General features: G+C 38.5%; 2 protein-coding genes across 2 annotated transcripts in view; one reads left to right on the forward strand and one right to left on the reverse strand.

The window, feature by feature from the left end:
- Positions 1-7,631: 7,631 nt before the first annotated feature.
- TBC1D32 (TBC1 domain family member 32) lies at positions 7,632-107,083 on the reverse strand. Its single transcript, XM_034418705.3, has 34 exons — positions 106,741-107,083; positions 104,728-104,882; positions 103,688-103,849; positions 98,881-99,058; positions 95,234-95,305; positions 92,767-92,892; positions 90,232-90,310; positions 90,044-90,147; positions 89,890-89,951; positions 88,269-88,416; positions 84,463-84,522; positions 83,896-83,995; positions 82,735-82,872; positions 79,452-79,541; positions 78,478-78,620; positions 76,994-77,124; positions 76,050-76,251; positions 74,713-74,795; positions 66,875-67,013; positions 66,497-66,584; positions 63,634-63,752; positions 58,560-58,676; positions 57,477-57,565; positions 52,676-52,798; positions 51,221-51,329; positions 47,295-47,388; positions 43,262-43,387; positions 34,906-34,989; positions 26,248-26,314; positions 20,670-20,785; positions 19,242-19,396; positions 15,674-15,814; positions 11,931-12,119; positions 7,632-8,393 (listed from the first exon to the last, which is right to left on the reverse strand). The coding sequence occupies exons 1-34, from the start codon at positions 106,741-106,743 to the stop codon at positions 8,274-8,276; spliced, it is 3,912 nt and encodes a 1,303-aa protein (XP_034274596.2). The 5' UTR covers positions 106,744-107,083; the 3' UTR covers positions 7,632-8,273.
- A 34,522-nt stretch (positions 107,084-141,605) lies between these two features.
- Positions 141,606-144,179, forward strand: part of GJA1 (gap junction protein alpha 1) — a 12,217-nt gene continuing 9,643 nt past the window's right edge. Inside the window, exon 1 of the mRNA XM_034418706.3 lies at positions 141,606-141,899. The gene's annotated coding sequence lies outside the window, so the exon portion shown is untranslated. The remainder of the gene's footprint in view (positions 141,900-144,179) is intronic.

Here is a 144,179-nt window from a genome sequence, read left to right on the forward strand (position 1 = left end):
GAAAGAGGAGGTCTTAAAATGCCTAATTTAAGATTATACTATGAAGCAGCTGTCCTAACAATAATTAGTGATTGGATTAATTCAACAGAAGAAAGAATATTGAACATTGAAGGATATGATTTGTTATATGGCTGGCATGCTTATTTATTATATGATAAAAATGTGGATAAGACCTTTAAAAGCCATATATTAAGAAATGCCTTGTTACAAGTTTGGAAAAAGTATCAATATAAGTTAAATTATAAGATACCTATATGGGCAATACCCAGACATGGGATAGAGAATATAAGTAAGAGGTGATTACTTATAAAGAGCTTCTTAAAATGGAAGGGGGGGTATTGCAGTTAAAATCTTTAAACGCATTAAAAGAATAAAGAATAATTCAAACTTGGTTTCAGTATGGTCAGTTGCAAGCTAGATGAAAAGAAGATCAGAGAATTGGTATCATACAGAACGAGGAAAATTTGGTAAAACAAATTAGAGACCAAAGTCAAATGCATATAAAAAGATTATACAATGTATTGATAGAAATAGATTCAGAAACGGAATTAGTTAAGGATTGTATGATAAAATGGGCACAAAATATTCAGGAACCAATAATGATGGAAACTTGGGGAAAAATATGGGTTAGAAATGTAAAATTTACGCAAGCACAAAATTTAAGAGAAATTTTTTATAAAATGTTCTATAGATGGCATTTAGATCCTAAAAAGTTGGCTTGTATGTATCCGAATTTATAATCTAAGTGTTGGAGATGTGATTGTGATGATGCCACTTATTGTCATATATGGTGGACTTGTAAAAAGGTTAAACATTTTGGATTAAAATATGGTGGATTATCCAAAATATTCTTAAAAAGAAGATAAAGTTTACTCCACAATTGTTTTTGTTGGGTATAATCACAGATTGTACGGTTATAGAGTCTAAATTGATTTTAAATTTAATAACTGCAGCTAGACTTTTGGTGGCGCAATATTGGAAGAAGGAAGATTTGCCTACTATTGAAGAATGGACATTAAAAGTAGCGAATTTGGCAGAAATGGCGAAGATTTCGGCATATTTGAAAGATCACTCACAAGAAAGATATATATCGGAATGGAGAAGATGGATTGATTATATTCAAAACAAATATCGGACTAAGAAATATCAAATAGCTTATGAATGAATAGAAAAATAAAGAGTATTTATGCTTAGTTAGTAAAAGGGGAGTTAAAGTGTGAAGGGGGGATAGGAATCCTTAGTTTATTAGCTTAGTTTAGCATATGATTCTTAATTGTTATACCCTGTATTTTGTTCTGGGAAGTTTGGGGGGGGAGTGGGGGGGGGTAAGGAAGGGAGGGAGGGATGGGGAAATACTTGTAAAAAAATTTTTTTTTCTTTCTGTAAAACTCTTTAATAATAAAAAAAGAAACTGATCTGGGCTTACTACATAGCACTTTTTGAAGACTCAGAATAAATAGCAATAGCAATAGCACTTAGACTTATATACCACTTCATAGTGCCTTACAGCCCCCTCTAAGCAGTTTACAGCATACTGCCCCCAACAATCCTCATTTTACCGACCTCGGAAGGATGGAAGGCTGAGCCTGGTGAGATTCGATCTGCCAAACTGCTGGCAGCCGGTGATCAGCAGAAGTAGCCTGCAGTACTGCACTCTAACCACTGTGCCACAGTGGTTCAATATAGGTCCATGTTGAGTAGTCCAATATGTACTCTTGGGTCAAATCTGATTATTTAGAATGTGAAATGTGTAAATTCTGCTTGACTAGAATGTGAATCAATGAGTGCCAGATTCTGGCCTGAAGATTGTTGCTTCTAAGACAAAGGCATAGCAAGGCTAGAAATGGCATTTTCTCTGCCTGCCTTTTTCCTGTGGCTGCCTATCTTTGTGATATTAGGTCGGCCTGTGATATTAGAGCAAGCCAATTTCTGCTGTTCCTGCTACCAGAGTTTGGACAGCAAACCACAATCCTGAAATAGCTAAGTCCTATTCAGAAAAGGCCAAACTTTGCTAAGACTATGTGGAAAAGAGCTTGGGAAACGGGGCGAAGAGATATTGCCTATGAAACTGTCAGATAGGAGAGCATACTCCACAATGGCAGGGCGGGTGGGGAGGGATAGGGGATGCAGAAGAGATCCTCCCTAAGTTCTCCTGACTGTAAAGGTGATGGTGGCAGAACTGTACCTTCAGACTTGCAAGATTGATGTTAGCCTTAGCAGTTAGTTAAGACAGGAAATGCAACTGGATAAATTAATTCTAATTCACAACTGGATCAATAAATTAATTTATTGTAAAGCTACATTAGCAGAATCTTTCTTAGATAGGATCCCTTCTGAGCCCCTTGTTCCATCCACAATGCAGTTGTGGGGCTATGCTATTTCTTATCTGCCCATTCTCTAGGCAGCATTGTTTCATCTTATCTCCCATGGTCTTTCTCACATACTGTACCATTACATGGGTCTTCTCCTACCAAAATAGTGCTGCTAGGATAGGCCAAATTTCCCAACTAGCTTCTCATAGACCTTAGTGGTCAAAGATGACAAAGCTGCTAAAGGACAAGTGAATGAGGACAAGTGAATGAGTATAATTCTGGGTCATGTCAAATCTGATATCCCCAAAAAAACAAGAGGAAAATAACTTATTTTTGAGACAATTTTTAAAGTTTAGGTTGGTTTTGCATTGGTTCAATCAACAGAACTTCAGTTCTTTCTTACTACAGTAATTTGGAGGTTCATCATGCTGTCCTTTCCTCATTCTTGCCTCCTCTGCTTTAAAAGGAGAAATCAGAGAAATCAACACCAGAGAAATCATTTTTTAAAACCTTTTCAGTGAAACCCTTGCTGAAACATGTCAGGATTAACATCTATTGAAGAATTTACTATCCCTGCTACCCCTTCCTTCAACTGAAGCAACTGCATGGCTTCTGAGGCTTCTTAATAATACCTTATTGATGGCCCCAATTATTCAAAAGATTGAAGATATGATGTTACTTGCAATAATGTATGAATGGTTTCCAGATATAGATTAGGTGCTGACAATTATAATAAAATATTTATTTATTTATTTTATTTTATTTTTATGCCGCCCTTCTCCTGCGGGACTCAGGGCGGTGTATAGTCGAGATAAAACATAGCATATAAAATTTTAAAACAGTTTAAAAAACAATTAAATAATTTCGGCCCCAAATTTAAAACAACCCAATTAAAACCGAATTCAATTAAAACTGAGAGGATGGGATCAAGCCAGCCCGGCTAGATGGAATAAGTATGTTTTCAGGGCCCAACAAAAAGTCCGGAGGTCCGATATCGTGCGTATCTCAGGGGGTAGGTCATTCCAGAGGGCAGGTGCTGCCACAGAGAAGGCTCTCCCCCTGGGGATCGCCAGCTGGCACTGTCTGGCCAACGGCACCCTGAGGAGGCCCTCTCTGTGCGAGCGAACCGGTCGGTGGGAGGCTATTGGCAGCAGAAGGTGGTCTCGCAGATACCCCAGCCCTAAGCCATGGAGCGCTTTAAAGGTGGTCACCAACACCTTGAAGCGCACCCAGAAGACCACAGGAAGCCAGTGCAGCTCGCACAGGAGAGGTGTCATATGTGAGCGCCCTGTCGCTCCTTTATTGAAACTGTTGTGTAAAACTTTATATATGAAGCATACTTATCTCTCTATTTCTCTAGCATCTTTCCTGTTCTGTTTAATTAAAGGTCAAAAGATTTTTTAAATCACATTTCAAACTAACTTGGTCTTATCCAGTTTGACCTGGTTGCAACCTGCTTATTTCTTCATTTTGAAATGAATCCCGAGTAACTTGTACAGACTTAATATGGAAAAATCAGATGATCTTCTTAAACTCTTTACTCATTTCTCTTGATTTCCAGTTCCCCAGATTCATCATTTGCATTCGTAAAATGTAAATTGTGCAGATATTTCTCAACAGTATTGATGTAAATTCCTGGAGAGAAAGAAAAGCAGGGTCAACATGCAGGGCAGAATCTACTCTGCTGCCTCAAATCATCCTTTTAAATGGAGTTAATAAGGGACTCATGTCACCACACCATTTATCAAGCATATTTGTAAGGTAAATTGCCCAGAAATCTGGGTTCTCAGCAGTGGTGGATTGCTCCCCCAATAATGGAGAGAATTCTGGAGAATCAGAATACAGGAAGGAGGGACAGTCCAGTTTTTAAGGTTCTAATTACCAGAGCAAGCATGTTGTAAACTGATGAGCATTCATTATGCCACTGATTTTGTGGGAAATGCCCTCATGCTGCATATTTTATATACTTCCTAGACTGATGTTCACTATTGGCTCTAAAATATTCTAATGGTTTTCTTCAAGTGTTCTTCCATCTGAGATGAGTTGTGTATTAGGAAATGGTGTAAAAATGGAAATTGTGAATGTCATTTTTTTTTTTACTGGATATCTATGCATTCATTATGATTAGCCTTTTCATGCAATGCAGCGAAAATAAAATAGCTGAACAAAATATATCCACTTCATTGTAATGGTAGTGAGATTGAAGCTCCAGACATATTTTTATATATGTCACAAATTACAAAAAGCAAAGCAAAGCAAAGCAAAACAAACCCAAAAAACCCGGAGAGTTTATATTGCAGTCAGGGCCACCATTTTTTTTTTTTAAATTACAACCTCAGTATCTCTGCAAAAAATAAAATAAAAAAAAAAGTTCAAGTATTGAGGCTTAGAAGAAGTAGTGCTTTCATAGAAAATAAATCTGAAACCATTGTCATATTCAGTATTTCATATGCACTAGGCTTTATAATTCAGATTATGCAAATAATGTATAGTAGAAGCAGCTTTTATTGCTCTCTAATAATTGCATTCAGTCACAATTTTTTCATGTCGTTATCCCCTATTTTGAATAAGGTTTCATTCTACACGTTATTGTCTCCAGAAAAGCATAGCAAGTAATGAAGAACGCTAATAGAATATATTTTTATCCCAGAAAATAAAAGTACCATTTCGGTAATTTGTGTGTGTATTTGTGTTTAAATTATCTCACTGTACAGCCACCAAGGCTGCAGTTTTTCCAGTGACTGCATTTCTATATCACACTTATCATACACGTCTTTGAAATATTTTTATGGTGCAATATACATCTTTACTTGGAGTTTATTCATTTGGAACTAACTGAAATATTTTTGGAGTGAGTCACTTCTATATTACCTTAACTGGCAACGTGATAGTCATTGGAAAAATAGATGGCAGCTTCTGCACTGGGATTTTCTAATTCACTTCCCAGTTGTGAAGGTGATCCAGCAATTGGATCAACAATCTTGTGTGCAGCCACAACATTCATCGGTTACATGCTGACAACAGCCACCAGCTTAAATGCATCTAAAATATGCAGCTTTGTTCAATAGTTATGAAATTGGATAACAAGCAATCCGTATGTCTCTAGTCAACTAGCACAAAGAACAAATATAAGACATCAGCCAAGTCAGGTTCCACACAGAATTAAATTCGAAAACTGGATGCTGTTAAAAATATTTAACACCTTGGGCTTTCTAAATCAATGTTGAATTTAAAGGCTGGGAAAACTCTTCTTTCAAAACAGGCTTTTTTTTTGTTAGCGTGTTAAATTAGGTATTTTGAAAACATGTGTACCACACAGACTCTAAATTTAACACTGTATTACAAGGTATTTAAAGGCAGCGCTACTATATACATTAAGGACAGAAACTAAATAGAATGCCCCTTTCCTTTTTCTTGCGTACAAGTTGTATTCTACTGATGTTTCTTTCTTCAAAAGCATTGCCTCCTTTGCTTTAGGACTGTCACTAGGTTAGAATCTTCAAATGCAGTTCTGGATAAATAAAAGCTGTATTTTTTTTCCCCTTATCATTCTTTCAGAATAGCTATGGCTTGGGTCGTTAAATGCTTTGGAAGTCTCATTGAAGAGTACTCAGTAGTACTAGTCTAGTACAGGAGTATCAAACTCACGCTGTCATGGCCTCACGTGACGTATCATGACTTTCCCCCCTTTCACTAAACTGGGCGTGGGCGTGGTCAGTGTGTGACACATTCAGCCTGTGGGCTGCGAGTTTGACAGCCCTGGTCTACTACATAAAGATATGTTTACAACTATAAGCCTTTTAAAAAAAATATTCAAAGCACACTGACAACTTCTTAATCACTTTTCAGTCTTTAGGCTAAGATCAAGTGTGTGGGTAGTATCTTAGTCATGGCATGGAGGCTGACAATCCACAAATAGAGTTTACCTACAAATCAGCCTCTGGCATAAAGTAAAAAGAAAGCAGCAATCAGGAGTGAAAGTTCTGAGTATTATTTCTAGGCGCAAATTAACTGTTCAAGAGGCTGTAGCTGAAAGCCTCTGAATCACTCCGCGATACAGATTTGTCATGTCAGAAAAAAAAAGGTATATTATACTATATATAATTTAGTATAGCATATTTATTTGGGTGGAATCTGATATACAGATTCCCAAGAAAATTAGTGATAAATAGACAAATCACTAGTGGGTTTTGATATAAGAATTTCTGCTGGAGTCATTTGGGTAATTTCAAGGAGCATTAGGGAGATCTCAAGTTAAAAATCAGATAGTCAAGATAGTAATAGAATATCTGCTTCAGTAAGTATAGTTTGAGACAGGAATAGTGGCATCTTCTTATACATATAGGCAACTTCTATTAAAGTTTGAAATATTGAGAAAAGATAACATTTCCTTCAATTCATGCTCAAAATCGAGTGTTTACAGATCTCCATGTACTTTTCTTTGTAATAAAATGGAGGGCAGACTTGATAGGATATTGATTTTCTTTTGACTTTCTAGTGTACTGGAAGTTCTCACCTACTGACCGCAATTGGGATTCACAACGCCCATCACTGCAGTGAAGTCACAAAATGTCACATAACTGCATTTGATTTATTTCCCACCACATTGTAAAGCCATCACAGATCACCTGCCCCAGCCAATCTCCCTATTAAAGGAGTGGGGAAAGCATCCAGGGATCTATGCAATAATCACTCATGTTGTAAGATGTCAGCATAACTGTTGGGTTGAGAAATATTATCTGGTATTTTCTTATCATTAGTGTTGCATAAATTGAAAGTAATGAATATGATTGATTCAATCCAAAATGGACTGTAGATTGCTTGCCAAACCCAGGTAAGTTAGAATAAAAGAACTAGGCTCAATAACTCGGATGGTCAATACTATTTCTGCCGATAAGGAACTGATACAAAGCAGATTGATGCCTTTTATTTTTTTGTAGACCTTGTCATCCATTCGAATTGTGAACCACTGCAAGTCTTCTGTGCAACTATAGCCTCATATGATAACCTAGGGGATCTGAGCCAAGTATATCCGTACAGTCCAAAGACTTTGCCCTGAGACCGCCTGTGGAATCTACCTAGGGTTTTGCTTTGGTTGATTGCTTCTTATAAACAACTTAGGGTTCAGAAAAGAACTCATTTGAAGCTTCTCACTCATTCTGGAGAGGATGGGGAAACAAAAATATTAACTCCTTCCAAAGGATTTATCAAACAGGCATAATTTGTCAACGTACCACGATGGATACTTACAGATTCATAATGATTCTTAACAGGTCTGTTGAGAGCATAACTCAAGATCAAATAAACATGTTACCAATATTCATGTGTGTTCCCAAAGTTTTATTTCTTTACATTTAGTTTCAATAAAACAGAGAATAAAATCTACATTTGTATTAACAGATCTACAGAAGTGTTAATTTACTCCCTTCTACAACTTCAAGTAAATGAGTGTACAGTACTATTTAAAAAAATATATTTACAGCAAAAAACAACAAACCTTTCATTTCATTTCAAACTGAGCCACTCAGGACCTGTAACTGTATTTCATTTTTTGACCTCCCAAGATAATTTTTGCAGCACTCGAAAATTATGTGTGCATTCAAATTACCGTTCCTTACTACTGAACCTTCAGCAATTTAGAAATGTTAGGAAGCAAAGTTTAATAGTATAGACACTGCTCCTTGGCAAATATAAACAGAACAATTAAGTAATTCAAAGCTAGTTTCTGAAACCAAGTGTAAACAAACAATGACACCTGGCTAGAAAAACACATAATTTTTTCAGATGATCCAATTTAGAGGATGTTGTCTTGTGAAAATGTTATGCTGAAAAACCTTATTGATTTGGCTGCAAGGATAGCGACAATGAATACATTTTTTTTTACGGAGAAGGAAATAAAACAATCGCTACCCCCTTAAAGTACATAACCAAAATTTGAAATGATGTGCTCATCTTCTTGATCTACGTGCTTGGTACTCCAATATTCCTCATGTCTCTTAATAGAATTGGTCGGTAGATTTGAGCCAAGCTTTCCATGTACTCAACGTAATTATTCACCTGAAATCCATGGAGTGCTTCTTCCTGCACAATGTACAGAAGAAAAGTATTATCAGAAGAAGGAAAAACAAAACCGCAGAATGTGCTAATATGTTAAGGAATTCTATTTTTCAAAACTAGCTAATTTTATTTTTTCCTATTAATATTTACTTGGGGTACTTTGGGGAATTTAACATGCTAAATGTACATTATGTCAACAGAGAAAGCTAGACCTTTCAGTCCTATAGAAGAGAGAGAGAGAGAGAGAGAGGGAGGGAGGGAGGGAGGGAGGGAGGGAGGGAACTTCCAATAAGGAACAAATAAGGATTCAAATCAGTAGTATAATAGATAAAACGTAGAATCAGTGGTATAATGGGTAATAGCAATAGCACTTAGATTTATATACCATTTCATTGTGCTTTACAGCCCTCTCTAAGCGGTTTACAGAGTCAGCATATTGTCCCCAACAATCTGGATCCTCATTTTACCAACCTCGGAAGGATGGAAGGCTGAGTCAACCTTGAGCAGGATTATTTTCCTTTCTGAAAGTTTTTGTTCCCTAAAATCATAAAGCAATTAATATTCCTGTTATCTGACAGGTTTGCAGTCCCTTGCTTCAATAAGGCATGGGAAATCTGTATGCAAAACCAAGGTACAATGGAAGTCACCAACAAGATACAGATGTTCTTTTGTTACAATGCTCATCTGAATTCCATTAAAATAGAAGATGGCTGAGTGGCTTAAGATAGGAATAGACAAGCTCATTTGCAACCAATTCTTATCCAGAGCTAGAGTCTAGAGGTAATTAAATAGCCATTTTAATGATGCATTGGTTTGCTTTCATATTGTTAGCATTGTTTATTTTAATACAAATATTATATTCTTAAGAGTGTAATCCCTAACCAGTTAAATCCAGAGTGATTTAATTAAGCCTCAGCTGGAATCAGTATGTTGTGGATTTGACTCATCAACCCTACCAAGTCAATTAAATCAGGATTCTATGCTTTTTCTTCAAATATTTTTCTTTTATAGACTATAAAAAGTGCTCTTCCCAATTGTGTTCCGTACGTTTTAATGAGAGCTTTACAAGTTTTGACCTATAATTTGGACTCTGTATCTTAAGAACTATGAAATCTTGACAGCTTGTCATCAGATGTTAACATAAGGAGAGTTGCTCTGGTATATTGTCACCTACTACACGATGAGAACTAAAATTCTGCCACTGTATTTTAAAATTAATGTCAAAGATACCAAATTAATGGAATACTTGGGCATTCATATGAGAAGGCTGTTATAGATAGACAGAGGCTTAATAATATGCTTTAACAATTAATTTGATTTTTCTTATTTTAAAAATATTACTCTGCCTGGGCCATCAAATTGGGCTAATCACAAACGTCAAAAGTCATTTCTTTTTCATACAACAAAAGTCAAGCTTTGAATTTTAGTTTTATATTCAATTAAAAGATAATAAAAGATAAAAGACAAATATGAATCCCACATTAGGAAACTGGGAGAGAGTAGAGTAGAGTAGAGTAGAGTAGAGTAGAGTAGAGTAGAGTAGAGTAGAGTAGAGTAGAGTAGGGTGGAGTGGAGTAGAATAGGGGAGGGGAGGGGAGGAGGGGAGGAGAGGAGTGGAGAGGAGAGGAGAGGAGAGGAGAGGAGAGGAGAGAGATTAGGGAAAAATATACTATCCAAATTAACAATCATAAAATGACATATTCACTCCTCCTCTAGAACAGGTCAGCACTAAAGTAGAATTCTTCAACAAGCTCTTGGTAAGATATTAGTCCTACAAATTAGTATTTCCTTTCTTGAACTAATATAGACACATCAGAATTAGCTACGGAACCAGAAATCTCTGTTCAACCCAGATCATCTTATGACAATACATGATCTTAAGAAAAGGCCTTAGGTAAGGGAATTCCTCTTGGCTGGTTTACTATTTCTAATATGATCAAAATGCCTGACCAGATTTTTTTTCAAGGTGTTCCATCAGCTGCTTTGAACATTCTTAACCAGATGCACACATTTCCATGAAATCATCTCATTAACAGCCTTTATTCCAGTTTCAAATACCTTTGATTGTAACATGAAAAAAAAAATCTGAAAGCCAATTCTCTTACAAACAGGTTTATACAAAACTGTCCAATCTATTTCAGGGCCACAAACCACTTCCTGTTCAATGAAATTATTTTCTATAGATGCATGAATTTATGGAAAAATAGGAAAATCAGCTGGGTTCTTAGATCAGTGCATTCCAGGAAGAGGGTGGGGGGTGGGGAATGCATTCCAGGATGGACCATGTAATTTGTATGAGAGAAATCATCCCTCCCCCACCTAATGTTTTTTCTATATATTACGTTCATCTGTACAAATGACATTCTTGATAAAGTTACTGAACAAAGGGTAAAATCACCCTAAAGCAATGCTCAGTATTGAAACCAATGTCTTGGCAACCCCATGGAAGGTGTTTGCTGTTGTCTTAGACTATGAGTACTAACCAAGTGTCCAACTCTATCTAGTTTATAGACCTACTGGTTAGCCACAATCATCAAACTGAAATGCTGAATAGGGATCTTGATATTTCTCCATAAGTCCATGCATATGTTTGTATGTATATAGACACATACCATATACTCAGTATAAATACAAACACAACCTTCCATTTTTTTTAAAAAAATCTTTTTAATCTCTATTTTTTCCAATTTTTCTTTTTAACCCAGTAATTTTTTAAAAAAGTTTTTGACCTGTGATTTTGTTTCTTCAATAAACAGTCCAACACCCCCACCCCCAATACCCACAAACAGATGTACAAACTGTTGAACTCTTTACAAAAAAAAGATAACAAAAATTCTATCAGTTATGTAGAGTAATGTACCACATCCTTTCTTTGCATAGTTGATGCACAGTCTAAATGCATTAGGAATATTAAAAGTTATCTTGCTGGATCATAATTTCAAAGACCTATTTAAACCCATGTTTTATTTCTAGTGGAGTCAGCCAAAATTCCACAAGGAGATAATTGATTCAATGTCTCTCAAAGTCACAATGTTTGGCTTTTGGATCTATAGCTCATTCCTGGTAGAATAAACTAACAGGAATCTGTGCCACGTGATATAGATATCTGATACACTTTTTGCTGCAAAACACTAATATGTTTCTTTTTGTCAATAGAGAAGCATATAAGTAAAAATTAACCGGCTGAAAATTACCGTTATAAAACATTTGCTTTTGATGTCTCCGAATGACTAATTTCAAAGTCTTGTAAACCATCAAAAGGGAATTGCGCATCCTGTTTTTCACAGGCCTTTTGAAGTCCCCCTCTGGCCTGATTGCCAAAGACAGCAACCAAACAATAGCTTCCCAGTTTAAAGGAAGAAAAAACAAAAACATTTGTAGGATGTTAATCCAGATAGTATTTTAAAAAGCGCTTTCCCTAATCTATTGAGCAAACCCCAGAAGAAAAAAAATGGTAACATCAACTCAGCCATTTTCCACCACAGACCCTTCCCAAACATGTATAGATACTAACCCCCCAAAAGATTGTCCAGTCCTACAAAAAGATAAGGAAGTGATTACTTTAAGAAAAACTTGAAGGTCCTGAGCCTGGGTATGTTGAAGGATTTCTTGTTGTAGATGTTTGAACACAGATATGCACATATATATCTGGTAATCTGGGCCAAGGAAAATACAAATGGCAATATAATGACAAATCTCTCTCCAGTCCATATAATTCCAGAAGCACTGTGTGAGCCACTGCTGACAGATCTAGAACAACAATAATTTTAAAAAAATCATCATCATCTTCATCATATTTTATGATAGTACAACATTTCTGACCAATTCAGTAATCTACTATTCATTTAAGTCTTATTTAAACATTCCATATGTGGATCATTCTAATCTAATCCAATTCTAGTGACAAAGTATTTTTACTCTTTTCTAGTCAAAAATAGGTTCTTTCCAAAAGAAATAGTTTACCACTACTGGCCATATCACTACTGACAGTAATTTGTTTAAATACAACCTTTCCTCACTCTCTGTTGTAGGCTGCCCTCCATTTTCCTGGAGGTGAGAGAGAGAACAAGGCATCAGGAATTCATGTTCCTTTATTGATTAAAACAGTGGAGAAAATTGGAGAAGGAAGTATTAATTATATTCACCTTGAGTTACTTTTAAAGTAATAAAAGCAGGATAAAAAATGAAGAAATAATGAAGAAATAAAATCTCTCTCTCTCTCACCCAGAAAACCCTTAGTAATGACTGAAGGGAGGGACCAAGTAGGTCCTAAGAGGAAGTTTTGAAGGAAGGTTAAATGAGAAAGCCCTGTAAAGGCTCAGGTAGGATCTATGTTGTCCCATTACATTTAGGAGAAGGCACAGCTCCCTATAATAGCCATCCTATAATGTTCAGAGGTAGGAGGCACATCTTCTGTGATTTGCATTTATTGTTGTCCACCCAGAATCCTATGCCATTGAGCAGGCTTACATCTGGGCTTGGGCATTTGCATCATAATTTTCAGCATCCTTCCCATCTGTCAAAAATAGGCCTTAAGTAGGTCTCCACCTTAGCGTAAAAACCAGTTACTATCCCTTTAAAGCATAGCTAGAACAAAAAACCTTCTACATTACACCAACATTATTTGTTTGGAATCTTTATAGTAGCATTTGTATTAGTTTAATATGTGTTTCAATGAAGAAGAGTTCTATACTTTTTCAATAAATCTGACAAACACCTGCTTATAAAATGATTTAAAAAGAAAAAAAATTGTTTTCTTCCATATTTAAACTCTAGCACATTTCCTTTAACTATTACTGTTTGGTTAATCTGCCCTACGTATTCACACCCAAAAGTAGTACTTTAATTTGACTGCAGAAAGAAACTTTCAGATAAATTTTGAGTTAATTTAAGAGTGGTTTACCAAAAAGGGAAAGAAAGAAAAAGACCCCATATGAATAAACAACACTGTGACAAATATATTTGTTGTCAAGGAACCTAATGATACAATTCAATTTTAGGCAACAATTAATTTCCCTGATAACTTTAATCATGCATACTTACATCTCAGTGTAACTAATTATTCTGTATATAAATAGCATAGTGAGTTCATAAGATATATTCTGTAGGACATTAGGGCTGAGGTGGGCATAGACCAGGATATGGATATATCAGAAGGATGCAGAGAAAGGGAGACTCAAACAGAATGCCGATGAATTCTGCCTGCTGCTTTGTAAAAGCAAAACATTACAAAGAAAAGCCAGCTATGATACATATTTAATTTTCAAGCAAGCAAAAGAATGCTATTTCGGAGGCTCACAGTTGGATTTCCCTGCTGATTACTCACCAGAAATAAGTTTAATTTATACTGTGAGTTGTGCCCACTGATGTATATTTAAGAATTTGACGAATTATTGTATAACTGTTCTTTTCTTTAAAATTTCCAGCTCAGGTTCTCCTACAACCCCAGGCATGAAGTGATTTCAGCTCCTCAACTGAAACTTAATTTACTTGAAAGTAAGCTCTTTTGACAGTTCTGAGAAAGGAATGGTGAAATGATGACGGTCCGCTAAAAGTGTAGCTGATACAAGTGCAACTGAACGAAGAACCACAGAGACTGGCTCTTTGTAATTCTTCTCCAGACAAGGAGAGGATTTGAGATTGCCCACAAGTGCTCCAGACAGTTGCTTCTTGTGAGGAGAATAGCAGTCTCCCAGCATTTAAACCCATAGGAGACTGCTATTCTCCTCACAAGGAGTAACTGTATGGAGCACTTGTGGGCAATTTCAAATCCTGTCATTTCTGAAAATGACAGGAATAGGAAGTATCAGAACCCAGTATCCTTTTGAAAGTACTGACTATGGTTTGAGTACTTCCTACTCCTGTCATTTTCAGAAATAGCTCGTGAATTGTTTTTCAAGTAGTAGGAACTTTTGGATCAACATATTTTATAGCCGTGTGGCGCAGTATTGCAGGCTAATTCTGCCCATAGCCAGGAGTTCGGTTTTGACTGGCTCAAGGTTGTCTCAGCCTTCGATCCTTCCATGGTCAGTAAAATGAGGACCCAGATTGGTGAGGGCAATATGATGACATTATAAACCGCTCAGAGAATACTGTAAGGCACTCTGGGGCGGTATATAAGTCTAAGTGCTATTTCTACAGCAATGGATGAGTTTTTTTCTACCTTAATAAAAGAAGTTTAGCTACAAGTTTAAGGACTTAATTCTTTTCACTCTTTGAATAAATAAAAAATTTCATTTTGGAAAAATTCCAAATGGACTAAGACTCCAGATGGATTTGAAATAAGATTTTGGAATTAATTATAAAAATTATTTTTGTGAAAAAATGTTTTTGTCTTGAATACTTTAAAAATAACGTGATAGAATGGGATTTTTCCACTAGACAGAATTAGAAACTAAAGATTACAATGAAAGGAGAAGACTTACTAATTCAGAAGGAAGCAAACTATTTTAACATTGGACAAATTGAAGGTTATTTTTGAAAATGGATTGAGAAGTTGCCTCTATAGATGGTCTGTATTTAAAAGAAGCTATGGAAGAAGAACAAATTTTATCTGATTAGATTGAGCCTGATCTAAAAATGTATTTAAAAATGACAGGCTACAAGAATCATACAGCAAAAGATGCTACAATGGATATACAAAAGAAATTAGTTGATGCTTTCATATGTAAAATGTCTATACAAGTAATACACTAAAAGAGTAACCTGGGTAATTTTGGATTTACAAAAGAGGCTTGTTAAGGCTTTGAAGAATTTTGTGAAAAGGGACAAAGAAAAAATGAAAAGAAATCAAATTCTAGGACATTATTTGAAGAGACTAAACAATCAAGATTGTTAAAAGAAGAAATATGAAGTCAGTTTATTTGATCAAGGCTAAAATATTTTTTTTAGTAATTCTGAATGTGGACATTTTATGATTAGGACTGAAATGAGGTTTTAAGGTTTTGTTTATAGGTAAGAGATCGAATAAGGGAAGAATTTGATGTATCTTATACATGTTTTTGTCATTTCTTTATATGTTTGTTTTTTGTATTTACTATATTCTTATACTTTCTTTTCAATTTTTTTCTGCATCTTCTACTTTTTATTTTTTTTTTAGTTTGTATTAGTTTTTTATCATTGCAAATGTAATTTTTAATAAAATTACTATTAAAAAACAGTAAGCTCCCTTGAACTCAGTAAAAGTAGACATTATAGGATCACATTACTGAAAGCTGTAACCAAATCACTTTGGTTACAGTTAAGCAATAGTCTTTTTCACTGGTACATCCAAGACAATCCCTTAGGCTATTTTTTGTTATTACCTGTGATGATGTAAATCCAGACATATGGAAAGCAGAAAAAACAAGTGGCAACTCAGCTTTCAGCAACATCTCAACATAGTGAGCACTGCAGAAGTAGACTGGATGGATGCCAGATGCTGCTGTGTCTACAGGCAGATGTATCTAACAATTGGAAAACACACACACAAAATGGTTTCTTATTACACAGCAATTGGAGCAGCTTGTTACTATTACTCATAGATTGGCTCAGTTCTTGGAGAATTCAAAAGGAATAATCTGGGTTCGAAAAAAACTAGAAACCTCCACCATAATACCTGAACAAATGTTAGCAACATTTTCTAGCTTTTAATTATTATTGATACTAGTTTATGAGCATTCTTTCCTTCATTTGATTTTCAATTTACTTGGCAGTAAAGGAATACTTTCATTTACTGCAGAGGTAGTTAAGAGGTTGCAAATGAATATGCAAAACTACCACAAAACCCTCTATTGCCAGAGGGGGGAAAAAAGAGAGTCGTTTTGAATGAGCTTTTTGGCAGGGAAAAGGTAAGCTCTCCATGCTGTTTTCTACTCCAAATTCAGATAAGCAAAGGCATTAGGACCGTCTTGCATATTATATGCAATTAAGAACTGAAGCCATTATAATGTGTCAGAAAAATAAATTGAAACAAAGATGCGCATATATCAACTCGTAACTTAATTTTCTTTTCTGATCCCCTGTGTAGTCGCCTGAAAATCCCAGAGCATGAGTTATCAGACATGGAGAATTAGATGGAGGGAACAGCAGGAATACATCTCTTCTTCTTCCCCCACCTTGTAGAAAGGAAACTAAGAAGCCCATTTCTATCCCTTCTCAGGCCCAGACAAGGCCATTTTACTGGCCATCAGCAAATGAATGCTCATTCCAAGATGTGTGTCCCTGAATTCTTTACAAAGTTATGCATGATACCGCAGCACCATTTTTACTTGTACACTTTCATATATTTCTATCACTAAGTGATGCGGTGCAGAAATGCTTAGCGATAACGGATCCCTGCAATCCCCATTGCCATCATTAAGTGTGGGTCGTTAAGCAAGCAATTCCTTGCAACTGGCAGGAAGCTGCAATTCCCAGGCATCTTGCAAACAGGCCAGCAGAAGGTAATTGGTAGCTGCCAAGAATAATATAAGGTAAAGGTTCCCCTCGCACATATGTTCTACTTGTTCCCGACTCTAGGGGGCGGTGCTCATCTCCGCTTCAAAGCCGAAGAGCCAGCGCTGTCTGAAGACATCTCCGTGGTCATGTGGCCAGCATGACTAAACACCAAAGGCGTACGGAACGCTATTACCTTCCCACCAAAGGTGGTCCCTATTTTTCTACTTGCATTTTTTACATTTTGAACTGCTAGGTTGGCAGAAGCTGGGACAAGTAACGGGAGCTCACCCCGTTACACGGCACTAGGGATTCGAACCGCTGATCTGCTGACCTTTTGATTGACAAGCTTAGCGTCTTACCCACTAAGCCACCACGTCCCTTAAGAAGAATACAGATTTGCTTAAAAGCCATGATGTGGAGGAAGATTTTATATTGCTACCCACCCATCCATACAAGATGGCCATTTTAAACATTCAGCTACTTACAAGAGACAACTGGACAACTTGGATAAGAAGCAAACCATCTTCAAAGAAAAAACAGGAAGTCCAGTTGCCTCTTGAAAAAGCACTTTTGGGACAACTATGACATGGATGACTGAGAATCTCCATAGACATTCAGCTCTTAAAGTTACTTTGAGTTAAAGGGATAGGGAGAGAAGTAGGTACCATCTGTTCTATTTTCATCTCTAGGATTTAACCCAGAAATCAACTGAGGGCAGGGCTGATCCAAGGCAAGCAGACATAATGAGATCCGCTTTTAAAGCAAAGAAAGGCATAACAGTAATGCAGTTATGGATATCCCATCTTACAACTCATTTTAACATTAGATTTTATTTTTTATTTTAACTTTAACAGAAGCAAAGTATTGAATACCTACAGGAAACCATAGCAGATGTTTAAATGTGGCAAAACACTAACACTAGAATTTTCTTAATGCCAAAGAAGCCTTGGATTAAAACCAGTGATGAAATTCAATTTTTTTTAAACTTCCGGTTCTTTGGGCGTGGCTTGGTGAGCGTGGTGTGGCTTGGTGGGCATGGTAGGGGAAGGATACTGCAAAATCTCCATTCCCACCTCACTCCAGGGGAAGGATACTGCAAAATCCCCATTCTCTCCCCACTCCTGGGGGAAGGATATTGCAAAATCTGCATTCCCACTCACTCTGGGGTCAGCCAGAGGTGGTATTTGCTGGTTCTCTGAACTACTCAAAATTTCCACTACCGGTTCTCCAGAACATCTCAGAACCTATGGATTTCACCCCTGATTTGAACCATGCTTTTCTAAAATACTAAGGCATCACAATGGGAAAGAACACTGGGTAGAGCAAGTTTACTATATAGTAGGACGTTTCTAGAAGACCTGCCATTAAGAAGAAGATGTGTTATGTGTTTTGAAGATGCGTTATGTGTTTTGGGGTAGGGGAAATCTTTATTTGTTTCTCGTAGAAGGCAAGGTCTCTAGATTTCTTCCTTCCATTTTGCATTCAGAATATGTTAAAATTTAAGGATTTTGAAGAAAATCCTTAATTTTCCAAATTGGGGCAAAGTACATGATAAAATTTGAAACTTCATGTATTTTGTTTAATGATACTAATTTAAAAAAATCTCACTATTTCAAATGCCAAAATGATAAGGATAAGACACTGAGTACTGATTCTGATTTTTTTCCCCCTGTCCAGCTTTTCTACTATCAAGAATACAGGTAGTCCTCGACTTTCAACAGTTCATTTAGGGACCATTCAAGGTTACAATGCCACTGAAAAAAAAGTGATTTATGACTGTTTTTCATACTTACGCCTATTGTAGCATCTCTGTGATTATATGTTTGGCAACTGACTAATATTTATGACAGTTGCGGTGTCTTGGGGTCATGTGATCATCTTTTGCAGCCTTCGGACAAGCAAAGTAAATGGGGAAGCCAGATTCATTTAACAACCGGGCTACTAATTTAACAACTAGAGTGATTCACTTAACAACTGTGGCAAGAAAGGGCGTAAAATGAGGCAAAAGTCTCTTAACAAATGTCTCATTTAGCAACATAAATTTTGGGCTCAGTTGTGGTTGTAAATTGAGGACTACCTGCAGTGTCTAGTTTTGGTTTAATAAAACAAAAACTAATAATCTAGAGAACAAAGCAATACACAGAGCAATAGTAATAAAAGGGCACTGAATAGCTCTCTCTGCCTGCACACAATTTAACACTGCTAATAAAGTGTGTCTTACTTCTCATTTTAAAATCCAATAACTACAATTGATATTGGTCTATTTTTCCCTCCTGTTAGAAAACCAAGCTGATGTCAAATCCACATTTTTTTGCATGGAGTACGTTTTTACAGATGAAATATCCAGTTAGAAACTCCTTAAGTGAGCGCCCTTTTAAAGAGGCTAAATTAATAAGCATTCACTAAAAATGCTCAAAGCAATTTGTCAAGGTTAAGTTTCTTTCGAAATCTTACAGAATTATGCAGCCTTGGTGCCCAAAGAAAGGCTGAAACAAGGAGATAGGAGAACTGGTGGAGAAATGTTAATGTCTTCTCTCGATTTCCCATCATTATTAGAAACACAGAAGATACAAACCAGTCATAGCATACGTATCCATCCTGCTGATTATCTGTAAGAATAATTAAGGAATTCCAATCTTTTTGTCTTGTCCATTGTAGACAATTAGCAAACATGACAATAGATTGATTAGAAAAAGAAAAGGCAACATGACAAAATATAGATAGTTGGCAAAAAGAAAAAGAAAAAAAAAAAGACTTTTGGAACCTGAACACCTTGGTCTGAATTTTCCAACAGCTTCATCTCACCCTAAGCAATTCTTTGGCCCTTTTTCACCTACAGATTGGGAGGCAGCCAGCAGCCAACATGGATTTCCAACCTTCTTTTTTCACTACCAATTATAGAAACAAAAAAACAAGTGGCTTCTTTCAAGTTTCAATTGTTTCCCATGGTAAATTTGAAGTTTGAACGTTTGGTGTATTTGAAATGCTTTAAGTAATGGTACCTTTGGACCTGAAACACTTGAAAAGCTTCAAGTTTTGTTCTTTCAAAAGAAACACAATGGAATAACAAGGCTGTTTTGTCCCAGACATAAAAGAAAAGAGTTTTCATTGTATCTGCCCCTACAGAGCTGAACTTGATTGCAGAACTCAGATCAAATTAGGATCACTTACATCTTATAATTATGGGGCACCCCATTCTTTCCAATAATGAATCCAAATCTGAAGCACAGGTAGATATCTATTTTTTACAGAGGAATGGGTGAAAAAAAATGTAATTCCCAAAAAGAAATGTAATTCCTTCCAACATGAATATATTTCATAAAGCCTAGGTCTGTTTTTCCATAGGGAAAATCTATGTGGTTGCAAAAAGCTGAAAATGACTTGATGGCATATAATCATATGATCAATCAAATCAAATCAATCAATCAATGTCTAGTTTTATTCATTATAAGCAACTATCGTAAAATTTTAAAAAACAAATGAATAATGATTTAGACAATTATACAGACAAAATGGGGGCGTGATGGCTCAGCGGTTAAAAATACTGAGCTTGTTGGCTGGAAAGCCAACAGCCCAGGTTCGAGACCCAACAGCCTCACAATGGGGTGAGCTCCCATTCCTTGGTCCAGCTCCTGCCCATCTAGCAGTTTGAAAGCATGCAAATGCGAGTAGATTAAGAGGTACCACTTCAGTGGGAAGGTAACAGTGTTCCATGCACCTTTGACATATAGACATATAGCCACATGACCATGAAAAATGTCTTCGCACAATGAAATGGAGATGAGCACCGCACTCTAGAGTGGAACACAACTGGACAGGGAAACCTTTAGCTTTACTGACAAAACACTTGGTGAACTCTATCTTATTACAGCAAAAGGATACGTAATGATTTCCTTAAAGGTACTTTCTGTTGTTTCAAATATTTCTCACAGTAGATTAGCACTTGATGTAGATCATTTTCTGCATTCTCCTTCAGCAGATTCAAATGTTTACCATAGCTTTAAAAGAAATAAACTGTTAAGTAGAAGCAAAATACTTTTAAATTATTTTTTAAAATGGAAGAAGTATATAATATTAATGTCAACATTTGCTGACCACAGGTAGATGTCTTAAAGAGAAGAAACAATGTGTATTATGCTTATAAACAGCCTTGACAAGATATCTTGTATTTATGCTACCAACCGTTCTAGCACATTGCCAAACAGAGAAGAGCCTAGCCCATGACTTCTTCTGGAGGGACCAGCTGCCCCATTAAACAAGTCCATTAGGCTATTTGAAGTGTTTGCCCAAAGAGATTGTAAGATGAACTGACATCTAAGTGCCTAATCTTCATTTTTAACTCCTCCTGCCTTCCCATATAATTTCTCTTGTGAGGCTTCTAAGAACTCTTAAACTATTTTGGGAGTTATTTTAGATAAAAAATAAGGTTAAAAGGCTTTAAATAAAGAGTGACTAAATAAGTAATCCTACTGCATAACCTTATCTACAATCCGAAAGACTGGACTCAGAAAACTGCTTTAGGCTCCTTATAAAAATTTCAAATAGCTAAGTTGTATGAATTTATTTTTCTGAACATGCAAATTATGGTTTCTATGATTATTGCCATATTCACAGATTAAAAAATTAAGCTTTGAGCTTTGGAGATGGTTCTAACATTTTTCTGCAATTATTTCCTATTGTTCTACCTTGCCCCTGAGAAATAACATTGTTTTCATTGTTCGTTATTTTTATAACATCTAGTGCTCGCTCTCTTAGCCTTTAATAATAGTATTAATGTTTTAAATGCAGAATGTTTTTTAATGTTGTCATTTCATGGTTTTTTATTGTATATCCATAGAGTCATGTTTTGTGACATGGGCAGCCACATAATATGATATATAAATAAGTGAATGAACAAATAAATGAAATTGCTGTCATTGCCACATTTCTTTATGACAAGATTAAAGCAATGAGGGAAGCAAAGCTGAACTGAAGATGGCTCTGCAAGAGTGGAACTGACTATGGCAGAACATGGAGATGGAGAATGGATCAGCTCCTTGGAAATTCTCTCCAGAGCAAGGAGAGGACAAGGATTGCCCACAAATGCTTCATACAGTGTCTGCGCACAATGTAATCATAAGAAGTGATCTCCAGTGGGCTTTAGAACTGTGGGCTTCAAGGGAAAGTCATTTACTGTCTCTAGGCATCCTGCTTTCTTCCTAGAGCACACTGATCTGGCTACTGAGGATAAATAGTTTGTAAATTTCTTCTACACATGTCCAGATTACTTCCAAGAAATCATTATTAAAATAGTCATATCAGCAGATACTTGGAGAAAACAGTATATTCCTAGACCATTAAGACATCCCATTTCTGGAACATACGTTTTCAAAACTTGTCTTGCTGTGCCTGTTCAATTGGCAACTTGTGGCAGCCCTCGTTCAAAGGACATGGAGGACTGTATCTGGACTAGGATGTGGAGTGTTAGTTGGTTTGGGAACAAGATATTGGAAGGGACGAGAGACAAGAGGCAGAGGTGGAGGCTGGTTGATTGAAGGTTGCGTAATAATATTTTTCCATGGTGAGAACAGGGATAAGGAAGTGGGTGGTTGAGTCTGTGAGAGAGTGGAGGGGTAGTAAGGTTGGCTTGGCACCAAAGTGCTAAGAGCTGGTCAGACACTCAAAGAAATTTTAGATAAGGAATGTTTTATCAATTTTGGGTCTCAATTTGGTAGAACTACTAAATATGAACAACCTTGTACCTCTTTTTAAGATATTACACACACACATATTATTAATATAATATAGCATAATGTACATGGAGTCTCCAAATACAGTACATTAGATCATAATACTACAATGTATTAACTCCATCTTGATTGCATTAGTACCTCTAAGTAAGACACTAGTAAGATCCCACATTAGGAATTACTTAGTGGCGATAAAAGCAGCGAAATGTAGTTATTTTGCTGCTCTTATTGCGTCATCAGATAATCGCCCGGCCGCCCTCTTTAGGGTGACCCGCTCCCTGCTCCACCAGGAAGCGCGGGAGGACCCCTTGGAGGGTAGAGCCGAGGATTTTGTTCAGTATCTGTATGACAAAATCACTCAGATTCGGGAAGATTTGGACTCCGACTGGGTAGTCTCAGGGGGAGAGACAGGGGCAGGTCTTGAGAATGTTATCTGGGATGAGTTTGATCCTGTGACCCCTGAGGACGTGGACAGGATTCTGGGTAGACTGAACGCGACCACTTGTTTATTGGACCCGTGTCCTTCCTGGTTAGTACTGGCTTCCCGGGAAGTGACACGAGGCTGGCTCCAGGGGATTATAAACGCTTCGCTGAGTGAGGGTGACTTTCCCGCCACCTTGAAAGAGGCGGTGGTGAGGCCTCTCCTCAAGAAGCCTTCCCTGGACCCGGCAATGTTGGTAAATTATCGTCCGGTCTCCAATCTTCGCTTTGTTGCGAAGGTTGTTGAGAGTGTGGTCGCGCAACAGCTCCCCCAGCACCTGGATGAAACGACGTATCTGGATCCGTTCCAGTCGGGCTTCAGGCCCGGGTACAGCACGGAAACGGCATTGGTCGCGTTGGTTGATGATCTCTGGAGGGGTCGGGACAGGGGGTGCTCCTCTGTCCTGGTCCTGTTAGATCTCTCAGCGGCTTTTGATACCATCGACCATGGTATCATGCTGCACCGGTTGGAAGAGTTGGGGGTGGGAGGCACTGTGTTGCGGTGGTTCTCCTCCTTTCTCTCTGACCGGTCGCAGTCTGTGTTGACAGGGGGACAGAGGTCGACCCCGAGGCCCCTCATATGTGGGGTGCCGCAAGGGTCGGTCCTCTCGCCTCTCCTGTTCAACATTTATGTGAAGCCGCTGGGCGAGATCATTCGTGGTTTCGGGGTGGAGTACCATCAGTACGCTGACGACACCCAGCTGTACATCTCCACCCCGGATCACCCCAACGATGCCCTTGAAGTGATGTCCCGGTGCCTGGAGGCCGTACGGATCTGGATGGGGAGGAACAGGCTCAGGCTCAACCCATCCAAGACTGAGTGGCTGTGGTTTCCGACGTCCCGATATAGTCAGTTGACGCCATCACTGACTATTGGGGGCGAATCATTGGCCCCCACGGAGAGGGCTCGCAACTTGGGCGTCCTCCTGGACTCACGGCTGTCTTTAGAAGAGCACTTGACGGCCGTGACCGGGAGGATTTTTCATCAGGTTCGCCTGATTCGCCAGTTGCGTCCCTTTCTGGATCGGGACTCTTTACGCACGGTCACTCATGCCCTTGTCACCTCCCGCCTGGACTATTGCAACGCTCTCTACATGGGGCTCCCCTTGAGGAGCACCCGGAGGCTCCAACTGGCGCAGAGTGCGGCCGCGCGGGTGGTAATGGGAGCGACATGGCGTTCCCATGTAACACCTCTCCTGCGCGAGCTGCACTGGCTCCCGGTGGTCTTCCGGGTGCGCTTCAAGGTTTTGGTTACCACCTTTAAAGCGCTCCATGGCTTAGGACCCGGGTACTTGCGGGACCGCCTACTACCACCAATAGCCTCCCACCGGCCGGTACGCTCCCATAGAGAGGGGCTCCTCCGGGTGCCGTCAGCCAAACAATGCCGACTGGCGGCCCCCAGGGGGAGAGCCTTCTCTGTGGGGGCACCTACTATCTGGAACGAGCTCCCCCCAGAGATACGGAGGATCCCGGATCTGCGCACCTTCCGCCGCGCCTTAAAGACCTTACTATTTCACCAGGCCGGCCTGGCCTAATTTTCCCCCTCTTTTATAAAAGATTTTTAAAATTTTAAATATTTTTTAGTATTTATATATTCAATTTTAAATTGGTTTTAAAAGTTTGGGGTTTTAAATTTGTCGGGGCCAAAATTATTTAATTTGATTTTATTCTATTTTTTAAATTTTGTATTGTATGTGTTTTTATTGTTTGGCTGTGCACCGCCCTGAGTCCTTCGGGAGTAGGGCGGTATAGAAATCTAATAAATAATAATAATAATAAAATAATAATAACTAATTTACCTAGCCATTTCCCCATAACAGCAACTTGTGTATATATTACATTCTAATAATATATGATATTATAAACATAATACAACACAGCGAAGTACAATACAATGTATATAGTGTCTCCTAACTCCATCTTGACTGTACCAATACCCCTAAATAATTTAACTAGCCATTTCCCCCAAATAAAAGCAATTTTGTGAGGGAAGTTAGGCTGAAAGAATGATTGGCTCAAAGTTACTCATTGAGCTTCTGTGACTTAATGTTGCCTCCCTAATCAAGGCAAACACCTTAACCACTACACCATGCTGGTTCTTTCATTTACTTTTCTCTTTCCTCCTCCTTTTAACATATGCTTTATTTAAAAAAAAATAAGGAAAAAGTACATGCTTTATGCCTGGTTCCTACTTGCAAGAAAAATGGATTTTGGCTAGGACTGTGAAAAGTATCCCAAAGGGGAAAATCATCTTAAGGTACATAGGCATAAATCACAAATCCTTCCTTAAAAGTAATTCTATTACCTGGAATTCTTGCAGAGCTGCTTCAGCAGCTGCCTGAATCTATATATGCATGCAGAGTTGCCTTGCAGGCAGACCCTGTAGAAAGGCTTTTCATATACACAAATGCAGGTACATTTTCCAGAGGATATAGCTACTCTAATGCTCCAGCAAGAGTTGTTTGTGCCAGTATGCTTTGCTAGGTGTCCCTACTGAATGCTTTACCAGCCCCAATAATAGTACCAAAGACGATCAATATTCAATGTTTATTTGCAGATTCTCCCTGGAAAATACTGGACTATTATTTTACAATATTCAGTGATATAATCACTCACATTCATTAATCAAAACACAGCATACTACTAATATTTGATTAAAGAGTTGTTTTAGTTTTTGTCATTCAGCTTGCTTGTTTCAAAGGACGTGGAGGACTGTATTTATTCTACCATGTTTAGCACAATGTTCATTCAAGGAGCACAATTAGCAGATTCCTTGGAGGTGCAGGGCTCTGACCAGTGGTGAAATCCATTTTTTTTTTACTACCGGTTCTGTGGGTGTGGCTTGGTGGGCGTGGTGTGGTGTGGCTTGGTGGGCGTGGCAGGGGAAGGATACTGCAAAATCTCCATTCCCTCCCCACTGCTGGGGAAGGATATTGCAAAATCCCCATTCCTTCCCCACTCCAGAGGAAGGATACTGCAAAATCCCCATTTCCACCCCACTATGGGGGCCAGCCAGAGGTGGTATTTGCCGGTTCTCCAAACTGCTCAAAATTTCCACTACCGGTTCTCCAGAACCTGTTAGAACCTGCTGGATTTCACCCCTGGCTCTGACCAAATATCACAAGCAATTATATAGTTCCCTGCCATCATCTTTAAAATAATGCTTTTTCACATCAACTCATGGAAATACAGTAATAACAAAAGTGAAGCCTATTATAAATATCCATATGAAATATTCCAGCCAAAATTACCTTATTGTCATTTTAATACCAAGTTGCTGAATTGCTGAAAGGTTTTTACTCTCCATATTTACATCCGCTGAAAACAAAAAGAGGAAAAAACATACAAAGGCTACATAAAAATTATAATCATTTTAACTAAAAACATAAGTACACTTACCAATGTTCAGCTAAGATATATTTTAAAAAAGGAAGAAAAAAACAAAGAAGCAATATATTTTTATATATTATGCATGAAGTGAAAGAAATTTAGTTTTTATGATCACAGTAAAATACACATTTAACTACCTTTGGCCTTACTTTTAACAACTGTACTCGGTACAACTTCCAATTTTAAGTTAGATATAAAGGACTATTAAATCACAGTTTACTTCTCCCAGAGTAACTATATAAAACAGTATGAGCAAAACTACTCGTGGAAGAAATGGATGTGCAAAACAGTGTTTTGATTATTATTCCAGTCATGTATTCTGAGCAAATACTTATATGCTGTAAATGCTGTTGTTAGTTGTGTAGCGTTTTGCACACAGTTTGCATGCTGCAAAGTTTGTAATTTAAATCATCAAAACAATCTGAACAAGAACTTTCACAACTAAGTATATATAATAGGATCCTATGACTGAATCCCTGGTCCTGCATGTTAGTAGTTAAATACAATTTTTAATAGCCCCAAAGCATGCCCGTATTAATTGGCTCTGTTAATCTTACTGTTTCTTTATCCTTTTGCAAAACAATAAAAACTAGGCTCTTGTATACAAGGAAGGAGGCCCTCCTACAACCAATCAAATATTTATTATGGTCAGAAAACCAGCATAACCTCCTACAACCATTTTGCAGTTGTGGTGCATAGAAAAAATACTTGGTTTATTCATGTTGTGTTACTTGATTTCAAAAAAAACTGATGTGAGATTAGTTTCATTAAAATGTCTCAAATTACTGTAGGTTTCAAGACTCATAAAGAAAGCCAATTTTTTCTTGAACAAAGGCTGGAATACCTGTGAATTGTCAAACTAAAAAGTGAAACCGTAAAGCAGAATAAATACAGTACCCTACAGTAGCAGCTCCCAAGCTGTCTAATTCAAGAAAAAGATTTAAAGAGGAAGTCAATGTTTAAAATGAAATAAAAATAATGCAAAACTGATATTAGTCAATTTTAAAAGGGAAAAAAAAATGATGATTCTTTTTTGTTCCGTACAGTGATAACTACCAGGATTTCAGATATATTCTTATGAACTTGTGCACAAACATTTTAATAATAATTGTGTCTTTAAAAACAGCCTCTAATCCTCCTCAATTCTGAAATCATGAGCAGAGTAAGAAGGCATTCTGCCTGATTGACATTTAGCTTCATTTTCTTTTTACAGTCAAAATTGACTTTTGCCTTACATGCTATACAAATAGTAATCCGATAAATATTTGCTGTAGTCAGCGGTGTATACCAGGTGATGTTGATACCAATTCATTGGTATTTTTAATTCCTTGACTTGATTTACCCAAAGAGATTTCTTTGGATACAGGGAGGATCTTCTTCTGAGTAAGGGAGCAGGGAAGGCTACTTGTCCTACACTAAAACAGTTTATTAAATTTGATGAAATACTTTTGAACTAGACCTTGGCAGAATGGACCTGAATGTCTTGTTATTTATTAAACCACACTTCAACCCTGGATATCACAGCAATATCTAAGAAACAAACCCAAAGTTCACTGGAATACAGTCCAATAAAAATGAAACCATGAAATATTTCTTTCCATTTTCTGCCTCAGGCAGAGACCGGAGTACCTGAAAAAAAGGAAGAATGAAATATCTTTTCAAAACCTAGGAAGCTTCAAAGCTCCCTATACTGTTGAAGAACAAATTCTCTCAGGCTCCAATTGGCTTCTTTGAAATGGAGGACAAATGATTTACTCTTTACAATCAATCATATGCCTACCATGGAGAATTTACCGACAAGAACATTCCCGATGTTCTTTTCCAAGCCTGATAATGGTAAGCAAAAAATATAATGGGATTATCCCTTCTTCACATGATTTAAAGGAAGCCAACCTTCTCTCATTTGTGTCTACTCTGTCCATATCCTACAGGAGGAGGTTAATGCTGGAATACCAGGAACTTCTCTCATTGGTAAAGAAGCTCTATATCAGGGGTTTCCAACCTTGGCATCTTAAGACTTGTGGACTTCAACTCCCAGAATTCCACAGTTAGCCATGCTGCAATTCTGGGAGTTGAAGTCCACAAATCTTAAATTGCCAAGGTTGGACACCTCTGCTCTACATTTTGATATAAAAGGAGGAAGTTTTCATATCCTAAGGAAGTCCATTTCACAGTGTTGGAGACCTACTGCAACTATGATCTTCTTGACAAATTTCAGGTAGAGATGGATAGACTGACATTTAATGCACATTTTAAAATGCCCCAATTGGAACTTCTCTGACTATTATGAAGCTAGAAAAACATTTAAGTCTTTAGGTTGTTAACATTTCCAAAGTCTGTAGCTTGGAGGGAAGAGAAAATGGCCTTGAATGACAAGAAGAAAAGCTGTACTATGGTAAGAGTCAGATAAATGGAACTTGAGTGCAGACCAAATACATAATTTGAGACAATAACTCAGACAAGCCCATCCCCAGTTCACATTAAGATAAAGTGTGGGAATGGCGAAGCACATTCAGACTTGCAAAATATTGTTACTATAGCTGTTACATTAAATGTAATTCTGCCCTGTATGGTATTAGTTTTTTACTCTGATCTATCTTGTATGGCTGATAGTAGTGCAGGAGGATGCTAAAATATGATGTACACAGCTCATATCTTGAAGGAAATGACACTATATTTTTATACAGTTTTACAAATACATTCTTACAATCTGATGAGCAAACTTAGTTGTCTAATATTTGTTTGAGTTAATCGTACAAGAATTTTAAAAATCTTTTAAAATCCCTATCCATGACTGCAAGAGTAAGAAATGTAGATTCACCATAGTATGTTCAGATTTTAATCCCAATCAACAAGGACCTCATGATAGATCACGTAATGTGAAATAATTAAAATGTAACATAAATTTTAAAATCCCATAGGATCAGTATAAAGGACGTTGTAGAATCATATCTTGAAGAATTAAAAACTACAAACTCTTTAACAATGGCTAGGAAATCTCAAAAGGAAACAAAATAAGTCCCTGCAGTTTTCTTGGGCAACATTTTTAGAAATGGTTTGCCATTGTCTCCTTTCTAGGGCTAAGAAAGAATGACTGGCCCAAGGTCACCGATCTGGGTTTGTGCCTCAGGTGGGACTAGAATGCAAAGCCTCTGGGTTTCTAGCCTGATGATAAATCTACTTTCCAACTAAAATACTGCTCTGTATTTTGATATTTACAGATGAACACTATTTTGGGCAAAGCTTAAGACATTTCACAACTTTATAAAATTACTGTAAATTATACTTGATGCTTCAGATTTTATTACTACCTTAAAATGAAAATAATATGAATGATCTACTCTAGATATAATTAAATAAGACATATTCAGCTCGAAGTACTAACATAGCATTAAGTTAGCCAGCATTAAAAAAACCTCTCTTCGAAGTGAATTATAAGTAAGTGTTCCTTTGACAAGAGTTTTTCAAGGACAGAAAAAAAGATTAATACCAAATGTGCAGATCTTTTCTTTAGAGGATGCAGTTAATCCCAACGAATCAAATAATAACCACACAAATGAAAATACTTGTAGAAGTCCACAAAAGAAAAAAAAATATTCTTTTAAAAACTAATTCCCAAATGGGCAAATGCATTATATTTTATAAATATGTGATTATTGCTGAGTCTTGCAATAAAATGAAACCATAAACATGGAATTTATCTGCTTACAAGCAATGGCAGTTTCGTTTTCCTTGGTACTGACTTGTGCCTCGAAGTTTTCTCAGAAAAAAAGAGGCAATTACTTTAATGGTTCTCCCCAAAGCCTTGGTCTAGGAGGGAGGAGGCCATCTATACCTTTCTTCCACAAGACTGGGGCAGCTTTGAAAATGGTTTCAATAATTATCACCAGTTGCAGAGTTGCATTCTATATTTGCTGAAATTTGAGTGATCTAATACAATATTCCAGTCTTGAGGTAATAAAACCATGAATAACTGTTGCCAGGGACATCTCGTGGCATTAAACCATTTCTATCCTCCTCATATGCCAATGGAGCATACAACAATAAATGATAGGCAAACAAGACATTCAGATATTCATTGTTTGGAAGATTTATTTCCTAATTTCTTATTTTGCAGTCACTTCTAATTTTTTTGTGACATCATACACATATTCTAACCAGGGCTCTCTAACTGCTTCTTCACATTCTTGCGAGCTCATATTTATATCAATATCTTCTACCTAAATGTAGCTTTGCTTGAAAAGTACACAATTTAATTTCAGTGCTCTCTATCCAATGATGTCAATATGATGAATTCTCTTTTATCTTTTGTTAGATATCTGCTACTCAATTTCCATGCCAAACTCTATTTCCTGCATTGTTCTGTAGACTGAGACCAAATGTTCCTGTTATTCCAGTTGCTATTTTCCTTTCAGAGTTAGCAGTATTATAATTAGAAAGACATCTTTCTGTGTTATTACAAGTTGCCATAGAGCTATTCAACTTCTGCTTCCTCTGTTTGAATGGTTAGAACATAATATATTGCCTTGAACTCAAAACTAGATTCATTCTGGGGGCTGCACCTGAGCACTTTTTTGTTAATAAAGATGGCTATCCCACTTCTTCTAGATTTTTGTGAAAAGATACATATGATTCTACAGCAAGTCCTTTATACTGATTGTACGTGATTTTAAAATTTATGTTACATTTGAATTATTTCACATTACATGATCTATCATGAGGTCCTTGTTGATTGGGATTAAAATATGAATATACTATGGTGAATCTTTCTACATTTCTTACTCTTGTAGTCATGGGCAGGGATTTTAAAAGATTTTAAGAGTTCTTGTACAATGAACTCAAGCAAGCACTGCAGCTACTTCAGCTGACTGCTAGTTCAGCAAATCAGTGGATCAAATCTCACCGGCTCAAGGTTGACTCATCCTTCCATCCTTCCGAGGTGGGTAAAATGAGGACCCAGATTGTTTGGGGCAATATGCTATTTAGTATACTGTCTTTGGTGTAAGCTGCCCAGAGTCCTCGGAGAGTGGGCGACATAGAAATATGAATAATAAAACAGAATAAATAAATACTGGATAACTAAGTACATTAATCTGTATTGATTTCACACGATCCATTTGGTACAGTTTGCTCATCAGAGTGTAAGAATGTATTTGTAAAATTATGCATAAAAATATAGTGTCATTTTCTCCAAGATATGAGCTGTGTACACCATATTTGAGCATCCTCTTGCACTACTGTCAGCCCTATAAGAAAGATCAGAGTAAGAAACTAATGCAAGAGAACTTTGCTATATTATCTATTTCAATCCATTTCAGCTTGCTGAATCAGTCTTGATACTTCTGCTGTGACCGTAACAAGTTCCAGTCTTGTTACCTTAGTTTACGGTTCTGACATTCCATGAATCAATGCTCTACTTACCTCTGCAACCTCAAACTTTTTTCTCTCTCTCTCGGAATGTCAAGAACTCGACATTCTTTTGGATTTAATCCAGCCATATCATAAACACTACTGCTACTCATACCTACAGGCTCTTTTTCAATTGCTTGTTGGAGACCTTTCAACCTTGGGGGAAATCATGTTGGCCTTGACTTAATTTAGAATGCCCACTTGGCCCTTTTATAGAATAGCAGAATGTGTTGCCTCTTAGCTTTTCTATAGCATATTCATCATAGGTTTCTTCAGGGAATGTATACGGTCAACACTATAGCTCACGGTGTCAGTGCAATACACAAGCCCCTTCACCACTGCAACGTAATGATCCATGAAGGAAACCACTTATTAAATATCACTTGATAAGGAATGAGAGAACGTGCCATCTCAAATAAATTGGTTAATCAAGTGTGAAACTGGTGTTCACACCATATATTTCAAATGGAAATAAAGACCATAAAATTTAATGTTATCTCAGAGCCAAAAAAAGTAAAAATAACCCCACAATACAGAAAATTAGCACATCAATTCTAATATGCACAAACAACAATAAGTAATAATATAGGGGAGCCCTCAGTTTTAAGTATTAAGATAGAGGGCATTATTACGTAACAAATTATTTTACATTTGTTTATCAATACTACACCCAACTGTAGAAGTAAAATTTAAGCAACATTATTTTTTACAAACATTAACATTTTAGAAAACATAGTTAATATTGACATAACTTTTTTTCTCTATTGTTAAAGGCTTAAGTTATCTAACTCAACCTAGTTTCAATTCAATTTCTTGCTTAATCATGGCAATTGGGTCTGGAATATCCATCACTGAGTGATGTGGCATCACTTAGCAATAGTAATCACTTACCAGTGCTAAGCAGGAATCAAAGGTTCTTAAGTGAGGAGATCCTGTGACTGGAACTTGCAACTTTCTGCAGCTTTCAACAAGCAAAGTCAACGGGGAAGGTGGTAGAAAAATCATAAGTCCTGGGGGGCTTGCAAGCAAGCTAGTGGGCAGATAAGTACTATGAAGTCCAGATAGATGGGTGGGATACTGCAGCACCATATGAATATGGGCAGGTGGAGTGCAGTAACACAAATATAAGTGAGCAGAAAATGAGATGCTACAGTACTACTTGAGAATGGCAAGCAGCGAAGGGCTACTGTGGCACTACACAAGTAGAAAGGTGTGTGCTATAGCATATATGTGAGGTGTTGCAACGAGGTATATACTACGAGTGCAAGATCCCTAAGATCTCCATAGCAGGCTCCTCTGGAGAAGAAGCAGTGCGAGTAACTGACAGGAGCAACTTGCAACCCTCTCTGCAGGCTTCCTTGTTGACTGCTTTCGGAAGCTGGCAGGGAAGGTGATCCAGTGACTGTGGGATACTGCAAGTATTCTAAGTTGACAACCACTCAAATCACAATCACGTGATGGTGGGCTGCTGTGACAGCCAGTAATCAGAAGTGCCATTTGTTCAGCACCATTACAACTTAGAACCATCAGTGAATAACCAAGGAGTATCTACAATCCTTAGTCAGTACTACATAAAAACCACTGTACTCAATAATGTACTACTAATAATATAATCTCTCTCTGTATGTGGTGTCGGTGTATGTTTATATATATACAACTCTCTCTCTCTCTCTCTCCCCCCCTCTCTCTCTCTGTGTGTGTAACTGTGTGTCTATAAAAATCAGTTAATGAGGAAGGTGTGCTCCAATTTACTTCTTCTTGCCACTCTAGCAAGACATGTAAAACCTCTAATAAGCATTTTGAAGTAACAGAGTCCCACACCTGGGTTGTTCCCCCTTCACAATATCTTAATTTAAAACTGGCAGATATAAATATTATAGCTTCACTAATTTCCCCAGTATCTCATATACTAAGCTAGAAGCCAATTGGATGCCACTTATGAAATAGAAATAGAAAAGGGCAAAATACTCTCCCATATATACATAATGCGACTTTCATTATTTGAAACTAGGAGAGCTGCAAAGTCATATGCAGCTCAATGTTTTGTTTGGGCAGAATATTAAGGTAACTCATCCAAGTCATTTATACATTTTCCCATGGTAACAAGTGTATTCTCACTCAGTTAGATAGAAGAGTGCTCCTCCAGATCAATACTGGTAGGCAACCCTGAGTTAACTCTTTTTTATTACCATTAAAAACTACAGTTATATAAATGTCAATATATGAGCTTAATATTCTCCTTCACTTTTAAAACTCTCGCCAAAATTAATGTGATTTTTCCTGATTTGCACATTTTAATGGATTCAAATCCCGAGAGATTTCAGAGCAGCTGGATGAACAGTGTTATTTTAATTTTAACCACTCAAGGGTTTAGAAAGCCACTGTAATTTAAGGTAATCAATTTCTCATTTCCAGAAACATGATAACATAGAATATCAATGCACTGTCCTGAAACCCACTTCCATATCAGATTGATTCTATTCCCCAGAATGCTAAACTCAAACCTTCTTATGCTCCTTGTGTTCTGATACTTAGCCAAGGTGTTTTATGTGCTTGGATATGAGTTCTGGCTGTACTAGGTAATCTGCTGACACTGCAAATCTCAAATCTATCATGTTTCTTTAAAAAATAGTAAAACATACTAAGATTTTGTTTTTACATTCCGTCATTCTATTTGGATTTCTTGTATCTGCTATTTCTTGTATTTGCAATAAACTGTTTTTTATACTTTAATAGGAAAGAATAGACAGACATATTGCCAGTATCTAATTAATAATTGTTTAAAAAATTTAGTTGAAATGTATTTTTTTATGGTAATCTAGAAATTGAACTTTTGGCTCAGGTCATAATATTCAAATAAAATAACATTCAAAACAATAATCGTTCTGTTAATATATATTTATATATTACGTTTGTATGCTATATTTTTGTTTTGGGGCCAAGAATTAAAAGCAGGCAAAGCAATATGGGTACTGTATAAATCAATCACATCAACCTAAGCCAGAAATGCTCTCTCCACAGCTCCATTTAGCTTCAAAAGAGAAGCTTGAATAGGAAAGTGTCTTTCTTTTAGTTCACTAATGCAGGCAGAATAATAATTGGAAAATTACCTTCATACACTTTGCTGCTGAAATAATGTTCTGATGGTATTTCAAAGAGGTGCAACACAATTTTTTCAATTAATTCTGCCAAATCTGCAATAAGACAAAATGATTAAAGCAAGAGTACCATAAAATAAAATGCAGAACCAAAGCAACAACTAAATTAAAGCATATAGGTGAGTAAAGCAATTTGAACTGCATGTTTATTCATACTTGCAGAGCAAAAACCATTCAAAACTTACCATCTAGTTTTGTATTCATAATATTCCCAATTTAAATTAAATTTTTAATGGCTTCACTGACAATCTATTCAGTGTAAACTGAAAAGGAAACATTTGTTATGCTTAGATTCTCAAAGGATTGCTTCAGAATATGTCAGACAGTTTTAGCATAAGGAAAATTAGCTGTAATTACATTCACTGTCTATGTTTGCCTACTGAGGAGAAAAGTTTGGCTTTCATTTTGATATAAAGGTCAGCATATTTCAGAGTTTGTGATAAAGAGCTCTAGGTCAGCCATCCACATCAGCCATCCACGCCTTTTGCATAAAAAGTCACTTTTCAGGCAGAGTTGTTTGAATTGAGCAAGATTACCTCAAAGGGCAATAAATTCCATATGCATTTTTTGCATGAAGTAGTGTCTCTATGCTAAATGTTATAGGCCAACAAACAAACAAATGTACTGTATGTGCAATGATATTTTATTTCAGTATAAGCAAGATCCTTTTATTTATATGGCTTTATTATGAATGGTGGTACCAAAAGTTTGACAATTAGACTGATCATTGCTTATTCTCGTATCCAGGGGTGTCAAACTCAAGGCCTGTGGGGTACTTACATCTGGCCCATGAGGCCGCCCTGGAAACAGCAAAAGACTGGCCTGCGGTGCTTCTGCCAGAGAAAAAGGGGCTCCCGAGCTCCGTTTTCATCTGCCATGGCCTCCTGCAACAATGTGCCAATGAAAACAGAGCTCGGGAGGGCCAGTGAAAATAGGAGTTTGGGAGGGCAGAAGCACCGCGAGCCCTGCACATTGCAGTTTATCTAGTTTATCAGTTTACACAGTGAGTATCCATATGTTAAAAGACACAGATACTCATAACAGGCCCTGAAATGGAAGTCATGATTGTAGCCCATCCAGTTTTTGTACTTGAAAAGAAGGAAGCAAATAAGCATTTTCTGCAAATGCAGCAAAACGGGATTTGGGAGATGGGAATATATCCAATCTGTCAAAAGATGGAAAGTAACCAAAATGTCCAAGTTCTGCAGTAGCTCATGCTTCCAGTGTTTTTCAAAAAGGAACTTCAGGCTGAGGAAATTAGCTTTAGAGGTTATAATCTTAGACTTCGGTATAAGGTTACAAGGCAAACTGCCAGCAGCTCTTTTTCCGGTTACTGATGGTTCAATATTGAAATATAACAATTGCTAGCTTTTGCTAATCTATTATTTCTATTTCTATATCTATTCTCACTGAATAATAGGAAAGCCAATCTAAGTACCAGATGGAGAAATAAATAATGTGCCTTACATAAACTAATCTCACCCGATGTTCTAATGCATTCCCTAGTTTTATTGTTTCAGATAATTGAAGACACATTTTTGTTCCTGGTCTCTCTCAGGTGATTCTAAATTGAGGAATTAAATTAAAAAGATGGCCCTGGTCCTAAATTATACAATTGCAAGAAAAAGTATGTGAACCCCTTGGGATTACGTGGAGTTTTGCATGAATTGGTCATAAAATGTGCTCTGAACTTCATTTAAGTCACAACAATAGAAAAACACAGTCTGCTTAAAATAATACTACACAAACATTAGATGTTGCCATGGTTTAATGGAACATAACGTGTAAACATTCACAGTGCAGGGAGGAAAAAGTATGTCAACCTTTGGATTTAATAACTGGTTGACCCTCCTTTGGCAGCAATAACCTCAACCAAATGTTTCCTGTAGTTGCAGATCAGACCTGCACAACGATCTGGAGTAATTTTGGACCACTCCTCTTCACAAAACTGTTTCAGTGTAGTAATATTCTTGGGATGTCTGGTGTGAATCGCTCTCTTAAGGTCATGCCACAGCATTTCAATCGGGTTGAGGTCAGGACTCTGACTGGGCCACTCCAGAAGGCGTATTCTGTGCTGTTGAAGCCATTTTTTTGTTGAATTACTTGTATGCTTTGGGTCATTGTCCTGTTGCATCACCCATCCTCTGCGGAGCTTCAGTTGGCAGACAGATGGTCGTACCTTTTCCTGCAAAATGTCTTGATAAACTCTGGAATTCATTTTCCCATCAATGACAACAATCTGTCCAGGCCCTGAGGCAGCAAAGCAGCCCCAAACCTTGATGCTCCTTCCGCCATGTTTTACAGTGGGGATGAGGTTTTGATGTTGGTGTGCTGTGCCTTTTTTTCTCCACACATAGTGTTGTGTGTTCTTCCCAAACAACTCAATTTTGGTTTCATCTGTCCACAGTATATTTTGCAAGTAGTGCTGTGGAACATCCAGGTGCTCTTTTGCAAACTTCAAACGTGCTGCAATATTTTTTTTGGACAGCAATGGCTTCCTCCGTGGTGTCCTCCCATGTCCTCCATTCTTGTTTAATGTTTTCCTTATTGTAGATGTGTCAACAAAAATGTTAGCATGTGCCAGAGATTTCTGTAGGTCTTTAGCTGACACTCTAGGATTCTTCTTTACCTCATGAAGCATTCTGCGCTGTGCTCTTGCAGTCATTTTTACAGGACGACCATGCCTAGGGAGACCAGCAACAGTGCTAAACTTTCTCCATTTGTAGACAGTCTGTCTTACCGTGGACACATGAACATCAAGGCTTTTGGAGATACTTTTGTAACCCTTTCCAGCTTCATGCAAGTCAACAATTCTTGATCGTAGGTCTTCTGAGAGCTCTTTTCTGCGAGGTATGGTTCACATCAGACAGTGCTTCTTGAAACCAGTACACCCAAAATAGGTGTGTGTTTTTAAAGGGTAGGACAGCTGTCAGCAACACATCCAATATCATCACACTGATTGGAGTCAAGGTTGGCTCACTCCTGGCTCCAATTAGCTCTTGGAGAAGTCATTAGGTGAGGGGCTCACATACTTTTTTCTCCCTGCACTGTGATTGTTTACATGTTATGTTCAATTAAACCATGGCAACATCTAATGTTTGTGTAGTATTATTTTAAGCAGACTGTGTTTTTCTATTGTTGTGACTTAGATGAAGTTCTGAGCACATTTTATGACCAATTCATGCAAAACTCCACGTAATCCCAAGGGGTTCACATACTTTTTCTTGCAACTGTACCTACATTTCCAGGAGATGGATAAGTTATAGGATGGTTACCAGAATCCTGAAATTCAATAGAACTTCTGCTTAAAAGTGTGAAAAATGGGAAACCAGTTTGCATTAATTCTTTAAAAAATAATCATGTAAGTGGTTCTGGGAATGGACCATCAACCTTCCCAAAACAAAAAAAACCCCAAAAAAGCTGAACTCCCAGATATATTATTAAGAAATACGAACAACACCGACAAACAACATACAGCATTCAAATACAATATCCCAATAAAGTTGTCATAGAACATTTCATTTCAGAAGCTAAACAATTTTCCTTAAGTTCACAATGTTGCTCTATGTAATCATATTATTTTCCTATTCGGTCTCGTAGGGGTTTGCAAGTTTTTTTTAAAAAAAAATTGAAAGAAAGCCTACATGAAGGAGTTCCTGAAAAAAGCTTTGATAAGCACCATAGGAAAATGCTTGCCTTGTCCAACTTATCCTTATCAAAGCTGAAACACATGATGCTTCTGGTTTGTGTAGGTACATCTGCTTCAGGAATGAGAACTTTGTTGCCACAACAGGGCATTTTTTTTTTCTCGAGGCAAATCTAAATTACCTTGTACTGGTCCAATATCTATACCAAAAGTGAAATCATTTGTAATTTGCTAGTTCTTTTTTAGCCTGTATGTACAGAATAAAAAGTTACTCAGAAATACTTACCGTATTTTTCAGAGTATAAGACACACCTTTTTCCCCCCAAAAAGAGGGTGAAAATTTTGATGTGTTTTATACTCTGAATGTAGCCCCGCCCAGCCTCGCAAATGGAGATTTCAGAGGCTGAAAGAAGCCTCTGAAAGAAGCTTCAGAAAAAAAGCCTCTGAAAGGCTTTTATCTAAAATAATATGACAAGCAACAAAAGAAGAATCAGTAAAGGTTCTAACCAAACTATGTTAACAAATCTGGAGAATGACACAATAACCAACAGATTGGAAGAGGTTAATCTACATACCAATACCAAAGAAAGGAGATTGAATAGAGTACAGATAGTTGTTCAGAATAAAAGCCTCTGAAAGAAGCTTCAGAAAAAAAGTCTTTTTTTTTCTGAAGCTCTGTTTCGGAGGCTTTCAGAGGCAGAAAAAAAAGCAAGGCACAGAACTCACAACCAATGAACCTGTTGCTAAAATTCACCTCTGGAAACAGCTGATTGGGGGTAATCCAGGAGGCCGATCCACCCATCAATCAGCTTTTTTCTTATTTCCCTCCCCAAAAACTAAGGTGCGTCTTATACTCCAAACAATACAGTAGTTGTTTCTTTAAAGATGAAAATTCATACAACTTTTTTTCAGAATTATAACTTCCTTTCCAATGTTGCTTAAAGACTGGCGGGCTTTGCAGAGATCTCAATCTGAAGAGGGTGAACACCCACATAGTCCCTGTCAATTATCTCTTAATTCAAATATGATTTTTTTTCCAAGATTCTCTTGGCCTTCCTAAAGTGTCTCAAAACCTGGCTCTGCCAATTGGCTTAAGGCCCCAAAAGAGGTGTTCCACACTGGAGGTAAGTTAAGTTAAGTTTACTTTATTGTCATTGCACCTCGTACAATGAAATTAAATGCCATCTTCAGTGTACATTATAACTATAAAAATAAAACACAAACACACATCCTTCACATTCTATACAATTGAACTGAAAACCCAATATTGCATTAGCATTGCACTATACAGTAGAATTCAATAGAGTTTCTGCCCTGGGATAGAAGCTGTTTTTCAGCCTATTTTCAGTCCTTGTTTTTATTATCCTGTACTGTCTGCCAGATGGTAAAAGTTGAAAAAAAGGGTGCCCAGAATGAGATGGATCTTTAAGAATGTTTTGAACTTTCTTAAGGCAGCGGGAGCTATAAAGTTCTTCCAAAGAGGGGAGAGGGCAACCAATGATCCCCTGGGCAATGACGTTAACCCTCTGGAGTGCTGTCCTATCTGCCACTGTGCAATTGGCAAACCATACATAGATGCAGTAAGTTAAAATACTCTCTATGGTGCAGCGGTAGAAGGTCACCAGCAATTTTTCATTCAGTTGTTGTTTCCTGAGAAGTCTGAGGTAGTATAATCTCTGCTGGGCCCTTTTGACCAGTGCTGCAGTGTGAGTGCCCCAGGTCAGGTCCTCTTTTATTATAACACCTAGAAACTTAAAACTGGCCACTTGCTCCACTCAGTGTCCATTGATAAGCAAGGGATGGATGTCTGATCTATTCCTTCTGTAGTCCACTATAAGCTCCTTGGTCTTATTGGTGTTAAGGACCAAGTTATTGTAGTGGACCAAAAAAAGTCCCACCTCCGCCCCATTGTGCATCAGTTCTTAATTTGCCCATTTTTTCTTAATTTTTAATGTTTAACATTTTTAACGTTTTAATGTTTTATATTTTTGATTTTAGGATGTTTTAAATTTAAATTTCAATAAATAAATATATTTATTATAGCAGTTTCAGAGGGCAGATGCTGGATCTCAGAGAAAAGTGCAACTGTTTTTTAAAATTCCTTACAAGTACTATATGCATGCCCATTGCTGGCTCTTAATCACATTTTTGCCCTTCAAATCTGGATTTCTGCACGGTCCTCACATGCATTTATTTCTCAACTAGTATTTCTCTGTCATTTCTTTTAGTTGCTGCTGCAAGCAAAGAAATATATCAGCCTTCACATTTTGATGTTAACAAGAGTAAATATCCTTAAACTGTTTTTGTTTGTCATCCCAGAAAAGTCATTTGGATAGCTGATGTGACCTATTTTAAACCCAATTCAGTTGATTTCCTTCCCCTTGCAAGTTAATTAATTTTAAAAACCAAGTTTTTAAAATTAATTAACAGTTTTCATATTTTTTTTTATTAAGTAAATGTTTTCCCTGAAAATGCTTACATATTTTTATATTCATCAGGCCACACTTGATTGACATTCAAGGCAAAGTGTAGGCTGGTGCTATACTATGAACACACAAATTAGTGGTGTGCACACTGTACTCTAACATATTTTGAAAGCTTGCCTAAATACACTTTTAGAACTGCTAGACAAACAAGAGGATTAAAAACAGAAACATGCTATAATGCAAGCCTTCCATTAAGGATATTTTTCTTATACAATCAGAACCTGCACATGGAAGGGATACCATTCAACAGGATAACGGGTGCATCCAGTTTTGAGAAGTATAGGTTGGAGCCACACTCCCAAATTGGGTAAGGGCAGCTAAAACGTAGGTGGGCCCAATCAAATTAAATAAATTTAGATTCACCCACAAAGATTTATCCTACATACATACCTGTGTTTCCCCGAAAATAAGACCGTCTTATATTTTTTGAACCCCGAAATAAGTGCTTGGCCTTATTTTTGGGGAGGTCTTATTATTTTGGGGCATGTGAAGCAAGACGGGGCTCCTCTTGCCGTCTGACCTGATTTCCAGATCTGTCTCCCTAACCCTAACCAGAGGAAATGGCGGGACCGGCTGTGCATGCGTTTAAATTTTTTCGGGGAGGGCTTATTTTCAGGGAGGGCTTATTTTAGCGCATGAGCTCAAAAGCCCGATTGGGCTTATTATCAGAGGATGTCTTATTTTCGGGGAAACAGGGTACTCAATCTTCCCAATATATATGTATGCATATATACTCATACACTGGCTCAAAGGATGATAAGAAAGATCAAAGAGCAAAAGAACAGACTAAGGTATGAAAGGAAACAAAAAAGAACAAGGTAGTGAATAAGGGATGGGGATGGGGCAAACCAAGGAACAGGGCACAAAACATGGCAAGGAAAGGACAGGACAGGACAGGAAAACGCAGCAGAGTGTGAGAAGAGGAGGAGGAAGAAGAGGAAACAGCACCCAGGAGCGAAAGAAGGCAGTAGTAGGCTGAAAGGTCAGGTGTGAAGTCCAGCCCATGGCAAAATTGAGAGGTGGTAGATATGTAAGAGATAGGGAGTGTGTGTGCAAAGTTGCCTTGGACGGTCTTTCAAATCCCAGGTTTTGCACTTCAGTTCTATCAATTCTCCCCCTGTAGGTTTACAGGTTTGTGTTTTTATCAGTTTTGGTGTAGTGGTTAAGATGCTGGCCTAGAAACCAGGAGACTGAGAGTTCTAGTCCCACCTTAACATGAAAGCCAGCTGGGTGACTTTGGGCCAATAATTCTCTTTCAGCGCAATTCACCTCACAGGATTGTCATTGTGGGAAAAATAGGAGGAGGAACGGAACTTACATATGTTCGCCACTACTGGCGAGCTATTTATAAATAAAGGCAAGATAAAAATATAATAAAATAAATAAAGGCAAGGCAACCAAGTTCCAGGATACACTAATGCAAGCAGCAGGATGAAGTTGGCAGAAGAGATCAAATTAGTAGGGACAGTGCATTCCCCCCCCCCTTTTTTTTTAATACTACTACTCTGGAAATGTCTTATTCAACTCTTTTCATTTTTCTCTGCAGCCAAGTTTTAAAAGTGAAAGTAAAACTAGCTGGGCTTCGGGCTTCTTGCTCTCTCCCATCAAAACTCATATTCACACAAAGCGAATCCTTATGCATTCTACGCTTGACCTTGGAATGGTTTCCCTGCAATATTTGGAGATGCAAAGAAGTGAACCTGCATCTTCTTCATAAAACACAAAGTTTCTACAAACTATAGATCTATATCCTTCCCAACGTAAGTCTAACCTCCAAAATAAATTCCCATCAGATAAATGAACATTTGGATATAAAGCCTTCCTCTTTAAAGACCTACAAGCATATCATGCTCTGTTGTGAGAGCTATTAATATAAGTGAACAAAGAAAAGTTACTTTTTTGGATAAAAATATGGCATTATGGGCTACAAAATGTATTTCCAACTTCTTTTTCAGCTTCCTTTTTCTTGATATTTAGGAGATTCATAAAGGTGCATCTCTTTTGCCAGGGCTTTTCATTGTTAATCTATATCAATATCAATTTTAACACTGCTTTTAATTTTTGTTTTTACATTTTTTTTTACATTTTCTTTTTTAATTTTTAAATCCTGTCAGTCTCCTTGAATATTTACCTGAAAAGAGCATTTACATATAAATAAACAAAGAAATAGACTTACTGGCTCCACTTACGACATCTGGTTTCTTTTGCATGATTTCACAAAACTGCCTTTGAACATTTTCAAGCCATCCCGCCTGTTTATTTGGGTTTTTTAATACAGATAAAAGTTTGCTAACATCGTCATCTGAAACAAAGATGAAAATACCATTGCAAGTCTGAAAGTGGTAAAAAGATCTCTTGCTAGGACTCTTCTATTGTCCTAAAATTCGAAGAAAAGGGGTTCTAGACCATTTAAACAATTACTTTATCTGTGCATTCAGGTCTAAGTTGAAACTGGGAAAGGACAGCTATAATTATCAAACTTTTTTTTTTAATCAAGTTTGTCCCATAAACTGAAAACAACAGATAAGTTTCAAAAATGGAAAGAAGGTCATATAACAAAGGCAGAATGTCCAAATAACCCAAATTTGCAAGGAAAGAATTGGGAAACTTAAGGCTTAGTATGATTTAAAGCATGGGTATCCACCTTTTTGGCTTGCCTGGGCCACAATGAGTGAAGAGGAATTGTCTTACGCCAATATAAAATATATAGTATAGTTAAAGTACATAAATAACAAACTTTTTTAAAATCTTTTTTTAAAAAAACCTATCTTGTGGGGCCGCATTACTACCTGTCCAGGGCTATAGGTTGGATACACCTAATTTAAAGTTTGCTAATAATGCCAAAAATAACAGAAAAGGATCCTTTGGACTTGTGCAAAAAAAAGAGGAAAGTTTTAGTTCACTGTTTGGAGAAGATGGCAAGATGATGACAGGCAACAGGGAGAAGGCTGAACTGCCTAATCCCCATCTTGCATCTGGTGATGACAGCACCATTGCAATGGTGATGTCATCACCAGAAATCAAGTTCAATGCTGGTATGACTGGTAGAATATCTTCTATCGAAGGCATCAAAGTCAGTGTATTTAATTCGGAAGTAAAAAACACTCAAACTCTTTTAACATGAAGTTCAAGAAAGCGGTCCAATTCTAGCAACTGGAATTAGATTGATTTTTTTTTACCTACACATAGATGAAAAAGGAATTATATTCTGTACAAATATTTACTCCAAGACCTTGATATAATACTTAGTCACTGAAATCACTAAGTCGCCAAAGAATAAAATATTTCCTCATGGAAATAAGCATTGATTCTATGACAAATCTATGCTAAATTTACTCAGGGGATCATAATTGGGATTTCAGAGTTAACCATTCAGGTAATGTTACAGTATTCACAATTAGGGTTATTCAGTTAGTTGCAATATGGTGTGTCCTTATCGGTCAAACTTTACACAGGGATGGGAATATAATGGCTGTTCTCCAGAAACTCAACCTGCATTCATAATAGCAGAAGCTTCACTGGCTGAATGAAACTGGATAAGATGCTTTACTGCAAACAAGAAGAACATGCATATACTTAACTGCCTACCTACCTACTTAGAGACTGGCCTATTACAGAACATAACAATCAGGTTGTACATATCAATCATATCCCTTTCCTATTACGCTTTCGAATCAATGGATCTATGGCCATCCTTTACTGTGAGTCTGGCAGGTACTTGCTCAGTGTTTATACAATACTTCTCTCCAGCTCAGATACTCACCAGCTTCAGCCCTTGCACTTTTCATGCATGCATGAACATCTCATATTACTTAACTCATATATCACTCTCCCTAGTTTCTTTTTCCATCCCAGAAATTTTTTTAGCGTTCTGTAGTTATCGGGAAATTTTATTCCTTCTTTAATTTGGGCTACTTTTGACACGTATTCCCTCCCAAGACTGATTCTACTTCTACAAAAGGTTACGGCTCCTCTAAGCATATAAAAGCGATCGTTTTGCTACTTTAGGGCCTCTTTTAGCTGCAGTCCGGATGAAAAGCCATCACCTTATATTGTATTTCACCGATAGATGTCATAACCCCCTAAGGGAGTCATTATAAAGGCTAGCTATCTATTCATCTTTGCAATCTCTAGTCTGACAAAATATTTACATAGCTGCTCCCAAATATCAAGTAACTAAAATGCTATCCACATAGTTACAAATCTGATAAACACTGAGGGAAGAAAGCAGGGCATATCAACACAGCATGCTGCTAATTCATGCAGATTTGGAAGGTGAAGACTTCTGGATACATTTAAATGAGTAAAATGTAGCAGGTGAGAGATTTTTAAGTTTGTTTTTACATTTATACTATCTGAGATGGTTTATTTACACATGCACAATTGCCCCCCCTCCCAATGTATGTAATATTAATTATAAATTAACCTATTTTAAAACTATTTCCTTTGAGATGTTTGAAATTAAAAGTCTGTTTAGCAAGCTATTGTTTAGAAACTATACTGGGTTCCCAGTGATCAAGATTGTTTTTCTCAACTATACTGACAAGATTTGTGCTACAGTTTGCTTATTTCTACCTTTATCTAATATCAATTACTAATACCCCATTTCAAATGGACCTTTCCAAACAAAATAATAACTTGCAAGTGAGGATAACCCTCTTTATTAAACAAAAGTTATTTTTTTTCCTATTCTAATAGTTTATATTCAAACCACTCTAACAGTTTATTTTAGTTTTTAACTTTTATTTTTAAAATTTTCAATAAAATCATATTTTAAAAATGTCTGCTATGTTCATAAATTCAGAGAACAATAGCAAAGTTATCTCCTCTTGATGCAGTGTTTATCCAGTGCGTACATGAAAGAAGGTGTTTATACCTAAAGGATAACTGTATTTCAAACTAAAACAAAAGTATAATAGGCATAGATAACTCGATTCTGATCTTCTCCAGGGAATAAATACTACCCTTGGAACAGTAATCAAGTGAAGTAAAATTCCTTGCTTTGCAGAGTTAAGAAAGAAAATATTTTATGCGCCATATTTTTCGGAGTATAAGATGCACTCCCCCCCCCAAGGCTGAAAATTTGGGTGCGTCTTATACTCCGAATGTAGCCCCGCCCACCCGCTGGCCCCACCCTTCGGCTTCTGCACATCCTCTTCCTGGCTGCAGAGACTGCCACAGACAATGACTTGCATTTTTGGCTCCATGCCTCGCGTTTTCAGCTTCCAAACGCTCCGTTTGAGAGGCATTCAAAGCTGCGGGGATTGTCAAAGCACATTGCCGCCAATCACCACCTCTGTGCATCGCGTTTTTGACCTCTAGCATCGCATTTTAGACCTCCGCATGCCCCGTTTTTGGCCTCTGCGCATCGCATTTTCCGGTGGCAATCAGCAGCGATGTGCTTTGGTGATCCCTGCAGCCTTGAATGCCTCTCAAACAGAGCATTTGGAGGCTGAAAATGTGAGGCGCGAAACCCAAAATGGCAACCCAGAACAGCTGCTGCCTTGTCTTACCGCTTCCGCACTTCGCCTGCTTTACTCACTGGAGCTCCCTCCGACGATCAGCTGTGCTTTTGTAGCTGCTTATCAGCCCTAACGCGCACACTCACAACCAGCGAACTAATGTGCTGAAGCTGACCAGGCTAAGGACACTAGCCAGATGAATACTTGGTAGGCAGAGGCAGAATTTCCCCCACCCCCAAATTCCCCTAAAAATTAAGGTGCGTCTTATATTCCGGAGCGTCTTATACTCTGAAAAATATGGTATTTGTTCTATTTAAAAAATCTTACATGCTTAGAATCTATGAACTGAATGCAGTGCCTGTCTGGACAAGTATCTCCACATGTTCTGCTTCCTTCCACTCAAATTGTGCTTGGTGCGATTGCTATATCTGTGATAGTGGATAATTCAACAGTAAACAGAATCACACTGCATCTCAATGACAACATACAAGCCAAAAGATGACAGAAAATATAGTGAATCCAACCTTCTATTACCTCATAAACAATGTGTATATTTCATCTCACATACAGGAATTTCCCCTAAAGAGAGTTTTCAATGTGTAAAAAAACCCTGAAGTGGTAAAGATCGCTGAACTATCAAATAGCTACAGAGAATATATACTACTGTAGTTAACATATGAAACTGCAGCCTCATTAAACAATGCATACTTTATACTTTTTGTAGTACATCATAAAACCATAATGTACCTTTCCTTGAATGGTTTTTTCTAGGAAATTCAGCAAGATAGCATGCTGGCAAGGGATATGATGAAAACATTGGCCATGGATATGGATCATCACCCTAAGGAAGAGCACAGTGAAGAAGAAAGTTATGTTATATAATTTGTTCAACTCACTTAACTGAATTAAGCGTTCAATGAATAACAAAGAATCAGTATCTTAATTCCAGCATACTATTCTTGGTGCTACACTTTAATTTTATTATTAAAAAGCAGATCACTCCTAATTTTATACATTGAGTTGACTGGCAGAAGTAGACTGACTATGTTGGTCTATAAAAAAACAACAATCCATAGATAATTATGAAAGATAATAGAGGGATACGCAAAACAAACACTACATAATGGAAGTATTACAAGTCAGTGTTTTACAGATATAATTAATATGTGAAATAGCAAGATACTTGTTATCCATATTGCATCTATGTGATGTCAGAAAGCTATACTCTTTAAAGTGATGTTTATTATTTATGTATTATTTAGATTCTTTAAAGTGATGTTGATCCACCATGGAAAGGACAGGATGGAAGACCCAGTAAGAGCATGTTGTTATTGTCTGGCTGATGATTTGGTGAATAAAATCACTCACATTAGCTCCAAGCTAAACAAGGTGGATAGTATCTGATGACATGACAAGAGTTGACATCTTTAGGTGTTACTTGGAGATTTCCTGATATTTGTGTCATGAGAAAGTGGACAACATTCTAGTTTTGCCATCTGGGGACTTGATCCCTGATCTTTCTGGCTACCTAAATGGCCAGTGATGAAGCAAGAATTTGAATCTAGGCTACAAGCAATATTTCTCTTCAGGAATTACAAATGCCAGTGATCTTTTAAAAGGCATCCCTGCCGCCCAAAAATATGACGCGTGGAGGCCCAAAATGGGGCATGCGGAGGCCGAAAATGCGACGTGTGGAGGCGGCGATCGGCAGTGCTGTGCTGGGCCATCCCCGCAGCCTGGAATGGGTCTAAAATGGGGTGTGCGGAGGCTGAAAACATGTCATGTGGAGACCAAATGGCCAAACGGTAGGGGCTGGCGGGTGGGCAAGGCTTCGGCAACATTCAGTGTATAAGACGCACAGACATTTCCACCCACTTTTAGGGGGGGGGGAAGTGCATCTTATACTCCAAAAAGTATGGTATGTATCCTAAATCCTTTAGCATTGGATAACTATAATCCTATTTTCAACCTTCCCTTTCAGGAAACAATGCCTGAGAAAGTAGTGGAGTGACAACTACAATTGGATTCCTGCAATTTACTTTGCATGGGTGACCATTCGGAAACTTCAACTGGTGAAACATGCAGCAGCCCTTGGGTTTACGAGAAAGTCTCACTACTGCCATAATACCGTTATGGAAGCTGCATTGGCTGCCAGTGTTATTTCCATCAAGGTGCCGGTCTATAAAATCTTAGGTGGCTCAGGGCTTGGGTATCTCCAAGATTCCCTTTCCCAGACGGTTCCCCCTCCATCAATCAGAGTGCATAGACAATGCCTGTTTAAGGTCCCCTACTTATCATGACGTCAACAAAGGACTCACAGAAACAGAGTTCTCTTTCAGAGGGCTTTCCTTTGAAGCAGAAAACCTCATGAAACAAGGGTGGCTCTGTTTTCATGGCCTTCTGAAGGCTGATCAACTTTTAGCTGTTTCAAAATTTCTTCATAAACTGAAGAAATCTTGTTGCTGCTAAAAATGGATGGTTGTTGCAATGTTTAAAGTTTATAACATACAGGTAGTCCTCAACTTACGACCATAATTGAGCCCAAAATTTATGTTGCTAAGTGAGAAATTTGCTATGTGGGCTTTGCCCCATTTTACAACTTTTCTCGCCACATTTGTTAAGTGAATCACTGCAGTTAAATTAGTAGCAAGGTTGTTAAGTGAATCTGGTTTCCCCATTGACTTTGCTTGTCAGAAGGGCGCAAAAGGAGATCACGTGATTCTGGGACACTGCAACCGTCATAAATGTGAGTCAGTTGTCAAGCATCCAAATGTAAATCACATGAGCATGTGAATGCTGCAACTGTCATAAGTGTGAAAAATGGTCATAAGCCAGTATTTTTCAGTGCCGTTGTAACTTCAAACAGTCACTAAATAAACTGTTGTAAGTGGAGGACTATCAGTATATGGTTATTTATTATAATTACTGTATTGGTATAGTGTTCATATTGTCTTTTTAAGATTGAAACAGTCTATCAATTCTATAGCTAATTAATTAAAATTAAATACAGAGTTAATCAAAATGAAATGAAGTGCAATATTTTTTTTTAAAATGCACGCATGTAGAGCAGGAGTGTCAAACTCAATTTCATCGAGGGTCGCATCAGGGTTGGGTTGGGGCTGGGTGGGCATGGCCACGGTGAGCATATCCAGCTCAACATCAATCGTATCAGGGGCACCTGTGGAGGCCCAAGTGCTCTGCCAGCAAAAACAGGCCCCCGAGCTCAGTTTTTGTCTGCAATGGCCTCCTGCAACCCTCTGCCAGCAAAAACGGAGCACGCGAAGGCCATCTGCAGCCCTCCTGAGCTCAGTTTTCTCTGGCAGAGGCACCACAGCCCGGTCCTCCATTGTTTCCAAGGTGGCCCCATGGGCCAGATCTAAGCACCCCGTAGGGTGGATCCGACCCCCGGGCCTTGAGTTTTACAACCCTGATGTAGAGGGGTTACTTAGAATAGTGGTAGCTCAGCTTTGCTATAGATTCTCAACAGTTGAGGTCTTCAACCTTGGGAGTTTAATATTTTGTACATATTTTTTTAAAAAAATTTGATTTATATGCCGCCCTTCTCCGGAGACTCAGGGCGGCTTACAATGCGCTAAGCAATAGCCTTCATCCTTTTGTATATTTATACAAAGTCAGCTTATTGCCCCCACAACTGGGTCCTCAATTTACCTACCTTAGAAAGGATGGAAGGCTGAATCAACCTTGAGCCTGGCGAGATTCGAACCTGCAGTAATTGCAGGCAGCTGGTCTTAATAACAGGGTGCTTTAGACCACTGTACTACCAAGGCTCTTAAATAATAAATATTTATTTATTTATTTATTTATTTGTTTGTTTGTTTGTTTGTTATCAAATTTTTATACCGCCCTTCTCCCAAAGGGACTCAGGGCGGTGTACAGCCAAGATAAAAACCAACAATATAAAAGTTAAAAACAATTTAAAATTATTAGATCGTTTGGCCAATCATCTAAAACACAATAACCCATTAAAATAATATTTTAGGCCAGCCCTGCTTGATGGAATAATAGCGTTTTAAGGGCGCGGCGGAAGGTACGGAGGTCGGAAATCCGGCGAATCTCCGGGGGCAGCTCGTTCCAGAGGGTAGATGCTCCCACAGAGAAGGCTCTCCCCCTGGGGGTCGCCAGTCGACACTGTCTAACCGACGGCACCCTGAGGACACCCTCTCTGTGGGAGCATACTGGTCGGTGGGAGGCTATCGGAGGCAGAAGGCAGTCTCGTAAATATCCAGGTCCTATGCCATGGAGCGCTTTAAAGGTGGCGACCAACACCTTGAATTGTACCCGGAAGACCACTGGGAGCCAGTGCAGCTTGCGCAGGAACGGTGTTACATGGGAGCACCGAGTTGCCCCCATAATCACCCACGTGGCTGCATTCTGGACCAGCTGGAGCCTCCGGGTTCTCTTCAAGGGGAGCCCCATGTAGAGAGCGTTACATTGGGGAATAAACTTTAACACTGAGTAAGCAATGCATATCTGGGGCATAAACTCAGAAGTTATGAGAAGCACTCCAACACTGATTTTCTAAAGCTGCTCAGAAGAGCAGCAGATGTTTTAAACAAATCATTGATTAAATAAAAGAGAAAATAATCAATAATCAATCATTATTACCTACAGTGAGGCTAGATGAAAAGGAAAACATAAAATACATTTACAACCTTATGCAGTACTCTCAGAGGCAAGATCCGTTCAGTTGGGCCCCCGATGTGACTTATTCTAACGAGAATATGGTTTCTCTCAACCGATAAGCCATCAATTATAAATTGCCTGCAGCAAAACAAAACTGAACTGAGAAATGACTACAAAACTCAAAATGTAACACTTGGGATCCAGATCATTCACAAAACAGCTCCCATTCATTTGCCAATGTGGGAGCGCCAAACTTGGTTTTGAGCAAGGATCCAGCAATTGGCATTACAATTACAAAAATGGGGAACAGGCATACACCATCTTCCAATACAGAAGCTTCCCTTAATGCCACACAGGATGAGTTTATTAAAGGTCTATACCAGGAGTGTCAAATTCGATTTCATTGAGGGCGGAATCAGGGTTGTGTTTGACCTCGGGGGGCCAGAGTGGACGTGGCCAGGGTGGGCATGGCCAGCTCGACAACACTCGTGTTGGGGGCCATGTGGTGGCCCGAGTGCTCTGCCAGAGAAAACGGGCTCCTGAGCTCCGTTTTCGGCTACCCCTCTGCCAGCCTTCTGCAATCCTCTGCCAGTGAAAATGTACCTCAGGAGAGCCGTCCACAGCCCTCCTGAGCTCTGTTTTTGCTGGCAGAAGCACCATAGACTAGTCCTTCACTGTTTCCAGGGCAGCCCCATGGGCCAGATCTAAGCACCCCGCAGGACAGATCCGGCCCTCAGGTCTTGAGTTTAACTCCCCTGGTCTATACTGAACAGCAGTGGCCCCCAACCTTTTGGACACTAGGGACTGGTTCCATGGAGAGAGATTTTTCTGTGGATCGGAGGGGATGTGGTTTTATGTACTGTCTGCATCCCGTGGATGGGGCTTCGCTTGTTTGTATGGCCCGTTTTCTGGCATGCTATGGACTGGTGCCAGTTCACGGACCTGGGGTTTGGATCCCCTGCTGTATAGTATTTAGATTATTCATCTGATTTCTGAGCTGCACTAACACTACTTCTTAAGAGCATCTTATAAAACAGAAGCTAAAAACTGGAAGTGGTTGACATCTTCAATCAGATAACAGATGGACAGATGCATGGATACTTATCATTGTTAATTCCTTTAGAGACAAGCTTTAAGAAAACAAGAGTAAGCTGTAATATTGGAATGCCTATTCACAGAACTCAGCACTTTTCTGCTACTACTGCTACTATGACTACTATTATTACTACATTTATCCCATCTCCTATTTTTTCCAGAACAACCACGCTATAAGGTGGGTTGGGGCTGAAAGAGTGTGTCTCACACAAAGTCACTCAGTCAGCTTTCATTTCTAAGGGTGTTTTAGAACTCATAGTCTCCTGATTTCCAGGGCAACACCTTAACCACTACTCCAAACTGACATCTCTAAATATGCCCCAGAGGACCAGGAAGAATACAGAGAACCATGTTTTAGAGTCACAACATTTTAAATGATTGTTTCTTACCGAGGAGTTTCAGAAACACTGATGGCATTTTCATTCTGGGCATCTAAAAGCACTTCTGATACCTTGTATTGAGATTCTAGAAGCAGAAATGTATTTAGATCACAGCACAGCACATTTAATAACCTGTAAGACACAATATACAAGAATGATAGTTAGACGTCTTGGTGATGCAGAGATGTTAAAACCTAAACAGTAAGATTTCAGACTCAGCTTGTCCTTTATACATGAAGTAACATAATATGGAAGGTTAATATTGTTTGTTATCCCCACTTGGTGTGAAAATTAATTTTTTATGCATTTTGAGCTGGAAAAATATCACATGTAAGTCAACTTTGTACAAAGTCAGGCGATTCATCCACTTAGCTATTATCATCTATTCTGATGAATAGCTTTGTATCCTCCTTGTTTGTGATCCTTCTAAGATGGTGGGACTGATTTGATTACACTCCAGGCAAAAGATAACTCACAGATTCTCCACACAAAAATATCAATTGATGCAATTATTTTCAACCTTTCACCTATTATTGAAATTATCCTTTGCGGGCAGGCGGGAGGGTGGGGGGGGGGATGAGTAGCTATATAAATTTGATAAATGAATTAAATAGCTGAGATTCAGGTAACCACCTTTTCCCAGCAGCCTGCAGAAGCCAGGAAGGATAAGGATCCAGCTCATATATTAAAGAAGACATACAAAACATTTTACCCACTTAATGATATAGGGCACAGGATCATAAAAGTTATGGACAACATGACAAGAGAGTTCCTTAGGCCCTGCTTGTATTTTGGCCATGTGGAGTCAAGACTGAAGTGAATCCCAAAGATGCTTTTTCAAGAGGCTACTGGATTTTCTTATAAGCACCTTTGGGATAACCATGACCTCGATGACTGAGGATCTCCAAAGACAACTGGAGTGGATCTGAACAACTTTGTGATCAAAGTGCTTTGTCCACTGGCCATTGTAACCAGGTTTGAATTCTTGATATTGGCTATGCCCAAAGGGGAATTTGTCATCCTAAAACATTGGGAGACAACCTGATGATGCAGAAAGAGAGAAATAAGGGTGTTTTATCTCTTATTGCTATAGCATAGCTCCAAAGCTCAATCAGATCCTTTTTTTTCCCTTCCATCACTTCTATCGCTTCATGTTCTAGAGGTCCTCAATATACTAAAATGCCATAACCATAGCCACAAGCTAACATAATGCCTTCTGTGGTCAAAATTCTTCAGCAGTATTTGATTATTTAAAGAACAAACAAACACCCATTGTATTATATTGTTTCGTGGTGCTTTGTCTCAAGCAGACTGTCAACTGGACCATTTTTAGTTTCTACTCCCACAAAAATGAGAGCTCTTCCCAAGCATCATTCCTTTATGTATTGAAAAAGAAATTCAGCAGAATTAAAGCAGTACACGTGCACAATAGAAAACTGTAAAAAGAATAGATTTCTACCTACAAGTAGAAAACTTTTAATTAAAAGTGCAGCTGACCTGAGTAACTTTAGCCAACTCCATGTGGCTACAGAAATCTGGTGCTGCTACAATTCTGTTTTTTAAATCAATCAAAATCAGATAAGAAAAAAAAATTGTACACCACTAGTCTGAACCAAATTTTTAAGTATGTTACCTATATTCTTTGAGAAAAATGGATGAAATGAAAAGAGTTCTGATTATCTTATAGAACAAAAACTAATATGGAAGCAAACTTTTTTTTCAAAATTTAAAAAAATCACTTTCAGGTTTATCACAGAGCTTGGTCTTACCTATGCTATTTTTCCAAGAATCTATTTTTATCGGCAAGTGGAAATAATAGCAGTAGACTATTTTTCCTCTCATTTGTTTACTGCTAAAAATGGCAAAATTTTGAAAGTGCCACCTAGAAAATTGCATGGGCATGCCCAAGTAACTGCAAGGTGTCAAGTCTGACTTTGAGGTCTTATATATATCTATGTTTGTGTGCAAATAATAGCACAAAGCTACTACAGGCAATACAAAAATAATAATATTTTGTCCTAACAACATATGTTTTATGTTTTATTCATAAAATTATTTTCTATAAACTTCAGAAAAATCATTCATTTGTTGGTATATCTCAAGAAATGATACTGTAAGATTAATATTTAGGCATTCAATGTGTATGTAAATATTTATGCAACAATAGGTTTATGACTTATGATCATGTCATTTTGTAATGTTTCAACTCTGAAAAGCTAAGTATGAATTATTTACAACTAATCAGTTTTTTGGGGGAAAACAGTGCTATGGTGTACTCAGAAATCAGTGCAAACTTTTAAAAAAAATACATCAATGGCTTTTCACAGCTATAAAGTCTTTGACAGTTTAATTGATTGCATCAAAAATAAAACATAAATATTGGCATTAGGCTGAGAGAGTTCATCCACCCACAAGAATAACGTGGAGCATGGGTTAGATAGTTTTCTTCAATGGTTTGTGCTCTCTTGACGTTCCATAAAGCAGTTAAAACAACATAGGTCCACCATGCTTTTAATAGTTTATGGGTGCTCATCAGGGTGGATGTGTTAATAATTTTAATATGTTACTTTAAATAACATTGAATAACAGGCTCTTTGACTGGAGCAGGTTACAAAAATTGTAGGCAAATTACCGGTAAATCACTAGTATAATTTTAATCCAAAGAAAATTGTTGATAACCATTTCTAATTGTTATATTGTTCTAAATAACTTTTTGTTAAATTCTCTGAACTTTGTTTTTAAATGTTAAAAACTCCCGACTATCTTAGACTGTGAGTAACAGGTGCTTTATTTCATTCTTGGTTTCTTGCATTCAGAGGCATATTTTTCCCCGTAAATGCTGTTTAGAGAAAAATCAAATGAGAAACTAATAGAATGTTATTCATTAAAGTCCAGCATGTTGCATGATTAGTATATTGTCAATAAAAGTGACAACGTATCAATTTTCTAGGATATTGTACATGCTTTCCAGAACTATTGGAAAAGATGTTCTATAAAATATATTTAAAAGTTCACTTAAATGTGGAAACTAGAATAAATCACACTTGCTTTGTTTTTTAAATAAAAACTTGAGCGACTGCAGTAAAATTCCAACAAACATAAAACAAAAATAGAGGTAATAAGATGGCTGATTATTAAAGCCACACAGCGGTTCAGTTTCAATTCCAAAAATGTGTTTTCAAGCTCATGGGAGTACAAACAGAGTACCATCTACAACTCCTTACAGCAACTCACCATACTGTGTGCTCTCCTAAGAGAGGCAATGAAGACCAACAATAAAATATCTGATATAGGAAATGAACTAAAACAACTATATTAATAACTAGTCTTGACAGGTTGCAAGATTACTGGAAGAGAATAATGGTTTTAATCCAGATAATGCATCTTCAAAACAGAGAATCCAATTTAAAACCCTTATGCACTGAGAAAGCCTTGTGGCACTTCAGGTACAAATCAAAAGCTAAAATTAACTTGGGGCTTATCATTATGCTCAGAAAGGACATGCATATATAACTGAATGACAATTACTTTAGCACATTTACTTGAGAACATGCTGAGTTACTTACTTTGGGGAAATGCTGCACATTCTCAAGAGTGTTAATGAACTGCTGTCAGAGAGACTGGGAAACTGCTGATTTCAGAACTGAAATCTATGGGGAAATCTACTTTTTTTTAAGACTCCCCAGCAATCTTATCGAACAGGCATCTACAACAGCTGGAAATTCTCCCAAGCACAGCCATCCCTCAAAATGGTAGCTTTGGGGAAAGGATAAGCGGTATGAAAAAAGAAATGCATATTCCCATGTTCATTCATAATACTGCAGATAAAGATTTTGTGAAACAAGAGCACTAGACCAGGGGTGTAAAACTCGATTTCATTGAGGGCCGCATCAGGGTGGTGTTTGACCTTGGGGCGCTAGGGTGGACATGGCCAGGGTGGTGTGGCCAGCTTGATGTCACTCATGTCGGCGGCGCCTGTGGTGGCCTGAGTGTTCTGCCAGTGAAAACGGGCTCCCAAGCTCCATTTTCGGCTACAACGGCCTCCTGCAACCCTCTGCCAGTGAAAACGGAATTCGGGAGGGCCCCATGCAGCCCTCCCGAGCTCCATTTTTGCTGACAGAGGCACTGTGGGCTGGTCCTTCACTGTTTCCAGGGCAGCCCTGTGGGCCAGATCTAAGCACCCGGGGGGCGGATACGGTTCCCAGGCCTTGAGTTTGACACCCCTGCATTGTTCACTTAAGTATAGCCAACTCTAGGCAGAAAATGGACATCTTAAGCATCAGTAAGATTTAGAAATCCTCATACCTATTAGAGAGAACATTTGGCCTATACAACATTGACATCAGCTGCAAGAGGCTGAGATATATGTTGTGATCTTCTATTTTTCAAGTGTATAGTATGATATGTAGGTTATGTTGAGTTAGTGCATAAGCATTTGAGAAATACACCCAAGGACAATACCTACAATCTGGACACTTGTAATTAAAATGAGAAAAAGACAGTCATACAGAGTTCCATTCTCAGACATGATTCTGCAAAAATCTCTGAAGAATCTGGCTCTGATAAGAGATCTCTCCAAAACTGGAAAACTTGCTGGCTGTGTATTTCTAGCTAATCAAATACTGAATATCATAGTTATATGCATATTATATATCAATGTGAGATATTTTACTTGTCTCCGTATTCCTTCTCACTTTGCCTGGATTCTTAAGCACTCGTTTTAATTGGCACTGGCAATAAGAAGTAACAAGAAGGAGAAAAAGTTATACATTTTACCTTGTTAAATAAATCAGGCAGAAAAGCATCTTACCTCAGTCCAAAGATATGAGACTGCTCATAGTTGAATAATGAATGGATTTTAGCTTCAGTGTTAACAACTATAAGCCTGTCAATTATATCCTGAAATACAAAAACTGGTTTTACCAACTTTTGATCGTCATCGCTTCAGTTGCTGTTAGGTCTTTAAAAGCTGTTTTTAAAGTATATGAATACTTGATGAGAATACCTTTAGATACTCTAGGCTTTTAATACTGAGCTCCTTAGTAACCTTACCTTTATACAGAGATATATCTATAAGGGATGGTCAAAAAAGGCAAAATGGTAGCTGGGACTGTGTGACTGAAGCCCGATCCTTTTCTTATAGGTCACACAATGATGTAGATAACAAAGGGAGAAATTTCTATGATGTGGTCATGGACCGACTACCATACTGATTTTTTTTTTACATATACATATACCCATGTGCATGATAGATATCTAGATAGATATATCTAGATAAATATTTCTAGATATCTATCTAGATCTATCAATCAATCGATCGACAGACAGATACAGACACACAAACACACAGTCCCTTCTGATATTAGGTTGAGAAATGAAGCTGATTTTTTAAAAGAAAAATCTGAAAGACCTTTCTAGCTGAGTTATCTATGACCAAAGCACAAATTTCAAGCAGAGTTACTTCCTTACACCTCAAAAAGTAAGATAAATTCACAATTTTTGGTCTGCCAAGACCAATGAAAAGAAACCAAGGATTTCTAACTCTAACTGGAAACTAGTTATAAAGTGTATTTATTTAGTTATGCAGGCTTCCTTACATATATGATTTATATTATATAAATAACCTTCTTACCATAATCATACTTACCATATTTCTACAAAGACAAAAGAAAATAGCTTTTGCAAATTAAACTTTTGCTATGATTATGGAAAAAAAGCTTAAGTGTAATCTGCACACAGACTGCCCTCGTGCTGCATGTAATGAAACTACCAAAAACATATTAAAGATTTATCGCCAATGTAGCAGAGAATCAAAACATTACATTTTTATCATTCCTTGCAAAACAATCATTCCACGTATCTTTTTAAGAGGATAAGAAAAAACACTACTTACAACAACATCTGTAGGAACTTCACGAAGAGAATACTCTGCTTTATTAGGTATCTCTTGATCACCTATCAGTTCATAAACAGCAGGACAGGACAGCAAATTTATCAGAGCTAGGAAAAACTAAGGAGGAAAGTGGTACAGATGATAAGACAATAATAATGGCAATTCATTTAAAGCCTCTTACACAAGCATTACCCTCTACTTTGGGAAAACGTATAAAATATCCAAAATTTTATCACACCATTTTTGGCTTCTTAGCTTCAATTAAAGCTTTCAAGACATATAGAGCAAGAAGAGAAAAGAGCAAGACTAACAATGGGTAATTATTTATTATTGAATTAATTATTTGCAGGGTGCCTTCCATGGATTATAGAGTAGGAGGAATCCAATCCAATACCAATCAGGCAACAAGAACTCTTTAACTTTCTGAAATTAATACAAAGTCCTAAAATTAAAACAGATTTTTAAAAAGCTGGCCACTTCATATAAGGGACATACAAGCATGAAAATATAACAGTGTCCCCCTCCCAAAGAATAAAAATCTGATTAAAATATCTTTAAAAGACCTGGGTAAGAAATCACTTCCTTAATTGTAATGACAAAACCAGCCTTGGCTTCATCAGCAAGCCATTCTATATTTTATGCCTGCTACAGAAAAAAACAAAATTAGCTGTTGAGTATGTCAGTGGAGCAGCAAAAAATAACCTCCTGAAAAGCTAGAAAAGGTGGCAGGCTGCATGGTCTAGGCCGGGGTGGAGAACATGGAGCCATGCTGGCTCAGGAATTAAAGTCCATAAATCATAAAAAAGGCCAAGGTTCCCCATCCCTAGTCTAGGCAGTTCTGGAAGTAATCTGTAAGATTTTAGTGAGCTTGAAAAGCAAAGAATAATACACTCTGCTGTTTCCATACAGGGATTATGAAACCTCTCCTGGAAGTATAACACGATCCTGCTGCCACATTCCATACTATTTCCCCCCAGACATGTTTTTTTTTTCTGGGGGGGGGGTGTCTTTTAACCTTCCCTAACATTGGGGGGAGGTTATGTTCTCCTGGTTGACTGTAAATTGAGATTTGCTGTTTGTGAAACTGAACAATTATTATGTTTTAATTGTTGGCTTTAACTTTGTATGCTGTCCAGAATCACTTTTGTGAGGGGGAGGCCTCATAAATTGTTTAAAATACAAACAGATAAATAAATCTTCTAGGCATACAGTACATTACCAGTGTAGGTAACACCAAGTCTAGGATTCATCACATCCACAAAAAGATGCAAATGCTAATAAATGTTCTCCCCTTCCACCATGTGCCAATATAATATCAAGATTGGTTCTGGGAGAACCTCTAAACTGTGAACCTGGTCAGGAGCATCTCCCAAATTCTGAAGTCCAGGCTCTCAAATTAAATTTATCAATTAGAGGGAAAACTTAAATGGATGGTAGATCAAGTATTTAAAGCCAGCTTGGCAATTAGGTAGCAAATGAAGAACAGTAACAACAGAGGCTGCCAAAAGTTTAAGTGTTGATGCATCCAGCTACCTCCTGTATGAAATAAAGTGTACTAAACAGACTCTTCTGTGAATAACACTGGCAAAAATTGGTAGCATATAACACAGCGGTTCTCAACCTGGGGGTCGCGACCCCTTTGGGGGTCGAACGGCCATTTCCCAGGGGTCGCCAAAGCCCTCTCTCGCCCCCCCCCCACGCCTTCACTCACCCTCACTCTCTGCTCTGTTGGATCGCCCGGTCGCCGTTTGCTTACCCCGCCCACTCCCAATCTATTGCTGCCTCCGGAGTCCCAGCTGATGGCTAGAGGGAAAAAAAAACTTTAAATTCTTGCCGCGGGGCTTCAAAGAGCTAGCTGCAAAGAGGTAAATTCCTGGAGCAATTTTTTTTCCCCCTAGCTCTGCTGAAAAGCAAAATTGAAAGTAAGCAGGGTCTTGGCTACAACGTGACAAAATGAGGCAGAGAGATTTCTTTTTCTTTTTCCTCACCAAAAAAGGTAGGTACAAAGCTGCAAACAATGGGAAATTTAGGGCAAGACGAGGTTCAAGATTTTAAAACACAAAAGAAAAAAAGCTCTATTTAACTAGGGAATTGTAATAATTGAGATACTATTAATTGTATATTGTGTTGAAAGCAGAAATGGTTAAATTGTGGTTTGGAGGAATATATGGGGGAAATTATTTGGTTTATTATTATTGGTAAATATAATTAATTGATTTGTAAGAAATTGGATTGCATGGAAATAATTGGAATATTCATGTTCATATTGATAAATATACAAAAAAGATAGTTATATAACTAATTGGTTTATATTAAAATGTTGAATTTGTATTAAACAACTGTATTACATAATTAACCAATGTGAGGATGGATATAAAAATAGATGACAATGCGAAGGGGTATGGTATAGAATAGAAGGGAAAAATTGAATTTGATTAAGATTAGAGATGAGGATGAAGGGTAATATTGGTTTTTTTTAAAAAATAGATGAGGAATAAATATGGTAAAAAGGAAATATAGAAATTGTAAATTTAATTGAAATGACTAAATACTGTGTTGGAAGAAATATCCTTCTGGGTTCTGCTCCAAGTGGGGAAAAAGACACTGGAAACATGGAGACTGCTTGGAAAGATGGTTTAATGGTGGACAGGATCACATGGCTTGATGGGGCCCATTGTGTTAGTTTCTGTTGCTATTGTGTTGCAAATGTCCTTTGACAAAGGATTGACTTTCTGCCTCAGGCCCATTAACAAAGGGTGGGGGGCAGGAAGGTGGGAGCTGATTTGTCTGTAAAATATGCTTCTCCATTTCTCATCCAGGGAAATATAATATTCTGCCTTTTTAATATTTCCCAAAATATTTCATTCTTCTAGGAAAGGGGTGGGTGCTAACCTCCTACAACTGTTTAAATTTGTGAACCGGCCAAATACTCTGTTCAAAGAAAATATGTTGTATGTTTGTATGTGTGTTTCTAATTATTGCTATTTATTGCTATTTGTTCTCTTTTATTCTTTAAAGTTTAACAATTCATTCTTTATCTTAATATCTGTATATTTGTTTGGGGTTGGCTTTCTTCCCTTTCATCTTTTTTATTGTACAGCAATCTTTCTCCTCAAACCTACCACCTCTGTCTTTTCTTTCTTACTTACTTTGTCTTCCCCCCCTCTTCTTCTTCTCCCTACTTCCTCTTTCTTTCTCCTTCTCCTCCTCTCTTCCTCCCTCTCTTACCCTCATTCCTACTCTAATTTCCCTTCCCTTCCTTCATCCCTCTCTATTGCTGTATCCTTTTATGCATATGGACTACTCAGAGGGCTGAAAAAGTTATTTTTGACTGGTCCTCACACTTTTGACCAGTCCTCGAACTTACGACTGTCCTCACAATTTACGTTTTTGCCCTATCTTGTCACCATGGTGAAGAGAAGCAGTTGTGAAATGAGTGACACGGTTGTTAAGAATTGTACAATGGGCATAAATGATGACCAGTCATAACTGCGAAGACCGGTCAAAAGTGCGAGGACCTGTCAGAAATCACATTTTTCAGCCCTCTGGGTAGTCCTTTTGTGCACAGGGACTACTCAGAGGGCTGAAAAAGTTATTTTTGACTGGTCCTCGCACTTTTGACCAGTCCTTGAATTTACGACTGTCCTCACATTTTACATTTTTTGCCCTATCTTATACCATGTTGAAGAGAAGCAGTTGTGAAATGAGTGACATGGTTGTTAAGAATGCTGCACAGGCATAAATGTGAGGATGGTCATAAGTGTGAGGACCAGTCAAAAGTGCGAGGACCTGTCAGAAATGACTTTTTTCAGCCCTCTGAGTAGTCCCTGTACACATAGCCATGGCCACCCGGTCACATGACCAGCTAGCCACGCCTACCCAGTCACATGACCTGTAAGCCACGCCCACAAAATAAGCCACGCCCACAGAAACCGGTAGTAAAAAAATTTAGAACCCACCCCTGGTTGGGGGTCACCACAACATGAGGAACTGTATTAAAGGGTCGCGGCATTAGGAAGGTTGAGAACCACTGATATAAGACTTATTTGCTCCATAGGTGGCAGATGCCACCAAGAGACCATGGTATTGTCCTTCCTTCCTTCCTTCCTTCCTTCCTTCCTTCCTTCCTTCCTTCCCTCCCTCCCTCCCTCCCTCCCTCCCTCCCTCATGGACTGTTCTAGAATTCTTACAGAACAGTCTAAGGACATAATAAACTGACCAAACTTTTTTTATTCAGCTTGCAGAACCCATTTAAAAACAAAACACACATATTCTTACACTCAACATAGAAGCTGGCCAAATAAAAATCAGTGAAGGAAATTATTGCTGTATTGCATAAGAATAAAAAGTGAGGCTTGTAATAGAATGCAGGAAAGAACTTGATGCTTCACAAAGCAACAGCAATTTCATTTTACCGCGGGAGTAGTCATTTAATATTACTTTGCAAAATATACTCGTTTACATTCTAACAAAGAACATATTATTTGCTGAGTGATGAATATTTGTAAAAACAAAAAAAACAATCATGATTTTATATGGGAATCGTTTTTATCTGGATAATTGTTTTTATTTGTAGTTGTTAGTAAATGCATTTGGTATTATGGCCTCTGGCTGAGATAATAAAACAGGATTGATTGATACATACTGAAGCTAAAAATATCCTGAAGTGATTACATATAACTCTTCTTGAAATAATTTTGTTTCTACACCTTAATATGTTGTACTTTGAAAATATGAATTGAGTATTTTTATTTGAGTTATTTGGTTTATTTAATTGTTCATTTACATAATTTATATGATCACCCATCTCTCAGCAGTGACTCTGGACAACGGACAAAGATTAAAACCCCAACAGTTAAAAAGAAGTTAGCATATATGCTTTTCAGTTTTATGGAAAATACCCTACTAAGATGAGGCTCATACATGGACTAGTAACTTTTGATGTCCTAGTATCAAATTAAGAAAATTAGAAATGTCAAACTATCCAAGGCTTTCCTGAAGAAAACATGATATATAATATATTCAGATTGAACATTCACAGAAGTCTTTGTGAAGAGAAAAAAAATCAATTCACCTTTTGACAGCTTCGGTCAATTGGATCTACTGGTGTTGATCTGGGGTGAGTCATTCGGACATCATCTCTTCCACACTCCAGAACACCCCACAACTCAGTAATAAGGGCCTTTATAAATCCTAGGAAATAATGTTTTTTTTTTCATAATGACACTTATCTACTAAAGTATTACATATGCTAAAGGGGGGAAAGCGTTCCTCTTCACTCTTGATCATTTATTGTGGGGGGCATGCATGACCTTTGAGGGTGTATTTAGAAGATACAGGAAGAAGAGCAACAGAAGGAATGCTCGCAGAATCTTGAAATGTGGCCATGGAACTTAGCAAAAATCTTAAAAACAGATATTGTCAGGAATATATGCTTCATCACTTGGAATGCTTTCCCTTATTAATGTTAATCTGCCTGTCCTACTATACTCCTTAAAAAATACCATCATATTTCTTTATATAATATGCATAATTTGGTACTAAGTTCCTAATGTTGAGCCATGGTGGTGCAGTGGTTAGAATGCAGTATTGCAGGCTAACTCAGTGCTCATTGCCAGGAGTTCAATTCTGACCGGCTGAAGGCTGACTCAGTCTTCCATACTTCCGAGGTTCTATCTATCTATCTATCTATCTATCTATCTATCTATCTATCTATCTATCTATCTACCTTCCTACCTATCCACCCAACCACCCTTCCATATTCTAGATGATAACTTTACATACATTTCCATCTGTTCTAGAAGATCCCGAATCTTATTAATAGTTGGTTCTTTGTTCTCTTCCATCTATCAGGAGATCAACGCACCTATTTTATGAGCCCCGGTGGTGCAGTGGTTAGAGTGCAGTACTGCAAGCTACTTCTGCTGACTGCTGACCGCCTGCAATTTGGCAGTTCAAATCTCACCAGGCTTATGGTTGACTCCGCCTTCCATCCTTCCAAGGTGGGTAAAATGATGACCCAAATTGTTGGGGGCAATATGCTGACTCTGTAAACCACTTAGAGAGGGCTGTAAAGCACTGTGAAGTGGTATATAAGTCATAAGTGCTATTGCTATTAACTGTAACAGCTGGATTTCAAATGGACTTTATATTTCCAAACCAGGTGTCCAGTTATTATTAGCTTCCATCTTTTTCTCCAGCAAAAGTTGAGATAGTCTTTAGTGCAATCAAATGCCACTTATAAATCTGATGTGACCCGTTTATATGTCTAGGCACTCTCCTTCACTGCTTTTAAAACTACAATAAGACATGATGCAAAACAATCAGAGGCTCTTTTCCTCAAATGTTCCTCTTCAATCATTACCCTTGAAGATGAATTCTGGGAGAGCCAAAATCTCGCAACTATTTTTAAACCTTCACTTGGTTTAACAAAATAAATGTTATAGGTTCTGAGTAACTCAGTGTCCCGACATGCATGGGGGGAAAAAAGTTGTGTACTTGATTTCCATCAGTTAATGGAATTTAAATACCGTTTATTTAATTATAGATCTTTCCAAGACAGCTAAGTTAAAAAGATAAATATTATTATCCCATACTTTCTGGGAGAGGACAAGGAAGCATGCAGAATACTTGATAAGAATTGATTAAAACCATCCCTGACTGACACTGTCTGCATGCTGCTGCTGCATCCAGACATATACAGAAAACAAAGGTCCTCTTTTAACTGGTGGCTTGCTCCTTTCCAGCATTTATTTGCTGTAAGCTGTTCACAAAAGATATTTGATAGGTTGCTGGAAGCATGGAAGGCCTGTCCTGTTTGAGAACAGCTGAAGCATCTGTAGGACTGTCATGAATTCAGTATGAAGAAAGAGTACAACACTGAGGAGAAGAATCATGCTTATTGCAGAAATTGTTGTGTGTTTGCTTTATAAAAAAGAAGGATCGTGGACAATGGAAAAACAAACATTTTGTAGAAATTGAGGGCTTCTATAAAGAGGGTAATCCTAGAAATCTTATTGGCTGGACAATCTGGGGAAACTGAGCAGGTATTTGTCAGTGTACCTGGAGTTATTCCTATTGTTAGGCAAAATGGGCCTTTCAGGAGGGCAACAGAAGTTCATTGTTAAAGGAGATGGAATGTAGAGGTATCAGCTGATAGAGGATGGAAACATTAGGTTCCAACTGGTGAGGAAGCTTCTATTTGATTTAGGTGGGATAGCAGAGAGGTTCTATCTGGGACAGGAAGAGTTTGGGCCTGGTGGGAATTGGGAAAGAGATGAACTGGGTTTGACCATGGTCATATCCAAAAGACTTGGGGGAGATGCAATCTCCATTTTATTTTATTAGGTTTATTTTCTCTACCACATCATAAACTCGCAAGAAAAGCTCGGCAAAGACAGTGAAGATTCCATTACACCAATGGAGTAATCAAGCACATTTTCTTCTTCTCCGTGTACAGAATAATTTACATGACATTAACTACAGTTATGTGCTAAAGCCTCTATTTCAGAGAATACTGAAAAGTTCCATACAAGGAACCCTGCCTTTTTTTTTTTTTTTTTGCACATCTCTGATTACATATAACCAACTGGATAATACCCACACATCTATGAATTATCTATGGGAATATTTTGTCTATTTCAATGCAATGCTGCCTATAATTGCAAATACACAGAACATGATTCACGTTCCTTGGTCTCTTGGGCTGCTGAATTCCCTCTTTCCCTTCCTTCATGGTACTTTTCCTCCTCCTCTACACAAAACCAGAAATTACCCTCAGGACTAGCACAAAATCAAAGGATAATCAAATAAATAAACATAGAATATAATTATCAATGTGGGAGAGATGTTCTGATGTAGACAGAAATCAGAGTTACATTATTGAGCTTTAATTACAATGATGTACAATAAAATGATATCAAGCAAAACAAAATTACCCGAATTTTGTAGAGCTGCAGCCCCAGGGGCAGTTGCAGCTACTTGTGAAACAATTACTCCATAGCCAAACTTTTCACATCCACTCACCTGGTGCAAACAAGAGAATATGTTAGCCCCCAAACATAACATTTTCACAGAATGAGCATAACTTAATGGACACAATAATTAGTAGTGTATTTTTGTATATACATCTCTTGTTTGTCTGGATTTGATAATCAAATGCATCATTAGATTCTAATTAGCATTCTGAGACCAACAAATAGCTGACAGGAGAAGGTTACAGTACAAGCAATCAAGTTATTTGAGTAAGCGAAATAATTGTTTTTATGAATTTTTGTTCCAAATATATATATATATTTAAGAATGATAATGCCAACCTGGAGGTTCTTCATGAACCTATTGAACATGAAGGTGACACATTCAGTGACTGTTCCTGTGTTCTGTAAAAGGAGGAGACCTTTCGGTGTGGTAGCAAAATTTAGCAAGTCATCCAACAACGTTTCTTCTAATACAATACTGAGAGAGAGAAAAAAAAAATCAAATACAGTTCTGTGAGTACAACAAACAGCAAAATAAACCAAACACTTCCTTCTCCCATAAAAATTGTAATAGCACTTAAAGCTGTTTTGTTTTTCTTATACAAAGGATGTCTTTGTAATATGAAAGACATATGCTATTCTATTAACACATAATGTTTGTTATGAAAATGTTTCCCTTCCATATTGCCTCTGTTGCCCAATCCACCATCTGGCTGCAATTAATTCATGTGCAAAATCATCTGCATATCCATGTCTGCTCTACCTACACTGCAGCTGTCTCCCCTGAAGGTCCAACGTTCTCTAATAGGCTTGGCTATTAACTCTGCTAAGCACATTTTTCTCCAATGCCCGGGTGACAAAACTCCCCATGTCTTCAAGTCAGACTTTTTATTTACGGTTATGAAAACAACTTTATACCTCTCTTCACTGAAAGGAATCTGGAAGTGATTTACAAAATCCTAAATCCTAGAATTAAAATAAAAAAAACTCCAATCCAGTAAAAGTAAACATTACTGAGAAGGCCTATTTAATAATGATTTTGAAAAAAGACTCCTAGAACTCATGACTACTACAATTCATGACTACTACAGTTCATCTGCTTGGTATTATATTATTCCACAGAGAAAACCTACTTCCTTGTCCCTGGCAAGTAGCAATCTGCAAATTCAATCACGAGAGGCAGGACGTTTCTCAAAGATATTGATATTACCAGGGATTAATTGAAAAAATAATGTTTGGGGCATCAGAATTGTACCCTGTTCTTTGAACAGCAAAAAGAAAGCAGGGTTTTTTAAAAAACAGTGTCATTCCTATATTCAAGAGCAGAAGCTCTTGTTTTTATGAGAATGAGGACAAGGATGATGATGATTTGATTGAAGAAAAGAAGGTTCCAGAATGTAGAATGGGTACAAAGCATGATGATAAGTATAATCCAGGGTGACAAACGAACCACCTGAGTCAATTTTCAGATTGGTATAATTTAGGTGAGACTGGTATGAGCCCATAGCTAAGTCCATTGCTTCAGAATAACAATGATGAAGAAATACTGGTGGCATTCATAGTACAGATAATCCTCAACCTAGGACCACAATTCAGCCCACCATTTCTGTTGTTAAGCAAGACATTTGTTAAGTGAGTTTTGCCCCATTTTACAATCTTTCTTGCCACAGTTGTTAAGTGAATCACCACAGTTGTTAAAGTAGTAACAAAGTTGTTAAGGGAATCTGGCTTCTCCACTGACTTTTTTTGTCAGAAGGTCAAAAAGAGTGATCACATGACCACAGGATATTGCAACTGTCATAAATAGGAACCAGTTGCCAAGGATCTGAATTTTGGTCACGTGATCATGGGGATGCTGCCGCGGTTGTAAGTATGAAAAAGTGTGAACGGTCACTAAATGAACTGTTGTAAATCAAGGACTACCTGAACCAATCTCTAGATTTTAATTTATCACATTAACAGTCTAAGTAATCTATGGAATTTACTTCTATGTTTGCAGAGAATTACATTATTGAGCCAGTACAGATCTAAAACAAACTAAGGTCTGTAAATCCAGAGCCATATTTTGCAATAATCATACACATTCTGTAGAGTTGAGTTGGACCACTGCTGATTATGTTACTGTTGTGGTCTACCAGCAGCTTGCAGAGCTGGCAGCTGAGTCGGACAATGAGGAGACTGGAGAGGAACATGGGCCAGTCCTGGAGTCTGGGGAAGGCTCAGAGGAGGGCTCTGCGTCAGAAGCAGTGAAAGGGCCATCTGGGAGGTATGTGCTGCCTCCGGAGCCTCCAAAGTTGGACCTAAGAGAGGCAGAGGAAGAGGGGAAGCCTGTTCCCAGTGCGCGCATGCGCAGAGCTGCCAGAAGGCAAGAACAGTTAAAACAAAAGGGACGACTCAGGAGTAGGGCTTGGAGATGATTGGCCCCTCCCATAAGACTTAAAAGTGGAGCAAAGGCACGTGAGCCTTTGCAGGAAGCAACATTGTTAATTCTGTGCAGTTTAAAGTCTGTTTGATTATGGACTCCATGTGGCTTTCCCATCTTTGGCAGCATGTCAAGGGACATAAAGGTGGGTGATTATCAGCCTTATCCCGAAGGACTCTTTACAACTATTTGGGATTCATCTGTGAATGAACAGAATTCACAGCTGTTAAAATAAAACAGGTCTACTCGTGTGTTTTACTGACTCAGGAGGTCTAGGTCAGAACAGCGACTCATTCTAGACAGCTTTCTAGGCAACTATATGAAAATGGTTTACCAATGTTTTCTTGCGCAACGTGTGTTCAATTTCTTGGGGTAGCCTCTTAAATTATATTATTATTTACTACTATTATAAACTGGAGTATAACATTCACAGTTAATCAGCTTTCAGTCAGGGCTACAAGATCACAAGGCTAGCTAGTTAGACTGAAATCTGCATAGAAATTTCATCCTCAAGGTAATGAAGCACTATAAAATAAACTAGAAATTAAACTAGAAATTGAAAACCTGTACTTTGCACGTAGTCCCAATGCTTTTTCGGCCTTTCCATGACTGAATCTCAATAATTCAGCGTAATACTCTATGCTTTACATGGGACTACTCTTGAAGAGTATTTGGAATTTAGAGCAGGCAAAGAATAAAGCTGAACAGACAGTTTAGGGTTTCTTGAGGATGGCCCATGTAGCACCACCATTACATGAGCTGCACTGGTTGCCTGTTTGCTTCTGGATTCAATTCAAGGTTAGAACCTTTAAAGCCCTTTGTGGCATGGCACCAGGCTACGTGAAAAAGTATCTCATCCCAACAGGATTGGCCTGCCCCACTCACTCCACCATAGAAGGCATGCTGCAGACCCTGTCATTCCAGGAATTTCAGATGACGGAGTCCAGGACAAGAGCCTTTCCTACCATGGCTGCAACCTTCTGGAACATTGTGTCACTTGAGGTGAGATCCACCCCACCTTCTTGGCCTATCAAAAGGGCCTGGCTCTGCTTGACTCACTTGGGGCTCCCATGGGGGCATTCCATGCTGGAGTTAGCTGTTGGGTTAAGAAAAACATCCCATCCACAATCTCATCTGTATACTGGTTCCTATTTTACCCAATTCCCCACAAATTTTAATCTTTTTAACGTTTTAATGTTTGTATTTTTCTTGTTTTTGTGGTGTGGCAAGTTGCCCAGAGTCACACAGTAGTGAGATGCGTGGCATATAAATTTAATATACGAAATAAAATAAAATAAATTTACCAATCATTAATTTTCTGACAATTATCATCAAAACAAAACAAAAAGACGGGACATGATCCATTGGATGAGCTTAAGACACTTAAAGTAGAAAACAAACAAATGAAACCCTAGAAAATTCTGGCTCTGCTTGTTCATGTAACGTTCTTATGGTATAAGGTAAAGGTAAAGGTTCCCTTCGCACATACGTGCTAGTCGTTCCCGACTCTAGGGGGCGATGCTCATCTCCGTTTCAAAGCCGAAGAGCCAGCGCTGTCCAAAGACATCTCCGTGGTCATGTGGCCAGCATGATTCAACGGCGAAGGCGCATGGAGCGCTGTTACCTTCCCCCCAAAGGTGGTCTCTATTTTTCTACTTGCATTTTTTACATGCTTTCAACTGCTAAGTTGGCAGAAGCTGGGACAAGTAACAGGAGCTCACCCCGTTACGCGGCACTAGGGATTTGAACCGCTGAACTGCCGACCGTTCGATTGACAAATTCAGCGTCTTAGCCACTGAGCCACCCGCGCCCCTTCTTATGGTATAGTACTGCCCATTATAATCCTCCCCACCACAGATACATGCTGTATCTCCACAAACTACTTATAACATATTGCTGGCATTTGTATGCATTGATAAGCCAGAATCTAGATGTACTTTCAGCATGAATTGCATTTTCACCATCTTTCCCTCTACCTGTTTCTGTGCTGCTGCTGGGTTCCTCCTGCCAGTGCCCCCCCCCCAAAATGAAGCTCCAATGGCTTCATTTGTGATTTGTTTTCATTATGTGTATTAACAGGGAAGTCTAGTCTGTTTTGCTCCTAACAGAGCAAAAGCGTATGCCAGAACAAAATAATGTTTTATGATTCTGAATTATTGAGAGAATAATAAATCAGTCCCTGATTCGCATGTAATGCTAAGCAAACAATGGATGAAGAAACCTGACTTGTTTGCTTCTTATAAGGAAGAACCATTACAAGCATACAGCTCATTCCTCATAACGATGACTTATGATTAAATGTAAACATGGCCAGGTAAGATTCATGGGTTTTTCTTTCTTTTTGTTATTGCAAACTATACAGAAAAGACATGAGTTATTATGATCTAAAGAAAAACATTGATCTGCAAATAGATTTCCCAGGAAACCCAGACAAGAGGATTGGTTCGACCTTCAATAGACAAAGTTCACCCTGCAAATGTTTTTATACGGAAAGCACTGAAGGCACTGTATGGGCAACAAACCTGTTTTAAACAAGGCATTAAAAGTGCTTTTTTGTAGGATTTAAAAACTAAACGTGTTTTCCTTTCTTTTTTTAAAAAATGTATCTTTCTATAATGATTTTTTTGTTCGCACCAATACTTTGTATAAGATACTAAAAAAATAATATAAGTGCTCTCCTATAATTTGGCAATAATATGATTCTCACATTTTACACATACTTATAAAGCTGACAATATAAATTTTTTTAAAAGCAGTGGTTACAATTACAATGGGAAGAATCAGCCATCTTTAACCTAAGTGTAGAATACAGATCACTGCCTTGACAAATGTCTATGGAGATTCTCAGTCATGGGTGAAATCCAGCAGGTTCTGACATGTTCTGGAGAACCGGTAGCGGACATTTTGAGCAGTTCGGAGAACCGGTAGCGGAAATTTTAAGTAGTTCAGAGAACTGGCAAATACCACTTCTGGCTGGCCCCAGAATGGGGTGGGAGTGGAGATTTTGCAATATCCTTCCCCCAGGAGTGGGGAGGGAATGGGGATTTTGCAGTATCCTTCCCCTAGAATGGGGTGGGAATGGAGATTTTGCAGTATCCTTCCCCTGCCACGTCCACCAAGCCACACCATGCCCACCAAGCCACACCATGCCCACCAAGCCACGCCCACAGAACCGGTAGTAAAAAAATTTGGATTTCACCACTGTTCTCAGTCATCCAGGTCATGGCTGTCCCAAAGGTTCTTTTTCAAGAGGCAATTGGACTTCCTTTGTTTTTTTCTTGAAGACATTTCGCTTCTCATCCAAGAAGCTTCTTGGAGATTTATCTGTATCCTCAGGGTCACCTGAATAGTGCAAATGAGTGTGTGTAGAACACCCATTGTAAACACAGTCCTTTCAGCAGTTCAAAACATGCTCCACATCTATTTGTACTATTCAGATGACCCTGAAGGCACAGATAACCCTCCAAGTGTCCTCAATTATTTTTCAAAAGAGTCTAACGACCAGATGACTACAAAGAATATAAATCCTTCCATTTCTCACCATTCAGTCAGAACTGAAGCAGCTTCTTGAATGAGAAGTGAAATGTCTTCAAGGAAAAACAAAGAAAGTCCAGTTGCCTCTTGAAAAAGCCCCTTTGGGACTGTCTTGGAAATATATCATATACAGAATGGAATCATGAAGCATAGGTATAGATGTATATAGTAAGTGGTTTCAGTGGCTGCTAATGTAATTGTGAGAAAGTTATATAGATTTGTAGAAATATGGAGATAAACAAAGAAGCACAGGGCTCAAACCCTGGCATTTTCCTGACCACTACTGCATCAAGTTGGAATATAACCAGGGATGAAATGCTCCCGGTTCGGCGAGTAGGTAGCGATGGCGGCGGGCAGTTCGGAGAACTGGTAGCAAAAATCCCTGCCCCTGCCCCCCATGCCCATCTGAGCCGCACGATCATCAGAGCCTTTTTTTCCTTTTAAATGGCTCTGACGAGTTGCTAATCAGGCAACTCAGCTTGGATCGCCAGAGCCATGTAAAAGAAAAAAGTTTCTTTTTTTCTCCCCCCCGCCCCCGCCCCCCCAGCCTCCAGCTTGCTCACCTTAGTTGCTGGCTGCAACGCTGTAATACCTGCAATCTATTGCATCAGCAAGCAACTGAATCTCCCTGCCTGCAATCAAGCTCATCGGTGAGCAGCTCTATCTGCAACTTTAAGACTTGTGGACTTCAACTCCCAGCAAAGCTGGCTGAGGAATTCTGGGAGTTGAAGTCCACAAGTCTTAAAGTTGCCAAGGTTGGAGACCCCTGTTCTATTGGGTAAGTTTTTTCCCCCTTTGGGAGCTTTAAAAAAAATAGTTAATTGGAGTTTTTTTTAGTTGTTCTTTTTTTAGACCTAGCCATTTAAAGTTTAGGAAGTTTTAAATTTAGCTGCTTTTATATAAAAATAAAAATAAATTAAAATAAAATAATATTTGTTCAACTTTCTGAGATTTAGTGTGTTTCTGTAGTGTTTCACTCTAACTATACAAACACACAAAATCTCACAAAGCTGTATGTGGAATTTTGTGTGTGTAAAGTGTGAAAGTTGGTTTTTTGGGCTTTTTGTGGCTGTGTGACGTTCCTGCTTGTTGCAGGGGCCATTTTGGGTCTAGCACAGCTGCTTTTACATTGTGGGTGAGCCAGTTGTGTTGTGTTGTGTTGTGTGTGTATAAAGTGTGAAAGTTGTTTTTTTTGGGCTTTTTGTGGCTGTGTGAGGTTCCTGCTTGTTGCGGGGCCATTTTGGGTCTAAGCACAGCTGCTTTTACATTGTGGGTGAGCCAGTTGTGTTGTGTTGTGATTTGTAGGTTAAAAAAGGGCAAAGAAGTGACATTGACTTGGCCACGCCCACCCAGTCACCTTACCACCAAGCCCCGCCCACTAATTAAGCCACGCCCACAGAACCGGTAGCAAAAAATTTTAGATTTCACCCCTGGATATAACCACAACCATCATCATCATCATCATCATCTCCCCCTGAATTGGAACAGGAAAATCTCCAGTTAGAATTTAGAATCCTTGAGAACCACTGTTAACAAACAATGACTAGCAGAGCTTATAGCAATTTCTAGGGTCCTATGAATTCACATATAAAATTCATGAGTTCCAGAAAACACTGAAGCAACCACAGCTAAAAGTAAATAAATGATCATCATCACAGTGCAAGTGCTGATCATTATGTAAGCAATGCAGCATCACTCCTAAAGAAGACAAGTCAAATTTGACCTTGTTCTTCCCTAAATAATTCAATGCATCCACTGCATAGCTGAGTCTTCAGATTTTGCACAGCAGAATCAGAATCAGGCAGAGTGAGGTGAAAAGGAAGAGCAGGAAGAACCAAGAGCAATGATGAGGACATTAAAAAAGAAAGGGACTAAATTCTAACTGGGAGATGAAGAAAAAGGAAGTGAGAAAAAACAAAAGTTGTAAGTGAAAAGATAAGAGAAGAGCTGAAAATCAAACTAATAGAAGCTATAGCAGCAAAATAACTAAAGAAGATAAATGAAAGATAAACCAAAGCTGAACATGAGGAAATCAGAAGTATATAGATATGAAGACAACTAAGCAAGAAAGTGACACTAAGCCTTGTACTATTACATGCAATAACTCTGTATCTGCAGCCATAGTAACAATAAATTACACTAAAAACTCTTTATCAGCAACAATATCCATTTTTAAATGCTATCCTAACTACATACCAACATATGAAATAAAATCACTTACCAACTCTGAGATTCTTGGTTTACTGAAGAAACAGTGTCTACCCCAGCTATAGGTGTTGGAATTCTCTCTGAAAGCAAACTAGTCTGTTGAATGATAAAAAAAACACAGAAATTTGGATCATAAGAATAAAACAAATTTAAGTACTGATAATGAGCAATGAAGCCTAGTAAGTTAAAATACTCAGAAAGAATTTTTCAAATGGAATTTTTTGTACCCTTGATTCAACTGAATAAGGTTGCCATGGATGCTCAACGGTTAAGATACTGGGCTTGTGGGCTGGAATGCTGGCAGCCCAGGTTCGAGACCTGAGTGCCATGTAATGGGGTGAGGTCCTGTCCATACCACAGCTCCTGCCAATTTAGCAGTTCGAAAGCATTCAAATGTGAGTAGATAAATAGGTACCACTTTGGTGGGAAGGTAACAGTGTTCCATGATGTTGGCCACGTAAGTGCGGAAATGTCTTTGGACAGCACTGGCTCAATGGCCTTAAAACGGAGATGAGCACTGCCCCTATAGTCAGCAATGACTAGCAAAGTAAAATCGATAGGGACTTCTTTACCCTTTTTAAAAATTATTCAACTAAATTCTGTAATTGTGTTTAGAAAATATTGCTCTGGGTTTGTCTGCTTTTTACAACTACCATAAAATAAATGGGTACAAATTATTTTGTACAATTGAACAAAACGTTGTAGCTTTTTAAAATCTTGTCAAAGCCACCTTATAACCACAGTAGCAAATTCGGCCTTCTAAAACTCAATTTAATTGGGAGGAGATGATGTCTATTATTCACAACTGTCTGTTTAATTAGAAAATATGTCTCCATGGTGATTTATGTCAGTTACATGATATCATTAGGCTAACAATGTAAATCTCCATGGACATTGGGTATCTTCTTTTCAATGTAGCTAGATACTATAAATTGAGGTTTATTATACAAAAATGTTATAGGACAACCATGCCTCAGGCAAAAAGTAATATACATTTTAGCATTATTCCTTGATAAAGTTTATATGGAGGTGGGGAGATAGGGGGGAGTTATGAGTCAATCTTGATTCCTGGTAATGCCTGGACAAATTTTCTTGGCAAGATTTTGGAAGTGGTCTGCCTCTGCCTTCTTCCTAGGACTGAAAGAGAGTAACTGGCCCAAGTTCATCAGATGGCTTTGTGCTTAAAGTGGGATTAGAACTCAGGATCTCCTGTTTTCTAGACCAATTCCTTAACTACTACACCAAACTGACTCCAAAGTCTATACTACAATGTGTTTATATGAAGAGTGGCATTTCGGAATACATGCATCCATAGTAGAACTTCTCTACAAGAACAAGCATAAAGGCTACCTTTTTCCAAGCGTCAGCAATAGATTTATGTAACTGATAAGGCAGCAGCACCTCTAAGCCTTCACAGGAACTATACATTTGGCGGCATATAAAGATAAAAGCTCCTTTGAGGACTGGTAACATCTCAGATCCAGACAAAACAGAAATATCTTCATCAAGAAGCTTCTTCGTAAACTGGGCAATAACATGTGCACCTTTAAGGCTAGAGACGAGACAAAATGTTTAAAAAGCAGTGATCAATTAGCTGACATAATATGGATGCAGGAATTTGACTCGGTGTCTATAGAAAAGATGGGGAGTGCAACCTTCTTGTCCCTTCCTAGAGATCCCAACGTCATCAAATCAGTCAAATAAGATTACATCATTACTATGATATCTGCAGAAATAAACTAGTTTACTAAGTGTATTTCCAACTGTAGAAAGGTCTTCCACTCCTGAATATTAGAATCTTTTCATAACAAAAAAACCAAAAACATACTTCAACGAAATGAAGGAAATCCTTTTTCTCGATCCCCCAAAGCTATACATCCAAATTACTTAGCTAAATAGTCAACATATTATGATAATCATATTATCCCATCTGCATATTGCAACCAAAATTTTTTAATCTACTTTACCATATATTCTTTCACTTGTTCTTCCTTCTGTTTCAAATTTTAGTGGATGTTTATACATTTTAGCAATTACATGTTCATCCTTCACCTGATATAACTCATTCATGGTTGTGCCACAACTACACATTAATCCATGAAGAAACTTGACAATTGTCTAAATACTTTGCAAATGATTCCTAAACAAAGTGTCTTGGTCTATCAGTTCATAAATTTTGTAAACTACAAAGAAATCATAGCATAATCTCAACCATGGTATTTGCTATAAAGAAAAACAGTTTATTATTGGGATAGCTAGAGAATTGCTTTCAGTCTTTAAGGATGTTGTCATACCTTGTGCTTTCTGTGGCAGGAGGCTTTTCTCCTCCATAAAGAAGTAGGGAAAGACCATCGTCTGCAGCAGCAATTCGCGCCAAAATATCAGCTATATGTGTTAGAGTTGTTTCTGGACAATTCAAATTCACCTGTGTGTGTATATTTAAAAATGTCTGAAGATAATCTGTAAGCACAGCTAATAGCAATTTGCATCAAAATATTAGCTATAGTTGTTTCTGGACAATTCAAATTCACCTGTGCGTATATTTTAAAATGTCTGAAGATAATCTGTAAGCACAGCTAATAGCAAATATAACATTAATTGTTTTTAAGGCATTTTTTTTACCCTAACTATAAACAAGTTTTGTCAATGAAGCTATAGGTTTCTCTTGATATCCTTTCTTTTTCATTTCCTCAGTGAAATCCTTCTGTTTAGATTAATTTCATAATTTCTGGAAACCATTTTTTTTAAATGGCCCAATCCCTTCCACTCTTCACAGATTTAAACTAAATGTTAAACTATCCTGACTGTGGTCAGTCAGTTCATAGACAGAAGTTTCTAAAAACTGGATGTACACATAGGCAGAGAAAGGTGAATTAGAGAATATAATTTGGGCTAATTCTCTATATCCCCTACTACCCCCCTCAACAGAAAGCTACAGAATTTTTTAGTAAAGTGGTATTGCAGATTGCATGGTAAAAGTAAACTAAACCAAAACAACTGACAACTATGCCATTCCACATTGATCTTGGATGCAAATAACTTCTGGGAATATGTCCTTCTCTTAGCCGAAGAGCAGATTCAGTTCCAATCCATTATGTTTCGTTTCACTGTGCTTGCCAAACTATTTAGAATTTTGCTTGGCTTCAGTCACCACAAGTGCTCACTTACAAGCAAAAATAACACCATCCCCGTTTAAAATTACAGCAATTATGAAGTAAAAAATAACACCTTAAATACCACCCAGATGGTTTGTTAGCACTAATGCATAATTATAGGCAAGTAACCTGATGCACAAAGTCAACTTCACATTGCAATTCTATATTGCGTCGCGAAAAAGGCCCATGGAATTCAACAGATCTTACTTTTAAATAGAAATCACAAGATTATACTCTAAGGCTTTGAAACCACCTTGTTCATCCTTTTCTGGATGAAGACAGCAATTAGATGTGAATTGAACACTTCTAAGTGAAGCTCCCACAAATATCTGAACAAAGATTCCGGTTTCTTGTGTTTTCCAACCCAAATAAAATATGTATTCTCTTTCACTTCAGTATCTCAGCTATATCAGAGCCATCATTTTGACTAGACTCTAGATCAGTGATGGCGAATCTTTTTAGCGCCAAGTGCCCAAACCAGAACGTGAGCGCGCCAGAGTGCCGGAAACCCGAAGATCAGGTGGCCGGTGCACATGCTGGTTTTGGGTTTCCAGAGCTCCAGCACACCCGAAGCCCAGGTAGCCGGTGCGCACATGCATAAATTGCATATAAATGAAAGATACCTCTGTTCCTCTCAGTAAATAATGTAGTGGTTGAAGAAGTTCTTCTATCACTGTATTTGTATATAGGCATTCAGTTGCACATTCCTTTCCATCACAAAGGACCCGGAGTATATCAGTAATGAGGCCAGCTGGAGAATAATTACCTGCGACAATTCAAAAACAAAAACAAAAAAAAACCAAGTTATTTCAAAATAGTGGCAAGGCAAAAAAATATACAACAATGTGCTTCTTTATTTACAACGCTTACATAGCCACCTGCCTCATATAATAATCCGACATGGTTTACAAAACCTGATAAAAATAAAAGTACCCTTCCCAATAGAGACATCAGACCAAACAGCCTTCTAGCTCAACCCCCATTCTAGTCAATGCTTAGTGGAAGAGCCAGATCTTCTACACAGTCTTCTGGAAGGCTAAGAGGGTAGAAATCCCTCAAATCCCATGTGGCAAGCTCTTCCAAAGGGCTGGAAAGGCCACCAAAGAAGACATGCTTCTGAGGTCCCATTGGATCAGAGTTTCCCAACCTTTTCAGCTTTGCAGACTGGTGGAGGGGAGGAAGGGGATGGTTCCATGTACATGGTGGGCAAACGCGCACACAAGTGTTTGCCCGCTGTTTGCATGAGCGGGGATGCACGCATGCGGTCCGGTTCTGAAAGGCTCAAGGCCCAACAGTGGACTGTGGCCTAGGGGTTGGGGACCCCTGCATTGGGTTAAACGTTTAAAGAAAGGGACTATCCTATCTAATGTAGTAGGACACCCTCAAGGTGAGGTGGCCCTTCAAATAATCTGCTCCTGTTATTACTTTTCCCTCACTCAGTTCTACTCCAAAAGCCAGATAATAAAGGCTACCTCAGCTTCCTAGCACATTGGATATTCATATGTCTAGAGACACTGAATAGATTAACCCTCAGCAGACACACTTTCCTCAAAGCAAGTTGTTTATAAAATAACTGCATATAAATGAGAATTATTACCTGAATGCACAGTAATGGGTTTGGGGCAATTTGGAGAACAATAAATAAGACGCGTAAACATTATGATGAGGTCTGTCAGTGTCATAAGATCTAGGGAAATCAGAAAGGGAAAAAATACTTGAAAATGAAAGCAATGTAAAATGCTTTTAGTAACAATGCGTGAAACAATATTTATGTACAGATTCAATACAAACAAATGAAGCAGCATTTCCATTTCTTTCGGCTTAATCAACTGAAGCCATTAAATTCACCATAATTAGCTAATTTCAAGTATAGTGCTCTTCTAGCAAGGTCAAAATAGTTTGTTGGATTTATTTATTCCTCCAAATAATTTAATCACGAAGGTTTGTTGCTGTTTTAACAGCCACGGGGCATGGAGACCATATAAAGAAATTCCATCTTTATTTTCTAGGATCTTTTCCTGATGTTTTGACACAGGTGCAGGGAAATATTGCATACAGGCAATCCTCAACTTATAATTGTTAATAATTTAGTGACCATTTGAGTGTCTCCATAGTCACACGATCAAAATTGGGTGCTTGGGAACTGGCATGTATTTATAATGACTGCAGAGTCCTAGGGTCGGTCATGTGATCCCCATTTGAAACTTTCCTAGCAAAGTCAATGGGGGGAGCCAGATTTGCTTCATTGTCATTCATTTAATGACTGTGGTGATTCGTTTAATGACCACAGCAAAAAAAAAAGGTTGTAAATTGGGCATGACTCACTTAATAACCACCTTGCTTAGGGCTGGAAGTTCTTGTCCCAAATGTGGCCATAAGCTGAAGACTACCTGTACAACATAAAGAAATACATGCATACTACGTGAATGGCCACAAGATGGGATTGGATGGGATGGGATGGGATGGGATGGGAGAAGAGAAAAGAAGAGTAGAGAAGAGGAGTGGAGTGGAGTGGAGTGGAGAGGAGAGGAGAGGAGAGGAGAGGAGAGGAGAGGAGAGGAGAGGAGAGGAGAGAAGAGAAGAGAAGAGAAGAGAAGAGAAGAGAAGAGAAGAGAAGAGAAGAGAAGAGATTTTTTTAGTGTAAGCACAGTGGCCCACATTAAAAATGAAATTCTGTTGCCTGCTCTCAAAAGAAGTGTAGCAAGTTACTTCTACCAAATGACCATGAAAAAACTGACATTAGAATCATAAATGTATAAGTGAATGGCATATAAATGACATGGCAAACGACCCGACAGCACTTTGAGAGAGAGAGAGAGAGAGAGAGAGAGAGAGAGAGAGAGAGAGAGAGAGAGAGAGAGAGAGAGAGAGAGAGATGTTTGTATAGAGCAGGGGTGTCAAACTCGCTGCCCGCAGGCCAGGTGTGTCACACGCTGGCCATGCCCATGCCCTGTTTAGTGAAGGGGGAAAAAGTTGTGATATGTCATGTGATAATGCCATGATGATGCGAGTTTGACACCCCTGGTATAGAGTGAGAAAGTTAATCTTCATTGGATTTCTTTTTGGTCATAAAATCTCCAGCTAAAAACTATGAAGAGGTCAGGCAAGATATACACATGTGAACATGGTAGAATTAACACACTAGGACTAGTCACATTTTGGCTTAAATATTATGCAAATCAGGGCAACGTTTAAAAACTAATTGTAGCTATATACAAACTAGGAAAATGACTTTCTTGATGACTCAGCCTTATGCGAAAGTGGCATTGTAAGAATCATTTAGAAAACATTCAATCCAATCAGGGAAGAAGAATATATCTCTCTTTGGAAACTATTCCTATTTCCCTAGAAGAAGTCATTAATTTAAATGGGTTTAATCAAGCGACTGATGGAGAATAACAGCCATGCTGTGAAATCCCAGGGATTCTCAAAGGTTAAAGTCTCTAATGCGTTTAGGTAGCTATGTTTGAGAAGTTTTAGTTAATATAGTCTATGATTTGGTTTATGTTAAACAGTAACTCATTACTTCTGGCTCTTCTCGGCTGGATCCTTTAATAATTGAATTGAGTTGAAAAGTAGAATTGATTACATTGTACAGTACAGCCTGTGGAATGCATTATTTATATAGCCAACCAAGAATTTCCATTCTTTATAAATTGATGGGCATATTGCAACTTTTGGGAGCATGTTGTGAGTGCTGTCATTTACAAAATAAGAATCTACTAGGACAGTGTTTCTCAACCTTGGTAGCTTGAAGATGGGTGGACTTCAACTCCCAGAATCCCCCAGCCAACAGTGCTGGCTGGGGGATTCTGGGAGTTGAAATTTAGGTTTAGGTTTAGGTTTTATTTTATTTATATATCGCCCTACTCCTGAAGGACTCAGGGTGGTGAACAGCCACAAGATAAAACACATAAATACAAAGTTTAAAAGCAAAATAAAACCGAATTAAACAATTTGGCCCAAGACAGATTTAAAACACCCCAATAATTAAGAACAGATTTAAAATTTACATTTTAAAAGGGAAAAAGGGAAAGTTAGGAAAGAAGTCCACCCATCTTCAAGCTACAAGGTTGAGAAACACTGTACTAGGATGATGTTACCTATCTACCATACCATAGGCCTTTCCCTGATTATTTCTGCCCTTGCTTTGATCCAAGGAGCATATTTCAAAACAAAGCCCTTGACTTTGTAGCCATCCATTATTTTCATTCGTGCAGAGAAGAGCAACAAAGATGGTTAGGGGGCTAGAAGCTAAAACATATGAAGAACAGTTATAGGAATTGAGTATATCTTGCCTAGCAAAAAGAAGGACTAGGGGAGACATGATAGCAGTATTCTAATATTTAAGGGGCTGCCACAAAGATGAGAGGGTCAAACTATTTTCCAAAGCACCTGAAGGCAAGACAAGAAACAATGGATGGAAGCTAACTGAAAGAAGCAACTAAGAACTAAGAAGTAATTTCCTAACAGTGAGAACAATTCACCAATGGATAGCTTGCCTTCAGGAGGTGCCCCAACACTGGAGGCTTTCAAAAAGAGACTGGACAGCCATTTGTCTGAAATGATATAGGGCAGTGATGGCTAACCTTTTGGTCCCACCGGAAGTTGGCAAATCTAAGACATTGTGCTATATGCATATGAACATTATGATTTACTGTTAGCTGAATTGTATTTTTTCCATTCCATCTCTGCTATTGGCACAGTCTTCTGAGTGTCCATAAAACTTATACTAATTTTTCCATTCTCTTTCACAGTATTATCTACTGTATTCTTTTTTTTTTAACAGAAGATGAGTTTAACATATCCCAAATGGAAAACATTTGAGAAAAGCAGTCATAAAATAGAACAAATTGTTATCTTTTTCATTAAGTCCTTACCTTTTCGGTTTTTTAGTTGAATAGGAAAGAGTTTTCTGCCTTGTTTGTATATTAATAATCTGCCTAAGAGGCTCAGGGAATGAACAAAATAAATATATTGCAATTCCTTTCCTGTATAGAAATTCTTTTGTTTATTACCTTGAAAGAAAAGACAATTTATATCAGTAAAAGTGCTTTCTTTTGCCCTCCCCTTGAATACAGAGTACCGCACCCCTATAATTAACATTAATGTTTATCAATTTTATACAAAATACATCTGTTAGGAACAGATAGTTTCAACATTTCAAGAGGAAACCTTTACAAAATAGAGAAAAACAATCAGAAAAATGGATTTAGGAATTTTAAAACTGAATATATCTCAGTAACTAAGTATAGTAACTAAGTCACTTTTTTTGAGTGTAACTTTAAATGGTAACTAAACAAATGGTTGTAAGTCAAGGACTACCGGTATAGAGAGTTGGTTAAGATTTACATCCTTTGTCTACCATGCAAGGAAACAATAGGCCTACTCTATAGTAGCCCTCATGGTCCTCTATATCTGTAGTAGCCTATAAAAAAATCTCCCTTTTTAAGACCTTGCAATCCCTTAATTCAGGGTAGAGTTGGGGCGATTGGAAGCAGTTGTGCGTTTACTGGCCGGATGCCCTTCCTGAGTTCATAGCAAGTATTTTAATCTTTGTGATGTAGGAGAGAAACAATGATTGAACTCTCAACCTTCCGAGTGGGAGGCGAACATCTTCACCTCTAGGCCATCACACTGTTTTTCTGTAGTAGCTCTATCAGTAGTAGTCTATAAATGATTAGAATCAGAATTATTCCAGCGAGTCTTTGACACAGGCTGATCGAATTGTAAGCATCTCTCTTAGTTATTTTCTATATCTTAACTACTTTATTCTCATTCAGTTTTGTTGCAGTTTTCCACATTTTTGGTTTAATGTTACAATTTTTTGTGTATGTTATTATGAGCAGCACCGAGCCTTTTGTGTATGTTATTATGAGCAGCACCAAGCCACTGGGATGGCTTAGAAATGACGATACAAAAAGAAATAAAACTTGCTATTAAAAGTCTTGTCAATATACGGCTACTCACTGTATCAGAACAGTGTAAATAATAAAAGGACTTTAAAAAAATATCATACAGCAAATAGAAATAGCGCATACTATTATGTGGCGTGGAAAATATATTAAACATTTTTGATCCATTCACTGCTGACTCACAAGCTTCCAAATAGATGGCACACTGCTCAACAGTTGCAATGATCTAAAACATAAAATAACAAATCATATCAAACCTCACCACGTATCGTACAATTTTTCAGACCCTCCAAACAATGTTTCCCTCCATTTAGATCATTAGCAAAGTTACTGTGGGTTTGTTTCACTCTGGTACATTTTCTATATAAAAGATGCATATAAGTGATAAGATGAAACATAAAGTGTCTCTCTATAAACTATATCTAAAATGTGGCAACTGTCTAAAGGCTCACATTGGTATGCAAGTAGAAATGATGAATTATCTGTATCTCTTAGTTCAGTTGAAATTGGTATCACATACACCTCATTTCTTTTATTGATACAAAAGTGCCTTAACTCTGGGTTTCATTAAATCCATTATGTTATGCCCGCAAAACATAATTCCCCAAGACATTTTGATTAAATGAAGTAACATTCTAAACACTTAGAATTTTTGAAAGCTACAGAATCTGAAAATTTGGGTAGCAGACTTACCAAAGATTTGTATTTCTTTTCAAGTAGCCTTAACACTACTGTTCTGCTGTAGTAGGCATGCTAATATCACAAAGCAGAGGTATAACACAGTTAGCATTTGTTTCTGAACAAAATTTTATTCAATTTTTTTCTTCAATTATTACAACAACATTGCAAATTTTGCAACACTGTATAAAGAGGAAGTAGCACATTCTAACATAAATTCTATTCACCACAAGATAAGAATCAAGCCATTTTAACGAAAACTCTCACCTTTAGTAGAAGCCAAATGAACTTATATTACACAATTGCACAAACTACCATAGTAATTATAGTTTATGTCTGAAGGCAAAATAACAAAAGATTTGTTTCCTCCAAATGTTCCATTTAAAAATAATAATGATCATCATTTCACATTTGCTTGAAAAAATTGTGCAAAATTCCCACAAAAAATATTCTATTTTAATTTTCATGCCTATTTCTTCTTGTCACGGATACTATTTCCAGTTAACAATGCAGAATTTACAAATCTATAAAAACAATTTGGCTGCATTCAGCCAAAGTCTCCTATGGATGCAACTATACCTTTGTCAGCAGGTTTCTGAGCTAGCACACTGTTTTCTTATTTTGAATCTGCAAACACATAAATTATTAATGAATATGCAAATTTACTTTTAACTTTGTGTCATGGAGAAGCTATGTCAGCTTCTACTCAGCTTTTCAGGGAGACATGAGGTAGCAAACTGCATTGCTGCACACCCAAAAGATCTACATCATTAGGGATTAGTTTTGGGCCTAGTGTGGCCATACAGGAACCAAATACTGAAGTTAAATCCAAAACATTGGTTATATCCATTTAACCCGAACTGCCTCTCAGACAAAACTGGGCTTTCTGGCATATAGGTAGTCCATTTAGTGACCGTTCAAAGTTACAACAGCACTGAAAAAAGTGACTTATGACCGTTTTTCACATTTACGACCGTTGCAGCATTCCCATGGACACCTGATCAAAATTCAGATGCTCAGCAACTGACTCATATTTATGATGGTTGCAGTGCCTTGGGGTCATGTGATCAGCTTCTACAACCATCCAACAAGCAAAGTCATTGGGGGAAATCAGATTTACTTAACAACCGTGTTCCTAATTTAACAGATGCACTGATTCACTTAACCACCGTGGCGAGAAAGGTGGTAAAATGGGGCAAAAGTCACTTAACAAATGTTTCACTTAGCAGCATACATTTTGGGCTTAATTGTGATTGTAACTCGAGGACTACCTGTTTTTGTCTTGAATGGGGCTAGTGAAAGTGAGATGAGGGGAGAAGGATCCAAGAGCACGAAATTTTCCAATTTGTGCTCCTTCCTTATGGTGCAGTTTATCCTTGGGAGATCTGGATGCTACTCTCCCTGAGGGCATTCAGAAGTGTTGAGATTAATAAATATCTTCATATAATTGTACGAAATACAATTGTCTGGACAAAGTGCATATTTCATTGAATCTTTAAGTGAACAAAAGCTGGCCCAACCTCTCCATGGTATAAAGTTAAACGCAAATTCCAATGCATACTTACGATTCAAATCCAAAATAATGAAACTGTGAATGTTGCAGGTATAATTACTGTCAGTTGATTTAATGCTACTTTTTTTTTTTAATCATAAAGGTTTACTATAATAAGGCCCAGAAAAAATATTTGATTTGTTTGGTCTACCATTTAAGGCCAGTGAAGACAATTCTACAAGTGAACAAACCCACTGATCCTTCCAGCCTCTCAAGATGTGATTGCTATTTCTTGTCAATTATGGGCTCCTCTATGATGTTTTCTGAGTATTTGAAAATAAAAATAATTCACTTCTAGGAACGAGGAGAAAACTCTTTAAATGCTTGTAGATTACTATTTCAACAGTGAGAAAGACTATTAGAATATAATAAACAGTGTCCCGCTGGATCAGAGACCTAGCCCATCTAACTCAGCAGTCTATTCTCACAGTGGCCAACCAAGCACACAATGAATCCCACTAATGTTTAGCAGATGCTCTTCAGAGGCAGTCATGCTGCATTAAGGTTAATCATCTGATTCCCATGACTTACATGAATTGGTCCAACCTTCCTTTTTGGGACCAGCCAAACTGGTAGCTCACATAATAGGGAATTTCAAAGTTAAATTACACCTTGTGCAAAAAGTACCTTCTGTCTATCTTTATTCTTCTAGGATTCAATTTCATTGAGTTCTAATATTTTGTGAAAGGGAAAATAACTTCTCATTGTCTGCTTTTTACACATCATGCATAATTTGATACACCTCAATCATGCCCCCTCTCATTTGCCGACTTTCTAGACTAAGAAGCCTCACATGATTTCTCATATGGAAGCTGCTCTAGCCCCACAATCATCTTAGTGGCCCTCCTCTGAAACTTCTGTAACTCCACTATATCTTTCCAAAGGTTTGGCAACACACAATATTTCAGATGCAGTTGTACCATTCATTTATATAAGGGTGTTGTGATATTGACACCTTTATTTTCAATACCATTTCTTATTGTCTCTGTTGGGCTTTTTGGATGCATACTGTGTCAACACGTTCACTGAACCTTTTACCATTATTTCAAGTTCTTTTTCATCATCATTCACCACTAGTTCTGATCCCATTAGTTTACATTTGTTCCCATTGAATGACATCTGCCATTTTGGCATCCATTTCCCTGATGAGTAGAGATCTCTTTGGAACTCTGTAATCCCTTATTTTAACCACTCTGAACAATTTAGTGTCATCTGCAAACTTGGCTATTCCACTAGTCATGCCCAATTCCAGATCATTCATGCATGCATGCATATATGCACGCATACATGCATACATACATACATATACATACATACATTCATATCCTAGGATAGAACTCTGGGGAACCCCACTAGTTACATCTTTCAATTGTGAGAAATGTCTACTCCTACTCTTTGTTTTCTGTTGTCTTTTTTTATCCCATGGATATTTAATTTACTGAGAAGTCTTTGATTTTATCAATAAATGATAAAATATAATGAATAATAATATAATAAATAAATGATTTCATCGAAGGCTTTTTGAAAATCTAAGTAGATAATGTCTACTGGCTTGCATGTTTATTAATATCCTCAAAGAGCTGTAGAAGTCTAGTTAGGCAGGATCTTCCCTTAATAAAATCATGTTGGGAATTCTTGAGCAAGGACTGTGTCTCTAAATGTTGGGTAATTTTATCTTTAATAGCAGTTTCTACTATTTCCCCTGGAACAGAAGTTAAACTGACATGCCTCTAATTTCCTGGATCTCCATATGAAGTCTTCTTAAAAATTATGTTGGCCACCTTGTAGTCTTCAAACTGAGTATAGAGATGGGTTATATATTTTAATTACAGAAGTTCTACAATCTCAGCTTGGGATAGATGCCATTTGGGTTTGGTGATTTGTCTATGTTAAGAAATGGAAGTTATATGGAATTGTTGAAGTAAAGACAGGACCTGGACAACCAAGAAAAATCAATCCTTAAAGTAGCCTCTTGGGCAAAAAAAAATACTAACAGATCACTGCAAATGACTGTCTGAAAACTTTAGATTCACAAGCCTACAATATTATGTAGATGGAAGGAAGAATCAATTCAGTTAAATATTAACATTCCTTGGAAATTGGTGTCCCACCATTAGCAGGGAAAAATACTGAAGCTGGTAAGATGATGGATATCTCATCAATACTTTTTGTAGAGATACACTTTTGCTCGGTCCACTTGCACCAAAGTAAGAACCTTGAAAATGTAACAAAATAAGACTGACTATCAAAAAAGTACACATTTCCTTACCATCCATTTTTTAAACCACACAGCTTTGAGATCAACCAAAGCCAAAAAGTATACTGGATCCCAAAATTCGGAAGAAGCCATCTGACTTAAATTATTATGCCTTACAGCCAGAAGGGATAAAGTACTCTCCATTATTTCTTCCATGTACCTAAATAAATTGGGAGGGGGGGGAGGGAAGAGCTTCATAAATATCACAATGTTGGTATGGGTGCTACATGTTACTTGTGCCTAAGCTTTCTGGTAAAATATTATATAAAATTCTACAAATTGTCTCATTGCACCTTGGACCAGCCACCAAATGAGAATTAAAAAATTTAGACTGCTTTATAAAAAACTGGAATATTGTGAGGTTTGCTGGGAAAGAGTGCTTATATTATGAAGTTAGGCTGGAAAAATAATTTACCGTATTTTTCAGAGTATAAGACGCACCGAGTATAAGACGCACCTTAGTTTTTGGGGAGGAAAATAAGAAAAAAGCTGATTGGCAGGTGGATCGGCCTTCTGGAATACCCCCAATCAGCTGTTCACAGAGGTGAATTTTAGTAACAGGTTCATTGGTTATGAGTTCTGTGCCTTGGTTTTTTTTCTGCCTCTGAAAACCTCCAAAACAGAGCTTCAGAAAAAAAGGCTTTTTTTCTGAAGCTTCTTTCAGAGGCTTTTTTTTCTGAAACTTCTTTCAGAGGCTTTTATTCTGAAAGACTATCTATACTCTGTTCAATCTCCTTTCTTTGGTATTGATATGTAGATTAACCTCTTCCAATCTGTTGGTTATTGTGTCATTTTCCAGATTTGTTAACATAGTTTGATTAGAACCTTTACTTTCCTTGGTTGTGAGCTCTGTGCCTTGCTTTTTTTTTGCTTTTTTTTTCTGCCTCTGAAACTTCTGAAACTCTGTTTCAGAAAAAACTTTCTTTTTTTCCTCTGAAAGACTCCGAAACAAAGTTTCAGATAAAAAGCCTCTGAAGCTCTGTTTGGAGGCTTTTTTTCTGAAGCTCTGTTTGGGTGTTTCTTTTCTGAAGTTTCATTTCTGATGCTTTTTTCAGCCTCTGAAACCTCTGTTTGAGAAGCCGGGCAGGGCTACATTCCGAGTATAAGACGCACCCAGATTTTCACCCTCTTTTTTGGGGGGAAAAGGTGCATCTTACACTCCGAAAAATACGGTAAATTAAACAGAATGTCATTGTTCAAACTGAAACAAACCAAGTCAAATCAAAAGGAAAAGTAGTTTTGATTCTAATTCCACAATCTTATGAGATTAAAATAGTCACATAAAATTTCAATGGGATACATTCCTAAGTAACAAATATAAGACTGCCGCCCAAAACTTCAAATATAGCATGTGAAACCAGTTGCAAGTAGACAAATAATACGAAGGATAAAAATTGGGGGAGGCAGGAAAAAAAATCAGGGCTCTTATTCTCCTTACATACGATCATGCTTTATATAAACCTATGACAATTTTTTGCAACTTCAGGTACAAAGGTTTTTCAGTTATATTGAGACAAAGGCAAAGCATATGGATAACCTAAGCAAACTTTTTCATCCCTATCAATCAACATAAGGAAACTGATAACACAAATGAAAACAAACACAACCACATTTTTAAAATATATATATATACTTTTCTGGATGACGTATCCAAAAAGAAGAGACTTCTCTCTGGTACTCATTCAGGAGTCGCATCTATGAATAAAAGGATAATTGTTCTATTTTAAAACCCTTGATCAAAAACATCTTAAATAACTAAATAACATTGGGAAATAAGTATATTGTACCTTTTTAAGTAAACGTATTATGTCTGGGTTACTTATGTCAATACCCATTGTTACACTAGGAATGTAATTATCTTCAGCAAGAAAATATGCCTCTAAATACTTTGCTGTAAAGAGAAAAATAATTGCCAATTAATTTAAGAGACTCAGTGAAAATTGTGGTCATTTGAAAAAAAGTAACTTGTGCTCACCTAAGCTTGTATAGAGTTCTCTTGTCATATTTAGTGGAGAGGAGGAAAATGTCTTGGCATAAAATTTCAAGACTTTATCCTGTAAAAAAAATGAATTAAAGCCAAGTTACTAGGCATGGACATCAGCTAACACTGATGATTTCAAAATGATGACATCTGAGATGTAGTATCAAAGTCAAGCTCCACCATTTTGTACATGCGTCATGACACTACAAACAAGTATGTAACAGTTGTGATGCACATTTAGTTGTTTGCCTTTTCTTGGTCCCACAACTCAGCTGCATTACTAGGTTCATATAATCCGAACCAAACATGTACCACAATATATATTGGTTTCTTCTACTTATTTTTTCTCATTTATGTCTGGACTCTCCTTCAAGAAATTCAAGGATTCTATTATTGTCTTTATTATTACTAGGATTGATTGTGCTCTTTTCCTTCAGAAGCAAAACCCCTCCAAGCTAGAATGAGCTGACAGAGATTTTAATTCAAAGTCATCCAGTTCGCTTCGCTAACTGATGTATTAAAATCTGTGCCTCCCAATCCTATAATTCAACCTCTTATCCCTTACATTATTCTTGCTAATTTTGCAAAAAATTATTCCCAAAGAGCAATGCTGATTTTTACCAGATTTTTACCATTTTAAAGACAATGGCAAAATTAGACATTCTAGAATACTTGGAACAACGTGATGAAAAACAAGCCACATTATTTTATTTTATTTTTTAGATGCAGGGAATGCTTTGACAGTTTGAATTGGACTTTTCTATTTAACGTTTTGGGAATTTTGGACAGAATTTTATAAAATGGGTAAAATCGATTTACTGTATATTTCACAGAAAACAGAAATTGTGAGATCTAACAAATATTATGTGAGATACAAAAAGGAACAAGACCAAGTTTCCCCCAGTCTTCTCTTCTGTTTATTTTGCTTCTTGAAATTCTGAGTAGAGACATAAGATAAGATGAGAGGATTGCGGGAGTAAAAATTTTAAAAAAATTAAGAGCTTTTGCAGGTGCAGCTGCTTTTGGAAGATCCTTTCAAGGGAATTGAAACACTAATGGGAAAGCTAAAGGATTTGGTGCATTAGCAAGTTTTAAGATTAACAAACAGAAGACAAAGATGACAACAAAATATGAAGATACAACATCAAATTTATGTTGGAAGTATAAACAACAAACAGGGGCATTTTAACATGCTCGGTGGATCTTCAACAAAGCCAGAAAACTTTGGATTCAAATACATACACTAATTCAGAAGATTTTAAAAATGAATAATTAATTAAAACCAGAGGCTTTTCTTTTAGGCCTGATTGATACCATGTTTCCCCAAAAATAAGACCCTGTCTTATATTTTTTTGAATCTCAAAATAAGCACTTGGCCTTATTTTCGGGGAGGTCTTATTATTTTGGGGCGCATGGAACAACACGGGGCTCCTCTTGCCGTTTTACCAGATTTCCAGCTCTGTCTCCCTAACTCTAACCAGAGGAAATGGCGGGGACCGGCTGCGCCTATGTTTAAATATTTTTGGGGAGGGCTTATTTTCAGGGGAGGGCTTATTTAAGCACATGTGCTCAAAAGCCCGATTGGGCTTATTATCACTGGATGTTTTATTTTCGGGGAAACATAAACATATTTTCAGAAAAGATAGTTGGAAAAAAAATCATGGAATGCTGTTTTTATACAGGATACCTGTAGCAAGATTATTCATGCACATAGGTGGAAAGACTCCAAATTTCCTACAATGGAGAATGGTTGGTGAAAATGACAGAACTTGGAACAGAGAGTTCATATTATCTAAATTTATTGCTGACTGGAATAGACTTTTTGCATGAAATAGAAAAAAAATGAAATTATGATATATGGTTTTTATCATAAGAAAAAATAAGATTATAGGAAAAATTAAAGCCATGCTGTAATTAACAATAACATAATCTTTCCTTCTTCTTTTTTTAGCACTTTGGATAATCTTTTTTTTCTTTCCTTTCTTCTAAATTTTAGTTTCTGATAGTATTTATCTTTATTAAAACCTAAATAAAGTATATTTTTTAAAAAATAAATTAAATACTGTCCAATGGTTGGTGAAAATGACAGATATGAAAATTACTGTGCAAATGTATCAACTACAATGAATTAATTAGAACTATATTCAAGTTTATGTATACAGAAAGCATTATCTATTTCATATTACTAACAGATTAATAATTTTGCATCTAATATTTCTGGAGCTCTGGCATGTTGCACTTCTCTAATTCAAAGAAAATTCTATAATATTATCATATATTAATAACATTCTTCTGGCTTTATTTATTCAGGAGTTATTCGGGCATTATATATTAAGGCATTATTCAGGAAACTAATGTTTTTTGAATAATGCCTGAAAAAGTAATAACAATATGTCTGCTTCTTTAACCAAATAGTGAGAATCACTTTGAATTACCAATTTCTTAAGCAGATGGTAAAAATGTTTGGAATTTATAAATTACAAACAATTGAAATATTGGTTAAGAATAAAAAGCTATTAGTATCTTTACACTGAAACTGGAATCAGGATCCGAGAGTGCTGTTGCAAGATGTTTACGTAAGGTACTCCAACTTTCACAATTTAAAATATCAGATGGGGGTGCAGAACACAAGGTTTGAATGGCTTCTTGGCGGACCTAAAAAATCAAGGAAAACAGAGTAAGAAAACTGCATTATTAGAATAAAATTAAAATATAAACCTACAATAAAGACTGTGTCAAAAATCTAATTCTCCATCATCCCCCTAATCATTAAAAATGATGGTAAAACATCTTTATTTCTTTACCTTTTTCTTTTATACTCCTCTAATGTCTGCTATAATTTTTTTACTTTTTAGTTTCATAAAGCTAATCAAGCTCAGAAACAGTCCAGTTTGGCATAGTAACTAAACGGGACAGGTACAGACTTCAATAAGATCACACAGAGTTGGTCTCCTCCGGGTCCCGTCAGCTAAACAATGCCGGCTGGCGGGCCCGCGAGGGAGGGGCCTTTTCTGTGGCTGCCCCAGCTCTCTAGAACCAGTTACCTCCTGAGGTCCGGACCACCCCCACCCTATTGGCCTTCTAAAAAGTGGTGAAGACCTGGCTTTTCCGGCAGGCCTGGGGCCGTTGATCTCGTTGTTGGGATCTTGTGTGATCCGGCCGTGAATGGTGTGAATGGGTTTTAATGTTTTAATTTTTAAATGTTTTTATAATGGTTTTTTAAATGCATTGTAAGCCGCCCTGAGTCTTCGGAGAAAGGCGGCATATAAATTGAAATAATAATAATAATAATAATAATAATAATAATAATAATAATAATAACAACCACCAGCCTCAAAGGCTGTGAATCTCACTAAAGATTAACCAATTAATAATAATAATAATAATAATAATAATAATAATAATAATAGTAGTAGTAGTAGTAGTAGTAGTAGTAGTAGTAGTAGTAGTAGAAGAAGATAGTTAGGACTGCAGAAAAAATTGATTGCATCCAGCCTGCCTTTCATTGAGGACCTGTATACTGCATTGTTCAGAAAGAGGGCTGAGAAAATATCTATAGACCTCTCACAATCTGGCCATAAATTGTTTCAACTCCTCCCCTCGGGATGCCACTACAAGGAATTGCATGCCAATACAACTAGACACACTGGTTTTTTGCCCCTTATGCAATCACTCTGCAACACCTAATTTCCCCCACAGCACTGTGTTATGCTTAAAGAAAACCCATGTAGTAGGGCTGTATTATTATTATCCTTCTCATTTTTCCTATTACCTTCTCCTATTGGTATTTTGTGATTATATTACTCTGTTGCTTGTATGTACAGAGAGGTTATGCATTGGAGACAAATTCCTTGTGTGTCCAATCACACTTGGCCAATAAGGAATAGTCTAGTCTAGTCTAGTCTAATCTACATATTATATATAACACTAATCAAGCTTTAGACCCTGGAAGATCCCAAGATTGTAGGCTAGAATGGGAAGTCAAAAAGCATCCTAGAAGTCAATGTCAGACCATTCCCTTAGCCATGCTTTTGTTAGAAAGCTACCTGGACTATCCTTTCCCATTCTCTACCCAACATTGGGAAGATTCAATATTGCAATTTCAATTCAATCTAAGAATGCAATGCCAACCATTGTTCTGCTGGGAAAATAAAATTATGCACGTAAGTTCTAATAAAACTTTTGTAGAGTGCAGCAGCCAATGAAATAAATCACGTACCTGTTTAAAATGGAAAAAGGTGAAATTTTACAGTCTCCCGTATATTAGTACATAAATGCTTAACAAATGAGATTCAGGCTGTAAGAAAGGTCCTGATATAAACATTTCAAACCAAAAAAGCACACTTTCACAAAAGAGATACTATCATGTACTTTAGTCACTCTTTGTCTTCTGTATCTGTTTTTAACATCTGCAGTTCTGTTTCCAAACTGGGCAACTACAATGTTTATTTCATTAAATGGAATTGGAGAAAGAGTTGTTCTTAGCAAACTAAAACCAATGCTATCTGATTGGGGGGGGGGGGGGTTTGGATTACAGAACTGTTTTTAGTCTTAGATATATGCACATAGTTTTGCTATATTACATTCCCACCTCTGCTGAATAACTTTTATCAAAGCAGTTGATGCTAGTGAGACTTATGAAGAACCATCTCAGGGAAAGGAGTAGAAATAGACTATGCTTAAAGTATAAGATTGAAAAGAGGAATAGTTAATCCAGTGGAAACCAGATTGTGTCCCATTAGATCAGAAGACATATATTTCCATCCATCTGCCAAGTATCCTCACCCCATTTATCACATCTCCACCCCTTTTACCCTACCCTATGCTTTTCCTTGAGTTTTATATTTTTTTAGATTACAAAAATGAAACTGCTATACTGGACTGAGAAGCAGTTCACCAAATATGAGCTTAACACGTGACAAAACCAAACTTAATTTGTCCATGCATGTACAAGAGAATTTTGTTTTCCCAAGCAATTTTTTTTAAAAAAACTTACCTCCTTAGGTTGTGTTGGATCAAGTCTTTCTACAAGCAGCTGTAATTGTTCTTGATTCATAAACGTGTAACTCTGCAATACATTGTAAAAATGCTCACTAACCAAACCCAACTAACTGAAATTGACTTTACAGGATTTTAGATTGCTATTGAAAAAAAGAAAGAGCACATTTTAATTATTAAATCTTTTTAAAAAAATGATATAATGCTTTAAAGCACCCTCTGCCTCCATAAGAACCCCATGAAGAAGTAGGTTAGATAAGTGATTGGCCCAAAGTCAATAACTGAACTTCCACATCTACGGATGGATCTTTGTCATAAACTGCTACCTTTTCTTCCAGGATGAATTCAGTTTATGCACACTCCTATCAATATAATGTAAACCCATCACCCATATGTTAGAGAGCTGACGAGCTAGCTGCAGCCATATTTTAAAAGAATTGACACTTCCAATGTTTGTAGGCCTTTCTCCTTCGTTCTGCTGGTCTTTGGACCACACCTTCTTTCTATCTATCTATCTATCTATCTATCTATCTATCTATCTATCTATCTACCTACCTACCTACCTACCTACCTACCTACCTACCTACCTACCTATCTTCCTTACTCACTCCTTTCCATTCTCTCTCCCAGTTGTCAATTTTTCCCGTCCTATCCTGTGAACTGTTTATGCCACTGCAGTGGATGGCGGAAAAAGCTATGGATATTTTGGTTCCTCTCCTACATTACATTATAGTGAAGATATGCAATTTAATTCCCTTCAGCACTGCAGTTAGTGAGAAATCTTTAAATGGGAGAATATTGTGTGTGCCCCAGAGTTTCTATAAGGCACTCTCATGTATTTTGTCTTCCGCCAAAGAAAGCGCACGTCTCTAAAAATCAATAGGCCTCTAGACTTTGCTTTAAATGGAATAGATTTTATTTATTGATTTTATCATAACAGTTTCAAGAAAATACAACTTTAAGTCTAGCAGCGTAAATTAGAGAAAACAATCTCTCATTGCCTTTGTCAGCAGTAAACACTAAGAACCACAAAGAAAGAAATGCCTATTCTCCACTAACTTTGGTGCAAAATCTTCTATCATGCTGACATAAATTTATGTGAGCAAAAAACCTGATATGATATGGTAACAAATACATAGACCACCCTAGTCTTCCACATCACATCCCAATTTCTGCTCATTTTGATTTTACAATGTAAAAAACCCTCTATTTATACTGTAATCAGGAGAAGCAATCCACTCTTAACCTCACATATTTTCCCCTGACAGTATCTTGACTCGCTGCCTCAAGATGCCAGTTTATCTTTGAAAATGGCAAAGGATGAAAGGAGGCACTGATAGCAACAATCAGTAGGCATGGCTGCATATGCATAACTTTCATCCAATATAAATAAGTACTTATAGAAATACAGATCTATTTACTAATAAAGAAAAGCATGTACATTCATCCATCCATAGGATTAAAAGAAACTACACTCAGTACAGAACTGAACACATGCACTGATCACTAATCGCTGAGCTAGCTAATTCAGACACGTACTGTATCTATATATATTGGCCAATACAGAACTCAAGCTGAAAGCATTGTTTCAGAACTAATCTTTTCTCTTCTCCAAGATAGATCAGCTGTACCCCCCTTGATAATCCACGTGCCACCTCGATACTGATATAATCTTCTTTTCTACAGAGGCCAGTGTGATCATGCCTAGTAATTAAGATCTGTGCTACTCTTTCCTAGCGTTGTTCTTTCTGTTCTAGTTCCCCACATCTCTTTCCAAGGTATATGCTTTGGTTTGCTCCTGTCTTCACAAGCAACTTTTGTCTCAGAATATTCGGATACACCATGTCTTGATTTAATGGGAACATACAGTACTCTAATTTGACTAAGAAGTGTGAAGCTTTTGCCAATTTTTAAAATGATAAACAGCTGGAATCTAACAAACAACCTATGCTCAAGATATTTCTTTTAATTATCTGAGACTTGTTTTCTGTTCTCCTTACTATCAATCACAATAATTTCAACAATTAGGCCCTATTGTTCTTCATTTTCCTGTCAACATTTCTATTTTTCAAACTAATTATGTGCGCATGTACTTTTAGCTTTACTGGTTAGAGAGCCCTGTCATTTCCACATTGCCTCATTCCTTGGCATATGCTTTCTTCTCTAAATCCATCTTTTTTTCTCCCTGGGAGGGCAATGAAAAACAGCATACCAATCCAAGGAATAGGAACTAAATATATTAATTGAGCCGTTTTTCTCTTTTGAAATATAGATGCTTCTGAACATGTTAGAAATAAAGTCTGCAATTTTGGTTATGAACGATAACTTAAGACATTCATTGAGATGATAAAGCATGATTCTTTAGTGCGTAGCCTTTGACAAGCATTCAGATATTTTTCTCATTGTCTGAAATATATGCAGTTTATTAATTGGGTATACCTGTGATGGCGAACCTATGGCACGCGTGACAGAGGTGGCACACAGAGCCCTCTCTGTGGGTACGCGCACTGTCACCAGCTGCTATGGTTTCCGACACGTGCATGTGCGCGAGCCAGCTGGTCTTTGCGCATGCCGGAGCACCGGAAACCCAAAGATCAGCTGGCCGGTGCACCACCTGGTCTTTGGGTTTCCAGAGCTCGCACGGGCGTCAGCCACCTGGTCTTCGCACGTGCCGGGGTGCTGGAAACCTGAAGACCAGCATGCGCACTGGCCACCTGGTCTTCGCATTTCCAGCACTTGGGCGAACACGAAGACCAGCGGAAACCCAAAAACCAGGTGGCCAGCGCGTTCATGCACACCAGCTAGCTGGTCTTTGGGTTTCCGGCAATCCGGCGCACACATGTTCTGGTTTGGGCACTCAGTGCCGAGAAGATTCGCCATCACATCATTTTAATTTTTGGGCCAAATATATATATATTTTTAATTGTTTTTTAATATTTGTATTGCATGTTTTTAATTCTGGCTGTACAGCGCCCTGAGTCCTCAGGGAGAAGGACGGTGTAGAAATTGGAAATAAAATAAATAAATAAAAATAAATAAATCACTGGGGTATACAAATGAGCTAAGGATGAAAGTTAAAAATTTTGTTGCATATTTGTATTCAGTGTGAGACCACATCGTTTTGCCAATCCTTTCCTGTTAAGGATATAATTGCAACCCAAAGCAGGTTTTTCAGGATAATTATTTTCTAGCTTTAAACAACCATGACCTAAAAAGAGAAACAACCAACTGCTTTGTCCATATTCAAAAGGAATGCACTTTGGAAACTGAACGGTGAATTCCCCTTTTCTCCTTTATGGTCTTCAAAACACTAACTCTGAGTCGAGAGAAAAACCTTATCACTGGGCTATGACAACAAAGCCTAGGCTTCATTTGATTCCTTTTTGTTATCTGGGATACAACAAGAAAAAGAAGTATAAGAAGGAGGGGATCAGAAGAACTAGAAGGTTAAATAAATGACAAAGGAGATGGAAACCTAATTTGTGAAAATATTATCTTCAACAGTGTTGCAAAGCTCCAAACAGTCTGTCTGTCAGTCAGTCAGTCAGTCAGTCGATCAGTCTCCCTCCCTCCCTCCCTCCCTCCCTCCCTCCCTCCCTCCCTCTCTCTCTTTCTCCCCATCCATTCCTTTGTATAATTGCATACCTGGTTAAAGGAAGAATCACTATCAGAACAGTTATCTGCATAATAACTGTTGGGTGGTTCTGTTTTCACTTTTCTTTGCATCTCTTTGTAGCGCATTTGATCTTCTTCAAACTTGTTAATTAGAGATTCAACTACGACCATCATGACATTCTTCAGCGAATGCATCATTTCTCTATACCTTCAGTTAGAGAGTTATTTAAAAAACCAAATTATTAAAAACCCATGTGTTGTAACATGTACAAACTAACTTCCTAACCAAGGAGCACTGTCTAAAGAGGAGTATGCAATGAGAAGTAAACATGCCATCTCACATAAACCTATTCGGAACCAAGTCCAACTGAATCCAACAAGATTAACTGTCATATATATGAGTTCAGAATTGCATCCTAAGTCATTCTGAATTCAAAGTATTATTTTCCACTAGACCAGCTCATGTTAATATAAAGATGGATATTACAGGTAGTCCTTGACTTACAACAGTTCATTTGGAGTCTATTCAAAGTTACAAGAGAACTGAAAAAGGTGACTTATAACTGTTTTTCACACTTAGGACCGCTGCAGCATCCCCATGGCCATGTGATCAAAAATCAGACGCTTGGCAACTGACTCCTATTTATGACCGTTGCAGTGTCCTGAGGTCATGGGATCCCCTTTTGCGACCTTCAGACAAGCTAAGTCAATGGGGAAGCCAGATTCACTTAAAAACTGCAGTGATTCAATTGTGTCAAGAAAGGTTGTAAAATGGGGCAAAACTCACTTAACAAATGTCTCATTTTAACAACAGAAATTTTGGGCTCAATTGTGGGTTGCAAGTCAAGGACTACTGGTATACGACATTTCCTAAACAAAAGTAATCTGCTTTATTCAAAAATTCAAACCGGTATTGGGAGACCACCACCATCCAATGTTTTAGATACCCAAATATTTAGCAGAATATAGGCATGATACCTAAACATTACAAAAACATCAAGGTTATTTTTAGTCAGCAATTCTTGTAATTCTTAGATGAATGTATTCAGCACTTGTAATCATCTGTGCGTTTTGGTTGGGATTACTGTTTATATCAGCTTGTGATTACAACTGTATTATTATGCTCTGGCAGATTCTAATGCTGTTATTCATGCATTTTCCTAAACAACATTTCCACCTCTTGGAACGGTATGTTGTGTTAATAAACCAAGGAGAAATGTATGAATGCACAACACATGCATAATTCTGATGAGATTATGTAAACATAAGAAATTTTCACAGACCCTTGTGAAATAGGATGAATTGAAAAGAAGTTTTGAGATATTGTATATCATCTTCAAGCACAGAATAAGGAGGGAGGGAGGGAGGGAGGGAGGGAGGGAGGGAGGGAGGGAAGGAAGGAAGGAAGGAAGGAAGAAAGGAAGGAAGGAAGGAAGGAAGGAAGGAATTAAAAATTGCAAAAATATATTTATAGAGGCTTTAGGGCTTGCTTTGGATATTGTATAATTACAGGCCCTCATACAGGTATGAATGCTGCATGACTAGAAGATAAACAATATTTATGTTTTTTAAGGGCTGACTTCTTCAATTAAAAAAGAAAAAGAAAAAAGAAAAAGAACCTTGCCTAGCTGGCTCAATTCCTGAATGTAAATAAATGGCTTATTAAAAATACAGCAGGCCACACATGCTAATTTATAAAAGTAATTAAGTACTGATTAAGTAACAGAGTTTTTCACAATGACATTTCTAATTTCCTTTTACAGAACGTGGCCATCCACATATCACTGCAATTAACTATTAAAACGTTTGTAAGATTGATCTCGTCATTAGAGTTGGGACACTGAACGTTCCTGCACAAGGTTCATTTCACTCTTGGTATTTCTGCCTTTCTATCATATGAACTACTGCCTGCCAGTTTTATATGAGATTTTACTAAAAACAATACACCTTTCCCGTTGTATTTTGTCTGACACAAATGTTTCCTCGCATGTTGAGAAAAGAACATTTCATTAAGCATATTTGTTTTCTTTCTGTTATCAGATGTGGCAGTTTGTTAATACAGTTCCAATTTTTAAATGGCTGCCATACATTGCTAAAACTATAAAATCTAAATTCTAATTGAAAGATTATCTATGGGTGCAAAAGTACTAATGTGTGTCCGGTATTGCCAAGTTAAAAAAAAAACAAAAAACAGCAACAGTACATCTATTAACATTATCCTCATGAAAATCTAACTTAGTACAAATAGTCCTTGACTTATAACCACAACTAAGCCCAAAATTTCTGCTGCTAAGCAAGACATTTGTTAAATGAATTTTGCTCCTTTTTGCAACCTTGCTTACCAGTTGTTAAGTGAATCATTGCAGTTCTTAAGTTAATAACTTGGTTGTTAAATGAATTTGGCTTCCCCACTGACTTTGTGTCAACCCTGAAGCTGACCTGACTGAAGCCCTTTTTGACTGCTTCAGTGTTGTCACACACTGGAGCTGAGGGATACAGAGGTGGGATTTGAGATAGAGGGGTTTCTGTAGCCAAAACAAAATACTTTCTCTTGGGAACCAAGGACATTCTCACAGAGGAAGGTGGAGTGGTGCTACCCAGCTGCCAGACTGCACTGTGATTGGACCATGTGACTGATTGTTTTGAGAAAGAGAAAAACCTTTTACTTTTAATTAGGTGAAAACCGCAGGAGTCTTCAGAGTTGGTTTTCACCAGATCTGTGCCAATATGATATTTCCAACAAAGCTATTCTATGAGGAATTCACCTGCCTCGGAGTTTTGCTTGCTATGGGATTATTACTTGGAACCCTGACACTTTGCTTATCAAAAAGTCGCAGATGATCATATGATCCCAGGACACTGCAAACATCACAGATAAGAGCCAGTTGCCAAGCATCCAAATTTTGATCGTGTGACCATAGGGATGCTACAACGGCTAAGTATGAAAAACGGTCACAAATCACTTTTTACAGTGCCATTGTAACTTTGAATTGTCACTAAATGAACTGTTCTAAATTGAGGACTACCTGTAGTCTAATTTTATACTGTACTTCTTTACAGTAAGGTATTCTGCACTATCAAATTGTTAAGGCAGGCAAAACTTTAATATTGAAAAATTAGTATTCAGTGAGCTTTAGTTTTTTTCCCTTCTCAGTTATTTTTCAAAGTCATTTTTTTATGTTTGCTTAACAACCCCAGAGGAGATTATATTCAGAACACATCCTTCCTTTGTACTACTGTTTGGAAGGAATCTTGTATAGCGTAAGTTGACTATATTTCTCACACTGCTTTTCCTAAAGGTATTTTATGTAATAAAGAACAGCAAAGCTGAATATCGGAATTTGCTTTAAAGGAAAACAGGGATAGAATCGTAAACTGGTATGGGGCCATTTTAGCAATCAATACTAATCCTTTGTTCAGTGCAGAAAAGCATCGCACTGCATAATGGCAAGTTTAAAGGCCAGAGCCCCGTCACTTTTCAGTAGTTCCTACCTGTCTGAACTTCACAAATTAAGAATGTTATTTTGAAAGCACAAAAGTATTATACATATGTACGTATGTGTGAATTTTATACATACATACATACATATATATTCTATCGAAGCACCTAGTCTACCCCAATATGGGAGGGAGCACACTGCTTCCCTTTCGCCTTTCAGCTCCAATCCAGGAGCCCTCAAGCAGTCACATTCATGATAAACACTTAATCTCTCCCCTGGCTCAAGCTGATAAAGGGAGAACTTGTGGCTCAACAGTTAATACAACTGCCTAATATGCAGGCAGCCCAAGTTCGAATCCAAGTTAAGGGTATGGCTAGCTGATAGGAGCTAAATAGCTTGAAATAGATCTATACTAGTCTCCATTTATTTCTTTATCAGCAAATATAAATTTGGTATAAAATGGTTTGTCGTGAATGCGATTGCTTGAGGGCTCCTGGATTGGAGCTGAAAGGCAAAAGGGAAGCAGTGTGCTCCCTCCCATATTGGGATAGACCAGGTGCTTCGATAGAAAAACACTTAATCTCTCCCCTGGCTCAAGATGATAAAGGGAGGAGAACTTGTGGCTCAGAGGTTAATACAATTGCCTAATATGGGGGCAGCCCAAGTTCAAATCCAAGTTAAGGGTATGGCTAGCTGATGAGAGCTAAATAGCTTGAAATAGATCTATACTAGTCTCACTTTATTTCTTTATCAGCAAATATAAATTATATATATAATAGGAGCTACATATTTATTTGAAAACAGGCAGCTTTCTTCAATTATGTAAAATGAACAATAATCTGATAAAACAAGGAACAAAGTGAACAAGAAGAAATTTTTCAGAGTCGTTACAATATTCAGGGGAAAAAAACCCAGACGGAATGTAACACTAACTCAAAAACAAGGAGAAAGGAATAATTTACAGGTAGTCCTTGATTTACAACAGTTCCCTTAGTGACCACTTGAAGTTACAACAACTGAAAGTGACTTATGACCATTTTTCACATATGACCATTGTAGCATCCCCATGGTCACATGATTTACATTTGGATGCTTGACAACTGACTCACATTTAGGATTTGGGGTCATGTGGTCATCTTCTGCAACCTTCTGACAAACAAAATCAAGGAGGAAACCAGATTCTCTTAACAACTGTGTTACTAATTTAACAACTGCACTGATTCACATTCAACGAATGTGGCAAGAAAAGTCATAAAATGGGGCAAAACTCACTTGACAAATTTCTCACTTAGCAACATAAATTTTGTGCTCAATTGTGATTGTCAGTTGAGGACTACCTATAATTAGGCATTTGCTTTTGGAAATTGAGTTTTAGATATGTTTCTACATATACTTACTCCTTTGATTCCCGGGTCTTTTTAGTAACATGCTGTACCAGAGTGTCATAATTCGAACCTTCCCCCTGATTTTGGGCTGAGGTACATTTTTCAGTTTCTTCTTCTATTACGGACCCCAAGATGTTACTTATATATTCTCTAAGATACTTTACAAATTCATAGCTGTAATAACAATTAAAATGTAAAACATTATATTTAATGTCAATTTGTTTTTAATAATAAACATATTTCATCAAGCAACTATAAGAATATTCCATTAACTATGGTAAAGAGTACATGGACATTTTGGAAGAATTTCAGAAGTGAAGTGAAACATTAAATTCAGATACCAAATAGCATTTGAGACCAGTATATCTACTGAAAATGCTGAATATCTTTTTCCCTAATTAAAGAAAATGATTGCTTAGAGCAATCTCTGGGCCGTGATCCACTACCGGGCCACGGCCTATTTGGACTTGGGCCACATGAGTGGCTGGCCAGAGTGTGCGCGCATTCGCAGCTCAACTTTTGCAAGCAGTGGACTGACAGGCAGTTGCACACATGCTTGCTGGCCTGCTGCTTGCACAAGTTGAGTTGCATGCATGCACACCAACCCGCCAGTCATGCAAGCGCTACATGCACATATGTACGCATACCAGCCTGAGGCTCGGGTGGCCCAGTTCCCCTCCCGCTCCCCCGCCAGGCTGCCAGATTAGGGAATCTGATGGTTGGAATAACAGAAGTAAATACAAGGACCCATTGGATGCCATATTCCAAAGCTTGAAATACTGCAATTAATATCTATTAGGAACATTATTCACAAGAATTATACAGTCCTATTTTCTTGGCAAAATTTAAGTGGTTTGCCCTTGCCTGCTTACTAGAGCTGAGAGAGAATGAATAGCCCAAGGTCACCCAACTGGCTTTGTACCTAAAGCAGGTCTAGAATTCCTGGGCTCCTGGTTTCTAGCTTGGTACCTTAACCACCAAGGAAGAGTTCTGAAGGAAGAGTTTCCCTTTTAAAATTATCACAATGTCACAAAATCATGTCAACAAATTACTTATGAAAGTTCTCATCTGTTTCTTCCAAATGGAGTAGAATCTCTTCGGCACATTCTACGGATGGTGCTCCTGTGATTTTTTCTTTGACACTTTGCAATAACTGTCTGAGCATAGGTTGTAAGAGAGCTTCATCTTCAATAGAAAAATGAGACATCTACAGAAAGAAACACAGAAGCACAATATGAGTGATCTACCCTGCAATATCTTATTAACCAGCTATGAAGTAAACAGAGTCTATCTGTTGGTCTGTAAATCCTGTGTGGGGATCTTGAAAGTCTACATTCTACCCGCTATTTAAGAGTCAGATGAGAGAGACTAGAAATTACAGTTTTTCATTTATGGCCCCATTCTCTGGAACATCCTGTCTAAGAATTCCATAGATAGCACTCTCTTGGTATCGAATAAAATGTTAAAGATGTGATTCTTCAGGAGAGAATGCTTATTGCTTCAGACCATAGTTGAAGGTCTGACACATATTGAAGAGTTATAATAGTACATTTAATATACTATTTACATTTAAGGAGAAATTTCCTGACAGAACAATTAATCAGTGGAACAACTTGCCTCCAGTAATTGTAAATGCTCCAACACTGGAGGTTTTTAAGAAGAGATTGGATAACCATTTGTCTGAAATGGTATACGGTTTCCTGCCTAAGCAGGAGGTTGGATTAGAAGACCTCCAAGTCCCTTCCAACTCTGTTATTCTATTCTATTCTATTCTATTCTATTCTATTCTATTCTATTCTATTCTATTCTATTCTATTCTTCTATTCTATTCTATTCTATTCTATTCTTCTATTCTATTCTAGTCTAGTCTAGTCTAGTCTAGTCTAGTCTAGTCTAGTGATATATGGCTTTCAGTTTGTCATGTGGTTATATTTCGTCTTATGCTATAAATTATCTGTAGTCCTTTAGGTATAAAAATGAAGTAAATAATTAAAGACTGTGTATAAACAATATCCTAAAGATTAAAAAGGAAGTCATAAGGATGGATTATCTCTGCACCAATTTTTGTTTAAGATTTGTTGTACTGTATATCTTGTATATTGTATATGAGCATATATATATATATATATATATATATATATATATATATATATACACACACACACACACACACACACACACACACACACACGACTGAGGAACTTTATAGGAACATCATTTGGAACTGTTACCTCTTTTTACAGTCAGCCCCAATTGACAGAAATTATAGGACCTGAAGACATATGTAGTACAAAAAGTATTCACTTAACAGAGAATAAAAACATTGCATGAAATTCCTATTTGAGTAAAGCCATACAACCATTACCAGCAACGGGCATCATTTGCAAACCCACTTAGTCCAAAATAGTAAACTCTCCGAAAACCTGAGTTTGCTTCCTGATCACTACTGTGACACATACATGTTGTGGGATGGGGATGGGTGTTGGTGGCAACAATATACAAGTAATTTGCTTTTGCATTCTTTGGAGATATTACCATTCAGTCTTAGGGGGTTGATTTCCCATCCGGGTCTTAATCAAGCTTAATCCTATTTAGCTTTCCCCAAAGCAACCACCTTTGACTAGTCACTGCCACCTGCTGCCAACAACCAGCAAATTTTATATAAAGTACCCGTTTTCTTACAAAAGGGGCAAAGCTAAATTTGGAGTAAGTCCTATCGAGCCCAATAAGATTGCCTTCCAAGGGTACGTAATCATGCACGGAGTATCAAATCGTGTGCTGACATTCTCTTGATTTCAGGGGATGAGCTTGGAGTTAACACAACGTTGGAACAATGATTTATTCGAAGCAAGAAATGCGAGATGGGATAAGGAGGGAGGGGGCAAATAACCCGGCGATGGTACAACGCTGGCACATCAGAATCTGCCGCTCTCTTAAATGCGTGGATGTGGAAGCACCCCAAGTGCGTGGATGGTTATGGAGCACTGGACACAGGACAAACGATGCTGAAAATCTCCGTAATACGGATAAACCTATCAGCGGGTTGGATGGGGAATTATGATTACCATTAAATCTGTGTTTTGCCAAGCAGAAGCTCTTTTTCAAAGCGGGACCGCTCCAGCCAGCAGCCGAGAGTCCAGATCCCAGGAAAATGCCCGGGATTTGAGGCTGGGCGGATCCGACGATGGCGGCAACGGCGGCGGCAACAGAAACGGATGAGAAAATAAGCGAAGCACTCAGGAAGAAGAAACGGGGGCAGTGCTTCCGCGCCGGAGTCGCAAGCACAGACGCCTCGCCCCTCTGGTTTCCTATTGGCTCAAGCAGAGTGGGGGAGTGGCCATAAAACCTGGATATAAGGATGCTGTTACACCGCGAGTTGAGGGTTTGGGTGTTTAGTCAGCTAGTGTTAAGTGTAGCGAGCACTCTTGTGCAATAATAAGGCTCTCTTCTCTCCCCTCTCTCCCCTCTCCCAAAAATCCTGCGTATTATATGATTACTGAAAATATGATGGATTTACTGCAGGGTAAGCGCAAGTTTCTGCGTTTCCCTCCCTCTTTAGCCAAATGCTCGTACTGATAATGTTGTAAACGTGTGTATGCTACCAGACTCAACTCTGGGTAGAAGGCAATAATTTATCCAGGTGTGATAAATTAGATCTGATCAGAAAGTATACAAAACTTGGATTTTATCTTCCATATAAAGTTTTCTAACCATTAATGTTTTAATGGTTGTTTTTATTCTGGGCTCTTTTGCTTATTTATTGTTTATTTATTGGTTCGATTTATATGCCACCCTTTTCCGGAGACTCAGGGCGGCTTACAATGCATTAAGCAATAGCCTTCATACTTTTGTATATACCTGCTTAGTAGGGCTTTCGGGGCTCCCCTAAGCGGTGTTCTTTTTTTATACAAAGTCAGTTTATTGCCCCCACAAACCGGGTCCTCATTTTACCTACCTCGAAAGGATGGAAGGCTGAGTCAACCTTGAGCCTGGTGAGATTTGAACTTGCAGTAATTGCAGGCAGCTGGTGTTACTTAACAGTGCTTTAGTCTGCTGCGCCACCAAGGCTCTTTTAGAGCCTTTTATACAGCTTTGCTTATGCTGTAAATTGTTTTAGTTTAATACTACATTTTGTAACATCCATTTTACTCTCTGAATTCATAAGAGACCTAACCCTAATTTTAAGTGGATTTGCACCCTAATGGGATTCTCAAGTATTTTACCAGGAAGGTAGATAGGGCTGGCTCAAAAAAGCCAGAGACCTAAGCATACCGATGCACTATGAATCTATTGGTGACATTCATTTTGCTCTCCAAGTTCATGGAAACATAAACCTAACTCTTAAGTGGGTTTGCCCCCAATAGGATTTTTGCATGTGTTCGCAGGAAACGTAGATGGCCATGCTCAAAATGTCAGTGACCTCGTAAGCATAATGGTGCACCATAAATATGTTGGGAACATCCATTTTACTCTCCAAATTCATGGAGAGTTTACCCTATGTGGATTTGCCGCATAATTGTAATTTCTCATTATTTTAGCAGAAAATGTAGATGGGGTGGACACGAAAAATCAGTGTTCTAAGCAAATTTGGGCCAAAGTTATGTAATTCTTTTAATAATTTTAAATTTTGTATTGGTATGTGTTTTAGTTCTGCCTGTGCACCGCCCTGAGTACACTAGGGGAAGGGCGGTATACAAATTGAATAAAAATAAATAAATAAATAAATAAATAAATAAATAAATAAATAAATAAATAATTAATTAATTAATACTAATGCACTACAAACCCATTGGCTATGTCCATTTTACTCTCCCATTTTATGCAGGCCTAACCCTAACCCTATGTGAGATTGTCTCCAATGGGATTTTCCTATGTATTTTACCAGAAAACATAGATAGGGCAGGCTTGAAAAGTGAGCTCCTCATAAGCTTACCAAAGCACTTTGAACCAGTCGGTGACATTCATTTTGCTCTCCAGGTTAATGGACTCCTAACCCTAACTAAGTGACCCAATGAGAGTTTACCTGGAAACATAGATAGGGTGGGCTTGAAAAGTGTGCCCTCTTAAGCATACTGATGTGCTATGAACCCATCGGCAACATTCATTTTGCTCTCCGAGATCATGGGTGTATTGACCCTCTAATGGAATTTTCCCATATATTTTACCAGGAAACATACATAGAGGGCAGTGTTGGGTTGCCCCCGGTTTGCACAGGTTCTATAGAACTGGTAGTGAAACTGGTGGGAGGCCCCGCCCACTGACCCCTATGTCACCAAAATGCTTCTGCGCATGCGCAGAAGAGCGCACGAGCAAAGCGAGCGTGCGCGCATGGCCCTTCTGCAAACCGGTAGTAAAGATAAGTAGAACCCACCCCTGATAGAGGGGTCTCAGAAAATGAGGAGTCCTGGGAGCACAGTACTTAGAATGCTGTATTGCAGGCTAACTCTTCCCAAATTCTGGAATTTCACCCTGACTCAAGGTTGACTCAGTCTTCCATCCTTCCAAGGTCGGTAAAATAAGGACCCATATTGTTGAGGGCAATATGCTGTCTTTTTAAAACACTCAGACACCTCTGGACATTAAATGTCATTTAAAAATATCCCAATCTTCTGAAAAAGTAAAATACTATATGTTAGACGCTAAGAAAACTGTACTTTTAGCAAAAGTAGCATTCCTTTTCTGTTTTCCTTTTACAAGATTTTAATGAGATGCTATATTGCCTCTTTTATTTTTCTAGCTTTTGCTTTTTGCTAAATCACTGAATAATTATATTGCTGCTACATTTCACTTATTATTCTTCTCTTTATTCACCTTATGGTGTTGTTAGATATTAGATTGCATATAACTCCGTATAATACCAAGCCACTGATTTTCATCATTTCAACAGATGTTTCTGTTGCATATGAGAAAAGGTATGAGCAAAACATTGTAAATTGTTGATGTTACTTCTTTAACATGTACTGAAGAAAGAACAGAATGCAACAACTACCCTCATTTAAGGGATATATTAACTACAAATAGTACAAAAATGAGGCAATGCATGTTTGAATTCCGTGTCTTTTGTGAGTTTTCACTGTTAAATTTGCAACAGATGGTGCCATGTTATGGCCATATTGTTTGTATTTTGTGTTCTTCCTAAACAATGGAGAAATAGCATCATCCAGAACTCTGCTTTGCTACTGTGTTGTTAATATACCTGTTTTCAATGAGTCATTCCTGAGCTAAAATTTGGATGCTTACTTGACAAATATAGAGTGAAAAATTTTGACTGGGGACATGTGGATATAATGAAAAATTATGCTTGCCTATATAGGTGTATGTCCACATCTGTCTGACTTCCATGTATATTTCTGTTTGCTTTCTATCATGAGATAGTTATCTACCAGTAATCACATGAACTTAGAATGACACATAAACTAAGCCTCACAAATAGGCTTTAGAATTGAATATCTTACCAGCACAAAGTTCTCTGAGAACACATTCCAGGTATCGAATTATCTATCACTAGTTTTTATTTCATTTTCCTGCTTATGTAAAAATCGCAGAGCAATAAAATTTGAGAGCTAGGAAGTCTAATGATCTTTGATATTCTCCCAATATCCAAGATACATTAAAATTACTTCTTAAATCAGCAAACTGAACAATGTTATTCATATCAAATTGAATTCTATATGTGAATGCATATTGGCAAATTTAGTGTGAAATCCAACCTGTGAGCAAACAACAAAATCTCACCCTTTTTTTTTCCTGTCTTTTTCCTCCCCAAATCTGGTTCTGCTTATTGACAGAAACTCCTGGAGTAGATTTGGATGATGGGTATATTTTTATTTACACAGAAATAAGACTGGGTTCCCCCACCCCAATAATTTTTGTTTAGGAGGATTATTTTAAATTCAGATACATTTTCCTTTTAGGGGAGTGCAGATTTTTTTTAAAAAAGATGAACTTCACTTAACACAGTGGTCCCCAATCTTTTTGATACCAGGGACCAGTTTCATAGAAAACATTTTTTTCCACAGACGAGGGGGAGGGGGGGAGGAGCACGCAACCTAGATCCCTCACCTATGCACTTTACAGTAAAGTGGTGCAGTAGGGGTGAAATCCAGCAGGTTCTGACAGGTTCTGGAGAATTGGTAGCAGAAATGTTGAGTAGTTTGGAGAACCTATCTTCGAGACCGCCTGCTGCCACCGACGACCTCCCATTGACCCGTGCGCTCCCACAGAGAGGGCCTCCTCGGGGTGCCATCAGCCAAACAGTGCAGGCTGGTGACCCCCAGGGGGAGGGCCTTCTCTGTGGGGGCACCTACCCTCTGGAATCAATTGCCCCCAGAGATAAGGAGAATCCAAGACCTCAGTGCCTTCCGCCGTGCCCTTAAAACCTTCCTTTTCCAGCAAGCCGGGCTGGCCTAATTTTTAAAGTGTTTTTAATTGTTTTGTTTATCGTTTTTAATTAATGGGGCCAAATTTATATATATATATTTTAATTGTATTTTAATATTTGTATTTGATGTTTTTACTTGGCTGTTCACCACCCTGAGTCCTCAGGGAGAAGGGCGGTATACAAATTCAAAATAAAATAAAAATAATAATAAAAAAAAAAAAACCAGCAAATACCACCCCTGGCTGGCCCCAGAGTGGGGTGGGAATGGAGATTTTGCAATATCCTCCCCCCAGGAGTGGGGAGGGAATGGGGATTTTGCAGTATCCTTCCTCTGCCATGCCCACCAAGCCACACCATGCCCACCAAGCCACGCCCACAGAACCAGTAGTAAAAAAAAAATTGGATTTCATCACTGGTTTGCAGTCCTATGAGAACCTAATGCCTGGTGATCTGAGATGGAGCTAAAGCTGTGACACTAGCATAGAAACTGGAAAGCGGCTGCAAATACAGATGAAGCTTTACTTGCTTGCTGTTGTGGTCCGCCAGCAGCCTGCAGAGCTGGCAGTGGAGTCAGAGAGTGAGGAGGCTGAGGAAGAACATGGGCCAGTCCTGGAGGCTGGGGAAAGCCCAGATGAGGGCTCTGCGTCGGAGGTAGAGATGGGGCCAGGACCATCTGGGAGTGATGTGCGGACTCCGGAGCCTCCAGAGGCTGACAGCAGAGAGGCAAAGGAACAGGAGGAGCCTGTTCCTAGTGCATACATGAGAAGAGCTGCCAGAAGGCAAGAGCAGCTAAAGCAAAAAGGACAACTCAGGCGTAAAGCCAAGAGATGATTGGCTCCTCCCATAAGGCTTAAAAGACCAGCAATGGCTCTTGGGCTCTTTGTCGGAAAACAACGTTGATAGATTTGTTTCTTGTCTTGCTGCATTTATTTCTTGTCGGCGTCTTCTGCTTCTGAACTTTTGCCAAGAAAAGCCTTTGGCAGTTTGCCACAGTAGACCAAGGTTGGTGATAAGGCTGAAGAATTGTGTTATGAAGAATTTGTTTTGAATTAGTTTGGACTATGCTGAGAATGAGTTAATTATCAGCTGTTCTAATAAAGTCTGTTTAGAACTGATTGTGTCTGATAGTATCTACTTGGACCTGGGTCACAACACTTGCCTGCCATTCACCTTCAACTATGCAGCACGGTTCCTAACTGGCCACAGATTTGTACCCATCCATGGCCCAAGGGTTGGGGACCACGACTTAATTCCAAAATGTTCTCTTCTGTAAAATCCTAATTCTAATTTTGTGCAGTCAAGCGGGGATTTTCTAAAGTCCAGCCTACTTTTGTCTGGCTCCCATAAATCCATTCACATTTTAAGGCAGTTGCAATGATCCTTTAAAAGCAATCCAATTAAGATTCCATCTGTTTCCCAGTTAAAATGAGTATAAACTAATTCAGGTGATAGCTCTTGCAGTTAGTTAATGACTATTCTTTTTCTCTCAGACTGGTTTAAGCACAGCTGCTAATTCAATAGTTGCAAGTAAACTTGCCAAATTTATTCTTGACACCCAGTAAGCAATCTGCAATTTAAAGAAAAATGATATGGGTAACAATAATTGTTTCAAAATTATTTTTGTTTATGAATATTTGAATTGTATGCTAGCCGCCAGAACCACAGGTGAATTGGTCAGCCATATAAATTTAAATAAAATGAATAATGGAATAATATCCCATTGAAACCTTGCTTTTTTACATAATAGTTTTCACCATATAGTTTAATTTTGTTGGTTTGTTTTTAAATTTTCCAGGTGACAACCAGAAGTAACAACAAAGATTAATGGTTCTCTTTCTGCATCCTCAATTTCTAGCTCCTAATATTATGGATTTAAACATTTAAAAGGGACAACTTACTGGACGTATGAGGAATATGTATTGATCATTGAAGCTGTGCACTATGTGTGAGATTTGTGTATGGGTATATATAGGCTTGCGTCTATTTATCCAGTCACCAACATATGAAATGTTGCATTAACACAACGTTTGTGAAGGGAAGAAAGTGTTGCTATGAAGGATAGTGTTAGGGTTATTGCTTCAGTCTTAGTTTCTACTGTCCTTCAGTGGTCACTCCTTGCTTTTATTGTTGAGGCATAGTTTTGTTGCTGCAAAACCATCCATAAATGGTAGTACGGTATAAAGTTAACTGCTGCCATGAAGAACTGTATGTTGATGCCCAACACTTGTCTACTGTTACTTCTACATAGGGGTGAAATCCAGCAGGTTCTGACAGGTTCTGGAGAACCGGTAGCAGAAATTTTGAGTACTTGGAGAACCGGCAAATACCACCTTTGGCTGGCCCCAGAGTAGGGTGGGAATGGAGATTTTGCAATATCCTTCCCCCAGGAGTGGGGAGGGAATGTGGATTTTGCAATATCTTTCCCCTGGAGTGGGGAGGGAATGGAGATTTTGCGGTATCCTTCCCCTGCCATGCCCACTAAGCCAAGTTACGCCCACAGAACCGGTAGCAAAAAAATTTGGATTCCACCACTGCTTCTACATACCAAAAGATGGAACCAAGGTTGAGGAAAGGTTCATCAGAGGCACCTCCTTCAGATATTCTCCACTTAGTGCAAAAATTACTTTGGCTACATGTGAAAAAGTAGTGTTACTCCTTCTCTGATCATCTCTATTCAGATATATCTTGGCTGCTTTATTATTGTATGGACAGGCTTGTATGAATCTTCAGGAATGTTCCATTCTATGCAATGCACACTTCATTCTGAAACACCTTCTATTCATTCATGCAATTTGTATGACCATCCATCTCAGCAAGTGACTTTTCCATCCATCATACTGCACACGGCAATACCAAAATGGTGTGCTTGCAACTGCCTGGCAAGCCACAGGGTCATGATAGGTCTTCACTGAGTAGGGGTGTGACTTCATAGGTCACACAAAATTCTTCTACTTTTTTTTTCTATGTCTGCTGAAAACCCAGGAGCACCTAATGGGAGACATGACATGAAAAACATGGAGTTCCAGTAGTAAATGTTGGAGGAGCAGAGAACATAGTAGCAGCATAGTCCCACCCACCTCGGTGGTACCAGAGTTTGTTCAGGAAGGTAGAATGCAGCAGCCAGGCTAAACACCGGTGACAGCTGGAAAACACCACTTTTAAAATGGAACAAGGGAAGATGCATGGAGATTCCCTTCATGGTGATTGACATGGGTTGAAGGCAATATGTGTTGCTATCTTTGCAAAACAGTAAGTGGACTGTCCTCACACCAAGGCAAGCAAGATGTGTGGATGAGCCTTAAATCTTGCTGGTTCTGCAAACACGCCCTCTGTTTTCAAACTCTGTGGTTTAGGGCTGAACCATCGCATAGTAACCCCAGCTAGCAAGTGGCAGCAAATGGTGAGGACAGCAAGATTCAGAACAAAGGAATTAGGCTGCTTTTCATTTTACCAAGTTGTCATTAAAGCTGTGAGGTCATTAAAGCCTTTGAGTGAATTGTCCATTTCTACCCAGCCAGCAATACAGGAACCTGAAGAATATTATTTTCCTTTTTTCCCCTTCCTGCCTCAAAGATAAATGCCTGCGGAGTGTGGATAGTTTTCCACACTCCAAGGCCAGTTGGGCCATAGCCTGTTTTACGCTTTTAGTTTCTGTTATAGTTTTGCAGATGTTTGGGTGTACACAAGCATATAAAGTACCATATTATATAAGATGCCATATTATATAAGATACCATAAGAACATAAGATGCTCTGGAGTATAAGACACACATTAGTTTTGGGGGAGGAAAACAAGAAAAAAAATTCTGCCTCTCCCTACCAGCATCCATCGGTATTCATCTGGCTAGCGTCCTTGCAGCAAAAGCCGACAGCCTGGTCAGCTTCAGCATGTTATTGCAGCCTGATTCAGCCAGAGCAGCTGATTGGTGGTATTCTGGGAGACCAATCCAACTGCCAATCAGCTGTTCCAGGCTGCAGGGATCGTCAGAGCCCCTTGCCACCTCCACGCATCACATTTTTGGCCTTCCCATACTCCATTTTAGACCCATTCCAGGCAGTGGGGATCACCAAAGCACACTGCCACTGATCCCTGCCGCCTGGAAGCGGCCGAAAATGCGACACACAGAGGCCAAAAATGGGGCATGTGGAGGCCGAAAACACAACACATGGAGGCGGCGATGTACTGTGGCGATCCCTGCAGCCTGGAATGGGTCTATAACAGGGTGTGGAGAGGCTGAAAACACCATGCACGGAGGCCGAAAATGGCTGAAGGGTGGGGGCGGCAGATGGGCGGGGCTTTGGCAACATTTGATGTATAAGATGCACTGCAATTTTCACCCACTTTTAGAAGATAAAAAAGTGTGTCTTATACTTGTAAAAGTACAGTACTTCTCTTTAATTGCTCATGGGCCCAATACTGCCAAATTGCAGCATCTTCTTGTGCCCCAAAATTAATTTGGGAGATCAAAAACAAGAGAAACAGGGCAGGGGTTGCCCACTCCTGTGTTGCTTCCAAAGAGTATTGGGGGTGAAGGAGAAGATAGTCCTCTACAAACTCGTTTATTGTGTTGAAAGGCAAGCAAAAATGGTTCTATGCATTGACCTTTGAGACTTCTTGCTACTCTAGTCATCTGCATCATCAGATCAATGGATGATAAAGTCAGTGCACATTCTAATGGCTTCATGTACCTTTCACCCAAGACAACAAAATACAGATACATCAATTATATCATTCTCTCATTGAAATCCTTTGTTGTATCCTTCCAAAGAAACCACACTAAATCATTTACTCTAATTTTATCTTTCCAGATGGGTTGGGTTGGTAAGAATGACTGGCGTTCTCTGTCATTTTGACAGCTTGTGCTGCTTGTTTTAACCGAGACAAATATTTCAAAGAAAGTAATGAAGACTATTGCACTTCCAAGGAAAGCTTTTTGTAAATACAGCATTAAAACATGCTTCAACAAGTTGATGCTTTTAGTCACTCTTATTCATAAGCTGTCAAGTTTTAATAACAAAGTCAAGGAATGTGTTCATTATTCTACCATGTTGTACCTATCACAAGGTAGCTAAAGAAAACTAATCCCTAGCAAATGATCTTCATTGTGTAAGCTGAAAATGAGTAGCATAAGGAAAGCTGTAAACCAGTATGCCTAAGAATGATAGAGTTTATTAAATTGAAATTATTTTGTTCTTACAGCCTTAGTTGACTCTGAAGGTACAATAAATCCGGTCTCTTTGTTTCTATTCCATGAGATCTATGTAGACACATATGTGGGTAGTAACTTTAAACGTTTTGAGGACAATTTTCAGCGGTTGTAATGCGTTATAGAGATTCACTGTCTGAGTTTAAGGTTTTGACAGCAGGCCTGTTCCCTCAATACCTTTATATTATTGAGCTGTGCCAATTTCAAAGGACTAAAGAAAATTGAATCTGAGGCATGTTGTTTTCTGTTAAATGTCAGAAAGGCATGATGGTAGTTGTTTCCCAGTTTTAAAATTATATTTATTTTCTGCAGCAGTCTGCTTAACTAATCAAATGCTGCAAGTGCTGTTTATTAGTTTATGTTTTAAATCCCAGCAGGCAGCAAGAATGTAGAACAGAGTCACTGAAATGTGTTTGAAAATTGCTGCTGATTTCAAGCTCCAATTCTGTATTAGAATAGAAAGAAAATTAAGTTTAGGTGTAATAGATGAATTGGTCAAGGCAGTAAAGAAACAGAGTGGTGAATTGTTTTCCAACTACATTATAGAGTTGTCTTATAAGCGAACCTACTTATGAGCTAGTAGTCTGAAGAACAAATGGAGATTCTATAAACAAGTTTACAGAAGCATTCAGAAAGTTTGGGTTTTCATTTAGACTATTATTCAAGGGTTCTTTAAACTCTGAGACCCTAAAATAACTTATACGGATGCAGGTGTGCCTCTCATCTGTGCATCATGTGGAGACAGATGGAGGTATGGAACATCTGAACGCTGAGTTGGAGCAGTACTTGCAATGCTTCACTAACTTTCAGCAGGACAACTGGGTGGACCTGGGTGGATCTATTGGCATTAGCGGAGTTTGTGTACAATAATGTGCAGCACACCTTGACACATATGTTCCCATTCCTAGAAGTCTATGGTTTTCATCTGGTTTCCATCTGCACCTGTTCCCTTTGGTGCCATTGGACTCTCCAGTACTGGCAACCACGAACTTCTTGCAGGAAACCACACATTGAGTGCTGCAGGACCAGTTGAATCACGCCAAAGAGGACTACAAGAGGTTCTCAGCACCAATGTGATGTCCCTCCCCTGGCAGTCAGTGACCGGGTTTGACTCTCCACCCAGCATCTTCCTTCAGAGTTGGACAACCGATTCCTGGCCCCATTTCTGGTGGAAGCCAATGTCAACCCAGTGTCCTACCAACTGACTACCTGCCCGGCTTCATGTCCACCCAGTATTCCATCACTCCCTGTTGGTTCCTGCAGCACCAGCCACTCCCCACCAGATGTCAGAACCACCACCTGCACCAATGTTAGTGCAGGATAGTCGGAATATGTGCTGGCACACATTGTGGATTCCCATGTTTGCCAGGGACATCTGCAATATCTTCGGAGAGGGCAGCATATAAATTGAATTAATTAAATTAAATTAAATTGAATTAATTAAATTAAATTAAATATTTAGTGGACTGGAAGAGCTATGGCCCCAAGGACATGTAGGAAGATACCAAGGCTGTATATGCCCCTTGGCTGGTTCGTTGGTTCCACTTCTGGTACTCACAGAGACTTTGTCCATGATGCTCCAGGACAACTGGCCATGCCGGGGGCAGGGAAGTGTGATGATTTCCCTGGACGCTTCCCAAGATACCTCTCCAGATGTCAGCTCAGAGGAGGATGAACCAGATTCTGGCATGTCTGGAGGCTCCAAGTAGCTGTCTGAGAGGGATTTGGCTGAAGTACAGCTGCAACCGGATAGTCCCGAGGCTTCAGGTGAGGAAAACATGCAGCTGCAGCCAGTTAGTGATGAGGAAGAGGAATTGTCTTCAGTACCTGATCCAAGAACACATAGGGCAGAGAAAAGGCAAGAGCAGAGAAGGTCATCCAGATTACTTGTGAGGAGAAAGCCGCAGCCTTCTTGATGGGCTGCACTGGAAGCTGGCTATTTAGCACAGTAGACAAATGGAGGCGATGCTGGGAACAACATGTTTGTTTCCTTGCTGTGTGTTCTTGCCTTGAATTTCAGATCATGTCTTTTCAATTGTTGCCTTTGCCTTTCCTTGCCTTGCCTTTGGATTTGCCTTTGCTTTAGGAACTTGGTTTTGCCTAGTGGACTGGACCAGGGGTGAAAATCACTTACCTTCCCTATCAGTTCGCAAATGTGTGCATGCACAGAGACTGAAAATCATTGCAAAAAAGGGACATCATGATGTCCGTGTGGGTGGGTGGGGCTTCATGCAGTCAGCCCTACCGTATCCCACGATCCGAACCCCCCAGCAGCCCAACCCTGCCTAAAACTATCTGGTAATAGAAGGGTTCTCCCAGAGTGTATCAATTTGGCTACTCCATTAGCTGTTCATCTTCCAGTGCTGCAAACTGCTTCCTCGGTGCATTCCAAAAGATAGATAGAACATTCTAGGGAACAGTGGAACATTCTATTATGAGACCAGAGTCTTGCACAAAGATAGATTTATAAAATGCTTCTTCTGCTTTTGACTTTAATTAGTCATGGCTTAACAAATCTCAGTTAAAACATGGGAAAACTGAGTAACCTACTGGGGTGGAAGAAGAGAATTTGTTGATGTCGCTGCAATTTTTAAAGGCAATTAGAATATTCCCTTTTAGGAGCTCGAAGCTGCAATGGCTAAGCCCATGCAGTCATAAATTACTCTTATTTACTTTATAATGATATTGTGTTCTTCCATAATAACTATATTTCTTTAATGCCACTTTCAGTTGCTGTGCTTATTTAAAGTGTTTTAGTAATAAGGAAAAGATCAGTGCAAATTTTTGCAGGTCATTTTGCATTTTGATGTTGAATAACTTCTTTGCCAGCTAGTGGGTCTTATCCTTTGCTTTGTGTTGAGTGCATTATCTTTTTAGATTTAAAGGTCAGCATTTGGGGATGCATCAAGGAGCAGTTTTCCCCTGCGTTCCTATGGGGCAATTTGAGGGCAGTAAACTGTTGCATGTTGATTTATTGCCGCCTCCATCATAATCTCATTGTGTATTTCAATCATCAGTCAACCAACCATTTGTGTATCTACACTTTCAAATTAGCTGGATTGATGGCTTGGTTAAAGTTGCAAGTGGATATCATATAAGATCCTGCTTTGAAATTCAATTAGAGGAAATTGCCTATAAAATAAGTACTCTGTCACCCTTCACTTTGTCTCAGCATGTGCATAAAGATGAAGTGATAGGCCTGGTCCTGAGGCAGCAGCAGCAGTAATTTCTATACTGTGATGCCACAGTGTGATCCACAACATGTAGCAACTTGCCAACTAATAAAATAGTGACATACTGAAATGGAAATAAGGAAAAGTGAACTATGCATTTGAAACTTACGGATGGATTCCAATGCTGCTTTACAGAAAAACTGGGATGAAAGTAGAGGGTATTTTTAAAATCAGATAGATTCAAAACTGGACGGCTCTCTTGGGCTACTGAGTCCAAGTCTTATTTTGTACAAGAATTCACATTAAGGCATCCTCAACAGGTGACTTATCCAGCCTCGGTTTGAACATAACTTGTGAGCAGCCCGCAACCTCTTTGGGAAATTAGTTTCTGTTTTGAATTGCTCTTACTGTTAGGGCCTTTTTCCTAATACAATGTACACCTTGTATTTTAATGTACACAATGTAGGTTAATTTGTTTCAATGCATTTGCTTTCAGAGGATGTTTTTAGGTGCTAAAATAAATGGAAAAATAACTGCAAAATCTTTTTAAAAAATAGAAGAAAGGGGTAAAACTATTCATGTTAAGTTTTTCTGAGTTTCTCAGTTTCCTGAATGTAAGGTGGTTCAACCACTCCAATATCTATTTGTGAATTCACCCCCCAAAATTGATTGGGAATTTCAAGAATGTGCATGGGAAGTCAGGCTCTTATCCATACTTCCCAAGAGCCCAGTCTAAATGGTCTTAATTATTTTACAGCTGTAGCTGTTTTGACAGTCGGGTGTGTTTTCCTCTCTAATTCTCCAACCACTGCTCTTTTGTTGCTCATCCTGTTGCATAACCTCATAATGGCATCTCATCCTGAACTTGTTTCTGCAGATATGCATGACTGGGTTATTTGGATTATTTCTATGGGAGTTTCAGGCTCCATCATCAATCCCATCTTTGAGGCAGGATGTCACCTTAGTTCCAGAAACTGCCTCCCAAAAATGCTTTCCCTCCTGTTCCTCATCCTCCAAGCTGCTGGTAATTATAAAACGGTGCTATAAATGATAGGGTCAAACCTCAGGCCCATCTTCACATTCCAGATGGATACCATATTGTGAGTTGTGGTTGTCAAGGCTTTCATTTCTGGGCAAGCTCAGCATGGACATTTAAGTCTCCCAGAACAGAATATCTAGAGGAAATAATTCTGGCGAGGCCAAGAAAATTGTTATAGAGCAGGGGTGTGAAACTCATGGCCCATGGGCTGGATCCGGCCTACAGGATGCTTAGATCTGGCCTGCAGGGATGCCCTGGAAACAGCAAAGGACTGGCCTATAGTGCCTCTGCCAGCAAAAACAGAGCTTGGGAGGGCCACACTCGGCCCTCGTGAGCTCCATTTTTGTTGGCAGAGGGTTGTAGGAGGCTGTCACAGCAGGAAATGGAGCTTGGGAGCCTGTTTTCACTGGCAGAACACTCAGGCCACCACAGGCACCCCAACACAAGTGATGTCGAGCTGGCCACACCCACCCCAGTCTCCCGAAGTCAAACACAACCCTGATGTGGCCCTCAATGAAATTGAATTTGACACCCCTGTTTTAGAGAGTGGACAGTAGACGTAACAATATCCCTATGCTGTTCCACAATCCAAATGTAACAGCACACACTAAGTACTGGTAGAAAAGTTAGATGTACCTCCTTCTCAGTGGAATTAAAGTTCTGTAGACACTGGCCACATTGTCTCCCCACTCTTCAATCTTAATCCATTGTATCTCAAAGAAACCTGTGATGCAGCTTCCTCCTCTTTTTTTCTGCCAGATCAGCATTTTCATAAAGATTAAATCCTGGGTTACAGATATGTTCAAGCGCCTTACTTTCTGAATCATATGGCTGCAAGTCATGGAGTCATATAATGCCTAGAAAGATAATTGCAACTGTTTTTGGGCAGACTCTCGGGTTAATAATAGTACTTCATAAGCAAAAAAAGGTTCAGAGTGCTGAATGACACAGCATCACATCACTGCTTCTTTTTGCAGCTCAGCAAAATTTTGGGCTTGGCAAGCAGCAAGGGCTAATTGGCCAGTGGAAGTATAATTGTTACTATAGCCATCCCTATGGCATTGCAGTTGTGGTCCAGTTGCATAGTCAACATGCCTGATGCACTAGAAATCCAAAGTTTGAACACAATACAGTGAAGTCTTCTCACTGGGCTTTCTGCTTTTGCTGCTAGCTTTCAGAACCAGTCTAACTCAGTAGGTTGGAAATGCAAATGACTAGGTAGGACTGCCAGGATAGTCTATAATCCCTGTGGTCTCATATCTTACTTCTTAGGAACTCTTTCTTTACAACTAACAGAACTGAAAGATGGTGTACTGTTGAATCTGTTCATGAACAGCTGACAACTTTGACTAGCCCTTTAATTTATTTGAAAGTACTGGCAAGTCTTGATGTATGAATAGAAGACATATATGAAGCTGCTGCTTCATTGTCAAAACTATCATGGCTTCAGTGTTTAGAATGATTCTTAACCCAACCTCATTATAATACAGAACAGTCTGAAATGTGGCCAGTCACAACACTGACTGACTAGGCCTGCCCTCCACTGGCTAAGAACAGCTCTTTTAGCAGTCCTGTCATTAAATTTGGAGTACAATCCACAAGTGGATGTGTGAAATGAAGTAATACAGGTTCCATTTCCCCAAAGATTCTGCTCCATAAATATTCCAGAAAGAAGAAAGAGCTCTGATATTGACCAGTCTTTGAAAGGATAGTGGGGAAGAACAGTGTGATCTAAGAATCACAAACAACTGTGTGTGTGAGGGAGTGTGTGTGTGCGTGTGTGTGTGTGTGTGAGAGAGAGAGAGAGAGAAGGTTTCTCCTTGTTCTACACCATTTGTCACAAGTATGAGAATAGTTTATGGGATAATCTGGTGTTCCATCTGTGAGGAAGAAAAGGGAGTGAGTTTAGTGGATGAGGTCCTTTCCTATGGCAGGAATAGGGATGGATATGATAAAACTAATAATGTTAGTGCACATTGGCTGCTATAAAAGGGAACTTCCATCAAAATGGCCGGGGTAAGGTAAGATGGTAGATGTACTTCAAGCCCTGCACAATTTTTTAAAACTAACCTTCCCCAATCTGGTATCAAAATATGGATCAGGCTCAAAATGATGGGAATTGCAGTCCCAATTTTTTTATATGCCAAATTGGATGCAGCTGGTTTAAGACAAGCATCACTCACTCCTAAATACCTTGCCATTTCTAGATTTCTTGAAATACAATCCTGGAATTTTTTTGGATGATTTGAAAAATAAATAATTTGAAATCTTAAAACCTCATTCTAGGGCTGTTTCATATGTAATATTTTAAAGACAAATCTGACATGTTTTATATTTCCATGTTTACCAACATGCTCTTTAATAAGCATTTCTTACTATATTTAATACACTGCAATGATACTTGTAAAATATATAAACACTAGGTGGCAGAATAAGGTTGGGAAAATGTGTCTAATGCCACATTAATGTTTGTAAAATGTGCAGCCAGTGGGAAAAGGTCACCATGTGAGAGTATTTTGGGCAGTGGTGTTTTAATTTTCTTCATTCTTTTTCCTCCTGGTTCTGTATGTTTTGGACAATTATCAACCTACAGTTTCGATGTCTATTTGTCTCATGTGGGTCAGAAAGGTAAAACATTGTCTGCATGCAACAAGGTACTAAAGGTAAAAAAATCCCCTTACTTACTTACATATCTTTCTTCTAGGATATCTCTCAGCATCCTGTGTAACTTACAACCTTAGTGTTTCCTGGCAATCTGCAATGCAAATACTAACTAAGGAAGCCTGACTCTGTTTAGTTTCCAAGCCTGCTGCCGCCACATGCTGAGTCAAGATAAAAACTAGAAATAGCCCAATTGAAAACAAAATTAGCTAAGACATCAATCAAGGAATTTAATTTCAAAGTAGATTAGGAGTGTACAAGGGATGACCCAGCCTGGAATCTTAACCCATATGGAAGGAACTTTAAAATTTTGTGCCCACTGCAATCCTAGCCCAGTAAAAATCAGTCAAATACACTGCTTGGACTGGGGGCGGAGAAACTTTATCTAACACAAATTGCCTATGTTGAACAATGATCAAAATTAGTATCACAACAGGAACAAAACGTTACCCTTTTCCAAGAATGGTAAAAATCTGGATTCATTGGGAGATGGGGTGGGGGCACATACCTGCAATTTACTTTTTAAAGGTTGACTATACTTCGATTAATTATATCAATTTTGTGCATGAATTGACTTATACTGCATGAAAATTTACACAACAAATGTAAAAGTTACATCTAATTTTAATTAAAGCTGAATAATATCAACCCCTTTAATTCTGTGCCTTACTATTCTTCCTGCAAAATGTGGATCCCCCCCCTCCTGTACATCTATAGATTTACACATGGTAGTAGATTTCCAAATATACGGTCCTCTAAGCCAAAGTGGTACAATCATGATTATGTGGTTTCCATCCTAAGAAGTCCTTCCACCCTATAGAGACCCAAAATTACAGAGAAAGTTTTGTGACTTTTTTCCCCGATATAATAATAATAATACTAGTACTAATAGTAAAAAAGGGACGCGGTGGCTCAGCGGCTAAATCGCTGAGCTTGTTGATAGAAAGGTCGGCAGTCAGTGGTTCGAAACCCTAGTGCCGTGTAACAGGGTGAGCTCCCGTTACTTGTCCCAGCTTCTGCCAACCTAGCAGTTCGAAAGCATGTAAAAATGCAAGTAGAAAAACAGGGACCACCTTTGGTGGGAAGGTAACAGCGTTCCATGCACTTTTGGCGTTTAGTCATGCTGGCCACGTAACCATGGAGACATCTTCGGAAAGTGCTGGCTCTTCGGCTTTGAAACGGAAATGAACACTGCCCCCTAGAGTCAGGAATGACTAGCACGTATGTGCAAGGGGAACCTTTACCTTTACTAATAGTAATAATAATAGTACCAATAGGTGCCTTGGGTACAATCCTAAAATAACTGGAGCACCACCTTCAGCATTGACAAATTCACCATTAGTCAATTTCAAAAAGCAGCTTTACTCAAAACATCTGTCTATCCCAGCTGCTTGGGAAGGACTCAAATGGATAAAAATGCCAAATCCAGTCTGAACATCTGGTTGACTGGGTGACGAAAAATAGCTCATTAAATGTATATGCTGCTTGGCTCCTAATGACTTGCATGGTTTTCAAATGGTTAAAAACGTTAAGAAAAAGAAACACCACAAAACCACACCAAGTAAGAGGGACAAAGATGTCAGAGAAAACAAACCCACATCGGAACAAAAACATAAGAGGCCTCCATTATCCTCATCAAATCCTGGGTGAATTTTCTAGGTCTAAGCATATTTTTCCTCACAGTAAAAAGACATCCATCCTGAAATCTTCTACTGTTGGGCCACTCTCAGCTGGCAAAAAGATGGCTAGGGGTTGCCAAGCTGAGTTTTGAGGCGTTTTGAACAGGGTTCTGACAACTAGAGTTCAGGGCCTGACCAAGTAGCTGTTCAACCATCTTGAACTCCTTTGTTGATCTCTTGTGGGAAACCCAGGGTTAAAAACTTGCATGTGGGGTGGGGTGAAGTGGGATATATGTTGTTCATGGAACAAAAAATCTGGCACAGGAAGAAATGAACACGTTTCCCTGTGGAGGCTTCAGGAGCTATAGGATCACAGCTTGAATTGTCCAGCTGAATCGGATTATTATTCCTATTATGAGGATGATGTATTGTATCCTGCCTGTTGCCAGAGGGACATTCAAAATGATTAAAACACAAACAGCTTTTATTTAATCAAACCATTTGGAATCAACTAACTATTTCAGAAAAAGATTCTGACTTATTTTCTGAAACCCCGAAAAAGCAAGGATTGAATGTGCTTTGCCTCTTGGACAAAACACTCTATTCAGTTCAAAGAATGAAGACTGGGTAATAAATATTTTTCTTTTAAAAATAGCAAAGACAAACTGATTTTTTTTTAAAAAAAAATAGCAATTAACTTGTCTAAAATGTATTCCTTATATGTCTTAATATGGAAAAGGATTTCCTCACAGACCTGTTTATTCAAAAGTAAAAAAAAAAATGCTTACGTGAGTCAAACTAAAAAAGCCTACATTAAATTATGCTTTATAGTTTGCGAAGACATTATTTTCCAAATAGCTGTATGATGAAATAACATTGGAGGTATGAATTTATTCCCTACGTTTAACTCTGTGGTGCCCAGAAGAGGGAGCCAAATACAGTATGAGAAAATGTACCATATTCTTTCTTTACTTGCTGCATACGTGAACCTCTTTCTCTATTTATAAAACCTACTTCCTTGTGTCATTCTTGTTTTGTTGTGTTTATGAAACATAAACTTGCTTTCTACAAAATGAACTAAACTGAACAAAAACAGTGCACAGTGTTTGAGCTGAGGGGTTTTTTGACCAAGCATGTTATGAGATGGGACTGAAAGGACTATCTCGTTAATTTAGGACCAGTTGGCAGCCAGCTGCGGTTGAGCTGTCCTGCACAAAAAGATGGGCAGAGAGAAAAGGCCATCATTCATCGCAGTGCAACGATAGGGAGTCGCAAAGCTTTCTGTTATAATCTGTAGCATTTGGAATGCACTAGGAAAAGTCAGAACTTGTTAACTTATCTAATCAGGCTGCTACAGAGAAAAAGGGAGTGAATAATGAACTGCAGCTGAATTCAGAAGAAAACAAAACTGTATAAAGAGGATGGCTAGGATAATGTAGCCACAGGCTCACACGTTCCATGAAAGACCATGCAAGGCGGTGGATCCTGGTTGTAAACTCTGTTCTCTTCTTGGAACCCAGGGTGACTCAGGAGGCCAGGAATGCATTTCATTTACATCTGCTAGAAAGCTGGATTCATTTGCATCTGCTAGGAAGGACTCTGTCAAGCTTTCTTGCAGTTTACATCTAGAGGTAGTCATCGACTCACTACCAGAATTGGGACCAGAATTTCCATTGCTAAGCAAGGCAATTGTTAAGTGAGTTGCACTCAATTTTATAACTTTTTTTTTTTTTTGGTCAAGTTATTAAGCAAATTGCTGCAGTTGTTAAGGGAAACATGCAGCCATTAACTGAACCTGGCTTACCCCATTGACTTTGGTTATTGGAAGCCATCTGAGAAGGTTGCAAATGATGATCATGTGACCTCTGGGATGCTGCAAGTATTATAAATACATGCTGGTTGCCAAGCACCCAAATTTTATCATGTGACCATGGGGAAATGCTATGGTGGTCATAAGTGCAAGGACTGGTCATAAGTCACTTTTTTCATCTGGGGCCATGAACAACTAGCTTGAAGGGCTGAGTTTTATTGTATTTATTAAAATACAATATTTTTCAAATAGCCCTGGGTATAAAAGTGATGTTATTTGTTCTAAATTTAGTTTTCCCAATCCCTCCAGATTTCAGTTTCCATAATCTCCAAGTCTCATATCTTACCTCGGCACCTCAGTTTGTTTCATTCTCATCTAACTACTTAAAAAAATGACCTGATCCTAATTTATAAATGAATAAATGTAACATTAACTCGAACAGGCTAACATATTTTGACATTTAGTTTAGCACTGAGAACCCTATGGTAGTCTGAATTAGCAAGCCAGAAAAATATGTAGATTCTCAGAATACTTTTTTCCTTAATTGAATATGCATTTTAAAAAGGCCAACAAATTTAAATAAAATTGAAGCAAGCAGGGGTTGTATTAATTGGAGAGCTGAAAACAGATTGTACTATATATAGTAATAGCAATAGCACTTAGACATATCTACCACTTCACAGTACTTTACAGCCCTCTCTAAGCAGTTTACAGAGTCAGCATATTGCCCCAAACAATCTGTGTCCTCATTTTACCCACCTCGGAAGGATGGAAGGATGAATCAACCTTGAGCTGGTTAGGATCAAACTGCTGGATGTGGAGTGCAGAGTTAGCCTGGAATACTTCATTCTAGCCACTGTGCCATCACAGCTCATGAGGTAGTCCTCATTTAGCAACCATAACTCAGATCAGCAACTTGGTCATTAAGCAAAGTGAAACTGTGGCTGTTCTTAGGATCTTAATTCAACTTCTTTTTGTTTTCAGATCTGTGAAGATCATAACTACAAGGTTTCATCACGAAGTTACTTTTTTATCACCATTGTAACAGCAAACTTTGCTAAATGAAAAGTACCTGTATTTTACAATCAGGTTTCCATCACATTTATTTTATTTATTTTATTAGTCATATTTCTATGCCGCCCACTCTCTGAGGACTCTGGGCGGCTTACACCAAAGACAGTATACTAAATAGCATATTGCCACCAACAATCTGGGTCCTCATTTTACCCACCTCGGAAGGATGGAAGGCTGAGTCAACTTGAACCGGTGAGATTTGATCCGCTGATCTGCTGAACTAGCAGTCAGCTGAAGTAGCTGCAGTACTGCACTCTAACCACTGCGCCACCTCGGTTACTACATATGGTACTACAGTACACAATATTTTTATTGAAAAGTAATTATGTGAGTGATTTTTCAAAACTGCTTAGGTAAATTCAATGTCAGCTGCACTACACAAAGATGACACTGGGTGGGCGATGAATACACCCTATTACTTTTGTCTCTTTCAGTCAAAGAATGAAAGTTTCAAGCTCCACAAGAAAATACAGTATTTTTCAGACTATAAAATGCTCCGGATTATAAAACACACCTAGCTTTTAGGGAAGGAAAAAAAAATCTGCCTCTGCCTCCCAGCATCCATTTGGTATTCATCTGGCCCATTCGCCACCGCAGCCCATTTGCCGTGGCCCGTTTGCCACTGCCGTGGCCCATTTGCCCTGTCACAGCCCATTTGCTGTAGCCCATTCGCCGCCATGGCCCATTCATCACTGCTGCCAAGGCCTGTTAGCCACCACCGCCCATTCGCCACCGCCACAGCCCATTCTAGAACAGCTGATCTGCAACCCCACTCCCTCCACCGCAATATCCGCTGAATAAGATGCACAGACATTTCCACCCACTTTTTTTGGGGTGGGGGAAGTACATCTTATACTCCAAAAAATATGGTAAATAATTGCAGCAATCAATCTTCTCATGATTTAAATTAACTGAAATTTGTGAAATTGTCTAAATAACAATTTATGGTTAGATCCAGTTGATGTTCTGTTGTGTAATGTTGAACTCAAAAGGTATGTAATAAAGGTGCATGAAGTGTAATATATGAAAACTTGGAAATTAACACTAGCATAATTAAATCCATTTTATAGACAATACCATAATTTGATGAGGAATTTAATTTACCTGAGATATTTTTTTTAAGGAACTCTTGGAGGAAGAAGGTACAGTATTGCACTTCACTTAATTGATAACTTAACATTTCCATCATTATTAATTTCTTCAAATGTCCCTGGGACCGATTTTGAAAGTCAATAGTATTTTTACCTTTATTTTCCATAGGTTGCAATTCATGTATATTTCATTACAATCAGTCCATCACATTAATTGATCCAAGTGGCATATCCTAGAAGGATACAGATTATTCTGTAAGATTTTATATACAAAGCATATGTCCCAGTGGTGGGTTGCCCCCGGTTCGGACCGGTTCTATAGAACCAGTAGTAAAACAGGAGGGAGGCTCCACCCACCCACCCCGACATCATCAAAATGCTTCTGAGCATGCACAGAAGAGCATGCGAGCGTGCAGCCCCGTTGCAAACCGGTAGTAAAGGTAAATAGAACCACCCCTGATATGTCCCCTTTCTATATTATTGCTCATCTCACCTAACCTGGTGAGTTTAACCTGGTTTAGTGCTTTAAGGAGACTGCTACTATGTAACCACTGCAACAATATTTTAAGAAGGTGTGTCCTAACATATAATACAGGGCATCTATGGTTTCTGAACAAGGACGCAGTCCCGATTAACTGCCTAATCCTCTTCAAGTGTAGAGAAGAAAACCTGGGCTTTATGTTTTCCTCAGATAGCTCCCTTAACTATTTTGTTTCTGCACCAGATGTATTAGAGCCAAACATTAGAGCTTGGCTGCAATCAGCACAAAGAAATAGAGTCTGAAAGCTAGACTTTCCCTAAATTGAGCAACACTTAAGGTCAAAGAAGATGCTGTGGTGGTAGAGTTGTGATTCTGTGCCAGTAATTTATCTGAAGGGACGTGGTGGCTCAGTGGTTTATTTATTTATTTATTTATTAGTTCGATTTATATGCCGCCCTTCTCCAGAGACTCAGGGCAGCTTACAATGCATTAAGCAACAGCCTTCATACTTTTGTATATACCTGCTTAGTAGGGCTTTCGCCCCCCGCCAAGCAGTGTTCTTTTTTATACAAAGTCAGCTTATTGCCCCCACAATCCAGCTCCTCATTTTACCTACCTCAAAAGAATGGAAGGCTGAGTCAATCTTGAGCCTGGTGAGATTTGAATTTGCAGTAATTGCAGGCAGCTGGCAACTAAGTGCTACTTTAACAGCACTTAGTCCACTGCGCCATCAAGGCTCTTGGTTAAGACTCTGAGCTTGTCGATCAAAAGGTCGGCAGTTCAGCGGTTCAAATCCCTAGTGTCACGTAACGGGGTGAGCTTCCATTACTTGTCCCAGGTTCTGCCAACCTAGCAGTTCAAAAGCATGTAAAAAATGCAAGGAGAAAAATAGGAACCACCTTCAGTGGGAAGGTAATAGCGTTCTGTATGCCTTTGGCGTTTAGTCATGCCAGCCACATGGCCATGGAGACGTCTTCGGACAGCGCTGGCTCTTCGGCTTTGAAACAGAGATGAGCACTGTCCCCTAGAGTCAAGAACGAAGACCACATATGTGCGAGGGGAACCTTTTACCTTTACCTTTACCTTTAATTTATCTGATATTATGTGGAAAGCATACAAATACAGCTTAATTAATCCACACACATACAAGCCTTCCCTCAGTGGCTGTTCAGGGTGCAGATGGAGGAGAATAAAATTTTAGTGCAAGAAAGATAGCTGAAGATCACAAGAAGTTCATCACTGGATCAGATCCGTGGTTCATTTGATTTAGCATCATCTTCAGAGCTTAACATCTAGATCACGAAACTTACATCCAATGCAGAAAAAAAAAATCCCTTTTGCTGCTCAAGAGCATCATGCATACAGAGGTCAACTCTGAGAGCAATGGTGACGCAGTGGTTAGAATGCAGCACTGCAGGCTACTTCTGCTGACTGCCAGAGGCTGCCTGCAGTTTGGCAGTTTGAGTCTCACTGGCTCAAGGTTGACTCAGCCTTCCATTCTTCCGAGTTTGATAAAATGAGGACTCAGATTGTTGGGGGCAATATGCTGACTCTGTAAAACCGCTTAGAGAGGGATGTAAAGCACTATGAAACGGTATATAAATCTTAAGTGCTATTGCTATTCTGCTAAACATTAATATTCTAAAAGAGTGCCCCCCCCAACCATTGCAGCTTGGCAGTCTGGTTGGGGGAGAGAGGGGAAGTGGGATGTGTGAGTGGCACACGCGCATCTGCAGCTTAATTCGCACGAGTGGTGGGTTGGCATGCACACGCACCTCATCTGCAAGTTGAGCTGCATGTGCATAGGTGCTGGCCCCACACCTGCGCAAATCAAACTGCACACATACATGTGCGCCAGCCCACTACTCGCGCGGCCCAGTTGCAAATAGTTCCCGGTAGTGTGCCATGGCCCCGGGGTTGGGGTCCCCTGTTCTAAAATGTCCAGTGCTTCATCACATGAGCATTGTTTTTGGCCTATCTCACCAAGCTCTTTCTCATTTCCATTGTCAGCCTGAAGTACTCTATAAACCTAGAGAATTTCTTAATTCTTATCAGACAACTGCGTCAGTGGTGGGTTTCAAATTTTTTTACTACCGGTTCTGTGGGTGTGGCTTGGTGGGCGTTGCATGGCTTGGTGGGCGTGGCTTGATGGGCGTGGCAGGGGAAGGATACTGTAAAATCTCCATTCCCACCCCACTCCAGGGGAAGGTTACTGCAAAATCCCCATTTCCTCCTGATCAGCTGGGACTTGAAAGGCAAAGAATAGATGGGGGAAGGGTCTGTCAGAATTTCTACTACCAGTTCTCAGAACTATCCAAAATTTCTGCTATCGGTTCTCCAGAACTGATCAGAACCAGCTGAAACCCACCTCTGAACTGCATGGGCTGTCAAGGATTGCCTGGAGCCAGGGCCCCGCAGCTAGTGAAGAAAATAAATAATTTCCATACTTGTTTAATAGCCAAGCGCAGCTTCTGTCTATGAAGATGGTGAAGCAATATCTGTATTCACACTCTTTCTCCCTGTCTATTTTCTATACCTGGAGCATGCAGTATGGTTAGTGTAATAAGTCATCTTGCTGCTGCATTTTCAGGTCTCCCATCAGCAAAGGACGTTGGGAGGCTGTTGCTTCTCTGACCACTTCATGCCATTTCCCCCCCTCCATTTGGAGAGATAAATAATGATAAAATAAATCCACAAGGGTGCAACTCTCCACATGGGAGACAGCAATTGAAGTAACTTGCAGAGTTGCAGATGCAGCCTGAAGAAGTTCAATTTTAGATGCTTCTGAAAGATTTTGTCTCTTTCCCTAGTTAGGATTGCTAAATGGTTTACATAATTTTAGGGATGTTATTTTGACTGGAAACTGAAGGTTTAATACCAGCTAAGACTGAACCTATTGATGCCAATTCCTTCTTGATTAAATGGCTGAGATGATTAATTCAATTTTGAAGGTTACAGGATAAGCTTACTTCCTCTGAATCATGTGCTGTGGAAAAAAAGGCCTAAAAGTGTGTGTGTGTGTGTGTGTGTGTGTGTATTGGGGAGGGGGCGGAGTTGCAGCTAAGAAGAATCAGTACACAGATGTTCCTTGTGGCCTTTGGATTGAATGATGGGCAGCAGATGTAAACTCAACTTACCTAAATTCTTTATATTCTCTTTATTTTCCCAGTCTCTGGGTTAATGGAAAATTGAGTTTGGCAATTTATTTGTTTCTTCCTTTGTATGCATTTTCTCAAGCAAGGAACATATACTGTGAGGACCTTATCTTTAAATTAAAGGGCTGCCCCGTTAAAACAAAGCCCTCTTTTGTCAAAGCTTTGCTGCTTAATCTTTTTGATGCTATTTCAAAACAATCAGAATAATCTCTGTCAGCAGACTATCTTGTCTCTCTGGTACAATCTACAACTTTCATTAAATCAACCCAAGTTGATTTGATCTTTAGCTGTCTTCCTTTCTGCAGTTCTCTGCTCTCCCTACCCCCAACTCAAAAAAGGTGAATTAAAAACTCAGATACTTCAGACAGCTTGTGAGCAAATTTTAGATTTCATAGCATTATGTAGCAAATTTTAGATTTATGGAACTTTAAGCCAGAAAATAGTAATAAACCTCCTTCGTTAACTAGGCATTATTTGATGTCTTCAAAATGTAATAAACTGGTCCATTTTTCTAAGTTGAATCCTGGACAATCTCCTAAACTCCTACCCTATCCTGTTACCTTTGAGGGGCAGAAAATTCCAGCTTTCTGTAAGCCTTCTGCAAATGTTATTGTTATTGAGTTTCTATGAGTTAGGATATTTTAAAAAATAGACATTAAGGAATATTTCCTTTGGTCTTTCCAATCTCTCCTATCAGCCAGTTCATTGTGTGTACTTGAATTCTAGAGTTGTGACAGCCTTCATTACTTGATGATTGTTACTTCACAGTTCAAAGATCAACAGTATCAGCTGGTAACATAGTGAGGTTCTAGAGATTAGGGTGGGTTGTATTTTAGATTCAAAATAACACAGCCTTCCTATATTGTTGGAAAAATTCTGAAACTTTTCTTTCTGTGCTTAATTTATTTTACCCTGACATTTCTGTGATTCGCTGATCAGGGCAGAAAGATGCCCCCGAAGCATATTTTCTTTTCTTACTCAAATATGTGCCTTATGAAGAAATGAAATCGTATCTCTTTGGCTTATCTAGAAAAGAAGTACAAAGTGCCAAGAATCAGAATGTAACAAAATGATAAAAACCCAGCTACAAGCCAAGCAAATGGCTGCAGGTTTTATCCTAAAAACAGATTCTTGCTTCTTTAAGAAACAAATGATATTGGTATCTAGCTGATTAGCGGTGTTGTTAGAGCATGCTGGGAAAAAAGTATATGCATTAGTAACATCAATTAAACTTGGGGCAAAATGTTCTCTTGTTAAGAAAATAGCGATAGTAATATGAACACTTTTGTTTGAGCAGTTTTGGGAAGACATAACAAAGGTTAGGGTTTGACATAAACACTCTTGGGAGTATGTCTTATTGACCTCAATAAAGTGTATTTGTAGCATTGGATTGTACTATTAGACTAAAGCTTGCAGGTGGCGTTTAACATCAAAGAAGGGGACTCTTGCTTCATCTCTTCCACTCTCCCTGCTTCTCCTCAAATTTACTCCTCTATACGGTATGTAGAGCAGATTTTGAGGGGGCTTGGAAAGTTTCAGGGAAAAGCAAAATTTCTCTGTCTTTCCCACTGATTTGAAGTCACTCTGTCTACACATAATTTGGACAGCAATCAGGATATCAAAGTGAATCAAATAATTCCAAACATGGGAATTATTTATTTATTTATTTTTATTTAATTTGATTTGTATGCCCCCCCCCATCTCCATAGGACTCAGGGTGGCTCACAACAATTAAAATCAAACCAGATAAAAACATATTAAAATACAAATTAAACGTATGTTAAAACTCATTAAAATAATCAAACCCCATCAGTCCAGGCTGGGTGATTTAAACAGCCATATCTTTACCAGACTGCTAGATAATGTTGTAGTTAAGTTTATGGAGATCCAGGTTCAAATCCACCCTCAGCCCTGAGGTCTCACTGGAGATGACTTTGGACTAGTCATTCTCAAGTAGTTCAGTCTACTTTGTAGGACGGTTGTTGGGAAAATGGGAGGAAGAAGTCACCCAAGATTCTGAAGGAAAGGTGGGATATACAGTACATGTAATAAACATATATTTAGCCAAAGATCTATTTAGACATGGTATTTACACATGTTGCATTACATTAATGCACGGGTGTCAAACTCGATTGCATCACGTGATGTGTCAAGAAGTATTGCAATGTTTTTTACCTTTGTGGAGCCAGGGTGGGCATGGTCTGTGCATGACGTATCCGGCCCATAGGCTGCCAGTTTGACACCCCTGCATTAATCTAAGAGATGGTATAGGTGTCCATAGGTTCTCAATGCTCATAGAAAAGAGATGGGACTTGGGTCATATCTTTGCCTCTCTATAGTCATTGCCATGAGACATCTTCTTTGTTCTGTTTATTTCTTTATAGCCTAATTAGTAATACAAGATAGGATTTCAGTAGCGTATGAGTAAACAACATAGCATGAAAGTTTAACATGAGAGAATAGTGGAAATAGATCAACTTGTCAAGATATACCATGGTTTCTCTGTTACTAGGATTGTGTAATGATATCAAAAGATTACAAAGCCAGAATGAATATTATCTGAGCACTGGCCTTCAGTGAACCTCCTGAAATCTAACAGCGGTGCAAAATCCTCAGCTGTCAAAATATAGGAACCGCACAGAACAATCAGCTTGTGAGTTGTTTAAACAGCATTTGCTGCTGGAATATCTGTTATGCCTTTCAAGGAATTGCTGAGATCTCCAGAGTCAAAATAAGGATAAAGACTATTTTCCAAGGTGAAAATTACAACTGATGTTGGCTGCTATTCTGTTGTTTTTAATTTTGCTTAAGAAAAACTGGAAGAGGGCTGTCTCCAAATTACAATGGAGCAGCAGAAGCTGATTAACTATTATTTTCTATATTTTATTCAATTCCACCTTTATTATTTTTTAGATAAAGGACTCAAAGCGGCGAACATACCTAATATTCTTTCCTCTTCCTCTTTTCTCCACAACTACAGTTGAAGTTAATTGGGCTGAGAATCAGTGACTGGCTCAAAGTCACATAGCTGGAATTCATGGTCTCCCAGTTTTTAGCCTGCTTCCTAAATAAATTATTATTTTATCAAATTTTTAAAGCCACCCATCTACCTCACAGAGGAACTCTATTAAGTCCTGTAATAGAGGAGAGCTATTTTAAAGCTCTCCTCTATAAGAGGAGAGCACCTGAGGAGAGCTATTTTAAAGGAGAAACCCACACACACACATATTTCTTAACATACACAATTAATATTTAACAATATGTAAACAAAACAATCTTTAAACGTGGAAGCTTTCAAGTAAAATTAATAATGCTGAGCTGTTTGAACATCTTGAGTTCTTTGCTGGAAGATTTCAAGGAAAGAACTAGAATATAGGCTAAAGGTCAAATTATAAATTGCATAGTTGTGTTTTAATAATAACAATACATTATTAAATGTATATGCTGCCCAACTCCCAGGGACTCTGGATAGTTTACAAATGGTTAAACACATTTAAACCGAGAAAACAATACAAAACAAAGAGCAACAAAGATGGCAGAGATAACAAACCCAGATGGGAACAAAGATAAAGAAGAAAAGAGGTGTGTGTCATCCTTGCCAAAGGCCTAGGTCAGGGGTCAGCAACCTGTAGCTCTGGAGATGCATGTGGCTCTTTCATCCCTATGCTGCAGCTCCCTGTCACTGGTTGCTAAAAGGAAAAAGGATGCCACGCTAGGAGATATTATGGTGGGGAACCGGACTTCCAGTCGCTCCAGAATTGAATGGGGGCTTCCTGTTAGGACCTTTGTGAGTCTTTGAGTGTTTAAGGTTGCTGACCCTGGGCCTATGTGAAGACAGACATCTACAGGGCCCTTCAAAAACCAGGAGGGTAGCTGCTGTTCAAATTTCAGGATGGAGGAACCTCATTGATAGAGAAAGTAATGGAGAAGGCATACTTCCAAGGTCCTGGTAGGTGGCTTTGTTTAAGTGAAGGAACCCTGTTGGAGAGAATACTAATCTTATCGCTTCTTCTCTGCCCCAAGTTGCTTGAATGAAGACAAAGATATCAATGTGTAAAAAATTCACAGCAAAGCGCTGTTTTGCAAAGGGCAAAGAATGAGTTTAAGGTTGCTATTGGGGAACTGACATTGTCAAGCACTGGCTGAAAAGAGGGGACTTGCTGGTTAACGCCTCATCTGTTCTCTGGGCCTTTTGTTGCCTAACTCCTACGAAGAAGCAAACGTGAGGAATATCAGGAACATTTGTTTATCTCACTCCTCCTTCCATTTCTGACAAATCGGCAGATGGAAATGAGTAATTGAAGATGGGGCAACTGTGGTATTTACTCCAAGGAAATTCACCCAAATAAAGAGGAAGACGAGCTTGCCCAAACACACACCCGCCTCTCAGGGCTGCATCTATAAGGAAGTTTCTTTTCAAACTCCTTTTCCCTAGAACTCTATGACTTGCTGCCTTCAGACAGAAGAGGGAGATTCTGTTGTTGTTTCAAAATACACATGGCAATTCAGTTGGCTGAATTGTTCACATCCCAGTGGCAGACTTCTCTTTTTTGCCACAGGGATCCCCATGAAAGGAAGCAAATGCTCCAATCATCAGAAGCTCAACCGGATTTAGATTTATCACCCCGCATGGGTTCTCAGAAAGAGGTTTTACTGAATGCACTGGAACTTATTTCTGAGTAATTGTGTATAAGGATTAACTTGAAAGGCTTACTATTTTGTGAGTTTGTCAAATTTAAAATAAAAATAAAAGAGCTGCCAAGAACATTATTTATTAAATTTTTATCTTGACTTCATTGCTTTATAAGTAACTCAAGGTGCCAAACATAGCTCCATCCTCCTCACATTTTCCACACAGCAACAACCATGTGAGGTGAGTTGGGCTGAGAGAGAGAGTGAGTGATTGACTCAAAGTCACCCAGCCAGTTTTTTGTGCCTAAGGTGGAACTAGAATTCAGAGTCTACTGATTTCTAGGCCAGAACCTTAAATACTATACCAGGCTGGCTCCATTTCAACTCTTAAAGAGAAAATTTTACATTCAAGGCTCCAATTCAGAGGTGTGATTTCTAATTTTCTGAGCTCTGGTACAAAAGGTGTGATGTGAGTCCAACAAAAACAAAATCTGAAATAGTGACATTTGCTTCAGTCTTAGATGTTATGGCAAAAGCACAGGCACTCTTGGGTTTGTTTATATTGATGATCAGACAACTTCTTGGAGATGCAGAAGATTACAGGAGTGAGACAAATATGTTTGTGTCTCCACTACAGCAACAGAACTAGGAAACTCAACATGGCTGATCAATGCCTTGAAATTTAGATAAAGATAAAAACAAGCACCCAGAACAAATAAATATGGAAATGCCAAGGTAACTTGCTTGCATTTCAGTCTATTAAATGCTTTTTTCCCCCTGAGAGTCTTGTTCCAGGAAATCAAACTAAGTTTATATACAAATATTTCCATATTACCATAGTTATAAATTGCTGATTAAAAGGTGGCATTTAAAATGAATCTAAGGTCTAGAGTTTAGTTATAAAGGTAAAGGTTCCCCTTGCAGATATGTGCTAGTCATTCCCGACTTTAGGGAACAGTGCTCATCTCCGTTTCAAAGCCGAAGAGCCAGCACTGTCTGAAGACGTCTCCATGGTCATGTGGCCGGCATGACTAAACACCAAAGGCACACAGAACACTGTTACCTTCCCACCAAAGATGGTCCCTATTTTTCTACTTGCATTTTTTACGTGCTTTCGAACTGCTAGGTCGGCAGAAACTGGGACAAGTAACGGGAGCTCACTCCATTACGCAGGACTTGAGATTCAAACCGCTGAACTGCTGACAAGCTCAGCATCTTAGCCACTGAACTATGTCTCTTTTAGAGTTTAGTTATAAATGTACTTTAATGCACTATGATACTCATCTTCCTAGGCACAAAATCAAGTGTTGACTTTAATAAGCCTGGGTCCCAAAGGACCATGTGTTGAACTGTTACCATCAGTTCTAAACCAAAATTGAAGACTAAGACTAAACCTCCCCCCCCACTAAATCCATCTTTAAATAAATTTAAACAATGTCCCTCTTTAATTTTAATCAAACATTGCATCATTGGATTGCAGTGCTCAAGATGGCCACATGGTGGCAACACAGAGTTAGGATTTTCTGAGCCAGATATGGGAGTCTATTTAAATTATTCATTAGCTTTACAATAAAGTCTTTCCCAATTTGGTGACTTATCTATATATATTTTTTTAGAAATAAGTGGAAGTGGTTTGTAATGGAAAAGGGAGTGAAACTAATTTTACCCACTCCTTCTTGGCCACGTACATAGTTGCAGTGCAGCTGACTTTGGATGAGTCTGTATAGTTGATCCCATATCTGCATGGCTACAAATGAGCCGGAAAAGTTACATCATACAAAGGCTTTCGTTGTGGTAGGGAAAGTATATAGAGTACAGCTTCTGGAATTCTTTCCAACTCCTTAGTAGCTGTTTTGCCCTGGGCGACATCACTAGGAGGGAGGGGGCTTAGAATGGAGCGATCCGCAGCATTCCATGCCACTGCCCGCCTTTAACTCCCAGCTGGATGGACCCATTTTGGGGGCTGACCAAAACGACACCATTTTTGGGTTGGGTTGAAAAGAATTAAAAAGCAAGTCACTGTGGAAATAATAAAAAGTTACAATATTATCTAGAGAAAGTTAAGAAATAGGGCTGGTTCTCTCCAACTTTCATTAAATCCTTGACTTCTGACTGGTCATTTAACGACTGTTTGAAGTTAGTGACGGATCCTGAAAAAGGAACTTACAGCCCAGATTCTAAATTCTGGGGTCAGCTGTGCTGTGGTCACATGACCACATTTTGGGCACTCAATAACCAGCCCACATTTATAGCCGTTTGCAGAGTCTCAGATTCTCGTGCCTCTAGATTTACAATGTTTTTGCTGAAAAACGATGTTTATTTCTGGTTCTTGGCAAAACCTGACCTGAAGTGAAGAATTGGTTCGCTAGTGACCACCATTTTCATTCTACAACTTCTGCCTTTACTTCATGACCACTGAGTTCATTTAATGAAGGACCATGTTCACTTAATGACACTGCTAAAAGAACATAAAATCAGACAGTCATGTGGTTATTCACTTTTCATGACTTGCGGACTCAATTATGGTCATTAAGCCGAGGATTTCCTGTATTGTCAATCTATGTTAAAAGCATCCATGACACGAATTAGCAGTAGATTTGGGAGAGACTAAAGGAAATACTGTTATTACCTGCTAGAATTTGCTGCCTGGAGAAGCAAAAGATTGGCCAGGAGCCAGGGATGGGTTGCTGGGGGTTCGCAGGGGTTCGGGAGAACCTCTAGCTAAGATTCTGTGCAGGTTGGAGAACCCCCAAATCCCACTCAAGGCTGGCCCTGCCCACCCTACCCCACCCCTCCCAGGAGTCCCCATGTGGCCTGTTCTGGATGCAGGTAAGTGCAGGGTGCGCGCGGAGTCTTGGGGAGGTGAAAAACGGGCCTACCGGAAGTTTGGGAAAGCCGGAAACGGGCTCGTTTCTGGCCTTCAGAGGGCCTCCGGAGCCTGGGGAGGCTGTTTTCACCCTCATGGAGGCTCGAGGAAAGCATCCAGAGCCCGGGGAGGGCAAAAATACCACCACTCCCGCCATGGTGCAAGAGGCCGACTAGGCCATGGCCACGCCCACCCAACAATCGGGCAGAGAACTCCTTGCTAAAATTTTTGAAGCCCAACCCTGCCAGGAGCTAAAAGAATTTAAGCATGCCTCTGAAGGCTATTGAAAAAAAGTCCATGTATCATGACTTTTCTGTACAATACTATATATTTGGTCTAGGTGGTTAAAGCACCAGTCTAGAAACCAAGAGACTGTCCTAGTCCCACTAGCCATGGAAACCAGCTGAGTGATTTTGGGGCAGCTGTTCTTTCTCAGACCAACCTGCTTCACATGGGGTTGTTGTCATGGGGAAAACAAGAGGAGGAAGGAGTATTAGATAGGTTTGACACCTTTAGTTACTTATTAAGCAGTAAAGGTGTGATTTAAAAAAATCTTTAAGGCATCTAAAAAGAAACATGCTGAAAAGAGGTAGCAGGAAAGGAATTCTTTCCAGAAGCATTGATTGCAATGGCCGCTGTAGAAATCAGGAAGCCCAACTTAGTTTGTGTTTCATAGCAAACAAGGTTGATCTAATAGTATATCTTGGGATAGATAATATACAACAGTATTCTCTTCTTTGAAACTCAAAGCTAGGCTGTTTTCCCCATACACACATATTAACATATATACCCATACAGACACCGATCAAATGTTGTGTATGTAGAAATCACTGCAAATATGAAGAACTATATAATTTGAGCTTGCTTCTCATCCTTTCCTACACTTAGTTAGGGTTAAGAACTTAGTTCTTAGGATTTTTGACACTTCTGTCCAATTACCGGAGAGTAGGCCTTGTTTTATGTAATAGCTGGATATTCCACACCAAGATCAAGTCTTTGACTTCAAAACTTTGCCACATTTCTTTAGTAGCAGTTCCTCTGTCATTCTCATTACCCCCCCTTCCCTCCAACACTTGGAAAATAGTTCAATTGTGTAGAGTCTTGCAAGGAGATTTGGGGGGGGAGGGGCGGACTCAGAAACGCACGGCTGAGGAAAAAGAGCAGTGAAGGCATCAAAGCCAACAGAAGTCAACCACTAGGGGGAAGCCACTCCAGATGTCTTTCTCCATGTATTGTCCTACCTTTTGAAATTCTCCAGGGAGAATTCACCCCGAATTGTGCGTACAGGCACGTTTGTGATGCCATGGCTTCTGTTGCTAATTCCCATATGCTTTTTTTTTTTTTTTTGGTGGAGGGAGGGATACTGAGTTGTGGCAGGCCAGCTGCTAATGAAATCCGGTGTAACTCATCACTGGCCCATGGCAAACCCAGCATGCAGGTACTTCACACACCTTTGAAGGGTTGTGTTTCATGCAGTAAATTAAATGGTGCCACTTCCCTCCAGCAAGAGCAGGTCTGGATACCATCCCAGTTTGGTCTCTTTCATGTATCCCCATTCTTTAAAACTATGTGCTTACTCAGCCACTTCAGCCTCTCTGTCTGTCTGTCTCCCCGCCCCCCCCAACCCCATTTTTTCCCCCAAGCCGTCTCCTGCTTCTGTGTCTTCTCTTGAGCTTCCTCCTCCCCTCCCTTGGCAGTCCCACCTCTAATGCTCTTCACCCCTCCTCTTGAGCTCCTCCCTCACAGCTAGTGGCTGGAAAACTTTTAAAAAGCTCTCTCAGTTCTTCAAGTTAAGAGTGACAAAAAAGGGGGTGTTTGGGATGTGAGGGAGGGTGTGCTCTTTTCTTCCCTTCTAAAGGCCGCCTCAGCAGTTTTCTTCCAGGCAAAAGGGGAAGGAAGGACACCAGCCATCATCTGGAGAACAGACGGGGAGACTTTAAAGTTTAAATAGGCAGGTCTGAGTGCCTGAAATAGGCACTTGAGTTTTAACCTCTGGAGAACTGAAAAGCTGAAATCCTTCTCTGCTGAGCAGGAAGGTAAGGATGGGATGGGGGGGGGGGGGACAGTTTTATTTGGAGTTCATTCCAAACAAACTTTCTTAAAGATTATGGTTACCTGTGATTGGAAAACTATACATGTAGTTATATCTATCTATCTATCCAAAAGTTTACATACATACATACCTAATTTTAAATGTGTATATAATATGAAATGTTTCGATATCATTTTTTATGTTGACCGGTAACAATTATAGCTTCCTTTGATATTAATGCCTTTTTTCCAGAACTTTTTTTTTAATGTGACTCTTACCTTTACCAGATTAACCAACTCGGGAGGAGCCATTTGTTTAATAGTTTAGCTTTCTCATCAAGTATATCATCTTGTTTAGTTTTCATCTTATTTACTGAAGGAGAATGTTTTTTTTTTGTCTGTGTAACCAAAATTATTTACAGCAAAACAGGCAGCCAACTTTGAGGAAAGGTACCCAATGCAGCAATCTGCTGCCGTTTCTCGATTCCTTTTAAAACTTCTCTAGAAATCTGAAATTACCACAACTTCTTCAACTCTCCCTCCCATCTTCCGCCATAAAGATGCACACGTACACACATTTTGTTTTCATATGGAAATGTGTGATTCGGGTTTTCTGGTTCGTACCAAGCATGGTCCTTAATTGAGGCTTTGTTCAAATGCTGCTTCTGCTGCTGCTCGGATGGCTTTTCACGTGGTCTCCCTCACCTCCACCTCCCTTCTCGTTAATGGCAGCAAACGTTGGAGAAGGGCTCGAAGCGAGGTTGCCTGCAACTGGGTTACCTTGAATCCTAGGAGCCCGCAGGATCCGGGTGGCAGAATCGCTTCTGCCTTACTCGGTTGGCAGCTTTAAAGCAAAACTTTTGTTGTTGTTGCAATCTGACATTGTGCAAGACAGGCGTTCGGGGAATAGTAATCCGATTGTGTGGCAAATTAGTTCCTGGGATCCTAGTAATCGCGATTTAGCACTGGAAGGAAGTCCGTGTCTATGTTCGCTGGGGTTTTTTTCCCCCCCTTTTCCTGAAGGCAATCATTTTTTATTCCTTCTAGTTAGCATTGAGAAAGTTTTTGGTCGCTAAGGAAGGCTGAAAACCAAAGCAGCCAATCTCGTTTTGGTGAACTCCTTTGCCCTTCTCTTATGCCAGTCTTCGTTCTCCCTTTCCTTCTGCCCTAGTAGATTGGTCAGTCTGCTGTGCGTACAATTTTAAAAACAGAAGAATTTAAGGAGAGATTTGTTGGCAGAGTATTGTTAAAGCCAGCGAGGTCAACTGAACAGAGAAAATGAGCCTCTCTTTTTCAGAAAACTGCTGGTCTCTTTGGGGAGCGGGAAGAGGAGGTAGAGGAAGGGGCATCCCTTCAGCTATGAAGCCATGAGCTTCCAAAGTTTGAAAAAAGTGTTTATAGCAGCTCTGAGGAATGACTAGTGCTAAACTGTGATATATTTCGATAGCCTACAGATGAGAGAGGCACTTCTGGAATGCCACAAGAAAGAAATTAGACGTCCTGTTTCTTAACAGAAATACACTTTTGATTCACAAGGATAAAGTTTGTTTAGCAAGAAGTGCTTTGTTGTGGCTGAGTGGTTGATCTCTGGATGTGGGGAGATGGCAAATCCAGGCCGAAATGAGAGATTTGGAGGTTGTGGTGATGAGGAGATAAAACTACCTTTAAATTTTGAAGGGAAAAAGGACATAGGATGGGAATAAAACTTTTGGTGCTTTCAATGGGTAAAAGAATTTTGCAAAACAAAAAAACAACAACAACCAAACTTCTAAAGTGAGTTGTTCCCATTTTATAGCTGGGTAAATGAGGCTCACAAGATAAATAACCTTAAGAGAATTTGGAGCTGAAGTTAGTGACTAAGATGGTGTTCAGTGAAGCTTACCCCTTGGTATAACTTTAAAAATTGCAGCTTTAACTTCCGTAACAGAGAATTCAGAGTTGTAACTCGTAAGTAATTTTTATTACATCCAGTGAGATTTAATTTTGCAGTAGATGAGCTTGGAGTTTTTACATAGCATTGCAAATATAATGCAGATTTATTATGAATAAGTCTCTTTGAATGTTATGATTTAACCTTATATGTGTAGGTTAAGCTGCCTTTCAACCAGATGTGAAACAAATCACAAAAACACATACATAATGTGTATGTGTTGACCCAATTGACTCAACTATATTTTTTCAAAGAAGATTGTTACAGAAAATTACATAGCTGTAAAGAATAATTGTTCATGCCGCCCAGCGTGTTTTTCAAAATGTTCCATAGGTCTTAGTAGACATTAATCTTC

Source organism: Pantherophis guttatus, chromosome 1 (assembly GCF_059756535.1).
Source record: "Pantherophis guttatus breed Tessera chromosome 1, ASM5975653v1, whole genome shotgun sequence".
NCBI classification, from domain to species: domain Eukaryota; kingdom Metazoa; phylum Chordata; class Lepidosauria; order Squamata; family Colubridae; genus Pantherophis; species Pantherophis guttatus.

What these genes read in the sequence shown, in the direction of transcription:
- TBC1D32 (XM_034418705.3), bottom strand. An exon ending in TGGATACGTCATCCAGAAAA is followed by an intron (nt 88,417 to 89,889) that starts GTATATATATAT and finishes CAATTTATTTAG; the next exon opens with GTACATGGAAGAAATAATGG. An exon ending in AAGTTCCTACAGATGTTGTT is followed by an intron (nt 57,566 to 58,559) that starts GTAAGTAGTGTT and finishes TTTGTATTTCAG; the next exon opens with GATATAATTGACAGGCTTAT.